This window comes from Ambystoma mexicanum, chromosome 6q (genome assembly GCF_040938575.1).
Source record: "Ambystoma mexicanum isolate Mex_15411 chromosome 6q, UKY_AmexF1_1, whole genome shotgun sequence".
Lineage (NCBI taxonomy): Eukaryota > Metazoa > Chordata > Amphibia > Caudata > Ambystomatidae > Ambystoma > Ambystoma mexicanum.
In genome coordinates, this window is record NC_090937.1 from 1,605,380,607 (window position 1) to 1,605,524,785 (window position 144,179).

General features: G+C 46.6%; 1 pseudogene; it reads left to right on the forward strand.

Annotated features, from left to right (window-relative positions):
* Positions 1-11,437: 11,437 nt before the first annotated feature.
* On the forward strand, positions 11,438-83,388 carry LOC138516893 (uncharacterized; annotated as a pseudogene).
* The last annotated feature ends 60,791 nt before the right edge of the window (positions 83,389-144,179 follow it).

Genomic DNA, 144,179 nt, shown 5'->3' on the forward strand with positions numbered 1-144,179 from the left:
GAGAATAGAAGGCTAGGGAGTGGCACATTATTTAAAGAGGTGGGTCTTCAGATTTTTCCTGAAAATTGTAAGGTTTGGTTCTGCTCTCAGAGCTGCTGGAAGGTTGTTCCACTGCCGAGCTGCCCAAACCGGTAAAGATTTCCCGGCACCCATAGTTCGGGATGCCTGGGGTATCTGTAACTTGCCTAATGTTTGAGATCTTAAGGCCCTGTTTGGGGTGTATCGTGTGAACTTGGATCTAAGGTAAGGTGGGGCCACTCCATACAAACATCTGTGTACTAGAGTCATAGATTTAAAGAGGATTCTCTCAACTCTAAGCCAGTGAAGGGATCTTCTGGCCTCTGTCACGTGGCTTCTTCTGTTGATGCCTTTTATGACCCGAACTGCATTGTTCTCCATTATCTGACATTTACTGATGCATTTTTTAGATGCTCCCAGCAAAAGTGAGTTGCCGTAGTCAAGGCGCGCCAGTATAATAGCCCTGGCTATTGTGGCCGCATTGTTCTCTGTTAGAAGAGGGCGTATAGCTCTCAGGAGCCTGATATAATATGCATTATTTTTGTGAAGGTAATTTATTTGAGATTCTGATCCCAAGGCGCCTCCAACATCATCCCAAGTGTTTTAACATGGGAGACCACCTTAATACATGAGTCTTTAATAGTGAACTCTTTGAATTCTTTACCGAGCTTACCCCTTGCTTGATTGGAGCCGAAAATCATAAGCTCCGTTTTTTTTGCTGTTCAAGCACATCCAGCGGTCTTCCATCCATTTGTCTATCAGATTGTAGATGATTATAATCGGTTCCTTATCTAATTGATAGTCACCCTCCAGTTCAAACACTAGCTGTGTATCATCGGCGTAGTTGGTAAAAGGAACGCCGATGGATTCCAAGAGTACACACAGGTATTTCATGAATAGATTAAAGAGAAGAGGGGAAATACTGGCTCCCTGTGGTACACTTGCACTTATAGGGGTAGGTGTTGAGAACTTCTCTTCCCAGTGTATGCTAGCTACACGGTCTGTAAGGAAAGATGCTAACCATGCCAGGGCTGCCTTTGAGCATCCTGCGGTTTCCTCCAAGACTTGTTGTAACAGTTTATGGTCAACAAGGTCAAAAGTAGCACTTAGGTCCAAAAGCATTAGAATCCCTGTTTTGCCCTTGTCTGCTATGGAAAGCATGCGCGTTTGAAGATCTAACATTGCAGTTTCTGTGCTATGGGCAGCACGGAAGCCTGACTGCTGCTCAAGCAGGATGTTATTGGCTTCCACGTGTGCCTGCCTGCAATTGTCCTGTAGCAATTTTGTCCATGATTTTTAAAACAAAATTGGTATTAGTGATTGGGCGCATGTTACTTGGATCTTTAGGATCCAGACCCGGTTTTTTTAACAGTGGTATAATGGTCACCTTTTTTATGGCTTTAGGAATCCTACCATCGTAGAAGGATGCGTTGATTATCTTGGACAGCACTGGGGCAAACAGTTCTTCGTTTTCCACGATAATTTTGGGAGGGATTAGAGGATGGTTTCATCTTGGCTAGCACCTTCACCATCTCAGCTTCTGAGATCGGTTGAAAGTTAAAATTATCTAGTTCGTAGGGCTGTAAATTAGCCACATTGGGAAGATGGATCTCCTTAGCGGTTTCTCTGGCCAGGATGATGGCTTCTCTGGCTTTTTGAGTTTTATCTTCAAGGGCCTCTTTTACAATTTCGCAGTCCTACTCCATTGGAGTACATGGGGGGTACATAGAAATAGCGGTATCAGGTAATATTTTCGCCACCAAAAATATCGCCGTACATATGGTCATCGGGAACGGCCATAGGCGATATTTTTGGTGGTGTGCAGTCATAATGTCGACATCAATAATGTCGACAGTCAAAATGTCGACAAATTAATGTCGAAAAACAATAATGTCGACAAACAAAAATGTCGACATTTTTCGATATTTTTTCGAAATTTAATTTAGTGTATGCATAAATAAATAAATAAATATATATATGATGTGTTGAGTATGAGGGGTGGTTGGGGGTGTGGGGGGGGTGGCAGGGGGGTGTTGGGTGAGGGGGGGTTGGGGGGGACCCCCCCATAGTAAATACAATTTTTATTTATTTAATTATTGAATAAATAAATAAATAAATAATTGGTATGTGTTGAGTATGAGGGGTGAAAGGGTGGTTGGGGGGGTGTGGGGGGGTGGCAGGGGGGTGTTGGGTGAGGGGGGGTTTAGGGGGGGACCCCCCCATAGTAAATGATCCTTTTTTAGGTTATTTATTTATTGAATAAATAAATAAATAAATAAATAATTGGTATGTGTTGAGTATGAGGGGTGAAAGGGTGGTTGGGGGGTGTGGGGGGGGTGGCAGGGGGGTGTTGGGTGAGGTGTTGATAGTTTTAAGGGTTTATAGTCATAATGTCACAAAAAAAAATGTCGACATTTTTTTTTCGAAAAAATGACTTTTTACACAATAAGTATAGGATGTCGACATTATTATTTTCGACATTTTTGTCTGTCGACATTTTTGTCTGTCGACATTTTTTTTTCGACATTATGACTATAAACCATTTTTGGTGTCAAAAATATTAGGTGCGGGGGTTGCAGGGGTGTCCCCCGTACATAAAAAAATGATGCATCGGTTGCGGGGATGTCCACCACAGGGTCAATGTGTTATTTTCGTATGGCGATATTTTTGCGGCGAAAATATCACATGGAACCGAAAAAGCACCATAGTGGACAACGTTCGTCACTGATCACAGCCAACTCCACAAAAATGCCATATGGGAGGAGGTGGCAACGAAGGTGTCGGCTGTGGGCCCCGTCCCACATACCCAAAAGGATTGCCATAAGCGGTGGGATGACCTGCGCATGAGGATCCACAACCTGCTCTTGGCCCACAGGAAGGAGTGTATGGCCACTCGTGGTGGGACGGCCTCCCCAATCAAGCTGATGCCGTGGGAGGAGGAATGCAGCAGTGTGCTGCACCTGGAATGAATAGAGGGAGTTGGCGCTGTGCCCGTTCCCTGGACCGCTCCACCTGCACAACGGTCCTTCTGGAACAGAGGGTCCATCAGGGGAAAGAGGCCATCACCCTTTCCCTGCAGGTGGTCCTGGGGCGCAGGGAGAAGGCTGGTACTGACCTCCACTCTACCGTCACCACGCCTTGCAAATCCCAACAGAGCAACCCAAGGCGCCGCTCCCTGCGCCTGTCAGGTTCACCTAAAAAGGGCAAGTCCGGGGACAAGAGGCCACGTAAGTGACCCTTAACAATAGTTCATGTGACACAACTGCATCCTAGGGGGTGTTTTGGGGAGGGTATGCTAGGGAGGGTGTTTTGGGGAGGGTGTGTTGGGGGTTGGGGCATTCGGAAGGGGGTGGTGGGAAGGGTCAGTTGGGGAGGATGTGGTGAGTCACACATTTAGTGATGCTTGTTTCCTTCAAAATACACATAGTAGTGCAAAGGCATTTAAGTATGGACATTCATTTTGTGAAGTGGTCTGCTTTATTATTTCGCTGCATCACATGCCAAGGCTGAGGCTAATTACACCCTGTGGGCACTCTTTATGTAACACTACCTAACTACCCAAGGTACTGTCCATGGGGTTAATTTTATTAAATGTGTTTATGCGTTACACATGTCTTTTGCTGATCATGAAAATAAATACAATTTCTATTTTTATGAATTGTCTGAACTCAGGGGCGTTGCTAGGAGGGGGTTAGGAGGGCTATAGCCCCTGATCTTTTGGTTGTAGCCCCGGATAGAATCTCAGGAGCTACAGCCAAAAGACTAGCTAGCCCCCAGTCTCAACAGCTCCGACATCAGTTTAGCCCCGGGTCTTTTCCAGACCTATCAACTAACTGGTCATTGTTCGTGCTGTATTTGATTTTTAGGTGGTCATGACACCTAGGCCATTGATTAGGATATCAGGTACAGATACCCGACCTTATGGAATCAAAATGATAAAGTAAATTTAATATGCCCAACGGTGGAATTCTTTTTCGTGCACAAGTACATTATTACCCCAGCCACCATTGGACAAAGGGGTTAACCCTGCTTTAGTTCACATGCAGTGTGTGCCACTGATATCCTGGTGGGCATGCACGCCCATCCCTCACATTCCTGTGTTGGTGCTGTGCATGTCTACGTCTCCTCTCCACCCCTGTCACCATCGCCATCAGCGTCCGCTGGAGGCATGTCCATGTCCGTGGGCAGGGGAATGCTCCGCATGATGCACATAGTGTGCAGCATTGCACATGCCAGGACTATCTTCCCCACCTTCACTGGCCTGTAAATGAGTGCCCCACCTGAACAGTGATGACACAGGAAACATGCCTTCAACAGTCCAAAGGTCTGCTCTATTGCCATCCGTGTTCGGATGTGAGCCCGATTGCATGCTGTTTCCTACAGAGTCTGGGGATCTCTCAGCCATGGTAGTAAAGGATAACCGGAATCACCTGCCAGGAATGGGACACATGGAGGACCATTAGATTCAAGTGAGTGGACAGTGCATACATCTAGCAATGTGAGCGAGTCACACAGGCATTTGGGTCTGTGCAGTTGCGGGCCATCATTCGCCTCAATGCACCCTGTGACAGGCAATGCTGGTCAGGCCATGTGTAGGGTCTGTCTAGCAAGGATGGGTTTATGGGTGTGGGAGGGGCTGAGGCGGGATATGGTGGGCATTGTGACATGCCAGTGATGCAATCTGGTACCTGTAGTGCATTGCATGCGTCTGTCCATCTGTGCTCAGATTGTAATGGCGTGTCCATCCATTGACACATGTGGTAGTTGCCAGTCGTGGCCACCCACTTAAGTAGCCAATTGTGTTCCTGCATTGGCATAGTGGCTGTGGGACATGCATTGGTGCCAGTGAACGAACCCCCACCCCCTCGTGCCCTGGTTCCAATTCAACTAGGTGTGTGTGTTGATGCTTTCACTCACCCAATAGCCAAGTCTGCTGTCATCCATAGTGTTCCATAGACGCAGGCAGGGTGCTGTTCCGCAGGACCACAGAGTTGTGTGTTGATCCTGGGAAGCGGGCGCAGCAGTGGGTGATTGTTAGGTTTGCATCTGTAAGAGGATTCAATTCAACACTACAGCTAAGTCAAAGCCTAGTCTAGAATACTGAATGAAAACCCTTATTGATATATCTTTATGTCCAGTTCATGCGTTCTGGATGACTACCCCTATATAACACCCCTCTCTTGGAATCCCCATGACCCCACTGAGCCACGAAGTAGTTCTGTTTTGCAAGTTAAAAGGTTTATTTGAGAATTGAAACAATATATATATATATCACACTTTATAATAAATTAATAATTGAATATCACACTTAATCTGAGCAGTAATCAATAATGGATAGTCTGGCACTAGCACACTTGTGAATAGGAACAGAAGAATAATGTGCTAGAGAATGCTTTATATAAGTTCAGATGGATGTAATGTTGAATGAAAATGCAGTACAGAAAATACTCAATATGATTTCAACAAAACAATGTAATCACTTTTCTCTGGCAATCCCCTCCCCCCTTTATGCAATGCAAGGAAATGGAAGGAAAGCACACAGTTCTCAGAAATGCAATCAAATGTAATTCAGTTCACCCCAGCAAGCTTAGACTACAGAAGTTTGAAACACAGGCCCAAAATGCTTTTATATGTGATAGCAATATATTGGAAAATGTGCTAAAATGATTTTAATTCCCTCTGGAGGTTCAGGTTGAGGATTAGTTGGTTTAAATTAGTTCAGGCTTACTTTAGCAATGTTCTAGGAATGATTGACAGGTTTAAACGAATTTTTGGCAATGAAAGCAAGGAAGCTGCTGTTTTCACACGTGGAGAAATTTGCAAATCGCGGTAAAATTCGCGAGTGCGTTTTTCGCGATTGCGGCAAAAGTATAGGGAATAGGTTCGTTGAAAAGCCACGATTCCCAGCTTTCAGAGGAAAGTTACTACAAGTCTCTAAGACAAACGGTCACGGAGATATGAGCGATATGGTAAAGGTCGTTTTTCAGATTTGAAATTTTAAAGTTCAAACTGACAAGTGACAGCTAGCAACTAGAAAATGACAGGTGACAGTTTTGCAAAATGACAGGTGACAGTTAGGAGACAGTTCTGGTTAGATTAAAATAGATTGAATTATATTATTTTAACTAAGAGATTGGTTCTGCACAGTTCTGCTAGGTACTCACAATATATTTAGAAATAGAATGGGCCTCGCCACGGATCTGGTCAGGTTTTCTTCACTCGCCACGGACGGTCTCTGCGCACAGCGTCTGGGTCAGCTCTGCTCTGCCTCTGGTTCTGGATACTGCTCTGCTTTCTCTGGGTACAGCACCGCTTCTGGATCTTTCTGCACAGCTTTCTCTGGGTACAGCACTGCTTCTGGATCTTTCTGCACAGCTTTCTCTGGACCCAGCGCTGATCTGCAAGGCTCCTGGAAGCTGCTATCGCTGTTAGGTTTGCTGGATGCTGAGGCCCACTGAGAAGAGTTCTCAGTTTGTGGGTTTAGGCCCTTGCTTTGAGTTCTGAATCAAGTTCTTTGGAGTTTTAAAGTCTAAGTGTTGAATCTAGTATCTTCTGGATGTTGTGTGGTCCGGCAGAGCGCGTTGCAGCAAATGGAATTGAATGTCCCTATCTGTCCTGACTGTCTGCTTTTATGTGTTTTGAAAGTGGGTGGAAAGGCTAGCTTCCTAGGCCCTACCCCTCTCCACTTGTCATTGGCCACTTCATCCTCTTCCCCTTGATTGGGGGAATGAAATGAAGTGTCATCATGATAAGGTCTGTTTATGATACAGAGAACCCACCCCTGTCAAATTACACACAATCTATATTTGATCAAAAAGACATATTTCATAGCTACACAGTGGTTTGAAATTACATGCACCCATCATGCATTTACTGATGTATACCTTGTCCAAATCTGCTCTTCCTGGGAGCTTGCATTCAGAAATGGCAACCTTTTTCACTTTTTGGTCAGGTTACCAATATCAGATTCTTACTCAAATTTACCCAAATGTGTGCAAGGCATGCAGGCATTAATTGATGAAGTATCAGACTTTTCACATGCAGACATTTTAAGTAATACCCTCTTAACTGCTAGTTTGCCCCCAGATCATGCCACCGGTTCTAAAAACCTCTTAAAATGTGGGCAGAAAAATCACAAGAATTATGGTATCATTTAAATAATTATGACAAGTCCGTACTATGAGTTATTCATCTTTTTCTAAAACCATATTCTGGCTACAGGGGTGTGGTTTCCCAAGTCACATGGTGTAGAAACCAGTTTGTCCAGTTTCTGCCAGGCTCAGCCTCTGTCTCCAGTTTCTCCCCCTCCCAGTTTCTGCCAAGAGGAAGCCATTTTTATGACCCCTGCAATAAACCATCTGCCTGGGCCCTGGAAGGCCCATTGTTCAAGAGGAAGCCATTTATGGCCACTTCAATAAACCCTCTGCCTGGGTCCTATGTTTAGTCTCTAGCAGTCCCTTGGTAATTCAATCAGAGAAGTGTCATATCCCTTTTGGTGGGAACAGCAAAAGGCAGCTAGGCCTGGGAACACAGCAGTTGTGCAAGTCTCAACTCCTGTCGGGGGTAGCTGGTGGGCAGAATTCAGTTCCTTAAGCCAGGCCCCAGCTAATTTCACTTTTAGTTACCCAGTTTTCTGCATTCAAATAAAAGTAACCATTTTTACATATGCAGCTAGAATGCTGATTCTAAGTTTCAAACTATGACATTTAAACAATTTCAACCTATGTGACACTCAAAAGTAGGTCACTCATTTCTTTTAAACATTTAGATTTTTAGTGTCTTTCAGTCCAAATTTACTTAAACTGCTGAAATCCACAGCTCAGCCAGTCTTGTTATAAACCTTCAAGTCACTTCAGAATATAACTTTACATTGTATCCACCTCTCAGTAAGTCTTTCTTTGGCCTGCTTTGGGTTCATTTATTCAGTTTTACACAATGTCTGGTGTTTTAAAACGCCGGCTTTCTGATAGTGGTGAGTACTGGTAATGCACCCATTTTTGGGATTTAAGAAAATGAATTCCCCACAATTCTAGGTTGCTTTTGGCAATCAGCATTGCCATTCCCAATGGTTTCAGACTACTGTGTGGGTAGTCCAATGGTGGTTTTAGGCAGTGCCCTTCTGTGCCCATAACATCGGCAAAAATGAGTGGCAGCCTATTCTTCATGCATTTTCTGGGAAGCTCTGGCCATCATGATGTTTTCCATGTCAGTACTGCACAGTTTTGAGGTAGGGCTCGGATGCATGGGTAAAAACATCCCACACATCACAGACGACCTACACATTCAATGAGTGGTGCTGCTTTCTGTTTCTAAACACCTCTTCTGTGGCAGAGGCAGCCACAAGCTCTATATGTGGGCAGTCCACTGCTCCCAAAACATTAGGCATGCCCACAAGTGCATGGAAGTGGACCTTGGGGGCATTGACCTGTGCCTGTGTGGTTGGTAGGGCTATGCGCTGGGACAAAGGGTGCCGGAGGACATCCAGAACCTGCACCAGAACAGAGGAGAAATGCAGACTGCGAGATGCCAGGCATCTCGCAGACTGAGTGCTGGAATATGCCCCTGGCAAATAAGTGTAGCACTGACACCACCTTGAACAGGGGTGGCATGGCAGTCTGGATGCCTATGATGCTCTGGATGTCGTCCTTGATGAGTGCCACAAATTCCAGGATGGTCTCCATGTTCAGGTGGTATAGTGTATGAATCTGCCTGTCAGTCAGGGCCCAATATGTGGCCCTTGTGCAGGGTAATAGTGCACACCTCAGGTGCACTACTTGCATACATTTGTTGATCCGCTTTCTCCTTCTCATCTTCCTACGCTGCCAGCCAGCCTGTTGCCACTGATGCAGTTCCTGCTCTTAAAGCTGCACTCCTGCATGCAGCACCGCCAGGTCCATGACTACTGCTACGTAAAACAGCATGCTTGAGTTAGAAAGTGTGTGGAGTGTGGGTGCGGCCCTTTTCAGCAGTCCCAGTGCTCATTTTGTGCAGCTGGGTGCATTGGGTGCACCTGTGGCCTGTTGCTCCACACCTGGGCCTTGTTACCGCATGCTTCGCAGAGCCATTGTTTCCAGCACGGGTTTATGTGCCAGTATTTCTGGGAAAACCTCTGTCATGATGCTGCCTTGTTTCTGTGGAGCCAGTGTTTTCAGCGCTGCTTCCGGGCGGTCACGTTGTTTGATTTCAATGTGCCACCGGCAATGGTAGCACAGTGTGCACTGTTATCAGCACTGTTGTTACCGGCATTGCCTCTCGTAGTGCTACGGTCCGGAAAGAGTGCTGGTAATAGGAATTACCGGAACGTTATTTCCGAACTGCCACACTTGTAATGAGGCCCAACGCTGGAAAAGTAAAAAAATGCACAGTCCCTGACAGCAGAGTTGCAGGAGGGTGTTTTGGTTACACACTGAGCCAGCACACTATAACAGCATCATATGGGAGATTTATTTAAGTCCTTGCTTCTTTCTCTGCGCCACCCAGAAGAACGGACCCTAAAGTCGCCATTCCATGACCTTAATCATAACCTGTCCTGTAACCCTGACACTGACAGAAGGATAGCCAGACCTTACACCCCGAGTCTTCATCTTGCACCAATAGGCCTTGTGACCCCTAAACCCTTCCACTGCTGCCGGGAAACAGGCCTTTTATTTAAAATGCTGAAAGTTCTATCGTAGCAAGTCTGGGGGGTTCCTGTGTTGCAGCCAGAGAGGCACAGAAGAGCTGAAAAAAGTGCTGGGGTGGTTTTCAGCCCAAATGTGCTCAGTGTGATATGGCAGCATTAGCGTAATTATTTCTACGCAACACGTGTTGGTGTTCTTAATGTTGCCGTCACTTGTTCTCAGCATGTTGGCACACACCCTCACCACTTTCCCACATGCATTTTGGAAATGCTGTATTCTATTGGCCATATAATAGTTTTGTCTTTTGTGTAGGCATGGGGAAGGCATTTGGCAGCCAGTAAGTACCTTAGTGGTATTAACTGGCCATCGATGGTAGTAGCTGCAAAATGGTGCAAGTACCCGGGCATTTAATAGCAGTGCCTGGCAAATACCTACTATCTAGCCACAAGCCAAAACTGTTGACTTTGCCAATGCTTGTTTTTAACAGGACTTCAGTGAAAGACACACATAGTGCTTATAAATCAACGGACTGAAGGCAGACATGGAAAGGCAATGGTGGGTAAATAACCAAACAACACTCACAAGGTGCAACAACAAAACGAACCACACATAGCCTCGCACAACAGCACATGATGGCTACCAACCGAAAAACACACCAAAGCTCAGCAAACGGTGTAAACCAAACTGGAGCAGCCAACAGCACATCACAGCTCTTTTGCTCTTTTCTCCCTCTCAGTTCTACTAACCATAGCACCAGGGGACCAATCCGCGCATGGTATAAATATCCCTTAACATAGCATAACATAACATAACAAGTGGCACTGAAACATCACCTAATAGCCAAAACTAAAAATTCACGTGGGGCAATCAACATTTTCAGCCAATCAGATGGCTGGAAGCGTGGCGAGAACACACAGCGTACCGCCACAAGTGCTGCCGGCTTGATTTTTACCAAACAGCACGTGCAAGCCTTGTGTCGCGCCTCATATGCCATTTCTCCTTAGCTGTACTGTAAAGCACTAGTACCTAATAGCCAAAACTAAAACATACACCAGCCAGCTTCGAAATGCTCGTAATCATAGTTTGTGTGGAATAGGAATTGAGGACATGTGGATGGTAAGTGCAAGATGGAACCAGCACACACGTCTGCTCTAATCAACTCAAAAGAGCAACAGAGATTGGCCCAGAGCAGCTCGGAGCCCTATTTCAGCAACTTTCAAGGCAAGGCCTTTCACTGCTACACAGCCTGTCCCTGGAGCAAGTTACCAATGCAGATCAGGTTGACCACCCACTCTCCTCCCTACACTTCAGGAAAGACCGGAAGACACTACTCCATCCTATTGTCCCTCACCTCTGGCAGTTCCACCTTCCCTTCTGCCCTTCCCCATCCCAGGTACATCAGTTACCATTGCCCCCCGCCCCTCCCAGGCTGCACCCCACTGCTCCCAGCCAGGGATGGCGTTGTAAATCTCATACATACATACACACACACACACACACACACACACGGAAGCATGGGATGCAAAGGCGGCACAGGTATTACCATCTTGAGCAGATCGACTTGATTGTTGCGAATCCCAGCCCTGAGCAGGACACCAGCAATGAAAGTCATGCCGGCTCGGTCACACGTAAACATCGTGACTCTCTGTCGGTAGCAGCGAATGTGTGCTCTCAGGCCTGGAGGGGTCAGCGCCTCATGGAGCGCGTGCTTGGGTTCACACGCTGAAACTTGACACCCTTGCCTAATTAATGGTGCATTTCTCTCTATAAATACCGCATAATACACCTTACAGCACACACTGGCAACCAGCCCACCTCGCTGTGCAGTAATTCCTCTGAGAAGACCGACGAGACGAGATACGGACCAACCATGTCGAAGTCTGGTAAATGATGGCAATATTTTATCCTGACAGTCACTTGGCATTTTACTTTTTTGATTTATTTCCAATGTACTTCTTAAACTAGGTAACTGAAAAATAAAATCAAACTCACAATATCTGTCTTCGTGAAAATGCTGAGTGCAGTGACTACCTTCAGAGGAATAGGGGAGAGAGGCACTGAGGGCAGTGACTACCTCCAGAGAAACAGGGGAGAGGGGCACTGAGGGCAGTGACTACCTCCAGAGAAACAGGGGAGAGAGGCACTGAAGGCTGTGACTACCTCCAGAGAAACAGGGGAGAGGGGCACTGAAGGCTGTGACTACCTTCAGAGAAACAGGGGAGAGAGGCACTGAGGGCAGTGACTACCTCCAGAGAAACAGGGGAGAGGGGCACTGAGGGCAGTGACTACATCCAGAGAAAAAGGGGAGAGGGGCACTGAGGGCAGTGACTACCTCCAGAGAAACAGGGGAGAGAGGCACTGAGGGCAGTGACTACCTCCAGAGAAACAGGGGAGGGGGGCACTGAAGGCTGTGACTACCTCCAGAGAAACAGGGGAGAGGGGCACTGAAGGCTGTGACTACCTTCAGAGAAACAGGGGAGAGAGGCACTGAGGCAGTGACTACCTCCAGAGAAACAGGGGAGAGGGGCACTGAAGCCTGTGACTACCTTCAGAGAAACAGGGGAGAGGGGCACTGAAGCCAGGGTCCACCTTCAGAGAAGAAAGGGAGAGGGGCACTGAGTGCAGTGACTCCCTTTATAGAAATAGGGGAGAAAGCACAGAAGGCAGTGACTACCTTCAGGGGAATATGGCAGAGGGGCACTGAGGGCTGTGACTACCTTCAGAGAAACAGGGGAGAGGGGCACTGAGGGCAGTGATTCCCTTCAAAGAAACAGGGGAGAGGGACAGTGAAGCTAGGGTCCACCTTCAGAGAAACAGGGGAGAAGGGCACTGAGGGCTGTGACTACCTTCAGGGAAACAGGGGAGAGGGGCACTGAAGCTAGGGTCCACCTTCAGAGAAACAGGGGAGAGGGGCACTGAAGCTAGGGTCCACCTTCAGAGAAACAGGGGAGAGGGGCACTGAGGGCAGTGACTACCTTCAGAGAAATAGGGGAGAGGGCATCTGGAGGCAGGCCCTGTAATTAAAAAGATAGAGGAGGGGGGAATAGAAGCCAGGTGTGTAAATACAGTGATAGAGGAGGGGGAACTGAAGCTAGGGTCCTCCACCTTCAGAGAAGAAAGGGAAAGGGGCACTGAGGAGAAGGTCACCAAAGTCATGCTCTGTAATTGAACAAATAGAGAGGGGCATAGACCCAAGGGTATGTAAATAAGGTGTGGGGGTTAGGGTGGGGGGGCTGATGCTAGGCTCTGTAATTACAAAGATCAAGGAGAGGGGACATAGGAGCCAGGCTCTGCAGTCAGGGCAATAGGGGCGAGGGCACTGGGGCAATTCTCTGTAACTAAAGCCATGAAAGAGATGGCTGCACATAGCAGGGTCAGCAGCCAGAGGAGTAGAGGACGGTGGAACTCAGGCTAAGCTCTGACATTAAAATAAGTGTGAATATTGTCACTGGGGTCAGTCTCTGTAGTCAGGGCAATAAGGGAGATAGGCACAGAGGCCAGGATATTCCATAAGTGCTGTAGGGGAGAGGGGCATACAGGAAACGCTCTACGGTTACTCCCATAGGCCTAGCGGATACTGAGACAAGGGGCAGCAGCAAATGCTGTAGAGGGGGGGCTGCAGCCACTCTGTGATCAACTCAATGAGGAGAGGGGCATAGGACCTTGAACCTGTAACCAATCAGTGCAAGAGGGTAATAGTCTGGAGCACCACAGAAGTGCGTGCTAGGTTGGCATAATATGGGTGAGTGGCACAGAGGCCAGAGTATATGGTTGGTGCAATAGGGTAACAATTGGAGCAAAGATGGAACATACTTATTAGATGAGACAGGGGGGCATCTAATTTGCAATCATTGTAAATGTATTAATGAATTTATTAAACGGTATTATAAACCGCACCACATGCGTGCAAGGGTTGTGGTAAGTGAAATAAGTGAGAGGGTCAGTGAGTTCATGCTCTGTGAAGTACCGCCTACACTGTCTCCATTCGATGCCTCATTCAAACGGGAGAGTCAATGTAGGCTCCGCCTGCCCTTCAGCGATACCGCCAGTGAATTACCAGGGCAACTGAAGTATATGTGAAACACTGGGTAAGGCTATTCCCAAGTGTGCTTGCGGCACTTTTAGGTGGGCAAGACACTTCGAAGCGCTACAAAAGGAACACACTGGGGATAGGGACGAACAGTGCAGCAAGTGGAAGTCAAGAGATTGTGAATCAACTAGAATAGTTGGGTTATAAAACCTTGTCAGAGCTTTATTCAGGACTTCGTTACAACCTGGGCGGATTTTCTGGTGATATAATCCAACTAATCTGCCCCATTACAGCATTACCACTGTGAATTGTAGTGATTTTCCCGGAATACCGCTGCACTTCAAATATTTTTGTTTTACTTTCAATTTCCAACGTTATTCTGAGGATAGGAATCTAGTGTAAAGTAGCGGTGCATCGCATGACTGTACGTTTTATGTTAATGAACACAATGATTGACTCAGACTAGTGTATGCATTTCAGGGCAAAGGTGGACAGAGGATGCGCTCTTCTAATGTCCGGATTCAGAAAGATGTGAAGTGAGTGTACTTTCTAACCTGTAAATGGAAAATACTATTAAAAACGTCTGCGGATAGTACACATTTTACTTCCACTTACAGTTTAGAGGTAAACATTGGCCGATTTTCAAGGCAAAATACCACATTGTGCGTGTGGCATTCACTTGCACTACCACCTTTGGTATTTATTTAGCATTTGTATTGCGCCTATACATCAAAAAGTATTTCCAGGCACCACACGACAAGCGGGGGGAGGTACAGGGGAGAAAATAACAGTGACGGCCCTACCAGGCCTTGTGATATTAGGATCGTGCAAGTGCAATAACAGGGAGTGCAAGGGGCGGGGGAGGGAGAAGTGCAAAAGGGGGTGGGGGAGGGGTAATAGCCAAGGCACTGCGAAAGTGCTAACGGAGGCCCCGCAGGCCAAGTGCTAAGGCAAGGGGATAGGTTCAACTAGTGCCAGGGAGGGCAGGTGGACCAGGCTCAGTAGGATGGTCAGGGACGGGTGCCGAGGGCAAGTGCTGGTAAGGGGTAAGGGGGAGGCTGGCGGAAGGAGGACCGGCCCTAATAAGGATTCTGAGGGAAATAGGGCACCAGACCGGGTGGTGGCACGCTCAGTCTGATGTTGCACCCATGCTCTTTTACAACACCCCTTTCCTCGTTTTCAACATTCATTTTAAACAGCCCTTATTCCTGAAATCAAGGAGTAAGTAAAACAATTACACCACCCTTATGTTTGAAAATGTCATACCTTCTGTACTGCACTATTATTTTAACAACGCAAAAGTCACTATTTCCAAAAGCATTTTGTGGATAGCATTTCCAAGCATGGATTATTAACACACTGATTTCGTAAGTAACAGTTACTACATAAACAGGTTTATGTAGTAAACTCACAGGATGAGGGGCTTTAGGGTGGTAAAGCCCTCTTCCCAGTGAGCTGTGACTTCACAAAGAGGGGAGGAGGCCTTAGCACTCCCCATTTCGCACTTGTGTCTGTGCCAGCCCAGTAATAAATGATAAGGCTTGAAAGAAACAGACATGGGGAATGTCCTGGGGACCATGAAGCCAGGCTTTTACTTTGGCCTGCAGATATACAAGCACAACCCTTTTGTTAGGATTTCATGGCGGCAGAACTCTGTGTTTTACCAGGCCCGGCTCCAGCAGGAGGGGTAGGGGGGGCAGGCCCTGCCAAGGCCAGCCCCTGGCCCCCCTAGAAAGCAGGGCCAGACTGGGAACCAGAATAGGCCCTGAAAAATGTGATCAAAGTGGCCCCATTATTCGCTGTACGAGCGAGCAATATTTGTGCACAGTAAAATATAACTGCACCAAGGGGCACTACTGCAAAATAGGGCTAGTCGATTCCATCATATTGAGAACAATCATTGGCAATGCCAACAGTTTGTGTAGGCATGGGAAGCGCAATTTCCAAGAACCGCCGTATTGGTATTAAGTGGCCATTAATGGTAGCAGATGCAAAATGGTGTGTGAGTACCTAGGCACCTATAAGCAGTGCCTGGCAAATGCCTAATATTTATAGACAAGCCAAAACTGCTGGCTTTACCAATGTTTATTTTTAACAGGACTTAAGTGAAGGGCATGCAAATTGCTTATAAATCGAGTGGCTAAAAGCAGACCTGGTGAAGACATTTTTATTACACCAGTAGTAGGTTTACAACTCCAATTAAGTCATTAAGTCTCAGAAGGCTGCTTCGACAAAATACTGGCAGGCACTTTGAGTGCAAAGTTTGATGGTGAGGCTTGATTAAAGCAAAGTTAAAAAGTTCTCTGGAGGAGGTGTTTTTGGCAGGGAGGGACGAGTACTGGGTGGGAATAGCCATAGAGATTATCATGGGCAGTCAACGGGTGAGCAAATAACCAAACAACACCTACACGCTGGGTGTCCCTCCTAATAGCTGATTTCTCCCCATCTATACTTTAATGCAATAGTTTTGATTTATAGCTGGTGCAAGCGCCATCTAGAAGCCCAAACTAATAAAAATCAGCACAGAGATGTGGATAAGAGAGCCTGTAGTGAATATTACAGCAGAGGAATCCGACAGCATGGGGGTGTGATGGCAAATGTGATTGTTAAAGCAGAGGGTGAAATATTACATCACAGGACTGGACGATTTTGGCACAAATACATATTATGTCATGGGTGGTAAAAAATCAATAACCACACTAATACCAACACCGGAAGCAGTCCCCTTTGTGTGTTCCTAACATTACTTTTGCCCGTTCTTCTGCCAGTCCATCAGGGCACCCATTTTTGTTTGTTTAATAATGGGTAGGTCATGCTACAGAACAGGGCTGGCTTCATGCAGGACAAAGGAATTACATAATATGGAATAGAATTTTTCTTATGCAGAAGAAATATTCCAGCATGGGGCTGGGGTTTTACACACCAGGGGAACCATCGAACAGTGGTGGGCTGGAGGATTAAACAGCATGTGCAAGCTGTGGGGTGGGGTGCTCAGCGCAGCGAGAAGAAAACAGCATATGCAGGCAGGCACCCTTGAATCGGCCCAAGCAGATATGAAATTACCATCACAGTCCGATTGGGGAGGTGGAGGGGAGGACAGAGTGTGTGGAGCAAGGGGGTGGGCAAGGCATAAAGTACTAGCCGACGATTGCTGAGCTAGGAGAGATTTAGTGCAGGTGTTTTTGGGAAATCACACCACACTGATATATTACAGAACACAGGGTGGGGGCGTTAAAGTACAGAAACAGAGGTGCACACCACAGGGCGCGACTGTACCAGCAGAAGAGGCCAATGTTACAGCAGGAAGTGGATGCTGCAGCAGACAGTGAGACTTTTACAGCATGTGGCTGGAAGAGTACAGCACTAGGAGAGCACACCGCCCCCACTGAAAATGTTACAGCACAAGGCAGTCAGCACCTTGCGTAGTGCCACCTGCGGGCCCGAGCCATCATTTGCACGCCCTGCAGCCCCCCCTCTGCAGCCAGAGAAAGTTTGGAATTACCGGAATTTGTTATTGTTCTCGCAGAGACAGAGGGGCCCAGAAGCAGAGATGCCATGTTAAGGCACCCAAAATACAACCGGATAAGATAAGGGGCTGGCAGAGGGGGATGCTGTAACACCCCCTCCAACCTCCCACATACACAACTCCTCCCTGTCTAGAAACAGCATAACCTTAGACCTGGTTATCAGAGCCAACTCCGGCGGCATGCAGACCTCACCACCAAGCATGAAAGATCAGGCAGCAGTTGGCCAGGATTGAGGTGCATTGGCAGAGCTTTGTGAGCGTGAGTGTGATGGAAGAATGGGGGTTGCTTCTAGCCAGGGTTGAGTTACACTGGTAGAGCTGCGTGTGAAGTAGGCACTGACTGTAGTGGAACAACAGGAGGTGTTGCAGGCCAGGATGGAGGGTCCATTGGCAGATATGTGTGTGAGCCACTGAAATGGAACATAGGTTGCAGCTAGCCAGGATTGAGGTTCATTAGTAGAGCTTTATGCGAGCCACTGTTCTGGAACAACAGTGGTTGCTGCTGGCTAGGATTGAGGTCCATTAGCACAGTTTTGTGAATAGCTGTAATAGAAGCAATGGGGTTACTGCTGGTAAGGGTGGAGTAGTAGTGACAGTCAGATGAGCTTTGCGTTAATTGCTGTAATGGAACAGCAGGCGTCAATGGAGGTCAGTGCTGAGGCACACTGGCAGAGCAGTGTATGTCTCTAATGTACTGGAATTGCGGGGGGTGGGAGGTCAGGATTGGGAAGAGGTGCATTAGCACAGCAGTGTGTCAGCCTCTATAATGACATGGGAAGGGGCTTTTTAGCTCATGGTAAGGTACATTTGTATTTGTAGAGGTGGGTGTGAGTGGCAGTACTGGATTAGCAGTTTAGTTTGGTCTTGCATAGCAGAGCTGAAGTGCATTTTAATAGGTCTACAGGTTGCCAGTATTCGCACGACACCCTGATAACCATCCCCATTCAGTTCGGGGCCAGGGGATCACCACACAAGGAGCAGATATTAGGTAAACCGGGTGCTGTTTTACAGTATAGCTCAGGCAGGTAACATTAAAGCACAGGAAGGGGAATGTTAGAGCTCATGGAGAACATATTCGAACATATTACACGACCCGGCCGGTTAATGATTACAGCACAGGGGGAACACATTGCAGCAGAGGTGGAGAATATTACAGTCCATGGAATCACAGTAAGAAAAAGTTCAGCACTTGCAGGCAGGATAGCAACACAAGGAAAACATTGTAGCATGATGGCTAGAAAATATTACAGCACATTGGAAAAGTTTTACCGCATAGGGGGAGAGTGAAGGTCAGAAGCACTCGCAGAATGGGAGAGGGCCATGCACGTACACATAATCCCTTACTTTTCAGGTCTGGCTACTGCCATCAGCTGCTCTCAGCCACAGCCTCACTTGGGTCACCCGCTGCTGTCTGCTGATGGAGGCAGTGCGGCCAGCCTCACCTGGTTGGTTGGCTGTCTTTCATGAATCTGTCAGAGCACACTGTGAACACGGGCACAGCACACGGCATGGGCCCGGTACCAGCACAGCACTCAGACTGTCTGTCGGCAGTGTCTCTCAGGTGGAAATGGCACGTTCAATCACAGGCCCAACAACACCAGCGCATGCGACTCGACAGCACAGAGCATGCTAGGGCACGGGCAGTTTCAATGTGCACGCACCCTAGTGCGACGAGAGCGCAAGCCCAAAAATCCATGGGCTGGGGCTGGCCTGGCAGGCAAACAAATCATGCAGCGAATGGACACACCCCGGCTGGCCTGTATGGATACATATCCCCGAATGGCGAGTTATAGTTTAATTTTGAGTCCCCATGTATCCTTCCCCCAAGAAAAGAGGCCCTATGGCCAGAGGCCTACCGGGGACGGTGTCCTGTTGGGTCAGTCTAGCCCTGCTAGAACGGAGGGCATGTCAATGGTTTGAAGTTTTCTTCCTTTTTTTTTTATCAAAAGGTTGAATGTATTTTAACTATATGCAATAAAAATTAAAAAAATGTTAACGGCCACTGGGACGTGGAGGGGGAGACTAAAGGGGTAAAAATAGGCTGGGGGAATGTTATAGTTAGCATTCTGAGGGGCTTAACCACAGGAGGCTCAGTCAGGATCTGTTTGCTTGCTCTGAACAATGATTTATGCCCCACGGCCATGAAAGCAGAAATTACCTGGGATATGGAGGGCATTCACACCTCTAAGTAAGGTAGCACACTTGCTCAAGCAGGCAGGTTACAACTATCTAGCAAGATCCTGCGTTGCTTTTTTAACTGCACTTTTAATCTTACTTTCATTTCAAACCTCTCATTTATATGGTAGCTATTGTTTCAAACCTATAAAGTAGATTTCTATAATTGAATGGAGGTTTTTATGTGTGGGAATATAACTGTTGTTCCAATCATGCCTAATAAGATGGTTCCCTGTAGAAAACAATAAATGGCAAATGATGATGCTTGGACACAGATTTCTACACCAGGTATATAAACGGCCGAGGACCCTGACAAATTACGTTCACTGGAACGGAAGATACTGCACGCATTTTTAGGCTTTGCGGTCCAGCAATTTGGGCAGGGCTGCTCAGATTAGTGGCAGGGAGGCCAAGGCTGATTTGTAAATAACGGTATGGAAGCCTGACCGAAGAAATGGAAGTGGTTAAGATTGATTCGGAGACTTACATCCATCAGACTGAGAGCCCTTATAAATTCCGTTCAAAGTATATATTCTGCTGCATGAACTACTTGAGTATAAGTGAAACAATCAGGTTGGTAGTAAGAACAATGTAATTCGGGAGGGGAGAGAGTAGTAAAATCAAAGTCATTTGATGTAAGGCGTTGAAGTAGGCTATTAGGTGTAAGCCAGAACAATTGCATTGGACCACAGATAGGCTGGAGAAAGGATGTTAGGAGGGATACACATTCAATGGACGTGTTTGGTCATTTACCCATCCATTGCCATGTTAATATCTTTGGTATTCCCGTCAACTACCTGCCCCTCCCTGCTGAAACATATCCTCTTGGGTTCTCTTTGAGCTAGCTCTGTCACAAAGTAAAATCTAACACTGTGCTGTATTGGGCCTGCTTCTGTTATATCCAAGCATTCTTTTGTGTGTTCAATGACTTAATTGCCTCTGTAAATGAGCTCCTGTTGTGATAAAAAATCCTTGCACTGAAATCCTAAAACAAGCAATCGCAAAGTAAACCATTTTGACATGTGTATAAGTATTACACAGGCATTTTCCAGACAATTACATCATATGCCTAGGTACTCGCACAATTTTCTACATGGTTCCACCTTATTGCCAGGTGGTACCCGTATGACAGTGCCTGGCAAATGCCTTTGCCATGTTTATTCAAAAGCCATACCTGTTGGCTTTGCCAATATGTGTTGGTTTCAGTTTATCTCCCTAGGTGATAGTATATATGCCCTGATGTGGGAGCCTTGTATGCAATGCCTAGGGACTCAAACTTGGAGGATTGTTCCCACTTCCCCCCAAAAAAAATTGTCTCTAAGACGATTGATCATGAAACCTTGAAAATAACTCAAGAAAAGAGCATTTCGTAATATGTTTCTGTCAACATATAAACTGTGCACATCTGTTAAATTTTAAAAAAGGGTACTGAAATATTTCCTGCAGAGTGAAATCAGAGGTGGATTTAACAGTCAGACAATGGACAAATGTCTGTGGGGCCCCCTTGCTCTGTCTTTCTCCCCTCCAAGTCAGTCAGGGCTGCATAGGTCCTACCAGTGATGCCTTATCTTTTTAATATGTATCAGATGCAGATTATTTAGAACAGGAAGTGATTAGTGATAAAGGGCACTTTTTCCTTTAAATACGCTTTTAATAAGCTATTTAAGTGTGGCTGTTGGGTGATTAGAAATGATGGGGGTACAGAAAAAGCTGTGTGAAACAATGACCATGTTATGCATTTCATTTCACTGTGTGCCTGTGTGGGATTTAGTGTAAATTCAGATTAATTGGCATTCTGGAGCTTATAGGCTTCCAGTCAGAAAAGGGAAAATAAAGCTACAATCAAAAATCATTTTACCGCCACTTTTCCCACTCCACAGGACTTGGAAAATTGCCACCTATGATTGTACCTTTATTGGTAAAAGCAAACAGATTCCAAATCGTTAATTGTGGGAGAGATTTATACTTTTACAGACACATAGTGCAAAAGTGAAGTGAGAAGGCGATTTTGTCTATGTTTGCTATTTACTTTTCCAGTACTTTGTAGAAACAATTGAAATTGCCTCTAGGGGCCCTTTTGCAAAGAAGTGCAAACAGTAGCAGTCCCCTCTATGCAATATAGGATTCAAAACAAAATTGCCCCAATACTCTTTTTCATCAACCCGATTCTACAGTGATGAACACATGGACGGGTTGATTTATCATGTGACTTGTGCATTTTTTAAAGCAATCTGTATAAAAGTGAGCATTATTATTTGTTATTGTTTATGGATTATTACAAACCTTTACAAAAAAGCCAGCAAAGAAAGAAACTAAATAAATGTAAAAAGAAAAGTAAAGAGAAAAATCAAATACATGAATTTACAAACTTACAAATTACATTTTTTTTATTTTCATGGCTTACAATCATTTGTATAAAAGTATGCAATTCATAACAAAATATCTTTCCTATAAATCAGCCCTATCACTTAAGGTGTAATTTATATACAGAGTAACAGCTATGATAAGCAGGGTATAAGTACCATTTCAAAATCTGTACAAAAAGTGACTTGTGTGCAAAGACCCAGAATTGTTATATTTTAGGTATTTAAAACCAAACTTCAATACATATTTGTACCAACTTTAGCTGGGAAGATGTGTGGTCTAGTACCTGCATTTCAGGCTATGATGACATTCTGGCTTTACCACGTAACCAAAGCGTGTAATCCTGGGAAAATCAATTAATCTCACTGTGTGCTTCCTGCCAAAATTAGAAGTGATCCAGTTTGCAGTATGGGTTAATAGATGGACAGCGCGGGGGTCAGGGTCAGGGCTAGCCAAGGAGACATACACACATCTTTCTTTGGAAAATATAAAGCCACATTTATTGATCAAAATTGTGACATTTAAAATAGCAAAGTAAACATGTCAACTAGGACGTCATCATGGACAATTGCATATTATAAACAGTAAAGAAACAGTATATACCAGACAATGATGTATAGGGAGTAGCATGGGAGCGGCGGCCCCTCTTTCCTGCCACATCCAACCGGGAGTGATGCCAGGAGGCCGTAAACCCTTCAACCTCCACTGTCTACCTCCTGATCCCACTCTCACCTGCATGCTAGCACTCCCACACACCCTCAACTCAATTAAAATTAGCTGCAAAATTGCAACAAAAATACAATGTTATTCTACAAAATGTCATTTGTAAGAAACTAAATATCCTATTCCTTGCTTCAATATTTATAGAGGAGGAGGGGCTGTCTTTCCCAAGAATATGGCTGGACCAAAAGCACCTCTTACGTTTGGCTCCTGGGAGTTGCCACAGTATTCATGAATACGTACTGGCATCCTCGTTGCTCAGCCCCTGCAGTGGAGGGGGTGGCACCATCCTCGATTCTCCACAGCCAGGACAAGAAGACATGTGGCGGGAAGGGTGGGAATGGCAGTCAGGGGGAGCTGATGGAAGGTGACAGCGGGTGATATTGCCACACAATTTCTTCTGCTTCTCTTTTGCTCTGTACTGTTTTTTTATATCTCAATTATAGCAGTATGTTGAAAAAAGATACAAAACATATTTCATAGGGCATGAATAATTGGGTTTTATCTCTCAACTCTTGTTAAGGGCAGTATACAGCTTTCATTTTTAATTTTTGGCAAACGTTTTCCATATGGAGATGGGGAGCATATGGAAGATGAAGTGAGTAGCCAATGGCAGTTGAAAGTAGTGAGGGAGCTTATGGAAGGAAACAAAGGAGAAAAAGGAAGAAGGAGCAGAAGACTATGAAGGGGTACTGGAGAGCCTGTGATTTTGGGATGAGCAAGTGGAAGGCGAGAGCAGGTTTCCCATTTGAACAAATTGAGTGAACCTGGGCAAATCACCTCATGTCAGCAAAACCTGATGAGGTGAACAGGCTGAGTCATACATCTAAACTCACAGCTCCAATAGTAGAAGAAGACAACTTCAAAAACATGCAACATTTGTTGCACTCATGACAGAGATTAACGACTCCCACCATAAGCTCCACACCCATGCCCCATTACCCGGGACCATCTGTCAGCCTTACCCAAGAATTCATTTGGCTTAAATCTGCCAGGGAGTGCAATCCCAACAAGCATCTTTATCAGGCATTCAAGGCATTCAAGTAGTCTTGCAGGTAAATATGTCAATCCTGGTCCTAACAACCTGGGTTTGAATCCAGGCTTCTGCCTTAAGCAGTTTAACAGACTAAAGACCTTAAAAGGGTAAATTAAGGGCAAATTGATTTTTCAGATCCAGGAAGACATTTTTGGCCAGATTATGAATCTGAGGAAAGTTTGGCCCCCTCGATCACAAACCTGCCCACCCAGATAAAAATTCCTGGAGCCGGGCCTGTCCGTTTTACACTTCAAAATAGCACAATTTTTGGCATTTTTAGGGACGAGGATGCTTACCTCAAATCAGTTCAAGTGCCAACACCAGGCCACCAGACATAGAGGCTGGTGGAACTAGCCGACGAGGGGAGGGAGCAAGGAGGAGGAGAAAAGGAAGGTCTTCAGAAGCTTCCGGAATGTACGGAGATCCAGCTCAAGACAGAGAGGAGCAGGATCTACCCCCCACTCTCAGCTGAGAGAAGCGTCTGATATGCAGAGAGTTAGAGCTAGAAGAACGAAGAGCTATAGCATGGATGTATTTAGGGAGAGAGTTGGAGTAAGTGTGATCCCAGGCCCCAGAAAGCCTTGTGGATGTTGCAGAGGGTCTTGAATTTGATACTTGCAGCAACTGAGAGCCAGTGGAGAGATTTTAGGGCTGGAGAAAGCCAGTCGCTGGGCTTGAAGACAAGGATAAGTCTTGCATTCTTATTCTGGATTAGTTGAAGAGGGTGGAGGGAGGAAAGAGGCAGATTAAGGAAGAGGCTGTTGCAGTAGTCAAGCCTGGAGAGAACCAGAGCTCTGGAGATTTAAAACCCTGGCTGTAACAGGGAAGGTGCCTAAGCATCATTTTACAAATGCATGTTTTAGTGTTACTTCCCAGGCTGTTGTGTGGTACTTCGGTCTAGATTCAGGTGGAGAAATAGGGAACGAGAGATACATCCTGTAAAGTGTGCATATGATACCATAATACTGTCCAGAAAAAGCAGAAGAGAGAGCAAAGGGTATATGTACTCTGCCAAAACGTGTACGCCAAATCAGCTCAGTGATGTTTCAGTCATACATGCAAAACGGACAGAGAAATATATCCCTTCGCCTTTATATTGGCAGCAAGGGTCAAGGGCAGGCACTAGCAGTGCGGTAAGTAACTATACAAAGAAATGTCCAATCAAGGCTTCATAAAAGTTGCAGTCTATAGTAAAAACACAGCATCCTTAAACCCACTAATCACCCCATTCTACCACAATAGAAATGCACAAAGTCCCACAAGTTGAATACATACCATAGGCCGACAGGTAAACTGAGAATGATCCTGCAGGGTGTATAGCAAACATTTGGCAAATTGTGCATGTAAAAGCAAAAATGACGGCTTTTGCTTTCATCATCAGCTTCATGCCCTATGGGAATATTGCTGTGCCTTGTGCCACCAGGGAGTTTCAGTGCCATCTCCAATAGTGGCAATTGTTGTTTAGGTAGGAGGTCTCTGAGCATGTGTTTTGAGGCTTCTGAGGTGTGCTGGCTCTCTGAAAGAGGTTCAGAGCATGAAGCAGGGTGAAGGGTGAAGAAGGCAAGCTCATGATTTGTGTAGCTAGTACACACCATTGAAGGGCCACGCAGAGTGGTGTTGGAGACCCCTCCTCGATTCCCGCATAGGGCAGTTTAAGGACCCTCAACTAGGAGGCCGGAGGTCCCGGCTGCCCCAGACCCAGCCAGTAGAGTTGAAAGCTGTACCTGAGCCACTAGTTTACACACTACTGCATAGGACTATGGGCGCCTACCACCAGAGGACTCTGACTGCGCTGCGGGAGGCGAGTGCAGGTCTTTTTTTTCATGGTACATATTTGGGCTGAGCCCTCAGGCAGACAGAACGGGCAAGTGCCAAAAAGGGGAGTTGTTTCTACCGTGTTCACCAAACCCACAAAGGGTGTTGATACAGTGGAGAGGGCCATTACAGGTGTTGAGACATGCCTTGGGAAGGGGCCAAGGCTCTTGAAGGGAAGAAGAAGAGATATGGCCGTGTTGGGGACCCACCTGGAAGGCCTGGATGTGTAGGTTTCTACTGCTGAATCATACCTACAGGAAACTATGCAGATCCAGTGGAATACAGGAACCTCAATGTGTCTCCTGGACAGAGAATGGGGTGAGAACTTTCACTATGCGACGAATGTGAGGGATTTGGGGGTTCCAGCAATGAATCAATCTGACAAACTAGTGTCCTTATTGCAGTCAAATCCATTGTAAACACTAGAGGGGGGTTCTGTGACAGTAATGAGCCCTTTCCCATACTCAAGGCATGCAGACTCCCATATCGTAATGCTAGTGATTGTCTGCAAGGACCAGGCTGCGGGGAAGGAGCTGCTACCAATGTCTGCAAGGAACAAGTCATTGGAATCTAGGGTGACAGATTTGACTGTTTCTAGACTACAGAAAGGTGTAAACAGTTAAGGTTAATAGCCGGCGATTTTCAGGAGACGGCATCCAGCAAAGAGCATAATCACTGCTCACTGAACAGCTGTAAACCTCGCTTTGGCGGTGGAGGAACCAGTGTTAGAAGGCAGTAAGGTGATAACACTTCAGTATATCCTGGGTATCCCTACATATTATCCCCACCAAAAATATCGCCATACATATGGTCGTTTGTCTCGCCATAGGTGATATTTTTGGGGGTGATAATTTGTGGGAGCGGAAGTTGCAAGGGTGTCCTCCACAAATTTAAAAATAATGCGAGGTTTGCAGGGTTGTCCCCTGCAGGGTACATGGCTCAATATCGCTCAAAAAATATGGTGATATTTTTGTATCACAATATTTTTGCGGGGCTATTAACACATGGAACCATATCCTGTGGGAAGAGAGAACACAGTGTGTAATGCGAGTGCAGCAAAGCCTACATTTTAAGCCCCAGAACTAGAAATTAATATTTTGCTGTGTTACAGGACTGCTCACTGGCAACATGGGGGCAGTTGCTGGGGTCCCGGAGGCTCGAGGCCACCTCCTTTTGCACATTTGGTTTCACTATACAAAAGTTCAAAAAGGTGCTTAGGGTTCCCTTCCCCAAGCATAAGGTACTGGTTCACAAAACAATGTCCCAAAGGAGCTCAGGGGCTCTTTTCCCCAAGCTTCAAGCACTGGCGCACAAAACAATGTCCCAAAGGAGCTCAGGGGTTCCCTTCTCCAAGCTTCATATACTAGTCCTCACACTGTTCATCTTAATTCAGAATTGCTTTCACTCTGCTTGGGGCGTCCTAGTCTAGGTGTAGTTCACAGGCTGCATCGCCCCACCCATTACAGGTCTCGCAACCAGTTGCCCTTTTCCAGCTTTCTGCCTCTGCGGCGGTTCAAGATTCACAAGTTCATAGATTGAGGGTTTGCCTTCCTTGATGATACTGTGTCTCTCTTTTCTATACTGTACTTGGTTAGCTTTCATTTATAGTTTTTATCTCGGCTTATTTAGCTTAGTTCTGCCCATTCAGCATTTTACTCACACTCCACTGGCTTCCCCAGGATTGCTTGTTTACTCTGATACAATGTTTCTGCATAATCCATTTCAAACATTGCATTTGTCTCCATTCGGTCTTCTATTTCGATCAGAGACTTTTGAGAACGTACTGCCCGCATGAGACCACTCTGACACAATGCAATTCATTCACTTTCATACACCACTGGGTTTCCTCGCATTCTCATGAAACTCAACGGTTGCAGCAGACCTTTCTTCGATTTCTTCGGTAAGATGCTTTCTGGGATTTGAGGTCAGGGTCTCACCGCCTGCCCCTCAGACGCCTCTGGATTGTTCTTCCATTCAGGGAAACAAGCAGTTCTTGGCCACAGCGAAGGGACTGACACTTTCCACGGCTACTTTCCCCCACCTTCTCCGGCTACCTGGAGACACCACTCCCTCACCACCCAATGACACCCTGTTTCACTGGGCCATCCTTCAGCATCTCGGTCTCCTCCAGCTTCTCACGGACTGGCCCTCCTGCTGCTCATTCCTCGCCCAGGCTACTTTGCCCTGGCCTCTTCGCACAGACTATCTCTCCACAGCTTCTCCACGCCGGCGTCTTGCTACTCACTCTTTTATGCACCTATGAGCCTCTAACAGGCTGCAGGTGTACAGTCTCAGGCTCAATTGCCTGACCACAATCAATCCAATTAACAGGAAATGCCTGACCTTCAGCCCTGTAGTTTACAGAATCCCTCTTCTTCGTCCCAGTAATATAGAAGTGTGTCCCAGTACTATAGTGGTGTTTCCTATAGGTAATGTGTACTACTCTTGGAGGCATCTTCCTCCTCTGAGTACTTTAGGTAATTTCAGGGGAAACATTAGGCTATGGACAACAATATCCTACAAAGGATGAGGCAGAGTTGGGTAAGTCAATTTCAGGAAAGTGAGGATACTGTGTCTCGCCCTCTGGCACTCTCTCTCCAATCACTAAGGACCCTCTTCCCAGGTGATCCTCCCTTGCTAGTCCACCCCCAGGGTCAGGATTCAAAAGCGATGGACCTTTCCTTGCCACCTGGACCGAAGGTCCCTGGGGTGTACGAGGGAGAATACCGTCAGATTTCTCACACCTACTGCTGACAGTGAAAAGTGCAACTAGTGCCTCAAGAACTGTTGTGGAGCACCAGAAAATCTAAACCAGGAGTACCCAGATCTGGAAGCACAAGAAGTAGTCAGACATATGTGAGCGGGGTACTACACACAACTCACAACTTTGTTTTGGAGCTACAAAAGTTCTGTACTGCCATCTTTGCTCATAACAAGATTCCTGCCTCAAGATAGCAACAGAGGACCAATAGATATGTACTCATAATGGCTTAGTCCCTCCAAAAAGCAAGTGCACTAGAAAATATAGACCACAAGTAAAACAGGAAGGAACTATGGTTTATGACTGTGACTGCAGTAGTCCAATGTTAGTTACAGACCTTGTTCGTGTCAAATCTCTTCAACGGCTGGGTTTAGCGAGATGCAGGCGTCTCCCTAATTGATAAAGATCCTAGAATATAATACGATAGTTATCCCTTGACTGAAAAACTTGACCTTTATCTTTGTAGAACCAGCATCATTGTGTATACTGTTTCCGCTGCCATTGCTCTGTTGGAGCTTGAGTTGTTATTGCTCAAACTTAGTTCCCATAGGTACGTAAGTAAGTAAAATCCTTATTTCGGTGACATCACACCATAAAAGATAACACAAAACAAGCACAAATGTAACAATTATAAAACAGATACAAAAATCATAAATAGTTTAAAAACTTTAGGCCAAACAGCACTGTTTCCTAAAAGCATTAAAAAGTTACAATAGCTTTGATCTCTACTAATAAAAGAATGCATTTCACTGATTCAGGCGCAGCAGAAGAAGATTTTACATCTCGGCACAACCAGATTGGTTTCAGCCAATGGTTCTTTCCCTTGCATGGGAAGTAAAAAAATAGAAGAAATGCATCTCTTCCTCCACTGGAGCAGGGCAGCAGGGCCAGACCGAAGACAAGTTCTCCCCCCATTTACAGCAAAATGCCGAGTCTTAATTTCGAAAAAGTGCTCTTTCCTTTCGCATTCAAATGGAGGTCCAAATACTGCTCAACGCCCCAGATCTTTTTAATCGACAAATATTTAGCCGCCCGTTTACTCATGAGGCAAATGTCAACCATCCTAGCCCATGCCCATAGGTAAATCCAGGAAGTTGCATAGCCCTGTCAGACAAATGGCCTGACTCCAGACCCAGGGTCAGGCCCGGCCGTACTACTTGAAAAGACTGCCAGTTACCCTCTCAAGATACCACACTTGGAGATAAGCCTGACAGCAGGCATGTCTGTATTTGCACTATCAGGATCAGAGTGGGCAAGCGGCTAGAACATTACCTATCTTAGTGTTAGCTGACTGAGGAAAAGAAAGCTCCACCTAAAGTGTTCTTAGGCTCACACAGGGGAAGGTAAGCCGACACCTTCAGACAGTATGGAAGAACAAGTCATGATCAGTTCAGAATGCACAACGGGTATGTTTAAAATAACATAATGCCCAAAACATACATCTTTGATATTATAATTGACCCAAATGTCAGCCACTAGCAATGCCCAACATTAAACATCTTGGGGAAAGGGAGAACATCTTTTGAACGTTCCCTATTAAAGTCAAATGTGCCAACCACTGTTATGGGATTCAACGGCACCACGGTTAGTGCTGGTCAATGTGTAAATGCAGTTAATTTCATTTTCGGCCAAGTAGTGGGAGTCCTAGGCCATCCTAACTTAAAAGATGAGAGCAGGTGGTCTATGACACAACCAAAATTAGCAGATTAATTTTGAGAGCTCAACAGAGCCAAGTGGGAGCTGTTAAAGTTGGCGTCTGAAGCTGGCAGTCGTGGTAAGGTAAAGAAAAGCCATACTTTGGAGAGGGTTACTGCAGAGGCCAAATTGCAAGCGGGAGACCTCCGACACATGCAGAAAGGTTCCTTCTTGGGTTGTCTGAGTATATTGGTTCCAGAGATTAGATTCCTCAGAGGCAGCGGCTGCTGGCACAGTCTCACAAGAGTTGTGCAGCATTTGGTGTACCTGAGAGAGACCACAGTAAAGCACCTTTGCTATGCAGTAATTGTTCATAGCAGAAATACACACCTTGTGTCAGGGATGGCACTCTATAAAGAGTGGCACAGGACACCCAGAAGGGTTTGGGTGCCAAAATAAAGTGGACAGATAAGTACACACACAGCAGAGAGGAAAGAGAACGAAGAGTAGGCCAGAGTAGCAAAGGAAAAGGTACAGAATGAATTCCCTCTTGGGGTGTATGCAGATCTAGGAAAAGAGTATTCCACTAATCTTAGGAAATACTCTAGCCTTCTGCACAGTTTGCTATAACAGAGGCCCACGCTGTTTGCTCATGGCTTGGAACAGCAGCTATGGGTGTCTGTAATGTAGAAACGAGACAAGGGAAGGGGCAGAGGTTGACTGATGGGAACCAACAGACAAGCTCTGTACAAAAGGGTCTACAAACAGTACAAGAGAAAATACTACAGACAAATCCAGGAAAGGAGGTTATAGCAAACTAGCAGAAGGAAATGAAGAGAAAGTTGTGTAACAGAATAGGATAGCAGAGGACAGTAAGAAATAAAGGTTGAGAGCTCAGAGGAGCAGGAAAGCAATGAGCAAGCCCCAGGAGCAGGGCTGTAAGGTAGAGAGCCCAGAGGAAGAGGGCTTAGGGCAGCAGAGTATAGCAGGCTGCACGGCAAGGAACCCAGAAGGGCCGGGCAGCAAGGAGTGGACCTTGAGGGGCAGGGCCGCTGAACGTAGAAGGTTGCAGAGGACTGTAGAGGGCTGCTAGGCCGAGAACCCAGCGGAAAAAAGGTAGGTAGTAGGCAGCGGAGCGTAATAAGCTGCAAAGTAGAAAGCCCAGAGGACAAGGGCTGTAGGCAGCCGGAGAGAGGTAGGCTGCAGAGCAGGGAGCCCAGAGGACAAAGGCTGAAGGCAGCCGGAGTGAGGCAGGCTGCAGAGCAGGGAGCCCAGAGGACAAGGGCTGAGGCTGGAAAGCAGCAGAGCGTGATCAGCTGCAATGTAGAGAGCCCGGCAGGGCAAGGGCAGAGGCTGGAAGGCAGCAGAGCGTGATTGGCTACAATGTGGAGAGCCCAGAGGAGCAGGGCTGTGAGGCAGGGAGCCTGGAAGGCTATGGCTGTAGGCAGCGAAGTGTAACAGGCTGCAAGGCAGGAAGCCCAGAGGAGCTGGACTGAGGCAGGGAGCCCAGAAGGCAAGGGCTGTAGGCAGCAGGGTGTAGCAAGCTGCAAGGCAGGAAGCCCAGAGGAGCTGGACTGAGGCAGGGAGCCCAGAAGGCTAGGCTGTAGGCAGCAGGGTGTAGCAAGCTGCAAGGCAGGGTCCAAACAGGAGTGATGGTAAACAGCATACAAAGATCCGTAGAAAGACGCGAAAGGTGGAGGAAGGACTCTCAATACAAGAGGCTGAGCCACTGCAGGCAGCAGCCTTATATACTGCCTAGCCCAGCACAGAGGCAGGCTAATTGGTTGCACCTGGCTAAGCACACCTGCAGACAATCGGCCACCTCCCTTTCTGTTCCTGGGCTGGTGGAAGCAGGGCAAATCCCTAGGGCTTCTGGGGGGTGTAGTTCCTTTGATGACCAATAGGAACAGCCAGGAATCGATGCTTGTAGCCAAGTGCATTGTGGTATGCGTAGTTTGTTGGAAAAAATAATAAAGCACCAAAGTCTCGCAAATGGGAAATAAAGTCCCCAAAGTAAATATAGATTGATCCAAGAGTCTGTTGTAAATAAATGATAAACAAATAGTCCATATTGAGCGTAAATGGATGCGCCCATGGTGCAGGCATGACACCTTGGAGTGACGAAAGAGGTATGGGCATACAAAGGATTCCCTTTGGCGAGTTGCTCCACTTGCTTCTTTGAAGACACTGGTTTCAGATCACAGTCCTCTTCAGACAGGAGTTAGCCACCGATGCTGCCAGGTGTGTCCCCGCAGACGTTGGCAAAATTTACACTAAAATATGCCTCTATGATGGAGCCCTCAGTGTTGTGGATTTTGGGGCAAATTCTTTGGCATTCCAGTTCCTTGCATGGTGGATTGGGGAGGTTAAAACTCAAGACGCCTTGCGTATGCTCTTGTTTTCAGTTAAGTTGCCAGGTGTGTAGGAAGATGGGCTTGAATACCGAATTTGCCAGAGAATGTCTGGTCTGGAAACTGCTGTGTTTTGCCATTGCGTCCTGGAAAATCGATTTCAACCCCTTGGTTAATTGAGGCTGTGTGACCTTTGGCGGGTTGTCTGATGAGGAAGTGTTTTCTCCTTTCAATGCAATGTATGCTCCATATAATGTAAACACCATTCACTAGGATGATCAAGTCTGCCAAAGGGACATGGCAATCCCAAAGATGTCCAGCCTGTTCACAACCATACTCTGCTTTGAGACTGGCTCCCATACAGAGGCATGGCTTCAGAGAGGGATTTACGCAGACCGTGGTCTTTTCTGAACTGGAAATGCCAGGGTTACCAGAGACACGCGTAACTAGATTTTACTGGCTCAGAATGTGCACTTCAAGTTTCATTGTCAAGCAGGTTTCGCTTGGTGCCAATTCAGGAAGTTCAATGTAATATTATATATAGAGTTTAGAGGATCCCCTGTGACCAAGGACATCCTCGCCCAGTCCCTTTCTTCAGAACGTCATGGGTATAAAGCAACCAGGGAAATGTGTTCATCATTTCTGGGCTTTCCCAGTCATATATATCCAGTTTCTGGGCCTTGATAGAAAGGGAAATGGAGAGATAGGTTGCATCCTCTGGTGCCCGCCTGCTTTCATCATCCCAATCCAGTACATTGAAATACAAGATTGCTCATTTCAGGTTCCTTGTGGCCACACCTCCAATTACATGTAAGTGCCTGGCTTCCTCAGCACCTGCTCTTTCTGCCTGGACTTCAGGGATAACCCTGGCCACATGAGGCTCTAGAGGCATGATACATAATGGAAGGAACAGCCTGTATTCCATATAAAATGTTTACCTAAACCCTTTCCCTTCAATAAGGATCTTCTCAACCCACTTCTCTTATCAACTTCACCCTAGTATTTCAAGATTTCGATTCTCTATTTCTCTGACAAGTATGCTACATTTTTGAATGTACACATCTGATTTTCGTTTAATATTTGTTTGAATTGAATCCTTCATATAATGTGAAACTTAATAGGATGAGTATATACCCTGCTTTTACAAACTCAACAACCATTTTCATCTTTACAATTTTTTTCTATCTCTGTTTGCTAAATTTTTCTAGTACAAGAAACTTATGGTAAAACCAAATATTTGCTTAGTTAAAAAAGAAATACAAAAGGTTTGATGACTCAGAAAAGCTCTGCCTATTCTATGAATATTGTTCGGTGCTAAGTCAGTTGACAGAGTGATTACTTGGAAACATTTGTAGTTTTGGCCATTAGGTTATGCTTAAGCGCCACATGTAAGCTGAAACTATTGCAATGGTGTACATCTAGGAGGGAGATGCCATGCAAGGATGGACACAGAGCAAATGGGTGTTGTTTGATTATTTGCCCACTTATTGATGGCCAATGACCATGCTAAACCCTATGGCAAGTCCCACCCATGACCTGATACTACCTGCCCAAAACGGTTCTATGTCATTCCTTCGCCTGTTTTTATTTTTCTCTGCGTTTTTTGCCACCGATTTTTTGCCGCAAAAACTCAGCGAATTTATGAATTTATTTTTATTTATATTGGGGGGTTACCCCCCGAAACGCCTCGTCCCACCCATTTCTAACCTAGGCCCCACACATCCCCTAAACCTTATATGCCTTTACCCATCCCCACATATTTTTTGATGTGTTTTTGCGGTAATGAATCAGCGCAAAAAATGCTGTGAAACAAAACGGGCGTTGAATGGACGTCATACCCCCAAAACTACATCCTCCTGTGAACTACTTAAGCTTGATCTATCAAGCAGAAATATCAAATCTCAATATCAAAAGTTGGCCTACCCGTGTTATTTCTAAACAGTCTGCTGAGAGGCATTGGCTTAAGTGCAGCTGTAAATTGGCTACTTCGGTTTTACAAAACGTCTAAACCCTTCATTATCAGTGTTGAACGACACAAGTACGCAGGAGACGCTGCTCGACGGCACATAGCACGTTTGCTACATTCACGCCTCCGAGCCTATAAAATCCAAGGTTCGGACCCTCCGTGGCAAAGCCATCGCAGGACAAGGCTGTGGTGTTGAACGACGCAGTTTTGCAGGTGACGCTGCCTGACGAAACGTAGCACGTTTGCTTCATCCACGCTTCTGAGCCTATAAAATCCGAGGTTCAGACCCTCTGTGGCAAAACTCTCGCAGGATAAGTCTGCAGTGTTGAACGACTCAGGTTCGAAGGAGATGCTGGCCGACGACATGTAGCACGTTTGCCATGTCCACACTTCCGAGCCTATAAAATCCAAGGTTCGGACCCTCTGTGGCAAAGCCCTCGCAGGAGTAGGCCCCAATGATGAATGACGCAGGTTTGCAGGAAATGCTGCCTGACGACACGTAGCACATTTACTACGTCCACGCTTCTGAGCTTATAAAATCTGAGGTTCTGAGTGTGGATGACACACGCCTTTTTGCTGCCCCAGCTAAGAAGTTGTGGGGTGTTAGCTTGCTCTGCGCTTCTTAGCCCTTCCGACTTAGCCTCTCCCCTGACTTCATCCCCCTTCCCCTATGACCTGCCCCTCTGCCCTTGGCCCTTGGCTGGGTGTGCCCCTACCCTGTTGATTCTTACCTGTCTGCCCCCTCTCGCCCCTCCTTGAGTTCACCTCTCGCCCCTTCATTCCTGGTCTCCCGCCCTGTCTCCTCTCCCTGCACAGTTCTCCTGCGTTCCCGGATCGCATGCTCTCTGCGCTTCTTCCATCCTTGCCCGTTCGTGCTGCGACTCCGACTAACGTGGTCCCTTGCAATCCTTGATAGCGTGTGCCTCTGCACCTTACATATGTGGCTACACTCGCACCTATGCGTCTTCAGCCCATTGGCTCCTCGTAATCGCTTGTGCTGCGCAATCCTTCCACCCTCAGTTACGCTTGCACCTTAGCAGCCTTCACCCACGCGGTTCACTCGCTATCCATGATCGCGTGTGCGTCGGACCCTTCCATCTTGGGCTCGTTAGCACCCACACACCCCCTGCCTTGCTCCCCAGCAGGCCTCCCCAAAACCCCCCACCCATTTTTCCCCTCGGAGACCCTGTTACTACGCTGTGTTGCTCTGTGTTTCCTCTTTTGGGCCCCTTTTTGCTTATTTCACTGTTCCTGTTTTTGCTTTCTTCGACTATTGTTATTTGTATTGCCTACCTTCATTTGTTTTTCTCTCTTCTCCGTATTTTCCCTTTGATCACTGCTCATTATCCCTTTGATAACTGTTCATTTATTTAGTACTCGCTCTGCCTTGCTGTTCCCTGCTGTGTCCTTCTCTTTCAGGTTCCCTCAGCCTGCTGTATACTTGTACTGCCTACTTTGTTTTTGTTCATGGACTCCCTTGATTGATCGTTCTGTTCTAGCCCCTGCTCTGCCTGGTTGTTCCCTTGTTATGTCCTTTTTTCTTTCAGGTTCCCTCTCTATTACTCTGTTACTGGGTTGTTTGTCCACTTCTACTTGACTGCGCCTCTTTGTCCCTTGAGCCCATCGTCTAGTTAACTTTATTTTAATAACATGTTATTATCTCATTCGTTCTCGTCTGCTTGCACCCCTCCTCTTGTGCGCTACCCTAAGTGTCTCCCCCCTTACTTTGTCTCCTCCCCCTCCGCATCTCTCCTCTTTCCCCCACCTCTGCATCCTCTATGGTGCTCCCTGTTTCTGCTATTTTCTCTAACTGCTTCTCTATGATATGATATGATATTTTATTTCTATTGCGCTCGTACACAAGTGTTTCAGAGCGCGACAAGGCAAGGGAGGGGAACAGGGGAGAACAAAACAGCAATCGTACTAGGCCCAGTGACATTGAGAACGCGCAAGTGCATGGGAGAGGAGGAGGGGAAAAGTGCATGGAAGGGGGGAGAAGTGGAAAGTGCGAAGCAGAGGAGAAACAGATAAATAACAATAAATAAATAATAAAGGCAATAGTTTTAGTGCAGCCAGCAATTTGCAAGTGCTAGGTTTAGGGCAGCAGACAGGGTAGGTCTGATAAGTGCAGGAAGAAAAAGGGGCGGCTGTATGGATACAGATACAGACCCCAGTGCAAGGGGTGGCCCGGAGGCAGTGCGGGAGGGTGGCACGGTGAGCAGGTACCTGGGCCCGGAGGACAGAGGGTGGCCAGGTGCACAGTGCCAAGAGAGAACAGATCAGCAGAGGAGAAGGGGAGCGAAACGCAGAAGAAAAGAGGAAGATCTTGAGGAGCTTCCAGAACCGGAGATGGTTCTCCTCAAGTTTTAGAGTGGCAGGGAGGCTGTTCCAGAGGGAGGCCCCAGCCGAAGACAGAGATCTACCCCCAGCTCGTTTCTTTGAAAAACGACTGACCCTGAGGGAGTTGGAGGTAGAGGAGCGAAGAGCTGAAGAGGGGAGGTATTTGCATAGGGATAGCTGAAGGCATCACTGGATTACAGGATTACTATCCTGTCCTTCTCACTAAGTCTGGTAGGAAGAAGCACAAAAAGGATATACTGGTCTTTAACCCAGGCCTCCCGATTGCAGATACCTATACCAGCACTTTCTCCAGACAGACCCTCACTGACATCCTCTTTGTCATTCCTTTGCCAGACCTATGGACTCCACATATGGTCTCTGTGCGCTCTCCTTTTTCTTCCTCTCCTATTAATGGTGGGAGGCCCTCCTGGTCCCCTTCCATTCCTCTAAGATCATCATTAATGTTTACCTAAATGGCACTGTCTTGGTCCAAGGCCCTCAGGCCAACCTCCTCCTCTTTGATAGGCACGTTCCGCGGCTTATGAACTTCCTTTCCTCTGCTGCTGTCCCTTCCCACCCTACTCCAACTACCTTGCCCCTTCCTCTGCCACTTCTCTGGCACCCTCAGCCTCCTCCTTGTCTACCTTTTCCTCTCCTCCTTCCTCTTCTGCCTTCCCTTGGGAGTCTTCTACACTTCCGCAGCGAGTACCTCTGACATTTACACCTCCCCGGAAGTCTTTCAAGCTTGGCAACCTTCTCTGCATTGCCACTCTCAACTCTTGCTCAGCTGTCAAACACTCCTCTGACATCTGCCGCCTCCTGGAAGAACTTGACCTTGATGTTCTCGGTTTCACCGAGACATAGTTCAGGGCCAGCTCTGTCATGAGTTTTGACACTCTGCTCCCTGATGGCTACAAGATCCTCTCTATGCCCAGATCCAACCGTTCCGGTGGAGGTGTAGCCTTGATCTACCCAGAGTGGATTCCTGCCTCCATCATTCCTATGCGGGCCTACACCTCCTTTGAATGTCTGGTCTGCAGGCTCTCTCTCTCTCTCCTGGCATCTCTCTCACTGTGGCCACTATCTACCAGCCACTGGTCAGGTAACATCCTTCCTCTCCAAGTGGGCAGACCTCTCCTTCTCCCTCCTGGGCTCGACCACTCCTCCTCCTTGGAGACCTCAACATCCACCTGGATGCTTCCTGTCCCTCTTGTGGACTCTTTCGCGACCTCTGTGACTCTCTTTCTCTCTCTATTCTTCCCCCTGGCCCTACTTACTTTGCAGGGCACACTCCAGATGTTCTGATCTCATCAGACCTCCCCCTCTCTAACCCTCTCTCCTGGAGTGACCACTTTCTCTTCTATCATCTCTCTCTCTCTACCCCTCAGGCCGAGCCTACCCCCACACTGCCACCTACCTCCTTCTCAGTCATCCGACCCATGAAGCGTGTGTCAGTTGAGGGTTTCGCCACCACTTTCCCTCCCTCATCTGCACCTCTGGCTGACTCACATCCTGACACAGCTCTTCCCAACCTCCACTCTTCTATCTCTGACACTCTTGATGTATTTGCCCCTGTCATGAGGATCCGCTTGAAGCCAAAATCCATGTGCAACTCTTGGTACGACTCAGACCTCGTCACCCTTAAACGCAAGTGTAGGGTGGCTGAGAGGAAATGGCGGCCATCATGTCACCCTCTGACAAAATGGCCTGCCGTCTAATCCAAAGGCAATACAGACTCTCTGTCCTCACTAAGAAGAGAGCTCACATCCAAGCCAGCGTCTCTGGGGCATCTAACAACTCAGCCGAACTCTTTAAAATATGCAAGGAGCTGGCCAATCCTGCTGCAATCTCTACATCTTCTGTCCCCTCCCAGTCCCTCTGCACATCTTTGGCTTCACATTTCCTGTCCACCCTCTCGTCCTCTTCTTCTCCCTCTACTCTCTCCTCTACCTCTGGACTCCCTGCTGCCACCTCTCCTCCTCCCTTCTCTGCCTTTCCTCTGTTCACCCCTTCCAAGGTTTCTAGACAAGTCCGATCTATGAAAGTCTCATCAAAACAGGTTCTTCCGGTTCATCCAAAACCATCAAGGACCACATTGACACTCTCGCTCCAGCCTTGGCCGACTTTTGCAATCACTCTTTCACCACTGGAACCTTCCATTCCCCCTGAAGAAATCTCTTGTGCACCCTCTTCTTCAGAAACCCTCAGCCGACCCTGAATATGTTGGTTGTTTCCATGACCATCAGTCTGGCTTCATAGCAGCCAGAAGCACGGAAACTACTCTCCTGAACACCCGTGAACACCTGATCTCTAACGTAGATACCAATCACCCCTCTTTCCTCATCTTACTCAATCTCTCTTCTGCTTTTTGACACTGTCAACCATGCCATCCTGCTCAACTGGCTCTGTGATAACCTTGTTATCACTGATCAGGCCCTGGCCCGGCTGACCTCTTTTCTCTCTGACCGACCCTCCCAGGTCCAACTTTGGTCCTTCCTCTCCTCTATCTCACTCTCTACCTGTGGTGTTCCCCAGGAGTCTAACCTTTCTCCCTGGCTGTTCAACCAATACCCAGTACCTCTCACCCACTGCAGGAGTGGTGTGCCGCTAATGATCCCTGCCTTAATGGCAGTAAGACGGAGAACCTCCTCATCGGCACACCTGCACTTCCACTCTCTGGCCGGCCACTCTGGGCCCTCTTCCTGCTCCCATCTCCAAGGCTAAGAACCTAGGGCTCATCTTAGACTACACACTCTTCTTCTCTCCTCACATCTCTGACGTCTCTAAGAAGTCAAACTACAAGCTGCACCTCCTCAGAGGCATTCTTCCTTTCCTCACCTTTCCCTAGAAGCTCACTGTCTCCGGAGCTCTGGTTCTCTCAAGGCTGGACTACTGCAACAGCCTCTTCCTAAATCTGCCTGCCTCTACTGTCCGTCCTCTATAACTCATCGAGAACAGGACTGAAAGACTGTCCTTAGCCTCAGGTCCAGGGATCGTATCTCTCCAGCCCTGAAATCTCTCCATTGGCTCCCAGTGGCAGCAAGGATTAAGTTCAAGACCTTCTGCATTGTCCACAAGGCCTTTTGGGCCTGGGACTGCAATACCTCCAACTCTCTCTTCGGAAATATCTTCCAACTCAAGCTCTTTGCTCCTCCACCTCCAACTCCTTGAGGATCAGTCGCTTCTCCAAGCAATGAGTTGGGGCAGATCTCTTTCTTCGGCTGGCACCTCCTTCTGGAACAGCCTCTCTGAAACCTGAGCAGAACCATCTCCGGTTCTGGAAGCACCTCAAGACCTTCCCATTTGCTTCTGCCTTCTCTCTTCCTCTCCCCTGCTGATTTCCTGGCCTAGTAAGATCATTGTCTCTGTCCTCCCTCTGTTCCCCCTTTCTTACCTCGTTGTGCCTTGAAACACTTCTGTATAAGCACATAACAAATGCCATATCTAATCATATTCTGTGAAAAATGGGCAGCAGCGGCTGATGTCTGTTTAGATGCTTTCTTTGTTGTACATAGAGCTTCCAATGCTGCTACTTCTGTACAATGCAAATTACAGAGACATTTACTCAAGGACTTATTAATAAGGTTAGAATATTCGACCATTCTTCAACTTTTTTGGTCGCTTTCTGGGTCTGGGGGGCTTTTTTGCACTGGTTGAGGGACAGTCACACTCATTTCTTTGTTATGGCCAAGAGTAAGGTTACAGTGAACTAGTTACTTTATTTTGGTCAGGTGGAGATTACTGTGTAGGTCCTATACTAGAAGCTGGGTTAGCGAATTTCTAACCAAATGTTTTATTTGATATTGTAGAGACTCTTGCAGCGCTTACAGGGATACTTTAATGTCACTCAGCTGTATTGTGTGCACTGTTACCTCTAACTTGATGTTTTTGGTAAGTGAGACAAAAGAACTAAGCACTAGGTTTATGGCAGAGATTGACAGGGGAGAAAGCTTGACTTGGCTGTCCATATCCCTTAGCGTGTGATGTAACTCATGTTGCAAACTGGTGCTTACTGAAGAAAGAGAATTAGAAAAGGAACTAAAATGATGCTCAGTCGTGAAAGACGGAATGTCTTCCAAATCAAGTCAAGTCAAGCTCATAACTCTTTTGAATTCACCATCTCTACTCGTGCACTGCCTCACTGGGTTCACATCATCTCCATCTACCGCCCTCCTGGTCCCATTGCATCCAGCCCAGGAGCAGGAGCTCCTTCCGAGCTGGACCCGCCACTGCAGGAGCAGTCGGCGTCCCAGCTCCAAGCCCAGCTGATCCAAAGTCATTTTGGACGCGTGCGGTAAGCGATGTGCTCACCCTTCCTATTGCACTGAAACTGCACGTCATATTCACTTTTCCTTTACAACTGGTGAATCCGGAAGAAAAGCCTACTTACATTTGCAACAACAGCAAATACTGCCTCTGATCGCAGCATTCGCCATCAAGGTACACGTGGTACCTACCCTCTCCAAGATGGCCGCCCGTCCACACTGGGACTCCTCCAGAGCCTAAACAGGCCCATCAGCCTCCGCCTTTGCCCCATTGGCCCACCTGCATTTATTGTTGTGATTGGTGGCCGGCAGGCATAGCCGGCCCACCACTGACGAAGGACCATCTGAATAAGGCCATCGCCTGTTTGCAGCCTGTTTCTGCCGAGGCTGCCGTCTGCCAGTCCCCCTGGCCCAGCACCGCCTCGCCACTAAGGTAACCCACTAGCACTCCGCACCTTGCATTTATACGGTAACTGCCCGTGGCTCTCACACACTCGCCGTACATAACGAACGTTCCTTTCAAGAGAAACTGACTGCCACACGTGACGCCGCACAAACGGCCTCGAGGCACTCCTGGCAAAGTAATCCCCGCTACAGCCATCCGCATATTATCCGCAACCCAGCTCGAACTATTAACTACTACTCTACCGCTGCACTGGCAACATAGAGCCTTGTCACTGGCATACTCCTTCCTCCCTGCCCAGTACGCCCACCCAAATACATATAGTGCTACAAGTTATCGATGCTGTGCCACAAGCAGACTTGTATCATCTGTTTCATCTTGTATCATCTGCACTAAACGTCTTAATCGGCCGTGTCCGACCTCTCCTTGATTTCTTATTATGCTTGCATCTGATATTCCTATGCTGTAATCTATCTGTAAATGTGCCTAGTTTCTGCCTGCCTGACCTCTTTTCGATACGAGCTGCGCCTACACTGTTCACGCCGTCACCGCAACTTGTTTTCAAATGTGCTTAATGTTTTCATGTGACTCAGCAACTGCATGATCATGCGCGCTGTGCAACACCCAACCCGTTGCGTCCCACCGTCCTGCACTGTGCCCCACTCATGATGCCCTGCTCCCCATGTGTTCTGTCTACATTGGATGCTAGCCACAGTGTATCTGCCGCCTCTCCTCCAACTGCCTACGCTGATTGTCTAATGGCGCTGAAAGGTCCAAGTTACTCCCTATTAGCACACTCTCTACTCCCTGATTGCTGCATTTAGCCTTTTTCGCCTAATACCTTGGTCACTGCATTTAGTCTATCTTTGCCTAGTATTTGATTGACTAGTATGTGACTGTTGCATTTAGCCCAGTATTTGATTGCTGCTTTTAGCTTATTTTTGCCCATTATTTGACTGTTACATTTAGCCCAGTATTTGATTGTTGCTTCTAGCTTATTTTTGCCCATTATTTGATTGCTGCATTTAGCCCAGTATTGAATCACTGTTTTTATCTTATTTTTGCCCATTATTCAACTGCTGCATCTAGCACAGTATTGTTGATTTTAGCCTATTTCGCCTACACCTTGGTTTCTGCCTAGTATTTGATGGCTGTACTTAGCCTACTTTGCCCAGTATCCAACTGCTGCATTTAGTCTATTTTCCCTAATACCCAGCCCACCCTGCCGAACATCTAGCCTTATGCTGACTAATATCCGATCATTGCAGGTAATAACAGGCCCTAGCTCATCTAGTAGTAACACTATGTACTCTTACCTGCCTACCCTAGTCCTCCGAGCATTATTCACTAATCTGATAGTTATACTAAGCACTACTGTCCACATCACCATGCCAATATTTCTGCCCCTAGAGGGCCCAGGAGCCCACATACAACTTATCCCCAAATCCCCTTGTAACTTAGCACAGAGGAACCATAGACTCCGGGCACGACTACCCAAAATATTCGAACCTATTAATAAATATAACATTAATCTGGATCACCTTCGAACAAAACTTCTTCCAAAACTGGAAACCACCGTCCATCCTAGCCGCAAACCCTATCCTAAAAGAAATAAGCCCACTGCTAACCTGCCTCATTCAGTGCAGTCAGAACCTGAACTTAAAGCTGCTTTAATCAATGCCAGATCATTAGTCGCTCATGCTATAGACATAGCAGACGTTATCCGGGAAAATGACCTTGACTTCATCGCCATTACTGAATTATGGCTCCACGAGGCAGCAGGTCCTGCACTTACACTAGCAGTCCCAGACAATTATACTATCCTCAGAGCTGACAGACCAGATGCACAAGGTGGAGAATAGCAATTATTGCCAAAACCAATCTCTTCATGAGAATCACCTCCACACCCAACCTTAAATCCTGTGAGTTTCTATCTATCAAACTACCTACCGCTAATTCTCAAACACTAAACATCCATCTCCTCTATAGACCCCCAGGCCCTATCAGCACTTTCAATGAAGATATCACCACTGCTATCTCTGAGAAGCTAAAAAACTCCTCACAAACCTTAGTGTTAGGAGATTTTAACCCAGGGTACAATGATATTAATGATCACCAGGCCACTGCCGTAGCCAATACTCTGTCAGAACTAGGTTTCACGCAAAAGGTGAATATTCCCACCCATTCCAAAGGGAGAACTCTCGATTGTATTGCCAGTCACAACTGTAACCCCTCCATAACAGCCATTGCCCCCCAAATATGGACGGACCACCATCTAATCTCCTTTACCCTCAACACTAAAAGACCCATAGCTCTAACACCCCCCCGCCGTACCCACTTTAACTAGAAACAAGTAAAATATCAAAGCAGACAATATCTTGCCCCACATCCTACCTAAACTTAACTCTTTACCAGACCATACTGACCCAGGCCTTCTAGTGCTGGAATTCAATAATGCTATGACCATCGCTCTTGACAGCGCTGCTCCGCTTAAACTTAGGAACAGTAAACCAAAAAAGCACCTGAACTCTTGGTTTACACCCCAACTAAAAAACCTAAGACTACAGAAAAGAAAATGCAAAACGGTATGGAACCTACATCCTACTGCTGAAAATAAAACCAATCTGATAAACATCTCTACGCAATACAAAAAGGATATCATCCTGGCCAAACAAGAAACGTTTAATAACAGGATCACCCAAGCCAATTCCAGTATGAATGAGCTGTTCTCCATCCTAAAAGAACTGGAAACACCTATCGCAGTACAGGATGACTCCATTAAAGATAAAACCTGGTGCACAGACATACAGCTGGCACTAACCAGCAAAGTGTCCAACCTCCAAACTAAAATTGCCCTAAAGAAAGCCTCATTACCAGCCCAAACCCAAACTCCCTTGGACAAAACTCCTATACCCAAACCTAAAGAATTTACCCAATTCAGTTTCTCTAAGGTCTCAGTGACGGAGGTAGAGAAAACTATTCTGGCTCTTAAACCATCTAATTGTAAAGGTGACCAATGCCCTGCACAACTGATCAAGGACGCTGCTAGAGATCTAGCTCCCTTCATCACAAAACTTATCAATGCCTCCTTTACTACGGGTACCCTTCCACGTAACCTAAAGGAATCCTGGGTACTCCCCCTTCTGAAAAAACAAACATTGGACCCCAACATTCCCTCAAACTACAGGCCCATCACCACAGTGCCCTTCTTACTAAAAATACTAGACAAGGTAGCTTACACCCAAATTCAGAACTTCCTTGAGGTGAACCATCTCCTTGGCGTCCGCCAATCCGGTTTCCGACCTCAACATGGCACATAGACTTCCCTTATTGACTTAAAGGCCCAAATAGACCTACTCAGAGACGAGGGTAAATTAGCTCTCCTCCTCCAACTAGACCTCTCAGCTGCCTTTGACTTGGTGGACCATAGAGTCCTATGTAATCACTTGGACACTACGGCCCATTTCTCAGGGGAGGCTATAGTCTGGATACAGTCATTCCTTAGTGACAGGACCATGAGGGTGTTCTCCCCCTCAGCAGCAGCAGACCCAATACCCATCACCTGCGGAGTGCCCCAGGGATCTTGTGTCTCGCCAACACTCTACAATATCTTCACCATGCCACTCTTTGACGATCTTGACAATCTGGGTATCACCTATACCAACTACGCAGACGATACCCAGATTCTCCTACCACTTACCGGGGATTATGGGGAAGATCTGGCTTTGGTGAACAGAGTCTATAGCATCGTTCAAGCATGGATGGCCAACCACAGCCTATGCTTGAACGATGACAAAACAGAGCTCATCATCCTGGGCACTGCAGCTCGCATCTCTAAACTCAACCGAAATTACTCAGCATTTAACATCGATGGGAACACTATTAAGGTCGCCAGAGAAGTAAAAACCCTAGGTTTTTACCTTGACTCGACACTATCCCTCACCAAACAGGTGAATTCACTGGCCTCATCCACGGCCTATACATGCAAATTAATACGAGCCGGGAAACAATTCTTATCAGATGACAGTTGTCATATCCTAGCCAGAGCCCTTATCTTATAAAAATTCGACTATTCTAACTTCCTCTACATAGGGACAACTAAACATATTATCAACAGAATACAAGTGCTCCAAAACAATGCACTTAGAGCGGCCCTAAGTATCCCTAGAAGAGCACATATTTCTGAAATAAGACGCAAACACAAATGGCTTTCCACCCAAGAAAAAATCAACCTTAAATCTGCCTCCCTCATCCACAAATGCTTAAATAGCAAAGCCCCCCGCTACCTAATAGAACGATTTAATAGAAAAAATCCTACTAGACTCACAAGAACAGTCAGCCTTAACTGCCTTCTAGTGCCCAGATTTAAACTAACCACTATTGGAGGATCCAGTTTCACAGTCAAGGCAGCTCAATTGTGGAACGCCCTACCTCATGCACTTAGATCTGACCAAACGTTCAACAACTTCAGAAAGAACACAATAAAATGGCTCACTGAGATTGCTATATAACCGGCACGCTCCCCACGTACCTCTACTTGTATTGCACCTGATATAGACTGACCTGCTATTATGTAAACGCTAGTCATATGCTGACTGCTTGGCTGCCTATCATCTGCACTTGTACTTGTCTCACCTTGTAGAGCCAAGAAATTCTTGTTTTTCTTCCATGTTCTGTAACCGGTAACTTCTGTAACAAAGCTGAAAATCTCCTTGTCTTATGTGCCCTGCTACCTCAGGGTCCGGCGCGCACAGTAAATAAATAAACAAACAAACAAACAAACTGGGCCAATCTTTGATGATCTTGGGAAACTCCTTAATTCACTTTCCACTAAACATCACCTCATTCTCTTAGGTAACTTTAGCCTTCCCTCTCCAACCACTTCTCAGAAAACAGAAATTCAGTCTCTTCTTAGTGACCATGCTTTCCACTCTAGCCATAAGCTACCTACCCACACAATGGGTAGCTCTTTGGATCTCTTATTCATTTCCACCTCTCTCTCAGCCACTAACACTACTGTTACACCATCCATATCTAATCACTCAATTGTTTCCACTACTACCTCCTTTTCACCCTCTGGCGTTCCCTCACCACTTGCTTCAAATAATACTAAAAGGAAATGTAAACCTTCAGCCATTCCTCCCTTTCTCTCTGACCTATAGTTCTCACTCTCCTCCTTCACACCTGATGCCTCTTCCACCAACACTGCCTTCTCCAGCTTCCAATCCCTACTAGATGACTAATTCTCCCCGCACTTGCCACTGCTTACTTTCACCCCTAGATCTCAGCATCCTCAACCATGGGTCACCCAATTCATACGCTCGCTCCGCCTAGACAGATGTCAGCAGCTGCGCAAATGGAGGCGTATCCACTCACTTGAAGATCTGCAACTGTACCTCTCTGCCCTAAACTTTCTCAAGTACACTCTTGATAGAGCAAAAATAGAATTCTACCTAACCCTTATTGACTCTTACTCCAACCATCCTCGCCGGCTACAGGCCACCCTAAACTCACTCCTCCTAAGTCTATGAAACCTACAGGCTAACATTTGCCCTGTGTCTCTCCTTCTGCACAACTCTAAAGTGCTCAAAAGTGTTGTGTTCAACCATCTTACCAACTTCTTCAATATCCACAATCTTTGAGACCACCTACAAGCAGGTTTCCCTCCTGTCACTGCACTGAAACTGATCTCATTAATGTGTCCAACTTTATTGCCTCTGCTAAGCACTCCAACCTGTTCTCTAACCTATTCTATATCCTACCTAATTCTCATTGAGCTATTTGCTGCCATTGAAACTGTAGATCTCTCCGATCTCCTTAGTTCTTGTTCTTGGGATTCTCAATTGATCCGTTGCTTGGACTGGATCCTATCTTTCACCTCACAAATTCTCTGTCTCCTGGAGCAGCACCTGTCAACTCAGCACTCTTTTGGATCCACTCCTCTTTACTCTCTACTCCTCTGCTCTTTGGGCACTAATCTCCTCATTTGGCTTCTCATATCAACTCTTTGCCAATGACACCCAAATCTTCTTCTCTCTTCCTGGACTCTACTCTGATATCTCTATCCACAATGTCCAAATGTCTCTCTGCCAGTAAATATTGGGTGGCTTTGCACTCTCTGATGTTAACCTGTACCAAAACAGAGGTCCTCTTCTTCTCTGCCGAACAGCTCTCTCTCATCTGTTCCTCTGCCTATTCAGTTTCAACCTGACACTGTCCCCTACTTTTCTTCAGCTAAAAACCTCTGCATCAGCTATGAACCTTTTCACACCTTCTCTACTTTAATCTCCAAAACAGAAACAGCAGCTCGCCTAAACCTCCTAAATATTATGAAAATCATAAACCTCCTACCTTTCGGCACCGCCAAGAATCTCTTAACAACGCTTGTTTTCTCTAAACTGGACTACTGTGCCAGCATTCTCTTTGGTCTCCCCAACTATGCTTTCTGTCCTCTCAACAATATCATTAACCGCTACCATGACTTTCTTTGAACTCTCTCACTTCACATCTACTTCCTCAGACCGTCACCAGGCTGGATGGCAGACAATGCAAAACAAGTCCAGATTTCAATGTCTTCTCCTCGTTAAAAAAGCTATCCACAGTTTGGCACCACAGTTTCTATCCTCCTCTATCCAACTCTACAAGCCTTCCCATAATCTCCACTTTGCCTCCTTGACTACCCTTGTGGCTCCTCACCCTACCTGTGCTTCCTCTTGCATTCCGCACTTTATCTCTTCTTGCTCGATTTGAATGGAATTCACTTTCCCTGGACATCTGATTAAACAGTCCCCATGGATTTGTTCAAAACCAAACTTAAAGCCTACCTCTTTGCCTTCAAGATACCCTCTTTCCCTACCTCTCATCTGCCTGCTAGCTAACATTTCTCCCTCGCCTCTAACCTGCCTCTGTCCCTCACTTCCTCTGCCTCCACTCTACCACTTCACACATCATGGTCACATCCCGAGCACAGCTGGCCGTTCCGCCTACCTGCACTTAAAAAAGCCCAATGTTCGTTGCCCTTAATCTAGGTGTGTCCACTTATGTATTGTCCCCGGTGACTGTTCCTGTGCACAACTTGGTCAGAAAGTCTCTCAAACTCACCCCATTTTAAGAATCTCGCTGCTTCCCCTCAAATCTGATTTCTTATCTATTGTACATTCTTTTGTGATCAAAACAGCATTGTTCCTCCTGTATATAGATAAATAAATAAATCTAAAGCAGTAGTAGACGGCGCTGGTAAGCTTGTTTCCTTAGTCACCTCATTAGCTGCCATGTTGGCTTGTTGTATATTGTGGTCGCCCAATAGGTCTAACTCCATTTTATTGCCGTCAGTGATGACATTGCTTTCCCGCTTCAGTGGAGTCTGCTTTTAACACACTGCCTCAGTCGGTAGTGGTACCCGCCAAAGATTAAAAGTCCTTAATCTTTTTCTGAATTGCCACTTGGCTCAAGGGATGACTCGAGGGAGTGTTCAATCACAGGCAATGACGGGTCAACGGTCCACTGGAGACTCGACTGCCCTAGGGCTGTGGCCATTTGGGGCCGTTTCAATGTCAACTGTTTACTACCACTCAAGATATGATCCAAATGCAGAGCGCTAGTTTGCACAACGGGAGAGAAAACCTCTGTCCCGGGTGGAATCGGAGAAGAGATCAAAGTTATTGGGTTGTTGGCGAGGTGTTCTGGCCCAGCAACCTCAATAGGCCAGATACCCTCTGACTTCATGTTCTTAAAAAAAAAAGTGGGGAATTCATTAACATATCAATTGAATGTGGCGTCACCAGAAATTAGCATATAAAGGTGCCCTCTGAAAAAAGTGGGAGGGCTCCTGAAAAATGTGGTGGGACACCGTCCACCCGCATGTACCCTCTACTTGAGCCCTGCCTCTGACTGCATAGCCCCCGTCACTAACACCAGCAAATTTATAGATGAAGAATCTGTAGTCGGTTCAACCAATATTGGTTTACCTCTTAGATTATACATATTGGTGGCAATGCGGGACGCTAATAACAGAGCTTTATTACCCACACAAGAAGTTTTGGTACTGAAGAAACCAAGAAAGACCGGCAGACTGCAGTTGCGCACTCCATGCAGGTGAGCGTCCGATAAGGCACTGAAGAATCCAAGAAAGACTGGCGGACTGCAGTCGCACACTCCATGCAGGTGAGCATCCGATAAGGCACTGAACACACACCATGCAGGTGAGCGTCCGATAAGGCGCTGAAGAAACAAAGAAAGACTGGCGGACTGCAGTCGCACACTCCATGCAGGTGAGCGTCCGATAAAGCACTGAACACACTCCATGCAGGTGAGCGTCCGCTAAGGCGCTTTACACACACCATGCAGGTGAGCGTCCGATAAGGTGCTGAAGAAACCAAGAAAGACTGGCAGACTGCAGTCGCGCACTCCATGCAGGTGAGCGTCCGATAAGGCACTGAAGAAACCAAGAAAGACTGGCGGACTGCAATCGCACACTCCATGCAGGTGAGCATCCGATAAGGCACTGAACACACACCATGCAGGTGAGCGTCCAATAAGGCGCTGAAGAAACCAAGAAAGACTGGCGGACTGCAGTCGCACACTCCATGCAGGTGAGCGTCCGATAAGGCACTGAACAAACTCCATGCAGGTGAGCGTCCGATAAGGCGCTGAAGAAACCAAGAAAGACTGGCGGACTGCAGTCGCACACTCCATGCAGGTGAGCGTCTGATAAGGCACTGAACACACTCCATGCAGGTGAGCGTCCGATAAGGCGCTGAAGAAACCAAGAAAGACTGACAGACTGCAGTCGCACACTCCATGCAGGTGAGCGTCCGATAAGGCACTGAAGAAACCAAGAAAGACTGGTGGACTGCAGTTGCACACTCCATGCAGGTGAGCGTCCGATAAGGCACTGAACACACTCCATGCAGGTGAGTATCTGATAAGGCGCTGAAGAAACCAAGAAAGACTGGCGGACTGCAGTCGCACACTCCATGCAGGTGAGCATCCGATAAGGCACTGAACACACACCATGCAGGTGAGCGTCCGATAAGGCGCTAAAGAAACCAAGAAAGACTGGTGGACTGCAGTCGCACACTCCATGCAGGTGAGTGTCCGATAAAGCACTGAACACACTCCATGCAGGTGAGCGTCCGCTAAGGCGCTTTACACACACCATGCAGGTGAGCGTCCGATAAGGTGCTGAAGAAACCAAGAAAGACTGGCAGACTGCAGTCGTGCACTCCATGCAGGTGAGCGTCCGATAAGGCACTGAAGAAACCAAGAAAGACTGGCGGACTGCAATCGCACACTCCATGCAGGTGAGCATCCGATAAGGCACTGAACACACACCATGCAGGTGAGCGTCCAATAAGGCGCTGAAGAAACCAAGAAAGACTGGCGGACTGCAGTCGCACACTCCATGCAGGTGAGTGTCCGATAAGGCACTGAACACACTCCATGCAGGTGAGCGTCCGATAAGGCGCTGAAGAAACCAAGAAAGACTGGCGGACTGCAGTCGCACACTCCATGCAGGTGAGCGTCTGATAAGGCACTGAACACACTCCATGCAGGTGAGCGTCCGATAAGGCGCTGAAGAAACCAAGAAAGACTGACAGACTGCAGTCGCACACTCCATGCAGGTGAGCGTCCGATAAGGCACTGAAGAAACCAAGAAAGACTGACAGACTGCAGTCGCACACTCCATGCAGGTGAGCGTCCGATAAGGCACTGAACACACTCCATGCAGGTGAGTATCTGATAAGGCGCTGAAGAAACCAAGAAAGACTGGCGGACTGCAGTCGCACACTCCATGCAGGTGAGTGTCCGATAAGGCACTGAACACACTCCATACAGGTGAGCGCCCGATAAGGCGCTGAAGAAACCAAGAAAGACTGGCGTACTGCAGTCGCACACTCCATGCAGGTGAGCATCCGATAAGGCACTGAACACACTTCATGCAGGTGAGCGCCCGATAAGGCTCTGAAGAAACCAAGACTGACTGGCGGACTGCAGTCGCACACTCCATGCAGGTGAGCATCCGATAAGGCACTGAACACACTCCATGCAGGTAAGCGTCCGATAAGACGCTGAAGAAACCAAGAAAGACTGGTGGACTGCAGTCGCACAATCCATGCAGGTGAGCGTCTGATAAGGCACTGAAGAAAGCAAGAAAGACTGGCGGACTGCAGTCACACACTCCATGTAGGTGAGCGTCCGATAAGGTGCTGAAGAAACAAAGAAAGACTGGCGTACTGTAGTCGCACACTCCATGCAGGTGAGCGTCCGATAAGGTACTGAACACCCTCCATGCAGGTGAGCGCCCGATAAGGCTCTGAAGAAACCAAGAAAGACTGGTGGACTGCAGTCGCACACTCGATGCAGGTGAGCGTCCGATAAGGCTCTGAAGAAACCAAGAAAGACTGGCGGACTGCAGTTGCACACTCCATGCAGGTGACCGTCCGATAAGGCACTGAACACACTCCATGCAGGTGAACGTCCGATAAGGCTCAGAAGAAACCAAGAAGGACTGGCGGACTGCAGTCGCACACTCCATGCAGGTGAGCGTCCGATAAGGCACTGAACACACTCCATGCAGAAGATCGTCCGATAAGGCGCTGAAGAAACCAAGAAAGACTGGCAGACTGCAGTCGCACACTCCATGCAGGTGAGCGTCCAATAAGGCACTGAACACACTACATGCAGTTGAGCGCCCGATAAGGCACTGAAGAAACCAAGAAAGACTGGCGGACTGCAATCGCATACTCCATGCAGTTGAGCGTCCGATAAGGCAGTGAACACACTCCATGCAGTTGAGCGTCCCATAAGGTGCTGAAGAAACCAAGAAAGACTGGCGGACTGCAGTCGCACACTCCATGCAGGTGAGCGTCCGATAAGGCACTGAACACACTCCATGCAGGAGAGCGTCCGATAAGGCTCTGTAGAAACCAAGAAAGACTGGTGGACTGCAGTTGCACACTCCATGCAGGTGAGCGTCCGATAAGGTACTGAACACACTCCATGCAGGTGAGCGTCCGATAAGGCGCTGAAGAAACCAAGAAAGACTGGCGGACTGCAGTCGCACACTCCATGCAGGTGAGCATCCGATAAGGCACTGAACACACTCCATACAGGTGAGCGTCCGATAAGGCGCTTAAGAAACCAAGAAAGACTGGCAGATTGCAGTCGCACACTCCATGCAGGTGAGCGTCCGAGAAGGTACTGAAGAAACCAAGAAAGAATGGCAGACTGCCAATCTTCGGACCTTATCGGACGTTCACTCCATGCAGGTGAACGTCCGATAAGGCACTGAACACACTCAATGCAGGTGAGCGTTTGATAAGGCACTGTAAAAACCACTCCGATAAGGTACTGAAGAAACCAAGAAAGACTGGCAGACTGCAGTCGCACACTCCATGCAGGTGAGCGTCTGATAAGGCACTGAACACACTTCATGCAGGAGAGCGTCCGATAAGGCGCTGAAGAAACCAAGAAAGACTGGCAGACTGCAGTCGCACACTCCATGCAGGTGAGCGTCCGATAAGGCACTGAACACACTCCATGCAGATGAGCGTCCGATAAGGCTCTGTAGAAACCAAGAAAGACTGGCGGACTGTAGTCGCACACTCCATGCAGGTGAGCATCCGATAAGGCACTGAACACACTCCATACAGGTGAGCGTCCGATAAGGCGCTTAAGAAACCAAGAAAGACTGGCGGACTGCAGTCGCACACTCCATGCAGGTGAGCATCCGACAAGGCACTGATGAAACCAAGAAAGATTGGCAGACTGCCAATCTTCGGACCTTATCGGACGTTCACTCCATGCAGGTGAACGTCCGATAAGGCACTGAACACACTCCATGCAGGTGAACGTCCGATAAGGCACTGAACACACTCCATGCAGGTGAGCCTCCGATAAGGTACTCAAGAAACCAAGAAAGACTGGCGGACTGCAGTTGCACACTCCGTGCAGTTGAGCGTCCGATAAGGTACTGAAGAAACCAAGAAAGACTGGCAGACTGCAGTCGCACACTCCATGCAGGTGAGCGTCCGATAAGGCACTGAACACACTTCATGCAGGAGAGCGTCCGATAAGGAGCTGAAGAAACCAAGAAAGACTGGCAGACTGCAGTCGCACACTCCATGCAGGTGAGCGTCCGATAAGGCACTGAACACACTCCATGCAGGTGAGCATTCGATAAGGCTCTGTAGAAACCAAGAAAGACTGGTGGACTGCAGTCGCACACTCCATGCAGGTGAGCGTCCGATAAGGCACTGAACACACTCCATACAGGTGAGCATCCGATAAGGCGCTTAAGAAACCAAGAAAGACTGGCAGACTGCAGTCACACACTCCATGCAGGTTAACGTCCGATAAGGCACTGAACACACTCCATGCAGGTGAGCGTCCGATAAGGCGCTGAAGAAACCAAGAAAGACTGGCAGACTGCAGTCGCACACTCCATGCAGGTGAGCGTCCGAGAAGGCGCTGTAGAAACCAAGAAAGACTGGCCGACTGCAGTCGCACACTCCATGCAGGTGAGCGTCCGATAAGGCACTGAACACACTCCATGCAGGTGAGTGACTAATAAGGCGCTGAAGAAACCAAGAGAGACCGGCGGACTGCAGTCGCACCCCACCGCACACTTCTTTTCCTTTACCTTTCAACTTTAGAATACACGTTTTAGAAAATGGACACTTCTCAGTCCGATGTAATGATCAGAAAAATGGGCTTCATAATGAAGCAGTGATATAACGTTGACCATACGCAATAATCAAAGAGTCCACTTAACGCGAAGCTAAACGTGCACTGGATGGGGAAAACAACTGCACAACTTCACAGCTATTATTGGGGATAACACCACCGATGTAATTCTAAGAATTAAACTGTATCTAAATCATGCACATGATTAAGTGCGGTTCATTTTTCATCTACATGGGTCTCCTACGCCCCAGCATAACTGTGGACACCCAGGCTGTCCTAACACTCATCATCATTCTTGTAATGTAGGTAACACACAAGAGCCTTTTGACACCAATAGGAAACTCAAACGGGTGTGAACCAGTTTTTTTTAGCACACCAGCCCGAACAGATTATAAATCTTCCAACTGTATTTAGCATTCACAGATAACATGAGTTTGCAGAACCAAGTTTAGTTTGAGATTTGAGACTAAGCATTACGATTCTAGAGCCTTGACATGCATTCTGTGCTTAAATGAACCCATTAAGAAAAAATAATAATTGATATGTTGCTGCTCACTTTAGAGAGTAACGAGGCAAGGAAATAGTCTTTTGTGTCAGAAGCAGAAGGAATAAAAAGAAAAATAAACATAATGGAAGAAGCGGCATAACAGACATTGGAGCATTTGACGATACAATGAAAGCTTCCAAGACTTTGATTAAATCATGGACGCACACATATAATTAACTCTCAGAGGTGGCATTCGATGGCAAAGCGACCAATTTTCACTTTTTGTGTGGGCATGGGGTCTGCATTTTCCAGGCGCTGGCATAATAGTGCTAGCACCATTTCCCATCCTATGCCCAGGTAGTATCGAAACATATTATTGCAGTGCCTGGCAAATGCCTATGCAATGCCTATGCATAAACCAAAACTGTTGGCTCTGGCAATGCTTGTTGTATGATGGATTCAGTTTGGGTTCCCCTTTCTCCATAGTTTGTGTTCAGTATAAATCTATAGGTATAATACACGTACAACAAGCCCACAACATAGAGTTTAGCATAAGCCATGTTAGCCTATTTTCGTAATAGATGCTCTCTATTGCTCAGCCACTCCTTGAAAAGTGCCTCTCTGCATTGCTACAATCTTTGAGGAAACCTTACAATAAAATATGCAACTAACACATTGCTTTGTCAAGCATCTACAGTGAATGTTTTGCTTTTGTTGGATTTCAGATATGCTTCTGTTCACGGTGGATAACGGAAACAACTGCAGGGCAGGTTTGCCACCATTCAATTTAATGGATGACTTTGATAAAAGATCCCGACGAGTTGGAATGCTCCCGAATGTGAGCAAGATTGCCTTCAGTCCAGATGACAGGCTGTATGCCATACGCGGAAGTGAGCTGTACCAAGGGACCATGCCAAGCGCCGAGGGATTGAACTGGTTCGATGGAGCCAAACGTGTTGGTAAAACTGACTGGGAAAAGATGAAACATATTTTCTTCAGCCCTCAGGGGATTCTCTATGTGGTCACCAATGGCGGCGAGTTCTTTAAAGCTCCCCCACCAACCAATGAGAATGTCCCTGGCTGTTTAGCCAAGCCAAGAAAATTGGCACTGCTGGATGGCATAACTTCTATGCCCTCTTTTTTGATCCTGACGGAGTGTTGTATGGAGTCACAGCGGATAAGTTTGTAAAAGCCCTCCCTCCAACTGAAGCAGAACAAAACTGGGTCGATCATGCAACAGAGATTGGTTACGGAGGGGCCTGGGCACAATTAACCCACTACATGGGTTTCACCCCAGACGGAAACCTGTGGGCGGTTGACAGAGGTAACGGCAACATCTACACAGGTCCACCCCCTACTCACAGAGAAGAAAACTGGCAAGCGAGAGCCCAACAATTGGGATTCAAGTACAACATTTACAAACTCCTATCGTTTACAAGGGATAAAACCATCATGAAGGTTGTGTCGCTTGAGTTTGAGGCTGAGAATGGAAAAATCACTAACGAGGGGGTGGAGATTGTGGCGGAGCAGAAATACAATAACAAGGAGAGCTCTACGCCCTTGAACTCCACCTTTGAGTAAGTAGAGTGCCAAAACTATTTGTGATCACTAATGGGTCATGTAATGCTCAGTGTTGAAGGTTCCTGTTTGAGTTCAAATTAGAACTCGTATGTTATTTGCATCAGATATAATCCTCGTAGTTTTGTGTGTCATTTCACCTTCCATTTTTAGATGCAGCCACCAGATCGGAGATAGAAATGTCAAAATTACGAACAATGAGATGAAAATGCTTGAGCTAATGTTTTTAGCCCAATGGTGCTAACTTGGGCAGCCTTTGTATAACACTTCACATCAATGTGCCATTTCACAAGGTGGCCACTCTCATGCCGCCTAGACAACAACCACCTTTAGGAATTTCCAGTCAGGATTCATGACATGACGCTGGCCGAAATCCATGCTACTGAAGTCTTAGAATGATATTGTGACGGTGAGGTATAATGATCCTGCCTCCTCATCACATGAGCAATCACCTTTTACATGTGTCTCCTTCACATGCCTAGATCAGCCCCCTCTGCTCTCTCCACCCTACATCTGTCTTAATATGAGACGACTACAAAACTCGTCCACAGTAGCACCCGGTCTTCTAGCAGAAACCTCGGAACGAGTAGCCATCACCATTCCCTAGGCTGCCTATCACGTGTCTGTCCAAAGTACCAACCAAGGATGGAGCTGTCATGCCTGATGGGTAGTCCCTACACCTTAAGGGGGCAGGCTGGGAGTGTCTTCCGAACTATGGCAACAGGGCTTGATACACCTTAGCAAGACATTCTACTCCATGACTGGTTGATCAATTAGTAGAATGCTCATTAGAAACACAACTGAAGAATAAACCATCTCAAGACTAATCAATGGTTGTGAACTGTATTGGACAAGCCTGGGCCATAAGCATCTGTGCAAATGAGACCCTGCATTCACAAACCACAAAAACACCTAATCTGTCCCCAACCTTTTTCTTATGCACTTATTTAGTTATTTAGTTAACATAAGTAAAAGGCACAAACTAGCTCAAAAGCAGCAACAAAGCACTGTACAACATAAAAGAAGATGCGACATCGAAGTATAACTGCATTTGAAACATTTAAATCAGTCATCAACCAACATTACAACATACACATTGCACAGACACTAGCTCCCACTCTCATCTGCATAGAAATCGCTCCTTGATCGCCCCAGTGTTTGCTTCCATCTCAAATCTCCCAGGCCAATGAACAATATTAAGAACGCATCTCAGAGTCCTGGAATTGCACATGTGCACCCATTTTCACTACGGTCTAGAACAATAGCAACGTCGAGTGCAGGCTGAGCTTACACAAGGATACCACCTCCAGGGCCTGCCAAGCGCCAACCCTGTCAGTCCTAATCCTCTATTCTGTCAGGAAGTCTTGTTCAGCATCCCAATCCATCTGGGGCCCTCTGTGCCAATGTCAAGAGCAGAGACACACAGGCTCAATGATTCTATAAGAACATTGCCTTTCTCTTGGTGGGGTCTGACAGGTGATGTACCACATTGACAAGGCACATCACATCCATGTGCCCCATTTACTTAGTACGGGGACCTGAGACGTGTGCAGCCAAAACTTTCCTTCAGTTCTGTAAATCATGCAACTCTTGCCCCACACCCTGTTACATGGCCGTCTTGGACACTGCATACATTTGCCTAGCCTCGGGCATTGTCCTACATATGTCAGTGGAAAAGCACACTGTCACCACTGCGTTCCTGCATAGCTTCTTTGCATCTATCCAACATTTTATTCTAGAGTCAGGGGCTAGCAAACAGAACACACCACATGTGCCTTTACTCCTGCCGGTTGAGGGGTTAGTTAGTAAACAACATATGTTGATGCTTGTACAACCAGGAGGATGTGGTGTCTGTGCGCGTCTACTTTCTAAGTGTGCTTTGATTGAGTACACTGGCTTGATGTGTCTGGAGGGGTAAGACCCAGTGTCTCGGATTGTTTTTTTTTTGCAGATGTTTGTTGTGGTGGATGTATGTGTTAGGGAGAGTTCTCATAATTGGCTGATTTCCCTTACCTAATTAGTCCCTCAGCAGCTTTGCTGGATTTCTAGGGTTTCTTTTTTTCACCTGGTAAGAGGGTGAGCCTTTTTCCCACTCTTACATGTGTTTTGCTGTGTGTGTTTTTACTTTTTGTGTGATCTTGGGCAATGGAGCCTCACCTACTCCATAGCATCATTTTTCATGCGTGTTACACAGCACCTTCAGTGCAGTGACGCAGGGATGGCTTTGAGACTTCCCACTGACTTCTGGGGCTGACTACTGTCCCCCAGAAAAGATAAAGTTGCCATTAACTTTATGTTAGTCACTTTAAACCACAGACCCAGTACAACCCATCTTACATGGAGTATTGGAAAGGGTTAATTCGTATCCCTTTTTGTCTGTGTCTCTTGGAGCATTGTTTTGCTCCCTTTACACTAAGACTTGGCTGGTGGCAGTGGTAACTATCCTATTATTTATACCCCGGTTATCTTATATAACCATGGCATTGTTTTAGGCTATTATATTAGCCTCAAACATAAACCTGCTTGACCATATATATTTTATTACGGTTCCTGCTGGGTTTATTCGCCATTTCTTTTTGTAAATGTCTTTCTTGTGCTTTACTCTGCGCGCCAAACCAGGTTTGGCCCCTTTGTTCGCCGTCTTTTCGCGGGCTTCTTCACAGAAGCCCTCCTTAAGGGGCCTGAAAGTCTGGGTAGGCAGGATGTGAGGGACGGGTCTTAGGACCCCTGCCATAGGTTGCCTTGGTAACCCAAGTCGCACTCCTGTTTGATTGGCTGTGTGACTGTCCTTGCCAGGAGAGCCACCCTGCTGTGTGATTGACAGCCAGGCTGTATGAATGGGGGAAAACTGCATAAAAAGCAGGTCTCTGGGTCGGGAAAGGCAGAGTCGCCACTGGAACTAAAGAATCAATGAGGAGCTGATGGAAGGGGACCCCTACAATGACTGAACAACCCGGTGAAGCCCTGCTGCAGGTCCGAATCTTCAGAATCCGACAACAGAGAAGATCCTCCAGGAAACTTCTTCCCTTGAGCTGGTGGGACCAACCAGTTTGCCCAAACTGTAAGCCAGGACCCCTCCTCTGGTCGAATTTGCTGTACAGAGCTACAGTGGGCGGGATAGCCAGGAAGGTGGAACCCTGCTTGGTTTTTAAGGAGCACACCTTTTATTTGTTGTTTTGCTGTGCTGCTGGTTTCTTCCCTGGGTAGTGCAGGACCCTATAGTCTTCATACTTCTTGTCAGTCCGTCAGTCACTTCAGGAACCATGAGCCTGCAAGAACTACCAGGAACGTCCGCCTCAGCTACAGCTTCCTCTCTGTTTTAAGGTACTGTGCAAATCCAGTTGTTCGTTTCGTTCAGCCGCTGTGAAAGTGTTTGAAAACTTTCTTCAAACCGAGGGCTTGACCTTCTCTTCTCTTTGAACTAACTTTTCTGCCAACCAACTTTGTCCTGAATCCGTGGCACGAACTTTACCGCAAACTACCCTGAACCATGTGATCTTGAGCAAAAGACGTTTGACCCATTGACTTTGGCCATAAGCCTTTTCTACCTGATTCTATCACTGTAGTTCCTCTTGCTCAAATGCCCTGAGTACTTTCCTGTTGGTGTGGTTCAATTTCTATTAACTTTGTCTTTCCCTCCCTTTTAAATTGCTGGAGTGCCATTTTGCTCCCACTTCATTTTGTGAGCTTAACTTGTCTGGAACTTATTGGCAGTGGTGTGGTGTATTAAGAGTGTGATTTTTAAACTGCTTATAATAGTGTAATGTTATACAACTTAAGAGTGAAATAAATGTATATTCTTTTATTTGATAACCTTGAGTCAGTGTTTGCCTGAATCATAGTAATTGCTGTCCTTTGTATAACTATTTGATACTGCTCAGTTACTCTTCAGATAAGTCTGGCTGCTCAGCCACTGCTACCACTTTAATTGTGTAGTACAGGCTTGTACCAAAGGTGAATTTGTACTGTCACTTGTAGTCTTAATTGTGTGTGGTGGTCCCAAAGGGTACTGCATGTAATTCTGCCTAACACTGATGGCAGCGGTGGGATCAAACACTTAGAGTGCTGCTATTACCTTGGATCAACTACCAACAAGGCTAACATCACTAAAAAGCAATATTAATCATGTCTGATATGGGAAGCTACAGTCAGGAGACCCTCCTTAGCTACACTGCTGATTATCTAAGAAATCTGTGTAAAGAAAGGAAACTCTCTGTCAAAGGCAAAAAAATCTGAATTGATTGAAATGTTGTTAAAGAATCCAAGTCTGGGGAGTGGGACTGAAATGCCTGACTCCTTAGCAAATGTGGAAAGTATTGAATATGATAATGTGTCTGTTAATGATGAGTTGGAAGAGGCAGATGTGCCTCCTAATGTAGGCCTCCCTGGCCCCCTTGCCTGCTCAGCAACCTCAACCCTTGTCCACTGGGACCCCCACAAGTCCTACTCTCAGTCCCGAATTCATTGCTCTAGAGAAAATTAGGCTTGAACTGGAATTCAAACGTTTAAATGCTCAAACTGAACACAAACACCAAGAACTTAAGCTCAGAGAAATGGAGTTGAATCATGAACTAGAAATGAAAAAATTGTCTCTTGAAAATGCTTCTCTCCCAGAGTCTTCTAGGTCTTCCAGTCCTAAGAGACCCTACATGCCTAAAGAAATTGTGGGTATGTATGAGGTTAAGCTTAATATTTTGGATTGGTTGGCAATGTTTGAATATAACCATGGTATTCAAGGTTTTACAGGGGATCAATTGCTTCCCTGGCTCTTTTCTAGGCTACCCACTGTTGCATCTGATGTTGAATGGAGTTGGGGGAGGTGAATAGGATGGATTATGAGTGTGTGAAGCTAGCTTTAATTGCTAGATTTGGGAAATCCCCTTCCCAGTACCTTAAGAGGTTTAGGAGCCTCATAAAGCATAATGGTAACCCTTGGGCTACCTGGGTATGTGAATGTTTGAAAAACTTAGATGGTTGGATTAAGAGTTACAGTGTAAACACTTATGAAGGAATGAGAAATCTTTTTATGTTGGAGTCTAATTTTGATGTCTGCTCTCCTGAGTTCAGACAGCACTTGGCTGATTCTAAGGAGATAGATCCAAAGAAGCTAGCTAAGGCTGCTGACTTGTGGGCTGCCAACAGCGCTACTCACAGGGATGCTGGGGCTACTCAGAAGAAGGATGAGGGAAAACAGCCAAAGAAAGATAACAAGGAGAATTTTAATAGCTCCCATCCAGAAGAGACCCACAAACATAACCAGGGTAAGACACATGGGAAACCAAATAGGGCTAGTGAATCCTCTGGGGCTCAACCAGAGGGAGGTCGCCAGAAGCCCCCATTCGAGAGAGCATTTGGTAAATGTAATGTTTGTGGGTCAACTGACCATGTCAAAGGAGATCCCAGGTGCAAGGGTAAACCTGCAGCGATCAGCACTGCCTCCTTAGCCTTCTCCCCAGAGGAAGAAGTACAAATGGCTAGTGCCCACTTTGAACTATTTGCTGAAGCACCCTTGGGTCTTCAGTCAACTGTATCCTTAGAGTCCATGGGCCTGGGAAGAAACAGAATATGGATGTGTACAACTCCATACCAGAAAACTCTAGGGAATATAGCAGATACTCCAGCCAGGAGAGACACTGGGACCAGCAGAACAGTAGTGGATGGAAGCTTTGTTAAGCCTGAGGATGTTGCTAAGGCACCCAAAGATCCAACTAAATGTTCTGGAGGCCCTGTCCAATTGGTTCCAATTCTGCCAGCTCTCATTCAGTGTAATAATATGACAGTGAGGATCACTGTCAGTGTCTAGAATGAGGTGCGCCTGGGAGAGTCCTGTTGGGGAACAATCTAAAAGCTCTAGGAGTAGTATCCAGTACCCCCAGGCCTCCCAGTGAGAGAAAACAGAACCAAACCAGATTGGCCAGAGAGGCAACCTTAAGAGACCAATCTGAGCCGGTGGGAACCTCTACAGAGAACCACACTACAAGCCCTGTTGTTAGTAAGTTGATCTCTAACCCAGGCAAATCTGAGGCTAGTATAGTAGGGATATGGGAGCCCCAACCAAGCTCCATCATTGCCCATCCAATTGTAAAGTCCTTGACTCCCCCTGCTTCTGAGGAAGAGGTGGATAGACAGACTGGACCCCTCTCTAGGCCTGTGAGAACTGGTAATTCTCAAAGCTGGTGGAAAGCCAGGAAAAATAGGTCTAAGACTGAAAACATTAAGACTGTTGGAGCTTCTACTGAAGACTCCAATGTAAATCCTAGTATTAGGAGGGAAACTTCTAAAATAGGTAAGGTCAGATCTCAGAGGAAGTGGCAGCATGTACCTTGCTTGACCACATCCACTCCAACGAAGATACCTAAGACCCAACCTGCTCTTGTCAGAGAGGTAGTGAGGAACCATGGAGGCCCCTTTAGATCTAAGGGATCCCTTTCTAAAGACCCCTTGAAAAAGCCTTTTGTAGTTTCAGAGGTTGTTACAACTTCTGAGGGACTGTTAGATCAGATCCCCTATACATTAAAAAAGAGTAATGTACCTCAACAGGATTGTAGGTCATATAGTCTGCAAATAAAGGACGTCACCACCAAAATGCTGATGGTCTCTCTAGGATGTTTTTAACTGACTAGAGGTAGAGATTCATCCAGGAGTGGATTAAATCCTCCTGTCCCTTAGGAGAATTCTCATAAATGGCTGATTTCCCTTATCTAATGAGTCCCTCAGCAGCTTTGCTAGATTTCTAGAGTTTATTTTTTTTCACCTGGTAAGAGTGTGAGCCTTTTTCCCACTCTTACATGTGTTTTGCTGTGTGTGTTTTTACTTTTTGTGTGATCTTGGGCAATGGAGCCTCACCTACTCCATGGCACATCATTTTTCATGTGTGTTACACAGCACCTTCAGTGCAGTGACATAAGGTTGTCTTTGAGACTTCCCATTGACTCCATTTTCTGGGGCTGACTACTGACCCCAGAAAAGATAAAGTTGGCATTAACTTAAAGTTATTCACTTTAAACCACAGACCCAGTACATCCCATCTTACATTGGAAAGGGTTCATTCTTATCCCTCTACTGCTACCTATATAGACCTCTGGTGAGTAGCGAGTCATCCATCTTGTATCTCGTATGGTGTTACCATCAGAACGGTGCCTTCACAATTCTTTGTCACGCGTAATGGAAGAGCAGCCGGCTCTTAGATGACTCGCTACTCACCAGAGGTCCATATAGCCCTGAAGATGGTATGCTACACACCGAAATGCAAAGAGATACCGGGCACCGTTAAGGACATTGGTGCCGGTAATCCCTTTGCACCCTACTACGAAGTCCCTTTGCGGGTCCCGCTAAGGCCGCCTAGTTTTACCAGGCGGCCTTAGCGGGAGCCGCAAAGGGTCCAGGGAGCAAATAACGGTACCGTAATTTACAGTACCGTTATTAGCACCCTCCCCATTCCCATTGAGCCCTATGGGGGCTCAAATGGGAATGGGGATTGACATTTTCAATGGGGATTTACCGGTCCCGCAAAGGTCGGACTAGACCGGTAAGTCCCCATCGAACCAGGGCGGACACAGTACCGGCAATGGTCCTAGTCATAGCGCTAATAGCGCCATGCCTAGCACCAACCTCGGAATGAGGCCCATTGGCTTTTCTGTACACAATAGACCATTGTGTTTAATGACTGCCTAGAACTGTTGGGTGTCCTGACCCACGTTTGGACTATTAAGCTGCAAAATTTGGTGCTGTGGGCTTAGAAAATTCAAGATGGCGGAAAAGCCCACAGTTGCGCCAGAATCCGGGAAAACCGCGCAGTTTGTGCGCACACCAAAATGGTTGCCTAACCTGCCACCCACCAGTGCAAGCATGATGGGCCAAGAGTGCCATGAGTGAAATGTGTGCCAAAGGAAAAACAGCAGGGCCGGTTGGCTAAAAAAGCGCTTTGAAATCACCTTTGTTTCCCTGAATGCAAGCTCAAAATGCCTATTTTAAACATCACAAGATATTCAAAAATCTCAATGAACACCAGCAGACATTTGGCAGAATGTATTCTTGTGTGCATACAAAATTTGGAAAGGTGAGAGCCCAAAACAATGTTTATAACAAAACTGGCTGAGCTGTGGATGTCAGCAGCTTAGGTTAAATGGACAGAAAGCCACTAAAATCGAAATGTTTAAAATAAATGAGTGACCTACTTTTGAGTGTAACATAGGTTGCAACTGTTAAACGTCATAGTTTTGAACTTAGAATCAGCATTCTAGCTGCATGTGCAAAAATTGTGAGTTGGATTTGAATGTAGAAAAACTGGGAACTAAAGTGACATTTAGCTGAAGCCTGGCTTGAAGAGAGTGAATTCTGCCCGGCAACTACCGCCGACAGGAGTGAAACCTGCTCAGCCACTCTTCCCAGGCCTGCCTGCATCCTGCTGCCCCTGCCAAAAGGAGGTGACACCTCTCTGATTGAATTAGGGGAGTGGCAACTGGCGACTACAGGAAACTAAACAAAGCACTATCCCTGGCTCAGGCAAATGTTATATTGGGGGGGTCGTAAAATGGCTTCCTCTTGGGAGAAACTGGGAGGGGCAGTGCCTGTGAGAGCAAGCTGAGCTTGGGGGAAGTGGATGAACCAGAAATTCCACCATGTGCTTTGGAAAACCACACCCCTTTGGGGCCAGAGCATGATTTTAAAAAGATGGATAATTCAAAGTGCGGATAACATCATCATTCTTGTGATTTTTCTGTGAACATTTTAAGAGGTGTTAGGACCCTGTGGTATGTTCTTGGGGATAGTAGCGGAAAAAAAGGTTGTTACTCCAAATGTATGCATGTTAAAAATCTGACACTTTATCATCTGAAACCCATACCCCTGGTGCATATTTGTGTAAAATCTGGAAAGGTTCTGAGGTCCTTATCTGGATGAAAAGGGGAGAATTCTGTCATAAGTGGACACGACATCGTACAAAGACAGGGATCGGATGGTTTGGTGCTACAGAAAATATGTTAACTGGACCTATAATATTAGAAACATGGTAGATAGATAAATATGTATTTGGGTCAGAAATAGATTGTGTGCAATTTGACAAGGGGGGGTTCCTCTGACCATAAAACCTACAGCATCACACTAACACTCCATTTCCTTCCCCCAATCAAGGGAGGGAGGAAAGCTTGGCCAATAATAAGCGAGAGGGGCAGGCTTAGCTAGGCCCAGGCACACACCCATTTTCAAAACACATAAAAGGAACATTGAAACCTAGGTAGAGAGATTCAATTTCTTGCGGGACGCTTTGCTGGGAGACTCCAGACTTCAAATCCATCAATCTCCAGAGACCAGAGACCCAGAAGGCAGAATTATCCAGAGAGACCAGACTTAGACCAGATCGCTGTGCAGTGCTGAGAGCTGACCCAGATCTTTGTACGCGGAACCAGTACCAGAGAACCGCAGCCAATCTTGACCCGATCCGTGACGAAGTCGCAGTCCTGTCCAAAATCTAGTGTGAGTACCCAGCTAGCACTGTGCCAAAACCAACCTCTTAGTTTAAAATAATCTAATCCAAACTATTTTAGCCTATTAGAATTGCCTCCTAAAATCGTGTAATTCTTTCATTTTTAAAACTGAAAACTGTCATTTGTCATTCTGAGCTTTAAAATTTAAAATCCGAAAAACTACCTTTACTAAATTGGCCGTATCTCCGGAACAGTTTGTGCTAGGAACGAGAATTGTCAAAGAAAAGTGATTACATTGTCTTTTGTTGAAGTCATATCAAGTTTATTTTCTGTACTGCATTTTCATTCATCATTGCATTGTCCTTGAAGCCATAAAAGCATTCTCAGCTACTTTATCCTCTCTATATCACTTCTAAGCCATCAAAAAGAGTGTACCACTGTAACATTATCCATTGTTGATCACTATCATCTTCACAAGTGTGCTATCAAACATTAATTTATTATAAAAGTGTGATATATATATATATGTATATATATATATATATATATAGTTTACTTTTCAAATAAACCTTTAAATTTGCAAAACAAACCTACTTCTTGGCTCAGTGGGGTCAGAGGGATTCTAAGAGAGGGGTGTTATATAACAGTTGTCATCCAGAGTAAACGAACTGGACATAAAAATATATCAATAAGGGTTTCCCTCAGCATCCCAGACTAGGCATTGACTTAGCTGTAGTGTTGAATTGAATCCGCTTACAAAGTGGGGACTCGTAGCCGGAGATTCTGGATTAGATTTACCACTTGTGCAGCTTAATACAGTGTGCCAACTGACCGGATACACATATCCGGTTAGATCACCGCGCTGTTTTACACTGTGAAAGCACCCCTCAAAGGAATGCTCTAAGGAAACGGTCTGTTTTGCAAAATAAAATACAAACTTCTGTAAGTCAGGAAGGAACTCAAATTCCAGAATGACGACACTGGTAGACATCAAAATAGCCAGAGAGCACTTCTTACATAAGCTATTTGTGAGAGGTGAATGGACTGAGCAGGGCCAGGATGCGTGGTTGCAGGCAATCACACAACAGGTCACTGCAACTGGGTTAGATATCTGGAGAGATCAGGGTCCCTTACATGTGGCCCTGAGCGAACTATACATGGCCCCTAAAGCTAAAGATGAACACGACAAGATGGTTAGGATAGCGGCATATTTGTATCTATATATGGGAGCCATGCAGGACAAATGTGCTGAAGGCCAAGATCTGGCAAGTAGGCAACTGTTGGAATTAGAGAAGGCCCAATCTGACCTGGTCTCTTCTGAGCAGAGGCTGCAGAGGAGCCAGGAGTCAGAAAATGATAGTAGGCAGTTTATCATTAAAATAAAAGAGGACATGGATATACCGTAACAGGAAAAGACAGACCAGGATACCAGAATTCTGGCTCTGCAGAAGGAGCACCAATACAGTTTGGACTCCTTACTGCAGAGCCAGAAAAAGCTGGAGCAACAAATCAATTTCAACAGGGCATGCACAGAGCAAGTAGCCACCCTGCAAATCCAACTAGACAGAGAGAAAGAGGAAAGCAATACATTGATTTTGACAGACCTGGATACCCAGGCAGATTTTGATGAAGAACGCCAGAAAGCTGGTGCGTTTCAAAGGCAGAGGGACGACCTGGCATCACAAATGCAGGCTCTTGGTCAGGAAAGGGATACCTTAGGCCAGGAAGTCTGCCATTTAAAAAGAAAAATTTAAGAAAATCACTTGGCCCTCCAGGGGCTGGGTGACCTCCAAAAAGAGCATCACGACTTGCTAGAGCACACCAGGAGGGTGGAAGAGGCTCTGGCAAGAAAGGAGCAGGCCAGTAGGGATGTGACTCAGGAGGTAACCCTCCTGCAGCAAAGACTGGCCCAGTACTCCAGGACCAATCAGGAGGCACAGAGAGAGAATGAGGGTCTCTGCCAGCACAATGATAGGCTCCAGCAACAGGTAGCCATGCAGGAGAGACTGATAGAGTCTAGTAAGGCCTTAACTGAGGAACTGAAAGCGCAGGCTCTTGCATTGCAACAGGGAGCAGGGGCTCATAGAGATGAGGTTCGATGGGAAAGGGAAACGCCTGAGCATAACCTCAGGAGCCCTAGTACCAAAGCCCTTCATCTCTCACAGTCCCTGGACTCTGCCACCCCCATGTCCCCTGGTGCACGTGCGAACAGGGTCACAGGGATGGCAGATTACTATCCAGCCAAAAGGATGGGGCTCGTAGGCCAGTACCACCCAGGAATGGATGGGCAGACATACGGGTATGGGCACCTAAGTACAGTGCAATTTAGTGGGGAACCCCAGGAGAGTAGGCCCACTAAGGGCATCCTGAAAACCACTGCCCAGTTAGGTCAGTGGGGGGGTACCCATCAAATCCTGGTAGCAAGGAGGGATCGGAAGACTCCTCTGAGCAGCACAGGACACAGGAGACCAGGTCCCCACATTCTGCCAGCTATTCCCAGGCTCGCAGAATCCGGGAAAACCTGGAAGATCAGACGGGCACCTCTGGGAGCAGTGCTTCTGAATCAGAGGATGAATGGACCAGGGTTACCCGAACCAAAAAGGCCAATAAGGTGAAAAGGGCCTTGCTTAAGGACCCCTTAAAACAGATTAAGGCAATCAGGACTGTCATCACGCCTTATCATAAGAACGCAAAGTATTCTGTTTGGGAACACTTGGAGCTCTATGAGCAAATGATGGAGACTTTCCATTTGAAGGACAGCAGTAGCTGCATCCAGTACGTCAAATGGACATTCTCCCCTGAATACTCCAGTTTCTTTGCGGGGCTGGAGGACCAAAACCATTCAAGATGGTCCACATATAGGGCGGCCATCTTGAAACATTTTTCTGTACATAGAAATCCCCAAGAGGCTCGCAAGGTAGCCTACAATTTGCAAAGTGAGGAGGATCAGGCCCCACAAGAATTCGTGCAAGAATTGAAGCGTGCCTTTGCACAGACCACCAGAAGGGTACGCACGGACAGCAGAGAATTCATCAGCACATTTTTCCATGCTCTTCCCAAGTACATAATGACCCAGCTCGTGAGAGATTTTCACGAGAAAAGATCTTTAGACTGGGTCATTGAGCAAGCCACCCGGATCTATGAGGTGCAGTAGCCCATAGAAAATAAAAGTAATGCGCAGAAAAACCCCAAAACCAACAGCACCCCTGCTGCTGCCAAGGTGGCGGAGGTAAAGGTTGCCCCCGTTTTAGATTTGGAGATGGGGGGGCCTAAAAACCTGCCTGCGCAGAACAACTCTAACACCAGAAGGCCCTCGGGCCAGTCACAGACAGGGAGTCAAGGAGGTAGTCCCACAAATGGGGTCCCTCGCTCCCCTGATTATGTAAGTCCCCGCTACAAGGGAAACCGACCCATCCTGGGTTATGTGTGGACTCCTCCAGCCCAAGGGGGGGATCCAGTCAAGCACCTAACCCAGAGAACTTCCCTCCAAACTTCCCACAGGAGGGCAGAAATTCACCAAACCCTGGGCAAAACTTTTTCCCCAGGTATCCACAAGGTTTCCAGCCCCAAACTCATTCATCCTTCTTTCCCCAATTCCCTGAGCCCAGACCACCTAATCTGGGAGAGGGGATTCCAAGGGTGGAGGGGTACCCAAATCTTCCCAACCCGGGGTATTACCAGAGAAGGGGTAGCTACCCTTCCCGGGATCATCCCAGGGTAGAAAATAGAGCCCCGTATCAGCCTGAGCGGGTTTCCCAGTCAGAGCGGCAGGTCCAAAATATGGCACGGGATCTGGGTCACATACTGAGGGCTCAACAGAACCCTCAGATGACCATGCCACCGCAGAATGCCCCAAACTCTGGACCTGGTGCTCAAGAACAATGACGGGGGCAGCACCCCGATAACCCACCGGTTCCCAGGGAGGAGGCACAAGGGGAAGAGGGGTGTAAAGCCTTGGAGGAAGCTTCCTTCCCAACTTGTAAACAGCCTCTGGAAAACCAGGAACCGGAAACAAAATCTCCTACCCCTGAAAGTCTGCCACCCAAGAAGCAGAGAGGAGGTAGGAGAAACAAAGGACCCAAACAGACCCACTTTGTGGAGGAGGTACAGGTCTTCCAATTTGAGGGAGAGGGATCCTCAGACGATCCTGGGAAAAGGATCTTCTCCTTCAGAGATGGGGGAACTCCTCCCAAGGAAAAATGGGTCCCAAGAGATTCCAATCCAGACTGGGTAGATGTGGGGATTGAGCTGTCGCCGCCCATCATCCTATCCCAGAACCAACAAAACCAAACTTCCCTGGTTCAAACCCATCCTGGTGACTGCCTCCAAAAAGGCAGGGGCGGCCCAGAACCGGAACCAGGGCAACCTAAAACCGAATCAACAGACTGGGTAGATGTGGGGATTGAGCTGTCGCCGCCCATCATTCTATCCCAGAACCAACAATACCAAAATCCCATGGGTCAAACCCATCCTGATGACTGCCTCCAAAAAGGGGGGGGCGGCCCAGAACCCGAAACCATTTCCAGTTGCCAACTTTTTCTTTCAGATTCCCCAGGCTCTCCACAGAATTCTGCCCAAATCTCTTCGCTAGCAATGTCCAAAACCAGAAAATTAGCCCACCAGTTGTCCAAAAATGTGCATTATCTGTGCCCCCTTGAGGAGAAGGAGGGAAGATACTATGCCCCGGTACAAGTACAGGGGCAGGGTACAATTTCGGCACTGGTGGACACTGGATCCCAAGCTACCCTTCTGTCCAGAAGGGCCTTTGATGCACTAAATGCAGGAAGTGGGGAGAATTACCGAATTCCTCTCACCTCTCTTCCTGGACAACTGCAGAACTTTGACGGGAAGGAAATTCCCGTCGAGGGGACTGCAGACTTGGACATTAAAATTGGGCAACACAAGGTGAAACACCCGGTCATAGTAGTAACTCCAGAGGGCACCCCTTGTTTACTAGGGAATGACCTCCTGAGAAGGTTGTCACCCCTAATAGATTGTGTAAACAAGGTCCTCTGGACACAGACTAGCCGACCAATAAAATTAAAACAGAGTGTTAACCATGTTAGTCTAAACGGCACCTGCCACATGGTTGAACAAAAATCTGACCAAGTAGAATTTCAATTCCAGAACAACCAAATTCCAGATGTGACAGTAATAGCAGTAGGACAACAGACTGGTGATGGGGGGTCCTCTCTATTTCTGAAAATCAACCTTCCCTCCAGTTTAAGGTGGTATTCCACACTGGAAGGAAATACTCTGAAATTCTTTACCAATCCACAATCAGACACTCCCACTCCTATAGTCCAGAAAGATGTGAAATCAGCTCAGAGCCTGGCTGATATTCAGCAAATTGGAGAGCAGTTGTTCATCCCTGTTCAGTTAAATGATGGGAGGGACTCTGTTCTCGCTCGAGTGTGTGTGAACAACGGTAAGAGCTTCATCAGCGAAGCCATGTACCGCCAACTCCCAAAAGATCCAGCCATTCCCACATTCAAACTGATAGACAAATGGGAAATGGATCTGGAAACACCCAATTCCAAACATCTCCTGCCAAGCAGGTGTATGCTCAAAATCTCCATTGGCAACAAGAGCATAGTCCATAATTGTTGGGTCGTGCGAGGCGTCACTGCTGCCTTTTACTTAGGCAGTGACATTCTCAATCGCTTCGCCATTAGTTTGGACCTAATAAACTTCAAAGCTTGGTCCCGATTAGCGGATAATCCCATGGGCTTTGATGATCAAGAAAAAGCATTTAGGTCAGCTCAATTGCTACCTTACGCAGTTGAAATTCAGTTTAAAGAGGAAGTCACCATCCCAGAAAGGACCCGACAATTCTCCCTGGAAGTGAAAGTTAAAAGAGGACAGAAATTGAAAAACCCTGATGCGTATATTCATCTAAATGCTTCTCTCCAACAACAAGGGTTAGGGGTAAACCCAACACCATTAGTCAACATAGAACATGACACCATTCCAATAGAGGTGGATAACAGCGACTTAAAGAGTATTACTCTAGCCGCAGGCACCATAATTGGAATGGCGGTTGATGACCGACATTTCTCCATTGATTTAGGAAATGAACTGTTAGGACAAATCCCCAAGGACTGTTTTGACAGTGACAGTGATGACAATACATCACCAGACAGGATTTTCACCCGGCATGGGGGGGAACTTCCTGGAGTACACTTCTTGCCCTTATGGTAAGGAAGATGTGACTTGTGACTTCAGGAGGGATGAGGCGATTTTCCAGGTCGATGAGGGCTGCCTTTCCCACCTGAAGCCTCTAGTCCAAATCAGCACTCTGACCAGGGACTTCTCCACCCAGCTGGAGGAGGCTGCTGAGATAGCCAAACCAGAAGTCTTTCCAGGCTTCAGGCAGATGGTGGAAGAGAGAGTCAACCTAACTGATGCCTGTGTGACTCTGGAACAGAAGCAAAAGTTGAAACAAGTTTTCTTGGATTTCCAAGATCTCTTTGCGGTAGACTCATATGACTGTGGTCGCACCGACATCCACACAACAACAATTCCCACGGACCCTGGAATGAATCCAGTGTTTGTGAAGCAATATCGCTTGCCTCTCGCATCCATGGAGTCCCTTACTGAAATAATTAAGAACCTTGAGTCCCGGGAAATAATCCGTCCAGTACACAGCACCTTCAATAATCCTGTCCTGGGAATATTGAAGCCAAATGGCCAGTGGAGACTCTGTGCTGACCTTAGGGAGCTCAACAAACGGGTCCATACTTCCCGATGGCCTCTGCCCTACATTGACCAAGGGCTGGCCCAGATCCCCGGGGTCACAGGTATTCACAGCAATAGACCTGAACAATGGATACTGGACCGTGCCTGTCAGTAGGGAGGACCAATACAAACTGGCTTTTACCTTTGGGGGCCAGCAGTACACATGGACCCGGACTCCCTTCGGATACCTCAACTCCGGCAACGAATTCAACATTTTCCTACATAAGGCCATGCCCAACCTGGGTGCGAGGGGTAACCTGGCTTATGTAGATGATGTCCTCATCAAAAGTTCATTTGTGGAAGAACACATAGCTCCGTTATGTTCTGACACAGTTGAGGGCCGCCGGAGCAAAACTTTCCTTTTTGAAGGCACAGTGGTATAGAACCCGTGTTAATTTCTTGGGGCATGAGATTACTCCTCAGGGTCTCTGTCCCCAAGAAAAGAAAGTGGAAGCACTCCAGAAACTGAAGGATCCCACAACTCTGCGGGAACTAAGGAGCCTCCTTGGACTGACTAATTACAACAGAAAGTTCATTGAGGGCTACGCAGAGATCACCAGACCCCTGATTCATCTTTTGAAGGGGAGGGTTGAGTGGCAGTGGGGTCCAGAACAATCCGAGGCAGTTAGACAACTCAAAAGAAGCCTCTCACAAGCACCTTGCCTAGCTTACCCTGTCAGAAACAAGAGTTCTTCCTGGAGACAGGGTTCTCTAATAAGTGCTTGACGGCAGTATTATACCAAAAGCATGACAAGGTCAATAAAGTAATCTCCTATGCGAGCAAAACTTTATCCTCTGTGGAGGAAAAATTCAACGATTGTGAAAAGGCACTCCTGGCAACGGTGTGGGCATTGAAGAATTACCGCCCGTTCATCCAGGGGGAACACATCATAGTGGAGACTCCACACCAGCCTCTGCAATATCTCCAAAGTGGCAAAATCCGGGCCGGAAATGTGAGTAATTCCCGAATTACTTCCTGGATTCTGTCAATGCAAGGCTTTCCTGTGGAGGTCAGATATGGCCAAAACAAGAAGAGTCCCCCCGCGCAAGGTCTGGCTGACTTGCATGATTGTGCCTGAGAAAACTGTATCGAGGACGAAAGTCAAAAAATCAAGGACAACATGGAGGCATACCTTAATTCCCCACACAAAGTCTTTGAAGAAGACAAGTGTGATGGAATGCCCACTGTCTATGTGGATGGATGCTCTTACCATGTTGACAACAACGGGGAGAAAGAACTGGTGGCCGGCGTGGGGAATGCATGGGTGAATGAGTCCCCAGAACCCTCCACTGGATACAAAATTGGTCCCTGAAGTAGTCAGGTGGCAGAATTGATGGCTGTGCATCAAGCCATCCTCACTGCTGTCCAACATCAACTCCACGAACTGGTCATAATCACAGATTCGGATTATGTACGGAACGGGTTCGTGGAGCACCTGGTTAATTGGAAAACCAGAGGCATGTTATGTGCTAATAACAAACCTTTGAAACATGAGAAGTTAATTCAAAACATTGATGATCTGGTCACCTCGAATGGGATGACCATCTACTGGAAGAAGATCAAGGGTCATTCCAAAGTATAGAGGGACCAGACAAAACTGGAAATGACTTAGCTGATCAGCTGGCCAAAACCGGGGCCATCCAAGGTCCCTGTTGGGTGAAATCCAGGTCACTGCTATCACTAGATGCCAGACAAATGCTCACAATGATCTTTCAACTGCACAATGGAGTAAGGAGACCCCTGATGCTGATTTAATTACGGCTCAAAAGGGGGATGCAATAATTGGTCAATTTTACCAACACATTGAGGACCCTGAGAACTTTCCCCTGACGGATACCGATTACATTGGGAAAGAGGACCTAAGAGTGCTGATGAAATGTCCAAAAAGGTTCCGAATCCAAGACGGTTTGTTGGTAAGGAAATCCCAAGCTGGCCATGATCAGTGGGTGGTCCCTACCTCATTCAGAAGCCTGATGTTAAGTCACGCCCATGATGCGGCCACCGCCGGTCATAGGGGGTTTCACACAACACTGGAAATCTTAAGAGAGGTTGCATACTGGCCACATATGGGGCAGGACCTCGACCAATACTTGAAGGGGTGTCTTGTGTGTGCACAATTTCAGCCATCATCCCTCACACACCGTGCGCCTCTCCAAAAGAGGGGGATGACACTGCCATGGTCAGATTTGCAAATCGACTTTGTAGGCCCTGTAATTCGCTCATCTAGAGGAAACAAGTACATGTTGACCGTCACATGCTTGTTTACCAAGTGGGTGGAATGTCTCCAGGCCTCAAACTGCAAGGCAGAAACAGCAGCTGCCCTGATGATTAACCACATCTTTTCCCATTTTGGTCTACCTCAAAGGATTGAGTCAGACAGAGGTAGCCACTTCACCAGTGAAGTAATGACAAAGATGTGGGAGATAATGGGGGTCAAAAGGAAGCTACACATTGCTTACCGGCCAGCTTCTTCTGGAGCAGTAGAGAGATACAACCAAACCATTGTGAGCATCTTAAAAAAGTTTGTGGCAGATTCTGGGCCAAGTTGGGATATCCGATTACCTCTGGTCCTAATGGCCATCAGATCTACCCCTTCATCTGCAACTAAATTGTCACCATTTGAATTGATGACCGGACGCAAGATGGTGCTTCCCCAGCATTTGCTCTACAGGACCCAAGAGCAGACACTGATAAATGATTCCACAACTCATGAGTATGTGGAGAATTTAAGGAAACACCTTCAGCATGCTTTTGCCTATGCTCAGCGGAATCTAGAAAGATCAGCTGATAGCATGAAAACCCACTACGACCTGAAGACCACCAGGAAGGAATATACTGTGGGAGACCGGGTCTATCTATACAATTTCCAAAGAAACCAGGCCAAACAGCGAAAATGTTTGCCTACGTGGAAGGGACCGTTTGAAATTATAGACAAAATCTCCCCTGGAGCCTATAAGATCCGCACCCCAAAGGTAGTCTGGCGGAAGGGGAAGACAAGTGGGTCTATATTAATCAGCTAAAGTGTTGCCATCCCAGGCACACTCTGCAACAACTGGAGGAATCCTCTGGAATCCCAGAGGGGGCCGCTCCAGAGTAATTCAGTTCCAACCCTAAAACATCCCACATATAGTCGCTAAAATATGATGATTCTGGGTAGGAAAATGTTTCCTGTTATATCTTGTTTTTAAAACAAGACTATAAAATGTAACCGGATGTATAAAATGTATGTGTTCGCCACACCATTAATAGTGGTGGAGAAAGGTCTACGAATAGGTATTGCCGCTTTTGCTTTATCATCCTAGGAGAGATGAAACCACGGAGACTGACCAAGGAGAACGACCCGGAGACCGGGAGCAAAGATCCGAGGGGCCCGGGGTACCGCCCAATATTCCCATCAGGACAGGCGAGGAGAATCAATCGATCCAACCGGATGGATGAAAAGATGCTGAACTGTGCCATCTACGGAATTGGAAGAAGATGATGCGGACATACCAGCGCGTGGATCAAAACATCCTTTGCACCCGACTCCCCCTCGACTACAAATCAAAGTGCAGTCGGGCGGGGGGGCTTGTTGGGTGTCCTGACCCAAGTTTGGACTATTAAGCTGCAACATTTGGTGCTGTGGGCTTAGAAAATCCAAGATGGCGGGAAAGCCCACAGTTGCGCCAGAATCCGGGAAAACCACGCAGTTTGTGCGCACACCAAAATGGTTGCCTAAGCTGCCACCCACCAGTGCAAGCATGATGGGCCAGGAGTGCCATGAGTGAAATGTGTGCCAAAGGAAAAACAGCAGGGCAGGTTGGCTAAAAAAGCGCTTTAAAATCACCTTTGTTTCCCTGAATGCAAGCTCAAAATGCCTATTTTAAACATCACAAGATATTCAAAAATCTCAATGAACACCAGCAGACATTTGGCAGAATGTATTCTTGTGTGCATACAAAATCTGGAAAGATGAAGAGCCCAAAACAATGTTTATAACAAAACTGGCTGAGCTGTGGATGTCAGCAGCTTAGGTTAAATGGACAGAAAGCCACTAAAATCGAAATGTTTAAAATAAATGAGTGACCTACTTTTGATTGTAACATAGGTTGCAACTGTTAAATGTCATAGTTTTGAACTTAGAATCAGCATTCTAGCTGCATGTGCAAAAATTGTGAGTTGGATTTGAATGTAGAAAAACTGGGAACTAAAGTGACATTTAGCTGAAGCCTGCCTTGGAGAGAGTGAATTCTGCCCGGCAACTACCCCCGACAGGAGTGAAACCTGCTCAGCCACTCTTCCCAGGCCTGCCTGCATCCTGCTGCCCCTGCCAAAAGGAGGTGACACCTCTCTGATTGAATTAGGGGAGTGGCACCTGGCGACTACAGGAAACTAAACAAAGCACTATGCCTGGCTCAGGCAAATGTTATATTGGGGGGATCATAAAATGGCTTCCTCTTGGGAGAAAATGGGAGGGGCAGTGCCTGTGAGAGCAAGCTGAGCTTGGGGGAAGTGGATGAACCAGAAATTCCACCATGTGCTTTGGAAAACCACACCCCTTTGGGGCCAGAGCATGATTTTAAAAAGATGGATAATTCAAAGTGCGGATAACATCATCATTCTTGTGATTTTTCTGTGAACATTTTAAGAGGTGTTAGGACCCTGTGGTATGTTCTTGGGGATAGTAGCGGAATAAAAGGTTGTTACTCCAAATGTATGCATGTTAAAAATCTGACACTTTATCATCTGAAACCCATATCCCTGGTTCACATTTGTGTAAAATCTGGAAAGGTTTAGAGGTCATTATCTGGATGAAAAGGGGAGAATTTTGTCATAAGTGGACACGACATCGTACAAAGACAGGGATCAGATGGTTTGGTGCTACAGAAAATATTTTAACTGGACCTATAATATTAGAAACATGGTACATAGATAAATATGTATTTGGGTCAGAAATAGATTTGTGTGCAATTTGACAAGGGGAGGTTCCTCTGACCATAAAACCTACAGCATCACTCTGACACTCCATTTCCTTCTCCCAATCAAGGGAGGGAGGAAAGATTGGCCAATGATAAGTGAGAGGGGCAGGCTTAGCTAGGCCCAGGCACACACCCATTTTCAAAACACATAAAAGGAACATTGAAACCCTGGTAGAGAGATTCACTTTCCACTTTCTTGCGGGACGCTTTGCCGGGAGACTCCAGACTTCAAATCCATCAATCTCCAGAGACCAGAGACCCAGAAGGCAGAATTATCCAGAGAGACCAGACCCAGACCAGATCGCTGTGCAGTGCTGAGAGCTGACCCAGATCGCTGTGCGCGGAACCAGTACCAGAGAACCGCAGCCAATCTTGACCCGATCTGTGACAAAGTCGCATTCCTGTCCAAAATCTAGTGTGAGTACCCAGCTAGCACTGTGCCAAAACCAATCTCTTAGTTTAAAATAATCTAATCCAAACTATTTTAGCCTATTAGAACTGCCTCCTAAAATCGTGTCATTCTGTCATTTTTAAAACTGAAAACTGTCATCTGTCATTCTGAGCTTTAAAATTTCAAATCCGAAAAAGTACCTTTACTAAATCGGCCGTATCTCCGGAACAGTTTGTGCTAGGAACGAGATTTACTAAGCTTTCCAACGAGCCTAGAACTGACGTCCTACTCCTTATAGTGCCTCCGTAATTGCACTTGACGCACACGACTAAATTTGCTGCGATTTGACATTGTGCTTCATTTTAGCCACGGGTAAAAATATTTGTCTTTGCTTCCATCCCTGAAATCTGTTTTCAACCTAATAACCATCCTTGAATCATTGATAGGGCTGGCCTGAACCGATACAAAGTATCTATCACCTACCCTGAACCCCCTATAGGGAATTAAAAGCATGTTTAGCATATTTTTCACTTAATTGCAACCACATCAAAGTATATTGCCTGTGTTTAAAACTCCTAACTTTTTTCCTCTAAGTTTGCTAGGGGGGAACTGGATTATATTTGATTGCATTCCTGAGAACTGTGTGCTTTCCTCCCATCTCTTTACCTTGCATAGGAGGGGGGGGGTGAATTGTCAAAGAAAAGTGATTGCATTGTCTTTTGTTGAAGTCATATCAAGTTTATTTTCTGTACTGCATTTTCATTCATCATTGCATTGTCCTTGAAGCCATAAAAGCATTCTCAGCTACTTTATCCTCTCCATATCACTTCTAAGCCATCAAAAGAGTGTACCACTGTAACATTATCCATTGTTGATCACTATCATCTTCACAAGTGTGTTCTCAAACATTAATTTATTATAAAAGTGATATATATATATATTGTTTAATTTTTAAATAAACCTTTAAATTTGCAAAACAAACCTACTTCTTGGCTCAGTGCGGTCAGGGGGATTTTAAGAGAGGGGTGTTATATAAGGGTTGTCATCCAGAGTAAACGAACTGGCCATAAAAATATATCAATAAGGGTTTCCCTCAGCATCCCAGACTAGGCATCGACTTAGCTGTATTGTTGAACAGACCAAATACAACAGGAATGTGAATACACATTTCCTGTATTTTACAAAGGAATTTCTGCTTCTTATTTGGAAATAACTTTAAGCACATTTGAATTCATAAACAGCAACGAAGAAGATGCATGCTAGCGATATGATGGAAATGAAATAATGTACAAATAAATATACATACTATTTTACATATTTTTGCTCGGATTCAGCTAACTGACAGCGCCAGAAATAATGAGGTGATTACATCTCATTTTTTCTCGTCTGTAATATATGCTAGCAATGCCAGAGTAAACCACTTTCATGAAGATTAGCCCACAATTTCTGCTAGTAATCACGCTATAAATAGTATTGTCAAACCCACAATACATGCCAATATTGTCAACGTCTTTCGCTTTCACAATGCTGGTACTGGCACCTACCACACTGCAGCATATATCCGCCACACACAAACACACACACACAGGGAAACAATCAAACGCATCGCCTTCTTCATCCACACACTTTGGATACAGCCAACCCATAGACACACTTCTTTAACTTAGCTTTGCATGCATAATTTGCAGCTCAAGGCATCAAGTTATCGGGGCGTCGTGCCTTATAAGTATCGTGACTCACCTAGCTGCTGGGCCAGGCGGCATAACGAGGAACATGTTCAATGTGCAGTGTGAGTGGTAGACGCCTTTGTTGCCTAGCAATGAAAATCACCAGGCTACATGGCCCCTTTAGCTGTTCATTCCCATCATCCCGTGTGCAGTTCCTGTTCCATTAATGAATAAGGGCCAGAAGCGCAGAGGTGGGAGTCAAGGGTTTTTCCACCCAGCTGCTTCCACCACCTTGACTAAGGTGCCCCCCCCCACGCCCCCTGATCACATTGATTCAGCATCCTCTACCTTTCTTCACCATGAGCTTTCGGGGCTCTACTTACACCCCTGCCAGGATCTCCATGTCTATGCACTTTATCTTTCAGATTTTCTGTCTTCTAATAAACATTCAGGCCATTTTTCTCGTATGCCTTTTTGACTTCGTATTCTGATTTGTGGCCATTCTTTTATTGTATGTAGCTTCTGGGCTGTGGATGTTGTTCTCCGTGGAGTTAAACAAATTAAATTGAATAAGGCGAAGGCCAGGGACCGAGTTTAGGAAAATGATTTTTTTTTAATGAAGGGTACTTGCAGGAGAGCAAGCACATTTACTCTGTGAGAGTCACATCAGAAACATAAAATGAGGATTGTTAAAGGGCCCAAATAACCTAAGAAATATAAATGCATAGTAATTGGGTGAATTCACATGAACAGGTAATACAGATGTTATAAATTAGTTTAATTCAATATTGTTTATGCAATATTGTGGCAAGAACCCTGAAATATAGCCTGTGACACAAAAAACCAGAGGACTGGTGGCAGAACAGATAGGAGTGCAGTTTACCTTCAAAACCAGAACGGCTGCTTCCGGTGTGCTTGGAATGGAGCAGCCCGATTAAACCAAAAGTAAAATGAAAAAAAGAAACTCGGCTGCTTCCGGTGTGCTTGGAATGGAGCGGCCCGATTAAACCAAAAGAAAAATGAAAAAAAGAAACTCGGTCCACACCTGACAAAGTTACATTTGGAAGTGAGTCGCCCCTTTGAAAAATAACAGGCTATTTTATGTTTTGTACTTTTCTCTCGGGATTTTTTTTTCTTCTAGCATTCCATTGCCTGGAGATGTCTTTGCTTTTTGTGAATCATGGCCATTCACATACACAGAGCATGCAACATACAAGGGTCACAAAGGGAATTATTTGTAAACAGCAATGCATGTGCTGGCAACCGCAGCACGCATGTGCCGCAAGTGGTGACAGGAGTTTTGCGAATCAGACCCTTGATTTCTCTAACACACAACTCTTGCTGGAGGGCATGCTCACGACCAAGCTAACAAGTTACTTTGTGGGGGTGGCGGGGGGGAGGGGGGTTCAATACATTGGGGGATCTGCAACCTTTGGCTCTCCCTAGCCAGAATAGTCAAAGGTGAGAGAAATCACAGTGGTTGGCAATTGATTTGTTCTCTCTCCATCAGAGTCCAGTTTTATCTGCTGAAGCGCTGTTAAATAGGTGAGGTTTGGCTGTTAGTGATGACAGTAGATACAGTGTATTCATTCCTATGCTTATTTCGCAGCTCTTAACATATTTCTTTACACTTTACCTTGTTTATAGATTTAGTAAAACCTACACTCAGGAGAGCTCCTTTTCACATGACCATGGCTTTGAACTTGGAGTTGAAGCCGAATCTACTGTAAAGACAGGCGTTCCATTGATAGCGGAAGGCGAAATGAAAATTACTATGAGCGCGACCACCACTCACAACTGGAATATTGGCGAAACCAACACAACTGAGGTTTGCTACCTGTTTTTTGTTATTATTGTGTGGGCACATCTTGGCATGCAGTTGTGCTTGATATGCAGCAATCTATGTAGCACTGGAATAAAGCGACATCAATCCTCATTAATGTCATCAATTCAAAAATAGCCAGGTAAAAACTGAGCTGGATAAATAGGATATGTGTGTATACATAACAACACTATCTATTCCATTGGGGAGATGCTAGTCCAGTCCTGCTTTTACCCCAACCCATCAAAAACCCAAGGCTACCAGTCACAGAATGCGAAGGTAAAACCAGGACTGGATTAGAGGCTCGCAAATGCAAAAGATGATGTTGGCATTCATGAAATCATGACAGGAAAACCAGTGCAGAAACACTTTTCTTATCTAATGATGCCCTGCCTAGGCTGCTTTAGAAAGACCTAAATAAATGTGCATGACGAGCCATAAAGTGTGGCACCGGAAGGCATCCAGCATTGGAAGGCTATTCTGCCTTTTTCTATCTATTTACAGGTTTTAAAATCCATAGGTGAATATTGCTCAGATCACTTACTGGTAATCTTCATTGCCCCTAGTCCTACTTTTCCTTGTCACAGTACTGACACCCTACCCCCCCTCCCCATTACTAGGATCATCCCGGTTCTTTTGGACAGAGACGAGTCCGGAGGATTATAGGACTGTCATGTGCTTAATACCACAGGCTATGAAGGGAGGTAGAGGGGGCAAAGAAAGAGGAACAAATTAATTGGGAAAGGGTTCTGCCGGAAGGCCGGTGGCCATCATAGAGGAAGTACTGGGACGAGGAAGAAAGGACGTCGAGGTAATGGTTTTCCAATATTGCAGTTACCAATGCATGACATGCATCTAAAGTAGCAGCGGCTCCACAGTGTACAATACTGATTTGGGCAAGGTCGCATCATTCCTTTAAATGTCGGCATTCTGTATAGAGAGGCACAGTCTGCTCAGACATTAAACATGCTGTTTATTGACTCGCGCGGCACTGATTAGCTCGGGGCACCGGGCACGTGCATGCAGTTAACAGTTTTGCCTACTCAACTTGATGCAGGTGCAGAACACAATAGCAGCAACCTAAAGGTGTGGGGGATGGTTCAGCACGTTTTGAGGAATATCGTTGATTGAAGGTTTGCCTTGAAAAACATGTATTTGTTCTTCAATTAATCTCGTAGTTTAACAGGTCAATACAACTGCTACATGGACCAACACAACTCGCGGTCAACTCGACTCATATTCCGATCTTTCCAATTCCTCTCCTCTCACCCTACCTTCACACAACACACATGCCAGTATTTCTTCTTTAAGGATATTTCTTTAAGGGGAAGAGGAATCCTTTTCAAAATACTTATTAGCTATTTCCAGGTGAATCAGAGCTCTATTCCACAAGCCTCAAACTTTTCAGAAATGCCCTGCATAGTCTGTTCATTTGCTCTGCAATGACCAGATCTGCAAGGACCCCTAGCAAGCCAACTGACTCTCTACTCTTAAAACCATACCAGATAGGTCATGTTGTATGCGCATTCATGCCCCAGCTCTGTGCCCTAAAATGGAAGCTCTCCTTGTTCTTCACTGACTCAAACTGGTGTACACTGCAGTGTCAATTCGCCTTACCACTGCAGTAGTTTTCACCTGGCTATTCTGAACTTTAATATGTGCCCTGTGTTCAATTCTGCACCCATCCTGCTGGCTACGAGCAGGTGCACAGTGCTGGTCCTTCTCTTGGGTTATTTCGATAATGTGTTTGGAATCAGTGTGTTTGTTATAGCGGGACTGTCATCAACCATTCGCCCTTTTATTGTGTCATTTGGAAACTAGGCGTAGGGAATCAACTAGTCAATGAGACCATTTGAGATCATCTGATACGAAGGAATTGAATAACACAGTGCTTCGGAATCAACAACTTCAGGGTGCTAGATTATTAAACTAGTGAAAGATTTGAGTAGCTGGCAAGTTGCTGTTCACATATCAATGACTGCATTGCAAGCACCTGTGCTAGCAGCATTTATCTTTAAATGCAGAAAGGACATGTATGTCACATCCTTACCATTGAGAACAATGCCAAGGAAGGATCTGATATACATGGGCTTAGCACTTCAGGGGTTACGTCTCCAATGTTTGACCAGCTGAACATACATCGGATGCTGCTTTGACTGTTGACCTGTGATTATGTTGTATAGAGTCCTGTGCAAGATTAGCAGACTAGAAGTCATTTCATTGGCCTTGTTTTTGTTCCTGCAGGCAAGCTTCAGCATGTCATCCACGTTTGTGGTTGAACCTGGAAAGGCTGTGAAGCAGACGGCTATAGTTCAGAAGGCCACCATAAACATCCCATACACTGCGCGCGTCGTGACCATGTTGGGGTATGAAACCACCGTCTCTGGGAAATTTATTGGCGTCTCCTATTATCGTCTGCAGGTCGATCAGAAAGATCTTTAACGTCCCAGTAGAAATGCTTGCCTGCATTCTGAACCTAGCTGGAAGAGAATAAACATGCCGGTTTCTCTAAGAAGTCCAAAACACATCTATAAGTGATAGCAGGTCGCAGGTCGCAAAGTGTTCATTTGGAGCAAAATAAAAATAAAATAAAATACACGTTAATTTAATTTCATGTTTCCTCTCACTTCTTACATCCGAAAAATAACCTTCTGTTGGTGGTTGCCTGCTGCACATGTCTTCACTTCCAGGATTTCAGCAATGAACCTCAAACACAAATGATAGCGTCAGGTAAGATTGATGGCAATATGTTCTGAAGTAACCGAAACCCACTGGCAAAGTTCTGGACAAGCTACTTGACCAGGGTTATGCAACCGTTGGCTCTCCAGATGTTTCAGTCTCAAATCCACACCAGACCTAGCCAAAATAGTCAGTGGTGAAGGTCTGCGACAGCTGTAGTTCAAATCATCTGGAGAGCCATAAGTTGCTGACCGCTGCATTAGATGGCTCTTTTTTCAGCCTGAAATACCATTCCGACTCCACACTTTCCTTTTTTTTTTTAACAGCATCTTTCTAAATCTACATGCCTCCACTTTCCGACCTTTACAACTCATCCAGAACAGGACTGCAAGACTTGCTCTTGGCCTCAAGCCCTGGGAACATATCTCTCCACCCCTGAAATCTCTCCACTGGCTCCCAGTGGACGCAAAGATTAAGTTGAAAACCCTCTGCATTGTCCACAAGGCTTTCTGGGGCCTGGGTCCAACATACCTTCAGCTATCCCTCCATAAATACCTCCCCACTCTAGCTCTTCGCTCCTGTACTTCTAACTCTCTCATGGTCTGTCGTTTTTCAAAGAAACGTGCTGGGGGTGGATCTCTGTCTTTGGCTGGGGCCTCCCTCTGGAACAGCCTCCCTGCCACTCTGAAACTTGAGGAGAACCATCTCTGTTTCCGGAAGCATCTCAAGACCTTCCTCATTGCTTCTGCCTTCGCCCCTCCTCTCCCTTGCTGATCTTTTCTCTCTCTGCACCCTGCACTGGGCCTACCCCCTTTCTTCCGATCCCAGGTACCTGCGCACCCTGCCAGCCTCTTGCACTGCCTTGGCGAAACCGCTCCACTGGGGTCTGTATCTGTAACCATACAGACTCCCCATTTTTTCCTGTACTTATCAGACATACCCTGCCTGCTGCCTCAACCCAGCACTTGCCACTTGCTGGCTGCACTACCACTGTTTTCTGTCTCTATTATTTATTTATTTTATTATTTATCTGTTTTCCTCTGCTCCGCACTTTCCACTTCTCCCCCCTCCCATGCACTTTACCCCTTTCGTTCTCGCATGCACTTGCGAGTTCTCTGTCACTGGGCCTAGTAAGTTTGCTGTTTGTTGTTTCTTCCCTGTTCCCCTCACTTGCCTTGTCGCCCTCTGAAACACTTGTGTACGAGCGCAATACAAATACAATATCATATCATATCATTATAGTAGGGGAAAGACCATATGCAAAGCAGGTAATTTATCATGTTCAAGAGAGCACAGGCTTATTGTCTATCCCCTTATTCATGTGCGGTTTTTGAACTCGACAATAATAAACATGTTTCGCATTTTGGGTCAAGCAACCAAAGTTCAAACCGTAAAGAGGCAGATTGTACATTATAGAGAAACGTTGGTGATGACTATTTGCTCAGCTATTCCATAGTACCCCAAGCAAATCATTTGCATGGACTTTTGGTGTTATGTGATGACAATATCCAAACTGATTTGCTGTATCTCCGAGTTTGGCTCTACTCACCAATGATTCTGTGAAATCATTGCTAAATGGTGCACTTATTATTATTATCTATTGAGTGTAGAACTAGCTTTGGTAAACAAAAGAGGGCATTCCAATCATAGGGGAAGAACAAAGTGTTGGAAGCAGAGAAAAAGGGAGCACGGAGCTAACAGGGGAGAACAAAGGTGGGGAATCGGCAGTAAGGGATCCAGAAGCAACAAGGAGCAGAGTCAGCAGGGAGCAGATCACCAAGTCTCTGGTGGGGTAGGGAGAGCAGTACATGTGGACCTACGTGTTAGGAAGGAGCCATTCATTCAAGTGGAAAGTTGTCTGTTCTTTCCTGAACTGTAGAAGCAAAGGGGTAAATCTGATATGTCTGTGAGAAGGTTCCAGAGTCTTAGAGCGTAGACAGAGAAGGCCTGTCTTCTGCTTCTTTGATTCCTGCATCATCTGAGTTCATGTTGCAAATGGGGGATGTGAAGCACCTGGGGTTCATAGCAGAGAGGCATGTCTGGATACCAGGGTGTTCAGTGTTGTTGGTCAGCAGTAAGAATCCAGTCTTGGAGGGGGTGACCTTCAGGTAACCATCCAGGACTGGATCAATGTGAGGCAGGCCTTGAGCCTGTGGTTGTCTTCTATGGAAGATATCTTTAGGTAGATCTGTGTGCCATCTGCGTATTGGTGGCTGTGGATGTTGTGTCGAGTAGAGAGGATTCTTAGTGGTACCATGTAAATATTGAAGATCACGGGAGACAAGATGGATCCTTATAGGACTCCACACACGATGGGTACTGTTGGCAATCAGGAAGAATCCATTTTTAAGAACTGTTGACGATTAGCAAGGTAGGATTTGAACCAGCAGCCGTATCCAGTGATAAAGTTGCTGCAAATATCTGGAGCACCATAAACTCTTAGGAGCAAGACAATCAGGCTTCCGACTTCTACATGGGACAGAAACTGCCCTCATAGACTTGAAAACTCAAGTTGATGAACTAAGAGACAAAGGGCCTCATTATACGGTCGGCGGTAACCATGGCGCTACTAGCGCCATGGTTGCCGCCGGTATCTTACCGTGTCCGCCTTGGTGGATGGTGGAATTACCGCCCTACTCCAAGGTGAGCGGGGCGGTAATTCCCCATTCACCAAGGCTCTTCCCCATTCCCATTTTTGCCCCCATAGGGCATAATGGGAATGGGGAAGGTGCTAATTACGGTACCGCAAATTGCGGTACCGTAATTAGCTCTGAGGTCCCTTTGCGGCACCCAACTTTAACGGCTGGTAAAACCAGCCGTTAAAGTCGGGTCCCGCAAAGGGAACTCGTAGTAAGGCGGTAGGGGTTTACCGGTACCGGTGCCCTTACCGGTACCGGTAAACCCCTACCGCCTACCGTGTAATGAGGCCCAAAGGCAAAACAGCTCTCCTCCTACTGCTTGACCTCTTGGCTGCATTCGACCTTGTGGTCCACAAGGTCCTATGTGGCCACCTGGACTCTGCGGCCCACTTCTCCACAGGGGGAATCACCTGGATGGAATCATTCTTGAGTAATAGAATCATGAGGGTCTTCTCCCTCTCAGCAGCGGTCGACCCCATTCCTATCACGTGCGGTGGCCCCCAGGGCTCGTGTGTCTCCCCCACTTTATACAATATATTTACCAAGCCCCTGTTCGATGAACTGGACCTTCTGGGTATCAACTACACTAACTACGCAGATGATAATCAGATAATCAGGTTCTCCTCCCACTTTCTGGGGATTACTTCAAGGATTTGGCGTTGGTGAATAGAGTGTATCTCATAATCCAGGCATGGATGGCCACCCATGCTCTATGCCTGAATGATGACAAGACTGAGTTTATCATCCTTGGCACCCACTCCAAACTTAAGAAACTAGGACATGAGTCCTCATCTTTTATTATTGACGGGAACACCATAAAGGTGGCTAAGGAGGTAAAGACCCTTGGCTTCTTGGATTCCACCCTCTCCTTCAACAAACAAGTGAAATCAATGACCTCTGCCACCGCCTACACTTGTAAGCTCATTAAGACTGGCAAACCCTTTTTGTCGAATGACAACTGCATGATCCTGGCCAGAGCCCTAATACTCTCCAGGCTTGATTATTGCAATGCCCTCTACATCGGCAACAATACATCTATTATCCAGAGGATACAAATCCTCCAAAACAACGCCATAAGAGCTGCACTTGTTATGACCAAAAGATCACATATATCAGCGACCAGGCGCCAAAACAATTGGCTTTCGACTCATAATAAAATCCTTTTAAAAACCGCTTCACTCACCCATAAAGCTCTAAACAATGCCGCCCCCAGCTATGTTATGTTAAAGGTACTTATATAGCGCACTGTCACCAACGGAATTGGTCCCCACGTGCTCTGGCGGATCGGTAAATAGGAAGGAAAGCGGTTAGGGTTAGTTGGGAGGAGGGGAGTAGGAGAGTGGGAGATTTGGAATGCTGTTGGCAGCTTCAGCTCGGGTGCTGGGCTTTAGTGCAAGTATCGGATCGGGCGAGACCTCATGTACTGTAGGTGCTATTTATGTGTGGTTGATGTGTTGTGGTGAGGTGCGTGCGGATTGCTGGGAGAGAGATGGTTGTATGAGTTTTGTGTGGGTCAAGTAAGCAGAAAATTGATGGTTGGGATTAGTGGGGTCTGTATCCTGATTCCGGCACTTCTGGTTCCATTTGAGCTGTATCCCTGTGGGTGGGTTGTTGCTGGTTCCTTGTGGGCCGTCTCATTGTGGTGGTGGTGCTGTGTGGATCCAGATGTATCATAGTGAATATTGTATGGAGTAATAGATGTGTCTGAACCTTTTCTTCCGGTGTCTTCTTCTATCTCACTGATAAATTCCATAGGAGAACCTCCACCAGACCGACAGACTGGGTAACGCCAACTGTCTCACCATTTCCAGATTTAAGCTCGCTAAGGCAGGTGGTAGCAGCTTTCTTGTGAAAGCTGCCCAACTCTTGAACTCCCTGCCACACCTTCTCAGAGAAGATCAACCTTACCTAAATTTCAGACGGAATTACATTAACCTGCTCAAATCTACTGACCTCTATGCATGTCTGCCGTAAGAAAGCTCCATGGCACTTACCTGCTACGCAAATGTCTACCTTTTGATTTAATCTACACATATGTTTCATTCCTGAACATCACCTGTAACATGCCCTCCTGTTTTCAACCTGTATATATGCTTATTAATGTTGTAACCTAAGCTTTCCACTTTTTGTAACTGTTGCGTCCTGATACCCTGGCGTGCATAAGAAATTAATAAAACAAACAAACAAATAAGTTGCAGCAAAAAAGGCTTTTGTTAAAGATGTTTGTGTGTGGATGACGTGATCTGGTTTTTATAGGCCAAGAGTCATGCAGGCTGCTAAATCGTGCATGAACTGAAGTGCACTGTTCTTTGGGATTGCATAATCCCCAATGGCGCATTTGTCAGCGGACTAGGTACAACTAACATCATCAACTCTGCGTGAGAAGTCTAGGAGCAGGATCATTTATTGTAGCACATTCAGGAAGTGGTGGGCATTGCCAGTGCTCACATATTGTAGGAAAGAAAGGTCTACGTGAAAGATGTTATCTATGTTTCTTGCTGTTTAGTATGGCTATGGTGCAGCGGGGTTGCTAGCCAGTGGGTATGGCTCAACATGGAAAAGACAGAGGTTGAACAGGTTCATGGTCTCCTCTATATTTACCTGCTGAGATGAATCGGCAAACCATTCCTACTAGTTTGCTGTAAAACCTGGAATTCAAATTTGACTAATAGGATACCTCATTCTGCACTAAGACTGCGCTACCTCAAGCAGTTTCTTTTCAGAAATGTAACTTTGCAAGACCTTATATCCTTTCTCCCTCATGATTTCTCAACTATTGCGGTCTCTGCCTTCGTTCCAGCTCGGCTGGATTATGGCATCTGCCTCTGCCTAAGTGTTTGATCTGTAAATTACAGACCATACACAATTCCACAGTCCACTTGGCCGGCAATGTATACACTTCTTCTAAATAACTTTCAGCCAAACTCAATTGGCATGCTGTGCCGGAGAAAATTAGTTTCAAGCTGTTAATCCTGGTCTATGGTGTCTTACAGGGAACAGGACTTAGTTCCTTAAGGAAAACACTTATCTCATATGCCTCTCCACTCGGCTAATCAACATGTTTTGACACTGCTCGTTTTCATCATAACTCTTGCATAGTTGGTTGATCTTTTTCAGTCCTGGCATCACCATTTTGAACAAGTCTCCATCCATTTGCCACTTAGATATCTAATCTTTCAATAGGGTCCTAAAATGTTATATATTTCCAATTCTTTGGGATGCCAGATGATGAGGTGTATGCAAGGTACGGATTCCCTCCCCATTGTTCACTAACCGGGTTAGTGATACCTTGCACGTAGTGTTGGACGCACAGAAGGATGTACTGTTTGGAGCACCTTTGATGGAGGTTCAATTGTCATGAAACTGCATGCGCGTGGGTCTCCAGGAGATCTTCCAGGGTGATGGAAACTTTTTTTAAATCCCAGCTTAAGAATGTTGTAGTTTATCACTTTTGTGAATGAGGTCTAAGAGTGTATGCTACCTACTGAGCTGGTTGCAGCTGGTCAAGTTATTAATTGCAACATCGAGTGAGAAGATTTTTTCCAGGCTTTGGCCATCTGTGTGCTGGGTCTTGATGCATTTTAACCAATCCTTTATTGAAATATAGCAGACAAAGAGAAGTCCATCAACCCACAGACGTCTAAAATCTAAGAGGCAGCAGGCGTTTTATTGGTATTGAACACACCTTGTAAATAAATGTTCAAATGGACTGTTGGTTATTGAGGGTATGATGACAAATATGATTGAATGTTTCAAAACATAATCCTCTCCTTCCTCTCCTGGGTTCTGTTGGTGGCATGCAGTTTTTAACTGGGAATAGGGCATTTTTCAAAGCAACAAACCTGGGTACTGAGAACTGGCTTTAATAGAGGTTAATTAAAATCATTTGTTGAAATAAAATCCAAATGTGTAATATAGTTCATCAGACGCCTGGTGCAGCTGAATCAAAGGTGATAGGAACTTTAAAAGAATAAATCAATGTACTCAGCCACAAATATAGACTCCTTTACATTTAAATGTGATAGTAGTTAATTACACACACATGAACCATTAGAAACATAACATCACGGTACCAAACGGAGCATAGATCAAAAGACTGCATTAACAATTCTAAATTTAAGGTTAGAACGTTAGAAAAATGTACTCTATGAATATACGTTTTTGGTGATTCTACATGACTTCAGAAAGCAAACGTTGCTTACCATGGTGACTAGTATACTCTAGTTCATAGTCCCCTTTACTCCACACTTGTGGGACATTCTGTCCTAAGGGGGAAGGACCAGGGCACTTTTTGAAGTACCAAGAAAACAATGTCCTTTTTTAGTTCTTATGTAAAGCTGCATCATGCACGGCCAGTGCATTACCTCCCCGCCCTTGGCTTTGCTCCTCAGTCCTTTTCCATTTATAGAGGTTGGCACCGGGCTGATGGCTACATTACTTAAGAGGGGAAGCTGGCCTGATGTATGGCAGAAAAAGGATTATGGACTAGAGGTATGTTACTCCTACATCCCATCCTATTTTCTTAATATTTGAGGAAGATTCCCAAATAACAATCAATAACAATATCAAGAGGGAGATGGCCCTATTGCTTATTTGATTAAACCAGTTTTTGAGGACTGCCAATCAGAAATTAAAGGCTGGTCGGGGGCGCTGTTGCGGCCGTTCGGAAATGGCTCCTGATCAGAACGCTCCGGCCCGAGAATCATCCGTTGACAAAATTGATCCTGTTTCGGAGCCCACAACCGGAAGCTGAGCACACCGGAACGTGTGTCAAGGGTAGCAGCATCTGCACTGAAAATCCTGGAACGAGTGGGGCCTTGGTTGCGGAGATAACCGGCTCGGCGGTTCCAGCGGGGCAGCGCTGTGGCGCGCGCCAACTCCGGGAACCAGAAGAATACTACTGGGAGCCGCTGACACTCTAGCCAAAGGGCCATAGAGAGCGAAGCCCGCGAAAAATGACCAGAGCTGCCGCGGAGCAACCCAACTTGAGCGACCAGCTCCACTCTCCCTCTCATACCTACACCAGACCCATCCACGGAGAAACAGTCTAACGTCGTGATCACCCGATGAGCGGCGGCTCCCACACCGCGCTGCTGGAAACCTGCGGCTACAGGCGAGGTAGACCCTGCCCTCACGACACACAACTCAGACAAGGCCGGCCCCTCGTGTGTACACCCCGTGTAGTCGACTAAGACTGCTGGAGCTGTACGGCGAGCCGAGTGACGGCTGGACGGCCTGACTCCCGGCGGGAGTGCGACAAGGTAGCAGGGGTGCAGAGGTCCCTACGAACTTTACGCAGAGGGCTGGCCTGTGAGGTCGACACACTGAAGGGACAAGGTGAGGCGGATATATCCCTGACTAATTCCTCCAGCGAACCCATTGGGTCGCTGTATGGGTCATTGAGCCTTGGCTGTGATTTGCGTTTGAAGCTACACGTGTGGACCTCGAAGTACCGGGGCTGCCTGAACACCCGAAACCACAGGTCAGTGAACTATCGACTAAAGGGGCATGGGGAACACGAGGAAGCAAGACAAGATGGCCGATGGAGTAGGAGCTAAGAGGAAATGGCCAATGGATTCATATACTAGCGGCCAGGCGGGGAGCAGCGAGATGGAACCGCCGCCGACAACTAATCCTGTGACGAGTGTGGAGAACGGAGACAGGGTTGAATACCTGACCAATATAGTCCAAAGTGGCTTTTTATCCCTGAATGTGAAACTGGACGACATCGTAACGACCATAGGGACTCTGAAAACCAGAGTTCATAAACAAGACCTGAGACTAACAGAGGCAGAGAATAGACTTGGAACAACGGAAGACACAGTCGCACGACATGACCAAGATATTGCCCAGCTCAGAGAGAACTTGAATAGGCTGCAGAACAAATGCGAGGATTTGGAGTCACGCTCAAGAAGGAACAACGTACGCATAGTTGGGGTTCCGGAGTCATTCGGCAAAGACAAAATGGAAACACGAGTTGAGGCACTCCTCCAAACCCTTTTTGGAGCAAACTCCCTTTCCGGTCACTTCTTAGTTGAACGTGCACACCGCACACTGGCCCCGGTGCCGAAACCTGGAGCGCCGCCCCGCACGATAATTGCAAGTATGCTCAATTATAGGGACAGAGACACGATCCTTCGACTGGCACGGGAGCATGGGACACTACACTACAAGGAAAACCGTATACACATTTACCCGGATTTTGCCACTGGAGTCCAAGCGAGTCGTAGGTCATATGAGCCAGTTAAAAAACTTCTAAGAGCAAGACAAGTCCCGCATGCACTAATATTCCCAGCCAAGTTACGAATCCAATACGGAGGAAGGGCACACTTCTTTGAGATGCCTGCTGCAGCCCAGGCCTATGTGGAGGCCACCATTCCACTGCCTCCTAAAGGTCGCGGACCGGACCAGAACGGGAGACACCCACCTGCAGATGCAGACTGAAACCCAGTTGCGTAACCCAAAACATGCAAGTATCCATCTGGTTTTGGAACTGCTTGTCCCCCATGAGGGCTCCAAGTACTGTAAAACCGACCGTGAGCCGGTCGGGTAGCCTCGTGATGCAACGTAGTACCCTCAGGAATGTTCCTAACAGTTGTCAGGGTCCATCGTCAAGTTGGGGCAGATGATGTGGGTGGAGGGAGGGGTGGGGGGATGGGGATGTTTTGTACAATTGCAACCACCCAGATGAGTTTAAGTCTCTGGGAATAGCAAGTATGTTTGAAAGTTGTATGTTAACTGAAACATGGTCTCACAGGCGCCGACGCCACTCAGATGTTAATAAATTGCATAATCATGGTCGATACAGTAAGCTACAATATGTTCGCATGGAAAATGGGTGATGGGTTAAAAATAAGACTAATGTCATGGAATGTCCGAGGCCTAAACAATCCAATGAAAGCCAGGAAGGTAGGCAACGTCACCAGGCATGGGCCACACATACTGATGGTGCAAGAAACGCACGCACAGAAATTGGTTAATGAGAACTTACTAGCTAAATGGGGTAAACTGCGATACTATACCAATTACTCTTCACAGTCCAGGGGCGTGTGCACCCTCATACACCACTCACTGGGCATTCTTGCAAAAGGCCACTTAGCGGACCCAATGGGAAGATATGTGCTGGTCTGGGGGGAAATCGCGGGGAAACAAATAACCTTAGTGAATACCTATGGCCCCAACATAGACGACCCTGGTTTTTACCTACAAATGCTTGAGATCCTTGCTAATCATGATGCGACCACTGTTATATGGGGGGTAGGCTTCAATGTTGCGATAGACCAGGCCCTGGATAGATCTTACAAAGGGAAGAGGCCACCTCCCAGAGTAGCATTGACCTTGAAACAGATCCTTTCGCAACTGTCCCTGATTGATGCCTGGAGGGTACTCCATCCAACCAGTAAACGATATACATTCTACTCCTCTGTGCATGTCAGTGAGTCATGTATAGATTATTGGTTCGTGTCCTCAGACATGGCACCAGCGCTGCAAAATTGTGATATCTTGCCCCGTAACACTATCAGACCACTCCCAGGTCATACTGGAGATTATACTGAAAGAGGTCGCTAGACTGGCGCAAAGATGGAGGATGCCTAGAGATATACTTAGGGACCCAACCTGGTCGAAACCCTGCATGAGGAAATCGTTAATTTCTTTATAGACAATGTTGGATCGGTAGCCCAAATGTCAACAGTATGGGAAGCCTTTAAAATCTGGGCGAGAGGGGCCTTGATATCCAAAACCACTGGTCTATTGAGGGGCACACGCACAGAGCTGGAGGGGGTGGAGAGGGAATGGAACAAACTGGAAGAAACTTATAGCCACACACATAGTGGAGACACACTGGCCAAAATACATAAACTCCTTAGATATTTCGACAAGTTAGCAATGCAGGAAATACAATACATGGCAGCCCCGACCCGGGCGCGCAGATATGGTGAGGGTAATAAAGCAGAGAAAATGTTGGCCAACTTGGTCAAAGAAGAGAAACAAACAATCCCGATTGCCGCGATCCAAACGGCGCAGAATGAAATAATCACAAATGAACAAGGAATTAATGACGAATTCGTTAAATATTACAAAAATCTCTATACGAACAGAGATAGGAAATCCCCTTCTGAGATTAGGCACTACCTCGCGGCGCTAGACCTCCCCAAGCTCCCAGAGGAGAGCAAATTGATACTAGAGCAGCCCGTTACAGCAAAAGGGCTTACCGGGGGAATCAAGGAGCTCACATCTGGCAAAACACCGGGCTCAGATGGACTGAGCGCTGAATTTTATAAAGAGATTCGGGAGGAACTGGACCCGGTGATGTTGGAAATATGGGAGGAGGCCCTGGGTGAGCTAATAATGCCCCCCACAATGCGAGAGGATATAATTACGGTATTGCCCAAACCGGGACGCCCGCCACAAGATATGGCATTGTACAGACCCTTATCCCTGATAAATGTGGACGCTAAGATATTTGCGAAGGTGCTGGTGAACCACATGCTACCCTTTGCACCCACGCTGGTACATGCAGACCAAAGTGGGTTTATTCCCCGAAGGGCCACTGCCTTAAACCTGTGTAGGTTATTCGGCATAATGGCACAAATTAACCCAAACATGCAAGCAGTGGCGGTGTCTCTTGACGCCGAGAAAGCGTTTGACTCAAGTCTCCTGGGAATACCTCTTCTTGGTGCTTGAGGCGTTCGGAGTGGGCCCCAACTTTATCAAGTATGTCAAACTGGTATATACTGCCCCTGGGGCGAAAGTATGCACAAATAGAACCATATCTGAGCTGTTCGAACTGGGCAGGGGAACCAGACAGGAGTGTCCCTTCTCCCCCATTCTTTTTGCTTTAACAATAGAACCCATGGCAGCTGCAGTTCGGTTGAGACATAACAACAGGGGTATAACACTGAAAGGAGCCACCCAAATAATATCATTGTACGCGGACGATACGCTGCTTTATGTCCGCGAAACGGAATAAAACATTGACCCCATCATGGCAGACATTAACGAATTTGCACAGTATTCCGGCTACACGATAAACAACTCCAAGTCAGAAATATTTCCGCTCACCCCTTCCACGGAAAGCCCCGCTCTGACATGCGGCCTCAAGTGGGTGGACCGAAACATTAGATACTTGGGGGTGTTGGTTTCAGGTAATAAGCAAACCCCTATATACAGACAATCACGATCTGGCACTGCAAACAATCAATACCAAACTACAGGTTTAGAGACACCTTCTAATTTCATTGCAGGGCAGAATCGCAATCCTTAAAATGATAGTGCTCCCGAAACTGCTATACCTATTTGTAAATATCCCCATATGGCCGGGAAAGGAATTCTTCTCCAGGCTTAGGTCCATGGCGGTGTCGTTTCTCTGGAACGGGGGGCGGTGGCCAGGATCAGCTGGGAAAAGATGACAGAACCATATGAAACAGGGGGGATAGAGGCGCCAGATTTTGAGCTCTACTGCATAGTGGCGCAGGCTCAGTTCGCAAGGCACTGGTATGATGATGCAGACAATTCACCACACACCTGGATAGAGGAGTACACCACTGCACCCACAGATATCAAATCAGTCATTTATGATACAAGACACAGAGATGCATTTGAATTTGACCCTGTGAGCTGCACCGTCAGGGCCTGGGGGGCGATATTTAAAAGACTGAATATAGAAGTGCCATATAACCCCGAGACTCCCCTTGGGAACTATCCAAACATCCCCCTTACATTTGACACTAGTATACAGGAGGCCTGGGATCCTGGCAGAGAGATGAAAGTGGGAGATATGTATATAGAGGGGAAGTTTGCAACCCTTGATGTATTCACAAGAGGCATGGGAGGAGGCCCACTCCGCATATTACAGTACTATAGAATGAGATCTGCATATCAAGCATGTTGGCCGTCATTTCCTGACGAACCCACCCCTCACCCTTGCACACAACTGGTTACAACACAGGACGGGCTGGGTATCTCCAAATTGTATAAGGTAATACAGATCCACACTCCCACGGCCAACCGGGTGAAAGAGAAATGGGAAACAGATATGGAAATGCAAATACCTGAAGACAAATGGGGCAGATATTGCGCACTTACGAAAAAGGTATCCCTCAATGCGGGACTATGCCAGATACAATTCAAGATTCTCAATAGGTTACACTACACGCCTGCGAAGTTTGCTAAACTCACACCAGACGATTCAGGCAATTGCCCCAAATGTGGGATTCCGCAAGCGGGATCCTATCACATGTATTGGAAATGCCCGGAAGTGGCGCGGTTTTGGGAACAGGTGGCCGCCATGTTGACTGAGGTCATACAGTTTCCTCCGCATTTGTCTCCCCAAAAATATCTGTTCGGGGACATCGGTAAATGCTCGGAGAAAGTCAGAAGACTGTTTAATGTATCTTGTATTATTGCTAAGAAATGTATATTGCAAGTATGGAAAAGCTCGAAGCCCCCTGCCATGAACACTTTCTTGCGAGAACTAACATACATCAATGAGTTTGAGGAACAATATGTACTCACCCAACCCAGCACAAGCCGACCGAAGGACATCTGGGGCCCCTTTAGGACATATCTATGTGACATGCTTACGGACAGCGAAATAGATATGTGAACGATGAACTGCTTACCATGTGATGATTCTATTGCTGTAAATTGACCACGGAATGTATTGACTGAGAGACCTTAATAAAAAGATGTTTAAAAAAAAAAGAAATTAAAGGCTGGTCTGGATACAGTAGTGCCTGCAGAAAGCAGGTGGAGTAGTCATGGTTGCAGCCTTGGCAAGGTTATCCCTGGGGACAAGCCACATTAGCCTGAGATCTACTGTTTTAGATGCAATACTGAGATTACTTTTGGGGCAAAGGATGGTTGAATATGTAGCCCTATCTTGTTCTAATGGAACACTGTGAAGGGTTCTCCAGCGGAAAGAGGCTGGATCTCTCAGGTTTAACTTGCAGAACTGACTGCCAATAGAAAAGTATCTTTTCAGAAAACCAGCTGGATGTCTGTTGTTGCCACTGATCAAACGGTTCAAGGTAGATAGCGTGAGACAGGCATCGTGTCAAGAGATGACACAGACAGAGGTACTGGTTTAGCAAACCTTTATTTAAAATGTCAGGATGGGTGTAATGCCTAACATGCACTATATCTTAGGTGGAGATGGCCCTGCCTAAAGAAACTAAGGAAAAGTCAGTAAGTCTAAAACAAAGTCTGTCCATGTCAAAACCTATGCTTGACCTCACGTCTAATATATAAATGTAGTCTAGGGATGATTCAACTAAAATAGTGTTCAACATAAAATCTGGAGAAATCTCTAGCTCCCTTCGCAAGATAAGGATTTCAAACGTTCCTTCTTGAAGTAGTAATCACCAAAACAATGTTCCACAGAAGCTCAGGGGTTCCCTTCCCCAAGCTTCAAATGTTGATGCACAAAAACAGCGTTCCAAAAGTTACAGAGGTTTCCTTCCCCAAGCTTCAAGCACTGTGGCACAAAACAAGGTTATCAAGGAAGCTCAGGGTTCCCCTTCCCCATGCTTCAAGCACTGTGGCTTATCACAATATTCCATCTTTATCTTGCTTTCACAATTCTCCTCACTTCGTTCGGGCTTCCTTGTCTAGGGGCAGTTAACAGGCCACATGGCCCACTCACTACGGGTCACGCAACCAGTTGTCCTTTTCCGGCCTCTTGCTGTATTGACACTTTCATAAAAGCAACTCACACGGTTAACCTTTTAACCCTTTCTTGGTTTCACTTTCCGTATTATTCTTGGTTGGCTCACAATTTGCCAGCTTTCACTTCCTCTTGTCAATATCGCCTGTTTGGCATTTTGTGCACTTTACACTTTGCTCACTTTTCACTTTGCTCAATTTTCACTGGCTCCCCTCAGAATTCTTATTCACTTCTTTCATTCCTTTTATGTGTTTGGAGGCTTTAGAAAGCATGCCGTCTGCACGCGACCACTCTGCTACTCTGTATTAGTTCCTTTCACACACGCAGCAGGTTTCTCTCATGCTTAGAAACTCACCGGTAGCAGCATTCGTCGTTCTCACTTCCGTGTTGCCTTCTACCCGGCAGATACCCCTAGACTCTTGCTTCCATTCAAGGGAACGAGCATCTGTCAGCCACAGAGGAGGGACTTCCTGCTTCCAAGGCTCCCTTCACCTTGCTCCCCATCTCGCTAGAGGCATGGTGCCCTCGCCACGCAAAGGCACAGTGTGTCTTCCTCCAGGGTCTTGATGTCCCCTTCTCCTTCGGTTTCACTGAGGTTGTACTGACCTTTCTTGAATTCACTGTGCTGGAGGTTCCCACACCAGTGACAACATTATGGCCCACTTGCCTTGGGCCCCACAAGTCTCCTGGGATCCCTTCTGGCATCTATGGCTCTGGTCCCAGTCCCAGCAGGGCTGCCTGCACACATAAGGGGACCCTCTGTTGGTCTCAGCCAGGCAGCCTCCATGTTGCTCTCCTTGCTGCTGAACAACTCTATGTTGTATCATGCTGTGTGCTCCACCTTTCATATACCCGAGCCCCTTCAAGGGGTTTCAGGTGTGACTCCTTGGCCTTCTTTGCCTGACTCCGATTACACCAACTATTGGGAAATGCCTTACCTGCAGCACTGTAGTATTCAGGACATCTCTTCTTCGTCCCAGTACTAAAGCGGTGCTTTCTATGTGTAATCTGCATTAATCTAGGCGTTGTCTTCCTCTTTGTATTACTTGGTCAAATTTCAGGGGGAAAGGTAGGATTGGACAGCAATATCCTACAAAGGCTAAGGGAAGGCAAGGTAAATCGCTATCAGAAAAGGCGGCATACTGCGTCTCGCACTCAGACATCCACTTCCCCCTCCCCAAGGACCCCCTACTGAGGTGATCCTCCCTCACTTGTCCGCCCCCAGACCCGGGATCCCAAAGCGATGGCCCTTCCATGTCCACCTGAGCAAAGGATCGCAGGGGAGTAAATGTGAGGACGCCCCTTAGGATTCTCACAATAGCCAACCGTACTAAATTTAAGCCCCACTGAGGAGAAACCAGCCAGGTCAGGTATAGTGATGAAAAATGGTTGAAGTGGCGCTTAACCACTGGGCTGGCTACAGAAATGTTTGGTCTGACTTGAAACAGGGCTAAAGACCAAAAGATAGCTCCTGCATGGTTCTATTTAAAAGTTGATGCTGGATTCTATTAAGAAATCAAAGGAAACTAAACACATTATGAATTGAACAGTGTGATCTAAGGATGTCGAGTGGAGATTCCCATATTTCCCCGAGCAGCAAAGACAGAATTTAGTCCATTTGCTCTTGTATCCAAATGGGTGGACTCCTTCCATGCAACCTGTGTGAGCGAACCAGTGCCCTTGTTGCAAGCTCATCGATTGGGGAGAGGCGTGCAGAACATGGCACCCCATCTGAGAAAAAAAGTCCAGACAGTCTGTGAGATAAAACGGATGAGTTATGGATACTTGTATTACGTCAGAAAACTAAAATATGGCCAACCACCAATAAGCTCTACAAATCAGCGAACATAATCTCAACTTCTGGAATTTAAGTACCGTTCAGTGAATTAATAGAAGAGTGTGATACACAAAGGCCTAAAACCTCTCAGAATGGAATCTCCTGGACATTGCTGAATATATCGGACCCATTGCCATCTTTGGCTCAGATAGAGGGCATTTCCTCTGTTGATGAGAGACAAATAAGTCTACAAAGGGTGAACAATATTTGGTCCACTTCTAGAATATGCTCACATTGTGGATCACTAAAGCAAACCAACTCATGAGGAATGCCATGCTGTTCTCCAACCCTGAAAGATGAATGGCCTGAAGATGGGTACCTTGGCGAGCTGTCAACTACAACTTATCCACTGCCAGCAGGATGAGAGCTTGGACATAATAACCATCTACTTCTTTACATAAAACATTAATGTGGAGTTGTCCTGGCTAGTGAAGGCCATTAATGAACCACATAATGGGAACAAGAAGTAATGTCAGGAGTCAGCTAAGGCAAGAACAATCAAAATCCTGAGTAGGAATGCAAGAGGGTTTATTTTATTTTTTATTTTTTTATTTTATTGGTTTGTTACAAACCTTTAAAAAGAACAAACAAATTGAAAAGAATCATATACCAGAACAAATCATACCACATAAAACATAATGCATAGTTTTGACCAACGTAATGAGTTTGTAGTCCAGAGAGATTGGCAGGTAAAGCATGCCATTTTTTTAAAGCAGCTCCGTATGCGATATCATAATCATGTGTTTATCAACTTTTTAAACATTTTTCGATTTGAGTCACTAAATAGTTCCCACCACCAATCCTCTACATCTAGAGTTGGCCTTTCTACAATAAAAGGTCTTAAATGCTGCCTTCAGTCTTCAGTTAGTGCTGGACACATTAAAGTTAACTGCTTCAAGGATTCACAGGGGTCTCCACACAAGCGGCATGATATGTCCAAAGACTTATCCATGGGCCAAAACCTCAGGTTTTCTCTCGTTGGTATATGGTTTAACCGAAATTTTAAGAATAGTGATCTTCGTATGGTTCCAGGGAATTTCTCAAGATATTTTTGAGCTACATTAAACCTTTTTGTTTCAAATGGCACCTGGCTCATAGCTCTATGCTTGCTACGGATGTCCCCAGTATCGATCCAATCCTGGGTCCACAGCATAGCTTTAATTTTGTTGGGATTATTGGTCAACATCAAACAGTTTGCATTTATATCCTCCAAGATCTCTTTGCAGCGTTTAGCCCACATGAATACAACGCTCTTGTTTTTGTCGTTTTCGGGACACTTCATTATGGCATATTGAGGTGCTATCTGGCTTCCAGACATTTTACAATATTCGTTCAAGGGTTTCCAAGAAATTCTTGCATTAATTGAAACTAGACCCAGCTCATGTCTTTTACAAGCTGTTGGAACACCTTTGGGAAGCCAGAGAAACGTTGACCAGAATGAGTGTTCCAACGAAGACCAAAATTCTGGATAGCATCCCAGAGCCGCTTCCGCCCCATGTATCAATGCAGATACAACCTTTAGCTTGTAAAAGTTTATAGCTGGAATTAGAAAATATTTCCCAAACTTTTTATTTAGTAAACAAGCTTACGCAGTCAGTTGCTTGCATTTAGCTCTAGTTTTCTGGATCCATGGTGCATCATTAATACTGGCACTAATGCACATGCCCAAGTACATAGTTTGTGTTACCAGCTCAATTGGCTCCTTGCCCATTTTCCAAGTGAAATTTCTAGTTAGTTTCGAACTTCTGTTTTTTTGAAGATTTTGGAGGATCAGTATTTCAGATTTCTTTGTGTTCACACTTAGACCATTAAGGAAGATGTAATGTTGCAGAATATTTAATTTCCGCTGCAGGCCAATCGGTGTTAAGTCAAGTAGGACCAGGTTGTCCGCATATAGGATCCAATCGATTTCATTGCCATTCATTTTCGGAGGGTTGATCTTGTTTCCCACGTAGTTGTCGCCAAATCAGAAATGAACAGGTTGAAGATTGTTGCTGCCAAGGGGCATCCTTGTTTGACGCCTCAATGAGTTTTTATAGGTTCCGATAATCTACATATCTGATCCAGTCTTACTCTTATTACAGTGTCTGTATGGAGTTCTTTTATTGCCTGAATAAGACTTTCAGGGCACTTCCAAGCAATCATTTTAGTCCAGAGGAGTTCTCTATTGATGCTGTTTAATGCTTGCGACAGGTCAATGAAAGCCACATATATGTTGGTGTTGTTTTAAATGGCTTCCATTTTTAAGAGGTTAAGGGTCAGCAGATTTAGTCCGCATCCCACACCCTTCAAAAAACCTGTCGACTGTCTGAATGCCCACTTGACATAACCCAATTCAGTAGTTGTTTTTGCAGCTGAGTTGCGTAGATCTTGCCCAAAACATCTAAGAGGGCTATGGGTCTGTAGTCCTTGGGATCTGCTCGATTTCCCTTTTTAAATATTGGGACTACAATCGCACTCTTCCAACTCACTGGCGTTATCTTTGTGTGAGTTATGTTTGTGATTCCATTTTAATATCTGATTTGTCAATCCGTCAGGTCCAGGTGCTCGAGATGAGCTGCAACGCTGAATGCTTTGGACGATGTCATCAAGATGATCACAGTGTGACGATGTGCTTAGGCCGGGCAGACTCACGTTCATCATAATAATTAATGAAGGCATAAACCAGGAAGTCCTGCCTGTAGGGACTTTCCTCTAATGGCTTGTGACACACACTGTGACAATGTGCTTAGGCCGGGCAGACTCACGTTCATCATAATAATTAATGAAGGCATAAACCAGGAAGTCCTGCCTGTGGGACTTTCCTCTAATGGCTTGTGACTCACACTGTGACGATGTGCTTAGGCTGGGCAGACTCACGTTCATCATAATAATAAATGAAGGCATAAACCAGGAAGTCCTGCCTGTAGGGACTTTCCTCTAATGGCTTGTGACTCTGTTTGGTGTTTCCTAGGAGGCAAGCGTTGCGGAGCAAGAGCGAGAGGAGGATGGTTACAGTTGGGCATACTAGCGGAGAGTCGCTGTCTTGAGCCTGAAAGAGCGAAGTTTTAAAGTTGCGCCGTTGCGCTTGACAGTAAGAGTTGCCCGAAGTTTGTTGAAGAAAAAGCAATCGTTGCCGCTGCTTTTGAAAACCGGAGAAAAGGACGAGCCGTCCCGTTGATGAGCCGCCTTGTGCGAAGAGAGTGTGTCTGTGTTCCGGAGGCTGTCCTCAATTGTTGTACGAGTGGGGAAAAGGAGACTGTCACCGGAGTGAGTCCCCGCTCAGCGAAAAGGAGAAGTGAAGCCGTTGTTCAAAACCAAGCCGTCGCTAAGCTCCGTGAGTAATGAACTGATGGGGAGGAGCTGTAGTGACCGGTCGCTCAGTGTGAGTGATCTGTTTGTCTGATTACGAAAGTGGCAGAGCTGCAGGAAGCGGAGTGAAGGCTTCGACTCCAAGTTTGAAAGCTACGAACCCGTCCCATCTAAGACGAAGGGAACATATTGTGAGCGGATGGCCAAGTAAAGACAAGATAAGTGCTCAGCATTATTATAAAGTGAAAGGGTTACTCGGCGACCTGGGCTGTATGAGGTAAGGGTCACAAATCCTCAAGGGCAGTGTCGGCTAGAAAACAAAGCCTGACTGGCTCCTTTTGAACTAGTGTGTACCCACGGAAAAGCCGGCCCAAAAGAAGTTGTTTCAGTCCAGGAGTAGTTGACCAGGCTCTAGTGTGGAAACAAATACCCAAAGCAGCGTGAAGAAAAGGAAAGTAAGACAAATATGTCTTTTGTTCGCTAGAACACTATTAAGATATACAAGAGACACACCTGATACAGTAAAGTGAAAAGTGGACAGTGTAATAAAGATTAAGTGGGGAGCCAATAGAACGAAGAAGGATATAGAGATAGAGAAACAAGGAAAAGTTATGTGTGCCAAATAAGTGACTATGAAGGCAAAGTAAAGTAAAGAAAGAAAGGGTTGGACACTTGGCTTTAATCCCTTCCTTCAGGAAAACTGGGGACCGCCGACGGATGAAGAAGACATATCCTTTTCAGTAGAACTAGAGAAAAGAAATAACAAATTAGTAAATAAATTGGTGGATTCTCTTCGTAATCTACACAAACTACTCCCTTGACCACCCAGAGTTTTTCCTAATTAATGTCAACAGGCCTGCGGAGCGACGTCCCTTTTTTCTCACTATAGCGGGATTCATAGCCAGTTCAAAGTCCTCTGATATCGGGCAATAGGACATCAAGGTTTCTTCTAGGCATATGATAGTGCTGCCATCTGTCCAGTTTAAGGAGTCCTTATATAAATGAGTGAATCCTCTGGTGCTCCAGGATATGATGTTTAATTCACAATTTTCTGGCTCCTTCTGGCATTATCTTTTGTGTCCTCCCAGAACTCCAGCTAGACAGTTCCAACTGGTTGATGTTTCTGCCGGGCTGAGGGTTTCTGCTGCCTCATCAATTCGTGTCTTAGGCGTGGGCTTACACAAAATGGTGATTTAAATTTTTTCGCCAGGGATGGCTTCATTTGGACTTTCATCAAGTTGTCCAAAGCAAGGCGTTCATGATTTAATTTGTTTGCTGTCTCAATTCTGGCCTTATGATTAATAGTTGGTAATTGCCTAGCGCTCAATTTCTCAGCGTTATCTCTGTGACTCGGTGTGCTTCGCGGACTTGCCTCTTCTTCAGCCTTGTTTATGTGATTATTACCTTCTTCATGTATGTCAAAACCGAATGATAAGATAAAGAGGATTGCATTCAAAAGGAGGTCACATATCAGCGTTGAATTTATATGTAGACGAGCTCTGTCGTTATGAGCTTCATCAATAAATTCTACAGTTTGTATGTCGTTCGATTCAATTGATCTTAACCAGGGAACATGATATAGCAAACGTAATACATTGTTCCGATTTAGAATCAGATCATCCTTGACTGTCAGGATTCGGTCAAGTATCAGTCGATATCTTGCAGTGTTGCAGTGCAGTTTACTCAATTTTTTCATTGGAGGAGCTTGTTTTCCTTTCTTTCCTACAACACTTAATCCTTTGTTGTTATCATTGGTAGATCTTTCATTAAATTTTCTGTTGTCATTTATCCCCAATATGTTGTTCACACTCATGGATGGTAAAGTTTAAACATGTATTAAGACCAAATGAAATAAACCCCATACTGAACTTCTAAATAATTGCCCAACAGGAAACGTGGCTCCTCTCCAAACCCACTTTATCAGGGTATTAATTGGTTTGGTCAACAGCAATAAACCATGGGAAAGGGAGACCATCAGCTGGCATGCTAACAGCAGCAAAGTTAAATTTAAACAGTGTGTTGTCAGCCTGGCTTGCACCGCATCCATGTATCCAACTGACAAAATTGACGATGAGAGATGCAAATAACCAAGTCTGCTCAAAAATAGCAATTATAAATTTATACTGGAATCCAGCAGTGGTAACGGGGTCATATTTTTTACAGCTGTTTACATAGAGGCTAGTCGAAATTGTTAAGAGTAATGAAATTAATATGTCTTTAATTGTGGGGGATCTCAACCAAAAATGTATAGGTCTAGAAAAGAATGTTTATGGGGTGTGCAACACTTTGGTTGAAATTAATGAAAGAGAAGAATTTTAAAAAGCTTAATGGTACTTCCCAAAGGGACACACCTCCAAAGTGCACGTGGGTCAGAGGTAAATCCTTTGCAATTTTGGATTATGCATTCATTTTGGAGCACAATTTATCACAAGTCATTGACTTTGCTGTTCTTCCAACTTCAGTTAGTGACTATCATATGTTGGGGATCCCTTGTATTTTGGGGGAAAAACCAGTTAATGATTAATGCAAACACCTGGTAGAGGGACATGGCAGAAACCGAATTAGATGGTTCCCGTCCAACTTAGAAAAGCTGAGACGGGTCCTATCTGATGACTCACAAAAGATAATTACAACAAAATACTGGACGTATACGGATGCTCTACAATTATATTGACAGGAGCAGAAAAGGAGTGCTCCGGCCACAATAACCTATAAGTACTCTAGTGATTATCATATACAGGACCTAAAAAGAGAATATAGGCGTCTTATACCCGAAACTAAACGGGTTAGATCCACCAATATGTATCCCATGTTTGCCTCTATTCGCACGAATTATAAAAAATCAAATGCGCCAATATAAAGAATAAAAAAACGAGATGGACGAAAAGATGATGATAGCAATAACCTCAAACTCCACCTCAGAGGTGTGTCGATTGTTAAAAAACTACCCCAAAGGATGCATTTCCATCTATAGAACTGAATACTATTAGTGCGGTGACATGGTTAGCACATTACAAGGCACTTTTTACGGCCCATGACAATAAAGGAGAAATTTGTAGAGTCTGAGCCCCTTGACTTGAGCTCTTTTCTCTTTGACTAACAAGACATTATAATTTTTATAAATAGATCAAGCTCATCAAGGGCCCCAGTGCCAGATGGGCTGGAGAATGCGACATTGAAGGACAATCCTCGTGAGTGGGGAGCAATTCTACTCTTGATCTTTCAGAAAATATTTGCGACTGGGGTGATCCTAGAATCATGGATGACATCAAGTATCATCCCACTGTTATAGAAGTCAATAGGAACAATCCAGTCAACTATCATCCTATTGCCCTTCTTGACATTCCTGGCAAGATCTTTGCCAATTGATATTGATTAAGCTAATAACATGGTTATGGTTGAGAACTAACTCAAACATGGATGTATTTCAGTCGGGTTTCATTGCTGGCCTAGGAACTGGAGTTAATTCAATAACCTAATCGGCCCTTAAACATCAAGCAATAACCCAAAAGCAAAACATCTATCTGGGTTTTACTGACTTCAGGCAGACATGAGACTCAATTTCGAGAAAATTGTTGTGGGCCAAATTCGAAAAGGCGAAATGTCCTCCAGTTTTATTATACTTAATACGACAATTACATATTAATACATCTGTACGTATTAAGCTAAATAGAGAAGGGCTGTTGACTGAGAAAATACCTGCCACAAGGGAGTTGAAACAGGGGTGTGCTCTAGCCTCAATATTGTTCATCTTCTACATCCATGATATAACTACTGCCCTTAAGGCTCCTCGCTCTTTTGCTACAAAACTAGGTAATACAAAAATTCCTTATCTGATCTATGTAGATGATTTGGTCATAATTGAGCAAACTGCAATTGGCCTAAGAAGAAAATGAGATGCCTTGCAAAGGTATGCCACAAAAAGTCTGCTAACCATAAAACACTGCTAAATCGAATGTTCTTATTTTTACCCACAAGAGGAAAGCTCAACTTGAAAAAGTTGAATGGCACAGACAATGAAAAACCAGAAATCATCAAAGGGTTTTGTTATTTAGGCACTATTATCAATATTGATAGGGGTGACGTGCCTTATAAAACTGAAATACAGAATAAGATGAATGATCTCATATCGCAGGGCAGGATACTACAAGGTAATTATGGTAAATTCTCTTGCAAGCCAATTATAACCTACCAACAATAGGTAATTCCTATAGTTACGTATGGTGCTCAGTCCAAAGTGCCAATCAATCAGCCTAAATGGGGTTACCTGGAGGGGAAATTCTGGAAGGCCCTGCTAGGCATTAGTAGGGGACTTCCAATCCAAGTAATCCAATCAAATTGGGGGTTAATATCACTTCAAACAATAGTCGAATGGAAAACGCTAGCACTATTTTGTAAATGTTTGATGTATGAAGACCATAAATCCACCTTAATTCCAATAATAGCTGCTGCCACACTGACCAGTCAAAACAACATTTTTAATACTTGGAAAACACATTGTTTGGCCATCATGGGGAAAGCGGATATTGCAGAAAATCTGCTAGTAGAAAACCCTGAATGTGCAAAGAAAAAGCTATATGAGTCAGAGTCGATTAAGCTGTGGGACAAGTGTCAATAATATCAAGTCATGAAGGTTGGTCTCTTTATTCCGAAATTACTGAAAGAGCTTCCTAAATACCTTTATAAATTCTGTGATCCCAAATATTGTTGTGCCTCGCTGAGGATGAGCTGAAATCTCTGGCCGACTAAATCAGTTATTGCCTCAAGAGATAAAACAAATCAAACATCAAAGCAATGTAGGTTCTGCAAAAATCTAAATACTATTGAAACCTCTCTTTGTTGACTTTCCAGCTCTGTGTCAAGTAAGAATGAAGATGGTCCAGGCTTACAGCTCAGGCAGTCTTGATTCTATTAAAGACAAGGAGGCAAGCATTATGCTTAACGTCTTTAATTACTGCTCCCACAGCAATTCAACTTAAAACACATTTTCTTTTTTTTAAAAAAATTGATAACACTTTTTTTGTTCCTTCCAGCACCCTGTAAGATTACAACAACTATAGGGGTAGCATAGTTTCAAATTAACAGAAGAAATTTCTTTGGACTACAAATGCCCAAAATCCCATGTGTCCTTGTAGTCCTGCACCACCCCTCTTGTCCAATCAGGGCTGACCCCTGTCTATAAGAGGGACACTAGCTGACTCCCAACTCCTCTTTCTTTGGCTGGTAACCAAAACTGAACCAATTCCAACAGTCAGTTTAAACCAACATAGACAAAGTGTAACCGCTCATCCTTGCCGAACTCATGGCCTAGAGATGATGACGTGACGTCCTCACACTTGATCCTCTCGATCGATTCTTACGCTTTTGCTCTCAGGTTGCTTTCCGATCTTCCCCTGGAAGGAATGGAGACGTGATCATAAGGGTGGGTCTTTACTCAACACATTTTCAAATTACAGTTCATGCCATGTCATGACCCACTAGCGTGGGATATAATGCTCGCCTCCTTGTCTTTAATAGAATCAAGACTGACTGAGCTGTAAGCCTGGACAATTTTCATTCTATGACAAGACGGAGGTGAGCATTATGCTTGTTCAAAGCTATTAATCAGTCTATTAGCTATCTGTGAGACAGGCTTCAAATAGAAAGTCTTAAAAGTATGTTCATTAGGCCAGTCGACTGATTTCCTAATGTCCTGCAAAGACACACCTGCTGAACACGTGCTGGATGCCATCGTGCCTCTCGCTGAATATGTGCCAAATTGTGCCAAATCTATACCTGCCCAATGCATTATTTCTCTAACCCATCTTGATGTGGTGGCTGTAAATACTGCATGGAATGATTTTCTACGCGCAATTAGCAGCTGTGTCACTCCCCTAGGTCTCAATGTTGCTGTAGCTTCCTCATAATCTTTGATGCACTGCGCTACGCAGAGCTTAGCGTTATCCGAAGAATTGGGATACGAAATAATGGAAGAGTCGGATTTCATTCTGTTTGCAACATTGAAGGCTACTCCATCCGGGTAGAAGATTTTTCTGTCTATCTCTAGAGCTTTCACATCCAAAACTCTCCTACACACTATGAGATATAGAAGCATGGCTAGCTTTTCCGATAGCTGGCATCGTGACAGGTCCCTGTTATCTGGCCAGGCCAAAAATAATTGAAAAACTGTTCGCACGTCTCATAGAACCGAGTACTTGGGCTCTGGCGGTTTCCTCATTCTTACTCCTTTCAGAAGCCGTATGACGGCGGGGTGCTCTCCTATTGGGTGACCTTCTACCTTGTCATGTCCTGCTGTTATTGCAGACCTGTAAACCCCTAATGTTCTGTAGGCACAGCCTTCTTCGCACCTCTGAGCTAGAAAGTTCAGTATGTGTACTAAAGGGGCTGAAATGCGATTAGCACCGATGCCTGTACAGTACGACGACCATCTAGTCCAAGCGGAACCGTAGCTCCTAATGGTGGAAGGCGCCCACGAGCTTCTAATACAGTCTGCAGCAAGTTGCGAGATGCCTGGCAGCTCCCAGCATCGCCTGAAACCCTGCATGCCAGTAGCGTCAGTGTGCCCTCCGCTATTAGCGGGTGAAACCAACCGTCGGGACCCTGTAGAATGTCCACTCTGTGAGGGATCACTCTCGGGAAATCCATAGAAAGTTCCATCACTACTGGAAACCATGGCTGGGACTTCCACATCGGAACTACGAGCACTAGCTCCACCTGCTCTTTCCTCACTTTCGCTAACAATCTCATCAGCATGATAAATGGAGGGAATGCATAGTGGACGGCTCCCGACCACTGTTGGAGGAACGCGTCCTTCCCTGCTGCTTCTGGGTCTATCCTCCAGCTGCAGAACCTGGGCAGCTGGGTATTTAGTCTGGTGGTGAATAGATCAAGCTCCAATGGCCCCCACAGATGTTGAAGGCGGTTGAAGACGTTTGGGAGTAGCCTCCAGTCGTTGGAGTCTACCAGATATCGCAAATTCCAGTCCGCTACAATGTTCTGAGCCCATGGTAAATATTCTGCTGATACTGATATCTGCTGGTGCAAACAATGATGCCAAAAATCCTTTGCTAATTCCACCAGCATCCTGGAGGAGGTTCCCCCCAGCTTGTTTATATACCAGAACGCTGAAATGTTGTCCATCTTAAGAAGGACACAGCAATTCGCACGGTGTCTGGTAAATGCTTTCACTGCGAAGGAACCTGCTAAAAGTTCCAGACAGTTTATATGGAGTTTGAGTTCTTCCTGGGACCATTTTCCCCCCGTCTGGAGGTTTCCGCACCAAGCTCCCCAGCCTGCTCTGCTGGCGTCTGATTCTACTACTCAATCTGGAGCATCTTCAAAGATCGCTCTGCCGTTCCAGGCTTCCATGTTTTGTAACCACCAATGGAGTTCTGTCACAGCTTCTTGGTCTAGGGACACTAGCTGATGATAGCCTAGTCCTCATCTGAGGTGTCTGATTTTCAGCTTCTGGAGCGCTCTGTAGTGTAAGGGGCCCGGAAAGATCACCTCAATCGAGGCTGCTAGGAGGCCCACCATGCGAGCCAGTTCGCAAAGCGAAATAACCTTCTTCGCTATCACTGACCTCAGTTCTTTCCGAATCCCTTGCACTTTGTGCATTGGTAACTCCAGCACCGCTCTCTTGGTGTCTATCACGATACCTAGGAATTCCATTCTCTGGGCGGGACGAAGATCTGACTTCTTGGAATTGATGAGGAAGCCGAGGGAAGTTACCAGGTTGCATACCCATTCTACTTGATCTCATAGCTGTGCTGCGCTCTGACCTAGAATCAATATATCGTCTAGATATATTATAATCCTTATTACGCTCTCGCGGATGGCAGCTGCCACGGGGCACATGAGCTTGGTGAAGGCCCACGGGCGGATGCCATGTCAAATGGAAGGCAAGTGAACCTCCACACTTCGGTACCCCACTGGAATCGGAGATACTGTCATGAACCATCAGACTCGTCCCTTCAGGACTTCCTAGTCCCTGACCCATAGAGGCTTACACTCAGCAGTACTCCCAACATGGCCACCGAACGCAGAACGCTGTGTACCAGTTTCCGCCTCGTACGCATCACGTTCCATAAAGCAGACACGCCTCTGCGGCTCTGCGCGTATCAATGCTACCGCTTACTGCAGCTAGACGTGTGCTGCCGTAGTTCGCTCTCATTTACTTCTTGTTTCCTGGTTCCTGGTTCCCAATTGTTACCTCCAGATTCTTCCCTTCCCTTGCCCTCTCTTGCTTCCTGGACCTCCGAGTACTTGCTGCTGAGTACACGCTTCGCTGTTTCCAGGACTTCCCGGACATTCTGAACGATCCAGGGCTCGGGACGCCATACGCACGCTGGGACCCAAAGACAATCGCACAGGGTTGTACAAGACACGTACTGTGCGCAGGAAGACTCTATCGAAGAAAGAACACAGACAGGTGAGAAAGGGGGAAACCTGTGACAGATACTTCCGATGCTGTTCTGCGATAGGTATCGTCAGGTAGGCATCTTTGAGATCCAGACGGACAAGCCAGTCACCTGATCTGAGAAGATCCCGAAGGAGGTGAATTCCTTCCATCTTGAAGTGTCTGTATACTACCCATTTGTTTATACTCTTCAGATTTATCACAGGCCTGACCTTTTCCCCTCTGCGGACCAGGAACATGTTGCTGATAAAGCCTGGCCCTTCTTGAACTTCTCTTTCTATCGCCCCTTTCACTGCTAGGTTGTGTAACTCGCTGAAGAGCTGTGCCCTTTCGCTCTGAGATTAGTACATAGGGGTTGGCGTTCGCACTTCTGAGGGGATGCCTACGAATTCTAGGTGCATATCTGACACTGCCTGCAGCACCCATGCATCGCTTGACAACTTGCGCCATGCTTGCAAAAACCAGATTGTTCTGCCCCCTACTCTGCAGGGCGCAGCTACAGAACTCACTGCTTGGTGCCCCTTGCTGTCTGTAGGCTCCCCTTCCTCTTCTATTCCGTGGGAAACGGCTTCTTGCTGGGAAGAAATTGTCCTGTTGTCGTGTTTCCCAGCACTGGGTTCTCTGCCCCTGGGGCCTTCTGTTAGAGGTGAAGTGACCGGACGCTCGACACCTTTGGCATCCGGTCCTGGAAAAAACCCACCCGGGAAAGATTCTCTTGATGGAGTTCTGAGCCTTTTCTGGTTCATCTCCCTGGCGAAGGCGTCTCCAAATAGCATGCCTTTCGCCCCTTCTCCTGCTTCATAGGATGATAGGTCTCTTAGCTTAATGTCTATTTTTAGCAGAACCATGCGTCTTCTCTCTGAAGAGAGCGCACAGTTCGCATTTCCCAATAAGCAAACTGCACGCTGTTCCCAGTTGGCTAGAACTTGAGGGTCCACTGGAGTGCCTGTGTCTATGGCCCTCTCGGCCAGATCCATAATCTTCGCGAGGGGTCCGGAGAGGTCTAATAGTTTATACTGACAGCCGGACCACGCTCTGTCCACTATTTTTCTCACATCCTTGGAGGATTTTGTCACAAAGGTGACCATCCTAAGGTCGAGATCTGGGGTGTCTGTTACTTTGCCTGGAAGATCAGGCCTGGGGCATTCCGCCCTCATCTTAGATCTGATCTCACAGTTGAGGGGTTTTCTGATGTGGAGAGTCATGTATTGGGCGACTCTGGGTGATGGCACCCAGTCTGTAGACCTAGGATGCCTGATCGCTTCTGGATCGAACATGTCTCCCAGGGATTCTTGATCTGGGGGTTGATCCTGCGTGTCGGGTTTCTGAGGGGTTTTATCCTCCTCTCTGCTCTCGTCATCTGGCGTTTACCCGGCATCCTCTTTATCCCCTGAATTGTACACCCCTCTGGCAGGGAGTCGTGAGCCTGGCACTGTTACCATTTTTAGAAAGGCCTCCTTTAGCCTGTTTACCGGGTCAGCGGGCTCTTGGGGCATCAAGCCTACCCCTTCTGGCTGGCTCAGGGGCGTCACAGAGTCGCTACTCTGCCGAGCTCTTTTATTGCCCTTATGATCAACCCCAGAATCGGGGTGTCTCGCTGAGGTCCTCTCGCCGGGGCTGAGGGCCCTTCTCTTCTTGGACTGGTCTTGATTGGCTTTTTGCTTATTAAGCATAGCCACTAGATGGTCTAACCTCTGGGTAAGAGGGAGAACCCCCTCGGGAACTACTTGGGACAATGACTCCCCTATAACCTTTTTAAAACTCAAGGAGAGATCCTGGTCCTCCTGTATGGGTTTTTCTACCCATTCTTCAGAGCTCCACTCCGGAGATGTGGATCTGGATACTCTGGGCTCAGTGTATTGTGCCATAACTCAATATGTAAAGTGGAACCTCAGCGTTTCTTTTCTCTCTTTTTTTTATGCCCAGATAGTCTCAGTAAAGATATGCCCACACGAGTTCCAATTTGTTTTTTTTGTTTATTTAACAATCAAATTCAATCTAGTACTCTTGTTCGCACAGCACTGAACCGTTCTTCTGCATTCCAAACGTGAAGTAACGGCTCAGCGTAGCGTGCAGTGGCTGCTGGGGCGAGCTTGCTCGCAGGAGGACTCACGCTGGTTCCTAAAGCCCAGGCGGGAGGAACGTTCCGGGAGCGATCGCGTATGACGCTTGAGGAGGCGGGGCCGGCAGCCTAGTGAGAGCACGTTAGCTCGTGGCTCCAGCTCCTCTGAAGGTAAAAAATATGAAGAAAAAGACAGCGGGACACTGCGGTGGCGAACGAAGCCGCGAAAAACGTTCCCCTACACAAAACACCACAGAACGTGAGGTAAATAAATTATACAAACACAATCACTAAAACGCTATAACGCATGCGCTAAAACTGTGAATAAACCTGTGTAAACAGCACAGTGTGTGGGTGCTAAGTGCACCTCATCCATCAATTAATTTACTACTAAAGTACCAAATAGGTAAACATTAATTCAGTGTACAAATGTAAGAGGTACTTAGCTCAGGAGCAGTTTGGAGTCAGCTAGGGTCCCTCTTATAGACAGGAGTCAGCCCTGACTGGACAAGAGGGGTGGTGCAGGACAGCAAGGACACATGGGATTTTGGGCATTTGTAGTCCAAAAACGTTTTTTTCTGTTATTTTGAAACTAGGCTAGCCCTATCTTTGTTGTAAGCTTCCAGGGAACCTGGAAGGAACAGAAAAAGTGTTATTAAGTTTAAAACAAGTTTTAAAAAATGTGTTTTAAGTTGAATTGCTGCAGTAATTGCAGTAATTAAAGAAGTTAGGCATACTACTTGCCTCCGTCTTGTCATAGAACAGACAGCTTTTACTTATTTTTTAAAGAATTTAGGGTGTTATCAAAGCATGAAATGTGGTCAGAAATATTTAATGCAGAACAAATATCACTAAATCTAGTTTCAATTCGCTTTCTGGAAAAGCTAAATGTGTCTTAGGTTGTATATACTGCCTGAATTTTTAAATAGCACAGTAGATGTTATTGTTTTTGTTTTGGTTGTTTTAGCTGTATTAGAATTCAGGTGTTAAAAGGTTTTAAATTGTGTATATGTGAAGTAATGTGTTATATTGTAATTGAAATGTTTGTCATTATAAGATTATAAGATTTTAATTTTACTAATTGTGTTATATGTTGTGATTGAAAAGGTTGAAACAGTTTAACCAAATCAATAAAGACTTAATAATAATAATGACTTTTTTTTACAAAAAAGTTTTTTGAGAGCTTGTTAATAATACTCAGCTTCAACACTATTATATGATCCTGGATGGGGAATACAATTAACATATGGAGGTTCCCCAGAGTGGCTCCCCATCCAAATAGGAAGAAGTCAATCATTACTGTGCCCTGGGGGAGTGGTGACACAAATGGCCGCACTACTAACATGTTTTCTGGCCTGGATAACCAGATGAAGACTGGCTGCATTTCCTCCATAAGTGTCCATCTCGAGCTAAGGAACAGCAAGGAAGCAACAGGCCATAATGCGCAGCACCCTCTGAAAACACTAGGCCATCACAGATGTTCGACAGATGAAGATGACCATGTGGTCAGAATGTCTCTCACTCCCTAAATAGTGGGGGAAGACCGGGGCACAGACAGTATTCAATCAGTACCAATAAAGATCAAATCGAGAGAGGTCACCAAGAAAGGCTTCCCCATGTTCACTGAGAAGCCCAGGTTGAAGAGAAGGTCTAGTACATTTGAAGATGCTCCTTGGTCAGTGAGTCTGGTACTTATTGATTTATTGGAGGTGAAAGATATCAGCGATCACAGTCATCAAATTTGTAAAGAGAGGCAGAGCGGAATTTAGCCTACAGGGTATGGCTCTGTACTAGAAATGGCGAGAGTAATTACCCTGGCCTCTCACCAGAAAAGGACAAGGTTTGATCATCCCCAGCTGGTGGAGTTTTTGACCTTCTCCATCGGGGAAGGGGAGCCAACCTGCAATAAGGGTTAGTGCTTTGATTCTATGGTCCTGCAACCTCCAACATGCAGAGGTAAACACTCCTTTCTCTAGAGTGCTGTGGGACCTAACCCAACCATCAATTGATGAATTCTTCTGTGGCCCCAAAGCTGGTGCTGGCACCTGACCCAACAATCAATTGATGTGTTTCTCTGTAGCTCCAAAGCTGTTGCTGGCCTCTGGCACAACCATCAATTGATGGGTTGTCTGTGGCTCCAGAACTGGTGCTGGAACCTGACTGAACAATCAATTGATGAATTTGCTCTGGCTCCAAAGCTGGAGCTGGCACCTGACCCAACCATCAAATGATTAGTTTCTCTGTGGCTCCAAAGCTGGTGCTGGCACCTGACCCAACCATCAATTGATGGATGTGTCTGTGGCTCCAGAGCTTTTCCTGCCACCTGAGGAATGGTGAGAAAAAACTCTTTGTTTCTGACTTCAGTTTCTAAACATTGAGTGATCAGTCATCCTGTCTAGATTTCTGGTCTGAAATCCCCCAAATCCTGCAAGGAATGGAAGTGAAAGTCCTGCTTGGGGCTCCCCTCCTTCAGGACCTAGTACCATTATGGCAAAAAGCTATGCAATGTTTAAATCAAAGCCAAAACAGTTGGCTTTGCCACTGATACTTTATATAGCGTCACTGTGGAAGGATCACAACACCATTAATTATGGTGTTCTACACTGCACCGCAATATCAATGTACAAAATAGTGCATCACACTACCCAGATATTCAGCCGGTTAAAAATATAATGCATCACAATGCAACGTATCCAATATGACTTCATCACCTTAACTATCAACCCCATCCATACTTGTAACGTGTCACACACAGCATGGTGTGGGTGAGTGAAACAGTTCTCTATATAGCAGCAGACACGCTAGCGGGATGATGCCAGAGCTGCTAGCACAACAATCCTTAAATTATATAAACCTTTCAACACTTATACAAAGTGTTGCAAGTGGTAGGCCTGGTGTTGTACAAATCGGATGAACTGAAATTTGTGATTACAAATGCATACCGATCAATATCAAAAGGGGGCAAAGACAGCACATCACTCCCGCAAATGCATACCCACTCCTAAAAGCCTCTTTGCAGACAGCCCTCATCCATCTTCCGTAGTAGGTGGGGGGAGCCGTGCCCATGGACTCGGGGAAAACCGCTATATCCTGAGGTCTGAGGCTATGGTGCTGATGTCCCTTATCCACTGCATTGAAGTAGGGAAGTTCTGAGCTCACCCCATGTCGGAGAGATCAGGCTGCTCAACCCTTGAGGGGGTGCTTGCTCAGGGCACAGCAAAGGTCAGCCCAACTCCTAAACGGGGCATACAGGGTTAGATGTATTACCCAGAGGAAGGGGGTATAAATGTATTGTAGACAGTTGAATAATATGCCACATGGTTTAAACCATATCTCTTATGTGGTAAAAGGAACTGAGTCTCAAGTCAGTAAAATAATTTGCAGGGGAGCAAACAGTGTGGTCTTGTTGGGAAGCCTTGATTCATTTGTATGTTTTCAGAGCCACTTCAAAGCATAAGATCTATTTGAGAGAGAATCCTGGTGGGTGTTGAAGGATTTACTTTTCATTAGGCTGCATGGTCCAATGGAAGACCGCTGCTAGATGCTGACAGTCATACAATGCATTGCGAGAGGTGTGTACGGGAACAGGAGAGGCACAGGAATAATGACCAATGTCTCAATTGAAAACTTAGTGAATGTGTAAAAGAACTGCTGGGGTAGACATGTTAGCAGTAGTAAAGCTGGAGACTATGCGGATTCTGAATATCAACATATCCCTGTCCATACATAATGGAAAAAGAGCATGCAAGAGTGTGACAGGCGGTATTCAAATAAAGTTTTGGGTGAAAGCAGGCCAATTTCTATATTTCAAACTTCTACCCAAAATGTCAGCTTTACCTGCTTTCTACTGGGGTGCAGACGGAGAAGTCCATGGCGGTGAGGGGCATACAGGGGATAGGGATAAGAGCCAGGGTTACTTGATAGGGGTATAGTGCATTTGGATGTGAACCATATAAAAGACATTTTAGTATAAGCCTCAGATAAGTAAACCACTTTTTGTTTTTCAGCTGCAGGCTCCATGTACTCGGTGGACAGGGATTTCTCAAGCGTTCAGCCTCAGGCGGTGTGCTGGAGAAATGTTGCAAGCTGATGGTTCCCAGAAGAACGTAGCTACAGGGGAATGGGACAAGTAGATACTTTCGGGGCCAGCAAGCTAGGCTCCTGGGTGCTTGTAGGGAATTAGAAATTAAATACAGTTAAATAAAATCCAACCACGGTGGGGAATGCGTTTTCAAATAGGCCATTGGCAGGTGGTCAAGGGAAGAGGACTGTGGAGTGATGGGGCAATCGACTTGAGACCAATCACTGGGAGAGGTTTTGGTGTCCCTAGGGTGCAACAGTGTTTGTGTCCTTGCTGATGTCCGCAGGGCACCTCATTGGTCGAGTCCGTACCTCCACCTGAGTGTGGACAGCACTAATGAACTTGCAACCTATAAAGAATCCAAACTAAATAAAAGGCAGAATATCCTAGGGCTCTGGAAGCTCTATGAAGAAAAAGGGATGGAGCCCAAGAAGGGGGGTGGGCAGGACTGCGACACTGCAGTGTCACCCAGTGCGCTGCCCTCTCCCTACGGATTGCACCTAAGGCTGAAACATGCCACAGGGTACACCAAGCCACAGTGCGGGTCCCCCAGTAGAGCGGGAAAAAGAACAGGGGAAGGGAAGCCCAAGGAGGGGGGGTACAAGGGAATAAAAGGAGAAGAGCATCAGGAAATATTTGGCGGATATAGAAGAGAGTATGTGGCAACAGTTGGACACCATGTCCAAGGAGTCAGAGAGGTGATAGCAAATGAGTGCAGAAAAAGGAGAAGGAGCTGGGGCAAGGAGGAGGTTAAGAGGGGTGGAAATCAGGGAAGATGTTTAAACTGGAGTATGAGCAGTCCAACGGTGGGGAAGGTCAAGACTCATCTGAAGAGGACTAATATTGTCTCTGATGAGGACAAGGGAGGCTGGCGCAAGTACTGGGGAACGAGGGGATGATGAGCCCTGGGGTGCAGACCGAGAGAAGGAGAGGGGACGGAAACAAAAGGAGAAGGGGGCTAGACTGAGAGAGAACAGGGATTGGTCCAAGACACTCCGCAGTGGAAAGACAAAGATGGTGGTGGCAAAGGCCCCTGTTTCAGAAGGGGAGGGGAAGACACGCACTACGTATCCTTGCAGATGATGGACAGAGACACATTTATATATAGCTTGCCCTCCATCATGGCAGGAGCGAGCAAATGGATATACACCCTTGACAAGGAGACAGCAGGGGTTCCCGTAGCGATTGGGGATATGAAAACCCAGTTTCGCAGCAATCTTGGGGGAGCAAGGGGACAAGATATGGAACAGGCGGGATACAATCGGGTAAAACTTTGCTGTAATATACACAATGGGGCTTTTTGTAATAACTGTCACGCCCATGTGTGGAAAGTGCTAAGAAGTATGTACCCTGACACTTCGGACATGAGGGCCAAACAGTCCTGTGAAATGAAACCAGATGAAGACCCTGCAGAATACATACAACAAATGCAGGTGATGCGGATGCTAGAGACCCGATGGAAACATTCCCATATTTGATCATAGATTTTTTTCGAGGGCTCCCCCGGATATGCAGAGCCACCTAGATAAAATAGTAGAGATAGAAGCCAAGGGCTTATGTGAGGAGTCAGAAATGTGAGACAGACAAGTAGATAGTTTTCTCAAAAGTAGCCCTTTTATTAAATAATAAGGGTGAGAAAAACACCTAGCTTTCTCTAACCGAATGAGAATTTCCGTACCTGTCAAACTAAGACTAACGGAAAAAAAGGTCTCTGTCCATCTGTGAGACAGGCATGGTATCAAGAGAGATGACACAGACAACAGATGTACATTTCTAAACAAAGCATTATTGATAATCAGGATGGTGTAATTAATACCTAACTAAACCTTTGCTATTGCGGGATTTCTCTGCCTAAAGAAATCTAAGGAAAGTCTATGTTGATAAGTCCAAAACAAATGTCTGTCTGTGTCAACCCTACGCTTGTCCTCACAACTACAACAAAACCAGTGGGGGAAATGCTCTCAACCAAATATAAGTGTTCCAAAGTAAATGTTCAATGATTTGCAATTTAAGTTACTCTAGAGTTCTCTGTTTCAAGTTCAATACAGTTCCAATGTAAACTTGTTACCCTCTGTAGATTTACAGGCATCACAGTTCACATCACATGAAGGTCTTGGTCTCCCTTCCCCAAGTTCAAATGTAACAAAGTTCATACAACACTGTGGTATTGGGACTCCCTTCCCAAGACCAATATTCTCCAGTTTTAATTCTCAGGGTTATCTTCCCCAAGATTTGCTTTCAGCAGTTGGCTTGTCTATTCTGTTTACAAGTTCGCAAGCGAATATAGGCCTGCTTTACCCTTCCTTAGGTTAACGTCACCAATGTTTCACACCTCTTTGCTGCTTTTCCAACCTTTAGTGGTTTCTGGTCTAGGAGCAGTTGTCAGACCACACGGTCCACCTATCACAGGTCACGCAACCAGCAACTACATATCTTATATGTGATTTGCGTCTTGGTGTTGTAAATGTCTGTACTAGGAAACCTTCTGGTCTAGGTGCAGTTGTCACACCACACGCTCCATCCATTACAGGTCACGCAACCATAGGTTTCCTAAAGCTGATGCTCAATAGTTTACAAGACAACTCTTCAATTCCATTGTAGGACTTTCATATTACTCTTAAAGTGCTTTTCGGGCAGTGTGTTACTTGACTCTGCCAGAATGTTCTTGTGGTGGTTAACACTTCATAGTCCTGTTCAAGTAATACCTGTCTTGTCATTCAATATCTCATAAATGCAGCATTCACTTGGTTTCACTTAAACCATGATTTCCCTGACGTTCAATAATATTGTATTTCTCATGATAGCACCTTTCACTTAGTTCAGCATTCAGTAAATGCAGTTTTAGGTTGTGCGAGCTAGAATACTGTCTTTCATGCAATTCGATATTCAATATGTGCAAGTTTAAGGTATTCAAGCTTTAATCACACTTCATGTATCCATTCAGTATATGCACTTATCAATTGTGCGGGCTCAACCTGCCCCTTTCATTAAGTTCAGCATTCAATATATGTAACGTTTAAGTTGCGCGGGATCATCAGCCCCTTTCGTTAATTTCTGCATTCAATATATGCAAGTCTTAGTTACCTGAGCTCAACCCGCCCTCTCGGAGTGCCCTGGAGTTCACAGTGTCCTCGGACACTTACCGGGTCGCTGCTGCTCGGTTCAGTGGGTTCTCTCCAGGCGGGAGAAGCAACTCGCCAGTTCGCCGGGTGCTCCAATCTGTGTACTTCAGCCTTCATGCTTGGCCTCGCCTCTGCTCCTTAGCAGCACCTGCTCTCCACCTTTCCTCACAAGGGCTCCCAGTCCTGCACAATTCTCTCTGCGGGACTCCTGGGATCTTCATCTGCATCTCAGCATCTCGGTTCCTAGCCCCTCAGCACGGCAACTCTTGGGTTCTCTTCACCTTCTACTGCTGCACCTCCTGCATCTCTCATTGTGCACTTCTGAACTCCACCTTTTATACTCTCCTCTCATACTAATGGGTTGCAGGTGCAACAAGGTATACTGAATTGCCTAACCTTTATTGAGCCCATTAGTGTGACATGCCTGATCTTCATGGCTAGATACCTCTAGATCTCTCCTCTTCGTCACAGTACCAGAGTGGAGTTTACAATTTGAAATCTGCACTGCTCCTAGTTGCCTCTTCTTTTCTCAGTACTTAAGGCAAAACTATAAGGGATGATGGGATGAGATTGACAATAGCCCTTAAAGGCTAGGGGAATGGAGGGCAGGCCAGTATTAGTAAAGGGGATACCATATTTCTCCTTCAGGTATCCTCTCTCCAATCCCCAAAGACCCTCCACTCAGGTGACCCTCCCTCGCTTGTTAACCCCCAGTGTCGTTATCCAAAAGTGATGGCCCTCCCCTGGACACCTGAACAGAAGAACCATTGGAGGTAGATGTGAGAGTACTTTCAGGTTTCTCACACTTATACGTACAACTAATTCATACAGGTATCATGGGGCTGTTTAAACTCAATAATACCACAGTTATATTCAAACAGAAAGCCTGTAAACATATATCCTTGCAACCAGGGTCGGATCCCCTTCCCCATGCTTATTCCAGGATATTTCAACCCAGAGTACAAATCAAGAAAGCACTTTTCAATAGTCAGGTTCCGCTCCAATTACAACACAAAGTTATTTTAATTCCAGAAGTCCTTCACTTGACACTAGGAATATCTTATTGATAAACAGAATTTATCAATCTGTCATAAATTCTGTTTATCACAGAGTGATTTATTTTTAAATGTTTTTATTGGCATTTGTAAATGTACATACATAGAAAAAGAATATCTGTTGAGCAACTTCTTTGGGTCACATCGTCTGATGCATATGTTGTGTGCCAAATAGTCTTGTAAAAATACAATAACAAATAAACAAACCAACAAAACAACAACGTTGACTGTCCCACCGTGTATTAAGGCCTTGTATTCCTCGTTTCTGGGTTAGGGGCATGGGTCTGAAGCTAGTTCTCTGTATTTGTCCACTCAGGACGGGGACAAAGTTGGGTGGTTAGGTTTGATGGGCCGTTCTTTGCTGGCTGTTGTCTTCTGGGGTTCGGGGGGGACAGGCTCAGGGGGGTTTATAGGTTGTTGAAAAGATCATGTTTCTCAGGAGGGCCCTGCTCGAGTGTTCCAAATTAGCTCTTTGGGGTGTAGCGGTGAGGAGAATTGGGATATCAGATTTAGCTCTGCTGTGGGTTCATCCGATAGCCATTTTGCTAGGTGTGTCGATTGAGCCGCCAAGAAGTACCTTTGGAAATCAGGGAGTTGGATACCGCCTTCGGCATATGCGAGTGTGAGGACGTTTAGAGTGAGTCTGTGCCTGGCTCGTCCCCAAAGAAAGTCTCTCATCATGGATTCTAGCCTCTTGAAGAAAGGTGGGGGGATGTAGTATATCACGTTGATGAAGTAGTAGAGGAACCTGGGGCGAATTATCATTTGGATATTGCAGCTCTGCCCATCATGGAGAGCGGGAGCTTCGACCAGAATTGCATGGATCTACGCACTCCGCTCATTGCCGCCTCGGTGTTGTACTTGTGAGTGGATATTGGTTTGTGTGTGATGTCCAGGCCTAGGTATCGAAAGGTGTCCACCTGCCAACGGATCCCGATCTCTGGAAGCTCTTCCACAGGTTTATCCTTTAGCCTTGCAAGTGGGAACGAGCATGACTTCTGTCTACTGAATCTGATCCCTGAATATTTCGCAAAGTTGTCCAAGACATTCAGTACAATCGGGGCGTTTTCGAGGGGGTCGCGCAGGTATAGAAGGACGTCATCCGCGTATAGGGAGATAATGTTGTCCGACCCACCAATGGTGATGCCAGCGTCGAAGAACTGTTTCCTAAAGTATATTGCCACTGGTTCCAGACCTAGGATATAAAGCATTGGTGAGAGCGGGCATCCCTGCCTGGTGCCCCTCTGGATGGGCCAGGCCCTTGATACCATAGCGCCTGTTTTTACTCTTGCTACTGGGTCGGTGTAGAGGACCCTGATCCAGCGGATGAAGTGCTCTCCGAGTCCAAATTCCCTCAGGGTCTCTATCAGCCATTCCCAATAAATAGAATCGAAGGCTTTTATGGCATCCAGTGAAATTACTGCTAGGTCCTCCTCGCTTTCGGTCGTGTGTGCTATTATGTGTTGGAGCCTCCTGAGGTTGGCAGTGGTGTTTCGTCCAGGAATAAAGCCATTCTGGTCCTCGTGCACCAAAGATCCGATCACCCTCGAAAGCCTCTTAGCCAATATGGTTGTTAGTATTTTGGCGTCGTAGTTTAGGAGCGCCAGTGGGCGATACGAATCGCACCTGTCGGCTGGTTTGCCTGGCTTGAGCATTGGGGCGATAAGAGTTTCTCTCATGGTGTTGGGGAGAGTGCCCGACTCATATGCCTCCATGTATACTGCATGCAGTACAGGGGACAAGGTCTCCTCGTAGGCTTTGTAGAATTCTGGGATGAGGCCATCTGTTCCGGGGGACTTGCCTGTGGGTAGGGATCTGATCGCATCTGTGATGTCCTCAATCGTGATGGCTTCTCCCAATTTTTCCCGTTGTTCTTGGTTCAGTCTGGGTAGTCCTACTTCGGCCAGGGTGTCTCTTATGTCTGCCGCAGGGATCTCGTTCTTGTGAGCGTACAGGTCATTGTAGAAATCCGTGAAGGTGTCATTGATCTCTTGTTGTGTCCTGCGGGTCACATCCTTGCTGTCTTTGATCTCCTTGAGGGCTTGTCTCGGGTGTTCCTTTCTACATAACCATGCGAGTATTCTGCCCGGCTTATCTGCTTCCCTGTGGGCCTTTAGGGTGCGGACAGAAAAGTCGAACTTCGAGAGTCTCTCCCATGCCGCCCTGCAGTCTTCCCTGATCGGTTTCAATTCCGATTCCTTTTCGGTAGTCAGTGGACCATCCCCTTCGAGTTGTTTAATTTTCTCCTCCACTGTCTCTAGTTCCCTGCGTAGTTGTCTCCTGATCCCGCCAGCTTCGGCGATTATCTCTTCCCTTGTGACCACTTTCATCGCCTCCCAGAGTGTGCTCCACTTCTCGACTGAGCCCTTGTTTATCAGTAAGTATTCTTCTAGCTTTTCTCCTAAAGTATCCTTGAGCGCTGGGTCGGTCAGGGCATCTACTGGCATGCGCCACATCGGGATGGGTTGGCGAGGGCCCTTGAAGCAGAGCTGTAGCAGTAGAGGGGAGTGGTCCGATATTGATCTGCCCATGTATTCTACCAATTCTACTTGTGGGGTTAGCTCATTGGCGATGAAGAAATAGTCTAGCCTGGTGTGGAGGTTATGGGGAGCCGAATAGAATGAATATGATCTGTCGTAGGGGTGGAGGTCCCTCCAAATATCTGTTAAGTGTAGGTCTTCCACCATCTTGGAGAGGGGCCCTGGGGAAGGGCTGTTGGGTATGCGTGGGGTCACTGATCTGTCCAGTTCAACATTCATAACGGAGTTGAAGTCCCCCCCCCATATGAACGTGTATTCTCTGTAGTGCAGCAATCTGGCGCATAGTTCCTTGATGTGAGAGGGTATGCTGTGATGAGGAAAGTACGAGTTTACTATGCATAGAGGGGAGTTCTCGAGCATGCCCCAGACTATTACATACCTTCCTTCTTTGTCCAGTTCGACCCCCATTTGTTGAAACGGTATTTCCGGACTCACCCACGTGTAGACTCCTCTTGCATATTTTGAGAAGGATGAGCCGTTGCCCTGGCCCCCCCAGTAGTTCACCATCTTGTCTGTGGCCTCCTTGGTTAGGTGCGTTTCTTGAAGAAGAGCCAGTGATATTCTTTTCCTCTTCAGGTATGAATATATTCGGTTTCTCCGTATGTATGTTCCCATCCCTCTAACGTTCCATGTGATTAACTTGAATTTTGCTGCCATTGCGTGAGTGGATTCTTCATTGTGGAGAGCGCCTCCCCTTCCTCCTTTGTCAAATGTGTTGCATCGTGAGATGCATGTTGCTTCGGTTGTGTGGGTTGGGTAGGATTCGCCCCTGGTTCTGGGTCCAGACCAGGCCAGTCATTGTTCACCTGAGGTAGGACAGTCGAGACGATAACAACTTGAAAAAAGTAACTGTAACTGACGCGCCCAGCTTCTGTCACCGAAGTGCAGTGCTCGGGGGCTCTCGCGCTGTCTGACCTAATCCGGGTCTCTGGCGCGAGTGGGTGCGTGCAGGCAACTGGCCTGCACTGGTCATCTGTGGGTGCGTGGTCTGTGTCCATGGGCGAGAGGTCGGGCAAGCCCCGCAGTCGTTCAGCATTCTCACTTGGTAGTTTTGCTTCAGTGGTAGTGTGGCTTCGTTCTGGTTTAGGGTGCGATGCAAGGGGCTTGGGTGCCCCGGCCGTGGTAGTAAGCGATCAACCCTGGTTGCTTTCTTTGTGTTTCTCAGGTGTGGATTCTGTGGGAACCTCAGCCAGGTTGTTGTGTTCCATCCACATGGTGGCTGCCTCTGGTGATTCTAAAAATATCGCACGCCCTTTGTGGATTACTTTTAGTCGTGAGGGGTATAGGAGCATGTATTTTAGGTTTAGTTTCCTCAGCCTGGCCTTGATCGGAACAAAGGAATTCCTTGCTCTCTGTACCGATTGGGTATAGTCAGGATATATGGTGATCTTTGAATTGCCCCGCTCTATTTCTCCTCCGTCTCTTGAAAATTTCAAAATCACCTCACGATCACGGAAGTTGAGAACCTTAGCGATGATGGGGCGGGGATAGGATCCGGGAGGAGGCCTCTTCTGAAGTGATCTGTGGGCTCTCTCTATGGCAAAACCCTGTGTGAGGTTCGATGCCCCTATTTCCTGCTGTATTAGGGATTCTACGTAGGCTGTCGGGTCCATGTTCTCTGTCCCCTCCGGTATGCCCAGGATCCTGATATTATTTCGTCTGGCCCGCCCTTCTGCTTCCTCGGACCTCGCCTCCAGGAAGCTCACTTTGCGTTTTAAGTCTGCAACCTCTTTCTGTAGTGAAGATGTCCCGTCTGAAATGTCTTTCTGGGAAGATTCAATGATGGTTACGCGCTCCGTTAAGTTGCGGGCGTCTTGCCTTATGAGTTGGATGTCAGCCTTAACCTCCCCTATTTTCGTGTCGATGAATGTTCTCAGGGCTGCGATCGCCTCGAGCAGTTGGTTATGCCTGGCCTCCTCTTCTGGGCCATCGTGATTTGTTGGGTTCTTCGGGGTGGATTGGGCAGTGGGGTGAGGCTTGGGTGTCATGAAGGGGTCTAGGGTAGCGTTCTTGGCTTTGTTCCTGGCAGCGGCCATCTCTCTTTAGCTTAGTCTCAGCAAGTGATGCAGCGTATCTGTAGTTCCCCTTGAGGGAAATATCCTGTGTGGGCTCTCAGAGGCTGTATCAGCCCAGTGTACAACTGTATGGTTCCGCCGCTCACCTTGATGTTCTGAACCTCAGGGAATGGGGTGGTCTATGGTGTGAGAAGGCCTCTGAGGGGGCTCATGAGATGGCACCGTTTAAGTGGTATGGTATGCGGGTGGAGCGGTGGGGGAGGCCTCCCCAGCGCTAATCAACAGAGTTCAGTTGATTAATTCGTTCACTGTGAAGCGGCCGTAGTCTCACTTGGTAGGTGAGGGAGGTTGAGTCGCCGGTCCCAGGGGGGGATTTTCCTTGAGCGCCGCAGATGGGCTACAATGTTCTGGTGCTGTAGGGTCGTGGGGCCTGATGGTTGGGTGATGACCCGGCCCCCATCGGTGAGGCAGGTTCCGCTTCGGGGAGGAGGTGTCCGGGCCCCCTATGTCGAGGTGGCCGTCCGGGAATCCGGAATTATGTTGCTGTGGGTTGGGGAGCCGGGTAGCAGCCCCCCGATGTTGGGGTGTCCGTCGGGCGGTGGGGCGAGCGGCGGAGCGGAGTGCCGCCCCCCTCCAGCGGGCACACCGGGTTCGATGATCGGTGGGAACACTCACCAGACGGGCCGGGGGGGCGCGGCTCCTCCAGCGCGGGTCGGCGCTGCTCTCCGTCGTGCAGCTCCTCTGAAGTGGGACTCAGGCGCCACCGGTTCCCGGCGCCTCCGCGCGCCCCCGTCGCACAGTGATCCTGCGTGGTGTTGGCCCTCGGCTTGGGCCGTGGGATACTGAGATGTGTGTTGGCACAAGATCACTGATTAAGTGTGGAACCCTAAGACTCTTAAGTGCTAGCCTTTGGGGTGGGGACTGCGGGAGTTAATAGCCTCGGAAACATCCCATTGTGTTCTGTCAGAAACCAGAAAATTATAAATAACATAATAGTGGGTTGCAGGAGCGTTGTGGAAGCAGACTTTCTTTGCTACTCTGTTTTGAATATAAAGCACGCATATACAATCTACAGAGCTGACACCTGGAAGATGACTTGCGGGCCCCCGAATTGGATGGCAGTAACGTAGCAAGTACTAATATGAGTCAGCAGCGGTTGCCTTCAGGGAAAACTGTCAAATACAACCCCCCGGACCGACGCGTCTGGAGAATGACGTCTTGACTCATGCTGAGGGAGATGCAAATGTGCAGCCTCAAATAGAGCGCTCCAACATTGTCACTGGAAACATCCTCTGCACTCGCGAGGCTCAGTCAAAGACACTGTACTTTATTCTCACAGCTAGCTCAATGAAGCGTACCATAAAATCTCTACACCAAAGAAGGAAATATTACAGCGCAGGAGACTAGGATCTGCTCAGCTTGAAGGATCCAGTCACCTCCTTTAACCTTAAAATGGCTCACTGGACAGTTATAACATCCCCAAAAACTCTGGAAAACCAATACGCTCCAATTTACCTGTTTCCCAGGAAAGTGTCCCACAAGGGCCTACCTTAAGTTGATACCTGGGCATTGTGACCACAGAAGGGTCTACCGACCCAACACATTACGGGAACATCAGGACAGGATCATGGAGTTAACTCTATGGAGCGATGATAAGAGCTGAGTGACGACACATTAACAGCTCTGAGTTTCGGGTTGAACTCTTTGGTCAACGTTTTTGAGTTATTATGGACTGATGGTCAAACTCATTTTGGTCTCCTCCTCGGATTGACGCAAGAAGTGAGTGAATGTGAAACTTCACTAGTAGGCCTAAAATCAGCAGTAACTCATTCCCTAGGAGATCCCATTGTCGACCTTAAAACGACATTAAAACTCAGACAGTAGCCATAGAGGCTCTTCAAAGCAAATGGGTAAATGCCCAGGTGGCCTCATAGGCCCCAAGTCCTCAGACCCTGACCCTCCAGGAACTTACCCAAATGAGGGACAGTAAGGACGCAGCCCCCGGGAATGAGATGGCGCAATGAGGCCATACATACCTAAATGATACACCTCTCTCAACCGCCATGATGGAGGAGTTAATCAGACTGGCTCAATCATGTGAGGACCCTCTGGTGTAAGAAGAACAGGACATCAAAATGACCTAAAGGGCCCATGGGGCGAATATATAATCAAATACCAAGGCACCCAAAACCAATGGTAAAACCAAGAAAAAGAAAAAGAGGAGATTGCTTGCAGGTGTATTTGCCTGACGGAACTACCAAATGACTCCCAGGTAAAAAGAGAAGGTACCTGTGATGGCACTCAGATCCAAGTGACCGAAAGCACCAATAATACTGTGTCCTTTAATGCACTGCCTATTGTTCAAATAATAGAATTGCACAGTGAAGTGCCCGAAGAGGAAAAACTATGGATCGAGAGAGAGTGCTCACTCTCCCCCACAGATTTAGTGTGGTAACAGAACAGCACAGGCAAGCCTGTAATTCCCAAAAAAATGACGTAATGTAGTATTGGATCAACTCCATTATCCGGCGCACATGTTGAATGAACAAAATGTAGCAAACCTCAATGGGAGTTGGTTTGTACCCAACTTCTATGAGTTATTTGCTGAATTTACGAGTGCCTGAATGACCTCTTCGCAGGGAACACCTTAAAATTGTTAAGGCAACATTGCAGCATGCAGTGGGGCCCTTACGAAACTTGCATATTGACTATGTCGACATGCAAGATAGATGTGCTTCTTATAGGTACATGATAGTAGCGGCATGTCATTTATCATATTGGCTTTCGATGGGATCTTGTGCCCATAAAGATACAAAATCAGCAGCCAAATATTTAGTGCGAGCGGTATTTCCAAGGTGGGGAATATGTGATGAATTGAAGTCAGACAATGGGCAACACGTTGCCAATATCCTGTTTAAAGAGGTTACAACCCTCCTGGGGATAAAGCACTGACTATACCCAGTGCACCACACTCAAGCCAACAGACTTGTTGAACGCTTAAACGGCACTTGGCTAAGCTGTCAGTGAGACTTGGCAAAGACTGGCTGTACTGCTTGCTTATTGCTTTATCTACCTTACACAATTCACTTGGCACAGATCGCCACTTGACTCCACACAAAATTGTTACTGGTAGGAGAATGCATGTGCCTCTCACTCCTGCACGTACCATTTCAGATGCTAACAGCTCTGTACAGATACTTGGTGGTGAATTCACTGCATACTTAAGGGAATTCACAAAGTCTCTCAAATACATATCTTGTCAGGTGCAACCATGATCAAGCCGCCTGGTCAACGAGACCTCATCAACAAACACAGCAGGAGAAGAGACTTTGCATCAGCAGCCCTGCCCCTTTACCCTGGGGATGGGGTCTTCATTCGCAACTATACAAGATCGTGAAAGGAGCCTCGCTTTACAGGTCCACACACTATCATATACTTGATGCCAACAGCAGTAAAGGTAGCTGATCGCAGGGCATGGATACACCATACCACCGTCCACAGAGACACCAACCCTCAGAAAAGAGAAGAGGAGAACCACTTGATGGGGAGTATCACTCAGCTACCAATTACTTTTTTCTCTGCTATTAGGTTATACAAGAGGCTTGTGTAGGAGACAGACAATATGCCTCGCAGTAGTATTGGCAATGGTAGAAACAGAAATATACTGTATTGTGGTACAGTACGGAATTCTTTTTGTATTCTCTTTCTCTCTTGTCTTTGGTTTCCATTATATAGAGGACTAGAAAGCATTGCTAAACATAATGATGAGCGAATTAGAAATAAAAGATTATTTAATGCAGAGATGTTTCATGATGCCATTGGGGGCAGGGAGGGCATGGCATCTGGTAATGTGTGGCACGATGATATGAGGCGTGTGGGACACGAGAGGCCAAATTACACTGTTACGTGCTCTCTCATCCCACGCGCCACCCAAGCTATTATTTCCTCAAGAGGTCGCAGTGGAGGAAGGGGGGGCCTAATACAGCTGTCTCTTTGCAAGATGAGGGGCCTTTTTCAGGGTCATTCAGTGACCATCCATTGGGTTGATGAGGGAGAAAAGGTGTACAAAGACAATTATATGCAGATGGGGAGAATGTCAAAAAATGAAGCCACCCAACACATAATATTGGAGTATGAGACCAGAAGGGGGTACAGTTGTTCCCAACACACGACAGGATACAGTGTCGAAGTGCAACAGGGCATGATAGTCCATGGTGATATGATGAGGATTGAGGGATCTGTTTTTAATGACGGGCAATGGGACGGGGAATGGAACAGTGTTGAGCAGAAGGGTTAATGGGGTTTGAAGAGGATGTAGTGGCAACAATGAATGACAGCTGCAGGGCGAGGTGGAATAAATATGTGCATGCTTTAACTTGGGTAGATGAGACACCAACCAGTACACATAAAGCCTCTTACACAAATTTCCTTATGTTTCACATCTGGGGTCCAATTTCAGTGGCACTAAGGTGATGAGCATTCCAGCACTAAAGAGCAGGACAACAGCAGTCCTGGAACATTGGTGGGCATGTGAGACCCAGGCGTATGCCCAGCTTTGAGATGGCCCTGGATAGCCTTGGAGTACGGGGGTAGGAAAGGGTGGGGGCCCTCTGGTGAGTCTCTGGTGCTGGCAATATCAAAGTGGTTGGTTTAGGTTCCTAGGTAAACTGTGGGGCGTGGATGATGAAGATGCAACCGTTACACCCTGTGGTGCATATCTGGGGTCTGCTGCCAAGATTGCTACCTGACATTTGCTGGCTGTCAGTGGCCGATAAATTGATGGCCAAAGGGAAAAAGAAGTAAGGCCATCTGCAATTCACTTGCTGGCGGGCTTGGCCTTCGGGGCCAACAAATGTTTGTCATCCGAGCGGAGCATGAACCGGGGGCCCAGATGGGTCCCGGCGCCCCGGGACAGAGTGGTGTGGCCAGCCTTTCCCCCGACCCGGAGCTGGGAATTGTCCTGGCTGAAATTAAAAGCTGGTTTGCCTCTATTAATACCAAGCTGGACAGTATGGCATATGAAGTAGATTGCATGCAGGAATGCATTGACAAAGAGAGTGGACGTATAATGGAGGCTGTGCATAAAGTGGGAGTCATGGAGGATACCAGTGCGGAGATGATGCAGGCGATACAGACTTTACAATATGAGGTAAAAGCAATTGGGATACCGGAGTCTTTGCCCCCGCTCAACATGGAATCATTCATGAAAGACTTTATCAGGGAAGTGTTGGTGAGTCCCACCTTCTCATCCCAGTTTTTGATGGAACGTGCTCACCGGACATCTTTTCAGGTTTCTAAGCAGGTCAGAGCCAACACCCTGTGATACCAATGGTGAATTATCGGGACTGAGATGTGATTCGGCGTAGGGCCCGGGAACTCAGAGATCTTCAATATAAAGGAGTCAGAGTCTCATTTTACCCAGACTTTTCCCCAACTGTGGAGAGGGCTTTTCTGTCCTTTATGGCGGCCAAGAGTTTCTTGCGAGAGAGGGGCATACAATATTCCATGCTGTATCTGTCCAAATTACAAGTGGATTATAATAACAAAACACATTTTTTTACAGATCCGGTCGAAATACAGGACTTCTTTGAGTCGCTGCTTATGGGGTGATCGATTTTCTGCTGCCTCTGATGTGCTGGGCTCCTGCTCTGGGAGCGGGGGGGGGTCTCTGTATTGGTTATTTGTTGTGGGTCCTAGTGGACCATTGTCTTCTGGTGCCATTTACTAAGTACGTTTTGTTTGTGTGGACTGACCAGGAGGAGTAGAGTTATAGGCCTTGCTTGGGCTAGGAGTGTTTATGTGACGGTACAGCACCGTTGCTTACCACTTGGTTTGGTGGCCTCCCCCTCTCGGGAGTGGTTGAGGGGGCTGTGCCGATGGTCGATTAGTCCGATGCCCACACGTGGTAACCCGAGTAGGTGTGTAAGAATGTTGGGGGTGTAATGGAGAGGTTCACTGCAGGCTGAGATTGGGTAATGGGGTTGGAGCGAGCAGCATGGGCACAGCGGAGTTTGGGCTGGCTGTGAGGGCGAGGGAGGGCTAAGGGTAGCTGGTGGTTCACACGTGTTTATGAAAAAGGGTTAACATTGTACTGTGCTGAGTGTTCTTTTAAGTCATGAGCTGGGTGTGGAAGTCATGGATTTGAAAACAGAATGGTGGCTGGGCCGTGACACAGGAATCCTGTACACTCCTCAGCTGGAAAGTGCAGGGCCTCAATGACCATGCTAAAATGCGCAGGGTGGTGGCCTATGTTGAAGGTCAATATGCTAAATTATTGCTGCTTCAGGAAACTCACTTGATGGGGCGGATGAATGAGATGTTTGCGAGATCCTGGGGGGATTCCAGGTTCAACACTTCTTTTTCCACATATTCACGTAGAACCATGACTATTATTCATAAATCATTGGTGTTTTGTCCCGTGAAGTCGGAGTTTGACCCTTAGGGACGGTATGTGATTGTGCCAGGATGATAGCCCGTTGATTGGATACATTTATAAATGTGTATGGCCCAAATGTGGACAACGTTGGGTTCTATGCATCCCTTTGGTCCAAATGTTCAGAGTATTCACTGTGAAGGCATCATGAAGTACGACACCGAAAACAGATTTCAAGTTCAAACAAAGGATATTTATTAACTTAAATGTCAGGATGGATAAAGGCCTAACTTGCCCTATTATAAGGTTGAATTTCCCTACCTGAATGAAACTAAGGAAAGTCTGAGTCAAAGAGTTCAACTTAAAAGTCTGTCTGTGTCCAAAACCTACCCTTGCCCTCACAACTACAACTAACCAATATGTAGGGATATCAAAGTCAAAAGAAACATCAATTTAAGGTTCTGAGCTTCTTCCAGCTCACACCTTTCTTTCATCTTCCCTTCCCCAAGCACAAGAAAGTTCCATGAAAAAGTCTTGTCCCTCGCTTGTCCACCCCCGACCATGGGGGTGGGCAAGCGGGGGAGGATCACCTGGGTGGACAGTCTGTGAGGACTTGAAATGGGATGCTTTTGGGACACACATTGTATCCCCCTTTTCCTGTGACTGATCAACCCAACCCTTCATCCACTTTTATGGAATATTTTGACCCAACTCCCCTGACTTTCCCCATGTATGACTGTTAGACGTACTAGGACGAAGAAGAGGCAACTAGGAGCAATGAGGATTAAGTACTTTAACCACTCTGGTACTGGACGAGAAAGAGATCTGCTGAGAGTAGTGGAGGTCAGCCATGTCCCTTAATAATGGCCAGGCAGGGCTAATTGTACAACAGCACCTGCAGCATGTTAGAGGGCCACAAGTGTATAAAAGGCCCAATCTAGTTGCAGGTGGCAGCGGAGCCAGGGAGGCTGAACCAGGCGAAGCTGTGGTGATCAAGAAACAGCAGCAGAGAGGCCAGAGAAAGCAGTGGGAAGCTGTGTGCATGCAGCACGTTAGTGGTTCACAGAAGTTACGCCTGAGTGCTGGGGTTCTATGGGACCGTGCAAACAATCAAAGGGGGGCCGTGCATGGAGGCTGCCACTTTCCGAACAACCCCAGCAAGGCTTTCAATTTGGTAAACGTGGAGAGCAACCAGGCTTAAGCTTTCAGGAGGTGATGCAGGCAGGTTCTTAAGTACAGTGTTTCCTCAAAGGCACCACAAAGGAATGTCCACACACTATGTTAGGTGGTAACACAGCTTCTTTATATAAAATAATGTTCAGGAATATATACACATATAAATAATAACACTTTGTACTTGGAAAGACTAAGAATGGTAAATAAATACACTCTATGTGGTACCACACAAGACTTAAATTCAGTAAGAACTGCACTAACTGCAGACAGTTTTAAATGGCAGGTGAATTCCTAAATAAGGTGTAACCAGCATAGAATAGGAAAGAAAGGCAGGTTAGGTATGAACAGTGGCAGAATACTTTCTTTAGACTAGACAAGTAATTCTGAGTGAGGATCCCCCCACCTGGGCAACTTTGTGCTTTCTTTTAAAAGGTTCTACCACCCCAAAGTCCTAGAGAGGACACAGGAGAACAGGATCCAAGACGAATTTGGGACCACTGGATGACGCCTGAGGCTACAAGATACTCTTCTTTGTCACAGTACCTTTGGTTACTTGGCAGGCGAAGCAGCAGTGTTTCTTGGCTTTACTCGCCGATTTCCTCCGAGGATGGACCCATTTTGGAAGAAGGAGCCACTGGGATGCTGAGTCCAAGAATAAAAAGGAACAAAAGTCTTTTGGGAATGGCAGCAGTTTGGCTCTTCGTGGTGCTCTCCTTTGGTCGACGGTTTCTCCAACTGTAGAAGTCCTGTGGAGAAGAAACTTGCCCTGGCACCCTTCGATGATTTCTGGCGGTGACAGGTTCATAGGTCGCTTTTGGGGTAGGGTTTCAGAATATTGTGGTTTCCCGACTTTTGCAGAACGGCCTCTTCACGAGTTCTGGCGACCTGGACACAACCACTGGAGTGGACCTCGGACCCTCACTAAGTCTGGACCCTCGGGACGACTTCGATAGCTTCTGGTGGCGGGAAACTCACTGGCAGACCTTCCACGGCACCCAACGACTCTGGGCTCTCTCTGGCGGGACAAAGTGCTTAGTGGTGACTGCAAGGATGTCCTTTCAAATGCTCTTAGCCAGTTTGGGAGCAGCTCTGGGTGTCCAGCAGCACTATGCCAGGCTACCCCCTCTTCTGGGCGGTAGACAGCAACGGCATCCAGGGGTCACGAAACGCACCTCCGGACTCTGGACGACACCAATGGACTTCTCTGGCTCGAGATGTCCGGCACTCCTCTTCTGGACTTCAAAGACCCCTTCTCCCGATGGCAGGTACACAGGACTGACTTCCAGGATACTTTGATGAAGAGTAGCAGCTTTTCACAATGGTCCCTCGTAGCTCGGGGTGAAGTCTCCTTTGCAGGTCCTCTCTGGATCAGTCCTTGAGAGACACAACGGCGTTCGGATTGTGGAAGGAATGCAGCAGCAGACTTCTCTTCCAGCTGGGCCTCAAGGAGCAGCTTTTTCTTGCTAAACCTCAACTTCAGCTGCAGAACAAATTGGTAAGTGAGAAGTCCCCAGGTATACACATTTGCCCCTCATTCACTCTGCCTGAGCCAGGCTCAGACAGCCAATTACACAGTAGGGCGTTCATGCAGGTAGGCAGCCAATCAGGCTCACAGGCATTCAGCACATTCACTCCACCCAGACACTCATAACAAAAGATGTGGATTGGGGCAAGTACCTGGTCTTTCAGCACACTACCCTGCATTCATGTCAGTTTCAGGCAGGGCTGTCTCCTTCATTGTGCAACACACACAGAAACCAGACACCCACAAAAGAGAATTTGAGTTCACTTCAGACTTCATTTAAACAGGTACAACCCCTAGGTTGTACCCACAACGCACAACACCTGGGAAGACTCAGATTCAGCCCCAGAGCCATATATGGTATTTCCACCCAAAAGCCAGTCAGGGGTAAAGGGAACAACAGGGACATATATGGTGTTTCCACCCAACACTCATTTAGGAGGAAGGGACAGAGTCAGGGATTCCCATGACTTTGGAAAACAGGATAGAAAGCAATAGAAACCAAGAGGCCACAGGGGCCATCTAGCCTTCTGTCAGGAATCCACTGATTCCTATGGCATGGCCTGGGTGTCCCAAAAATGAAGGACACTCAGACCAACTGCCAAGTCATCAAGTAGCTGCCACCAGCCCATAGCCTGCTCTCTGGGCAACACACAGTGGCCCAAAAACACACATAAGGGGTAAAGGGGTGTACCCCCACCTACGAGTGCCATACGGGTATCCCATGGGTGATGTTCACCAAAAGATAAGAATAAAGAGCTACACTGCCAGAGTTCCAGGCGGGACCTCAGTGGCAGAAAACATAGAGAAAACACACAGAGAGAAGTGGTAGGACAAGTACAGGAGGCCATGTCCCTCCATAAGGTATTTCCAGCATCACAATTCAGAATCTGTTGTCTATGTCTTACTCCAAGATCCCTTCACAAGTAACATAGTTCAAACCCGAAAAGGGGCCTTGAGACTCTATTCTCAAGGCAACAAGTATGGTCCCTTAAGTCTCAGGGTGCCGTTCCCCCAAGGCTTCTACTCCACCACTTATGCTGGCATCGGTCTTTCCAACAAGCAAAGTCTTAACAAAAATCCAGGTCAACCAGTCCCTCTTTCTGGCTTCCCTCACCATTTCACTTGCAGTTGTTTTATTAGACTGATTCACAGTGTCCTTATCTTTCACTATTCAGTGCTCTCTGATCTAGGTGTAGTTGTCAGACCACATGGTCCACCCATCACAGGTCGAGCAACCATGATCCCTGGGTTCATCAGCCCAGACAGGTTCTTTGGCACTTACTCCTGCATACCAAGTCACCTTCACTTAGTTCCTTATATTGTCCTGTTGGCTTTAGGTGTATTATTGGACTCCTCTGGCTTCTTCTGGCCAGAAACGTGGTTCTTCCACCACGTGTCACAAACCTCTCACCAAACTGTGGCATGCATTCACTCATAAAAGTTCACTTTTTCGCTCACTTCAGATTGTAATGTATTTAACTTCAAGATTGGAATTGCATCATTGTGCATAGCCCATACCTACAAGTATCTCGGCATCCATATTCAGGCCACCCCCTGCTTTCTTCTTTTGGGTTGATATGAAATGCAACTGGAGTTTGACCGAATCTTTGCTATACAGCGCACAGGCCCACAGTGATGGTTTAACAAGAAGTGTATGGTTTAGGGATTTGGAATTGATGGTGGGAAGTCATTGTCAGGATATGAATCTTTCTTGTTTAGGGATATTTGATATTCGCTTATTTTTTAGCAACCTGGGTCGCAAATCGAGTATGTTTGATCGTATATCTTCCAGGAGTAGGTTGGCAGAAATGCGCAAATATGCTGCTTACACATATTAGGGTTTATTCGGTGACTCCCCGAGGAAATATCTTGTTATGCTCTGCCTACCTGCCCTATTATGCTGTCCTGTACCTACGGTTTCATTTGTTTCCGGTGTTAGCATATACGGGAGCTAGGAGGGGAATAAACAGGTAGGATTGCATCTGTCGCATCTATGCTAATCAAGTTGAAACTATTAGCCATGTACTGATCAATTGTGAGGCCCTTCGTGCCCTTTATCCAAAAGGATATGTGAAATTTGTCAGCTATGGCTCTGACCAGTTTTGGAGCACTCTATATTGTGCAGAGTCCTATGTTATTGCGGTGTCTGCCTTTCACGTCTGGCTAGAGATACATTCTATGCATACACTTTTTAAATGATTATTGTACGTCATGATTCACTTGTCAAATACGCTGAAATGGTTATCAATAAAATGGTGCTTTCCTTTTAGATGTTTTAATTAATTGCGTGTTTTGTTTACGAAAGGACGCTGAATGCATCCTGTAAGCACTTAATAATAAAAAAGAAATTACAAAAATTGTGCAACATGTATTTGATATTGTTTATTCTCTCATTTCGGTGTTTAACATGCACTTATATTGCTTCAATGTTAAGTTCCCATTTAGGTCAGAATTCAATGTGCACTGATTGGTTTCAATGTTAGGTTCACATTTAGTTCGGAATTCAATATGCATGTATTTGTTTCAATGTTAAGTTGCCTTTTAGTCCGGTATTCAATATGCATGTATTTGTTTCAACATTAAGGTTCTATTTAGTTCGGTGTTTAATATGCGTGTATTTATTTCAAAGTTAAGTTTCCTTTTAGTTTGGTGTTCAATATGCATATATTTGTTTCAATGTTAAGGTTCCATTTAATTCGGTATTCAATATGCACATATTTGGTTCAATGTTAAGTTGCCAGTTAGTTCGGTATTCAATATGCTCATATTACTGCCACACATTCGCAGTCCCCCAGGACTGCCCTGGTGCCTGAGCAGCCCTCCGACACTCACTGGCCTCATGCGCCTCTTCCCGGGGATTCCAGCGGCTTCCTCTCGACTCCGAAGCCGGTAAACCCACTAGCGCGAGCCCCGCACAGTAACTGTGTGTTTCCTTCTCCACGGCTGCACCTCCAGCGCCTCTTCTTGGACGCAGATGGCTCCCTCTCTGCTTTGGGCATCCTCATCAGCTCCTGCTGCCCGCTCTGGATAACGAGGCTCCCAGCCTTGGGGAAATGACTCGGCCCACTCGGATCGGGTCCCACAAGTACGCTGGGACAGCTGTCTTCGTCCTGGTTAGTTCTCTGGCTGCCTCCTCGCATAGGGTCTCCTGTTGTTCCCCAGATCTCCCTCTAGGTCTCGCCCCAGATTTCTCTCTTTGTTGCTGTGTGTGTCTCCTTTTATACAACTGCAGCCCCTTGACAGGCTGCAGGTGTGGATGCTTGACATGCCCTGCCTGACCATAATGAAACCTGTGATGCTCGACCAACACAGCTCGTTGTAGGAATCTTCTTCGTCCCAGTACTGAAGTGGTGAAAGGGAGAAATCTTCATTATTCTTAGTTGCCTCTTCTTCGTCCCAGGACTGTCAAGAGTCACATGTGGGGAAATGAGGGTAGCTGGTTTATAATAGCCCATGAAGGTCGGTGGAGGGTTGGTTTTGTCATCAATGGGTAAAGGATGATACCATGCCTCGCCTAATTTATTCTTACCCCTTCTCCTCTTTATCTTTCTTCTGGTACTTCTAGATTGATACCATTTTTGAGTGATTTCCTGGTCAATGGGATAGGGATAACACCCCACAACAATCTCCGGGATATAAGCTTCTCCCTGAAATGGAAGTGAAGAATACTGTGTCGGGGCGTGGCTTGATGGCTACATGAGAGGACGTTCCTTGGAGGAGCTCCAGATGATCCGATCCTGATCCTGGAAAAAAGTGATGGTTTTTGGCGGACTTTCGAGCCCACGGTGCATCTAAAGGCGTATGAAAGTGGGGGGCATACGGTGCGTGCCCTCCCCAACTGCGAGACTGCATATTCACGGAACCAGACCCCGAAGAAGGTGGCGATCGTGCAAAGGAAGGGGAGCACCCAAGATGGCCGCCTGTGGACAAAGGGCCATAAAAGGTCCGACGAACTGAGGAAGACAAGGTTGGTCGGAATGTGGGCGAGCCCAACCAGATAGACGGGTCGCATGCGCCTCGGCCTGAAGGCAAGAACATAAGGGCGAGCCCCCACTGCAGAGGCCATGGGTCGTGGCGAGCTAGCAGAGTGAATCGAGGTTCAGCGAAACCTTGCTGTGAAGGGGGCGGCGAGCGAACCCCGCGAGGATACAGCGGAGCGCGTTGGCCCAATCGACGCAACAAGATGTCTTCCAAGGTGGTGCGACCCCGGATCAAACAGCCTACGATGGAGACCTATGCTAGGTCGCCCTCGGGCGTGGAAGGGGGCAAGAGCAAAGATACCCCTGCGGCAGCGACGGACCCACCCGGTACTATCCAGGAGGTGCTGGCAGCAATTGCCGACTTGAAGGTGGCCTGGGAGATGAAGCTGGGCCTGGCCATGAAAGAGTTGCAAGAGGGCCTAAACCTCAAGATAGGAGCGGTCCGAAAAGAAGTGAACCTGTTGCGCCAGGATGTGCGAATGATCGCGGAGCGCACTGGGGAACTGGAGAAGGAGTTGGTCCCGACCGTGGAGGCGTGCAATACACACGCCAAGGAACTTCATGCCCTCGTGCAACGAGTGGGCAATTTGGAGGACAGAGCAGAGCAGGCTGAGGGGCGCGCCAGGCGCAATAACATTCGCATAGTAGGGGTACCGGAGGGAATGGAAGGATCGCACCCCACGGATTTCGTTGAAACCATGCGTTTGCAGGAGATTACAGGCGGAGAGCTGACCCAGGGGTTCGCGGTCGAAAGGGCACACAGGGCCCTGACGAGGAGACCGGCCCCAGGAGCCCCCCCGCGGCCGTTGATTGCAAAGATCTTGAACTATCGTGACCGCGAGAAGATTCTCGAATTTTTCCGGAAAGGGGGCATGATAGAAAGGGGGTCAGCGAATATAACAGCGTATCCAGATTACACGCTGCTTGTACAACAGATTCAAATGAACTTTGGAACGGTGAAGAGGAGGCTCAGAGAGGCAGGCCACCGCTACATGTTGCTTTACCCCGCTAGGCTAAAGGTGATTCATAAGAACAGATCCCTCTACTCTGAGACGCCGAGCGACGCCATGGAATGGCTGGATATGCAAGGTCGACCACAGGAATCGGATGCCCAGACAGACGCGGATGGAGATAAGTAGCACGCTGCAGAGGCACCCGTGAGGCCATAGCTATGACATTGCGACTAGAATATAGTTTGACATTGTGCTTGTGTGGGGGAAGTCACGGCATCTGCCGGCGGGTCCCATTGAATTCACTTCTCCTAAATAGATGACTGGGAGCTCCTGGGGAGCAACCTCTGCACCCAATAGTAGTACATTTAGTTAGGTCACTGTTAGATTGGTGACACCCCGCGGGGTCCTTGTTCTTGGTCACGAGACGGGTCCAGACGTGGGTAGGCCTGAGATCCAGGGATGGAGCTGGGCTATTGTTGGGGGTTGGTGGGAGGGGGGGGAGTTGTGTGCAGTGGTGTGAGGTTGGGGAAGGGGGGGGCAAGGTTTGTTAACAGAAGGGAAAGCGACCCTACATGGGGAACATTATGGGGAGGGATGGGACGGAGATAGACCGACTAGATGGCATCGGGTAATCTCAGAATTGTGACCTGGAATGTACGGGGCCTCAACAGCTACCTTAAACGTAACAAAGTGATGATGTATTTAAAGAGGATGCGCGTAGACGTAGCCCTGCTGCAAGAGACCCACCTCACTAGGGAAAGGCTGGAGGTGGTCGGGAGGAAATAGAAGGGCACATTTGTGGGGGCGGTGTACTCAGCGTATGCCAGAGGGGTAGTCACTTGGGTGGCACCCCACCTGCCGTTTCGAGTGCTTGATTCTACGGTGGACCCGGAGGGTAGAATGGTGGTGGTAACGGGTCTCTTGGAAAACAGAGAAGTACACATCATAAATTTGTACGCCCCCAATAACGATACAGCGGCTTACTTTAGGACCCTCTACGGTAAACTTGGCCCCCTGGCGGGGGGTACGGTAGTGTGGGGGGGGGACTTTAACTGTACCGTAGACCCCAGTATGGATAGGTCCAAGGGCGGGGCAGGAAAAATGGCACCGGCGGCTAAAGCGCTGAGTACCCTACTGAACGACCTAGGCCTAGAGGATGTGTGGAGAAGGCTGCATCCCACGGATAGACAGTACTCACACTACACAACGCCACATGATTTGTACACAAGGTTAGACTACATGTTTGTAACAGCCGGGATAGTGAGAGAAATAGAAGGAGCAGAATACAAAGCCCGAGTGCTGTCGGACCACTCGCCCTAGGTGGTAGACTGGAGACACCAGCCCCCACGACCGCAGATCCCTACATGGAGACTTAGGACCGAGGCTCTGCAGGATGAGGGGTTTCGGGAGGGCCTGAGGGACGCCATTGAAGAATATTTTGATACAAACACGGGAAGCGTAAGCTCTGTGGGCACATTGTGGGAAGCGTTTAAGGTGGTGGTGTGTGGGGTAGCTATCTCCCAAGTTAAGGGCCTACAGGGGGGGTCGAAAGGGAGCTCCGGGAGGCGGAAAGGGAGCTAGAGGAGCTCACGCGTTGCGTGAGCACCGCTCATGATAACAGAACCAAAGTAGAGGAGCTACAGTTGTCCTGCAGTGCACTCTGGGATAGACTGTGTAGACTCAGCTACAGGAAATATACAGAGAGGATACACACGTGGGGTGACAAGCCAGGCAGATTGCTGGCTTGGCTGTACAAGAGTGAGACCCCCCGCTCGGTGATTAGTGAGATTCAGGGCGAAGGAGGTAGCATATGCAACACCCAAAAAGAGGTAAATGAGGAATTCCTTAAGTTTTACAGACACTTGTATGAGGACATGGGGGAGGAGATGGGCCAAGACATACTAGACACATTGGGGGACATTGAGCTGCCCACCTTAGATGATCTAGAACGTTCTGAGTTGGACGCATCCGTCACCTCGGATGAGCTGGAGGTAGTGATTCAGAACTTGCCCACTTGTAAGGCGCCGGGTTCGGATGGGCTGCCCAGCGAGTTCTACAAAACGTACCAGCAAGAGTTGCTCCAGCCACTGCTTGCCACTTTCAACGAGGCCTATGAGAAGGGAAAACTCCAATTGTCCCTCCGTGAAGCTGTAATCATCCCACTCCTGAAACCAGGCAAGCCGGCCGTGGAGCGCGGGTCTTACAGACCGCTGTCCATGCTCAACCAGGACAGCAAAATACTCACGGCGGTGCTGGCTAATAGAATGAAGAGGGTGATTAAGAAACTGATACACCCAGATCAGACGGGATATGTTCCGGGTAGGAACATCACCGATAACCACCGGATGCTACACCATGTCATAGACCAAACTGAGGAGGACACGGGCAAGCTGGCTATAGTGTCGTTAGACGCGGTCAAGGCCTTTGACTCGGCACGATGGCCCTGGCTGAAAGCGGTCCTGAAGGGGTACGGAGTGGGACCCGGATACCTCAGATGGGTACAGTTGTTTTACAGCACCCCGATGGTGAGGGTCAAGACAGGGTCCACGGTCTCAGATTCTTGGCAACTGGGCAGGGGGACCAGACAGGGATGTCCCTGTTCACCTATGCTATATATACTAGCATTGGAGCCGCTGGCAATATGCCTACGTCAACAATATGGGGAGGTGGGCATAAACACGGCCAGTGGAGAGCATCTGATATCATTATATGCGGATGATATGCTCCTTTATTTGCGCTACCCAGAAGAAAACCTACAGTACGTCCTAGAGGTGATAGACGGTACGCCATCCTCTCTGGTATATCAGTGAACCCTGGAAAGTCCAGCCTGTTCCCTTTGGGTAGATATAGGAATGTCCCGGTGCAGAGGCTGCCTGTTCTGCCAATACCATGGCAGCCCGTAACATTTAGGTATTTGGGAATAAACATTTATCACAAGATCGAGACAGAACACAAGCACAACACAGAAAAGGCGATAGAGGGGATTAAGAACAGTATGGTATTCTGGTCCAGATTGCCCCTGACCATGATGGGGAGGGCGGCCTTGCTCAAGGTGGTGGTCCTGCCTAGACTCTTGCACTTCTTTATAAACGTCCCGTTTCTGATACCCAGGAGCCTATTCGCAAAACTTCACAGCGTGTGTAGGGGTTTTGTGTGGGGCAGATCGAGGAATAGGGTGGCTCTGTGGAAGCTCCAGAACCTGTATGACAGGGGAGGGATAGGCCTGCCTAACTTCGAACTTTATTACCTGGCGGGGCAGCTGCAGTACGTGGCCAGGTGGCTCTCGACTGAAGATTCGGCGGAAGCCAGGCTCCTGCGTGAAGATACAGCCCCATACTTTCTGATGGAAGTGGTGTGGTTGGGCAGAGATAAACTGGTGGGTAAGGGGCGGCTACTGAGGTTGGGCTGGGAGATCTGGCACAGGACATGGAAGATTGGGGGGGACTCGGAACCATACTCCCAGCAGGCCCCTTTGCGGCTCTGTGTGGGAGCGACTCTCAACTACTTGAATCGGTCCGCAGATACTGGGAACAGGTAGGCCAAGCTACCCTCGGGGACATATGGCAGGAAGGGGAGGCGGTGGACTTTCAGCGGCTGCAGGAAGAGACGGGAGTACATGGTGGCCAATATATAACCTACACTAGGCTGGTGAAAAAGACTAGAGAAAGATGGCCGGAGACAGTGCTCGCGGAGGATCCAGATGCCTCCCTGGAAACCATGTATGATGTATCGGAGGGCGGGCACGAAATATCGAGGATATATGAGCTCCTGCGAGCAAGGGCAGGGAAGGAGTTGCTCCAATTGAGACAAGATTGGGAGGAGGAGGTGGGAGGACCCATGACGGATGGGCAGTGGGAACGGGCCCAGAGGTACCATAAAAAGGTGTCCCGTAACGCGAGATTTCAACAGCTTCAATTGTATGTTACCCACAGGGCTTATTTAACCCCCGGGAAGATTGCAAAGTTCGGGGGATCAGCTATGCAGCAAT